Source organism: Pseudopipra pipra, chromosome 1 (assembly GCF_036250125.1).
Source record: "Pseudopipra pipra isolate bDixPip1 chromosome 1, bDixPip1.hap1, whole genome shotgun sequence".
In the NCBI taxonomy this organism is placed as follows: Eukaryota; Metazoa; Chordata; class Aves; order Passeriformes; family Pipridae; genus Pseudopipra; species Pseudopipra pipra.
In genome coordinates, this window is record NC_087549.1 from 151,480,168 (window position 1) to 151,624,346 (window position 144,179).

Here is a 144,179-nt window from a genome sequence, read left to right on the forward strand (position 1 = left end):
CCTCACTAACAGGGAGGAGCAGCCCTGCAGGTGTGGTCCATTCCCTGGTGGATGCAGCCCTTCTGGTCCAGCCTTGACCCTCCCCTCACCCCCGTGCTCTGGCCCAGGTCTCACACGGTTCAGCACACGCGGCAGGGAAGCGGAATTGGCACGGGGAGAGGTGCCTTGTTACACACCTGCCAGCTTGGCACCACACTGCTTGCTTTCTCTTCCTGCCCCGCCTGGAGACTCAACATTTGTCCACAGTCCTCCTGATGTACTTCAGCCAAATCCCAGTTTAAAACGATGTTGCTTTAGAAAGAGAAGAAAAGGTGAGCAGCAGAGCTTTTGGAGGAAAACAAGGTTTACCACACTAGGGAAGGCATAAGGACATAATTTAGAACTCAACTATTTGAGAAATGCTGATTTTCCTCTTTATTTTTCATGTGCTGATCACACGTTTCTGCGTTTTCGTGGAAGAAAAAATAATCAAGAGACTAAAATTATCACGAATACTTACCTGTATTCAGGTGAGGGGCCACAGGTTCCTTTTGCAAAGGAAACTCAGCATTCATTGGGCAAATGAAGAAATTGCCTCTGAAGGATTTTTACCTGAAGGAAGATGTTTTCCGTGGACCTGTGGAGTGCAACCCTGGCAGGGGATTCAGATATTCGAAGTTGTGGTGATGCTTTTACTCGAGATAATGCCTTTTAAAAATCCTCTACGGTGCCTTTAAAAGCCAGCGCTGCACAGCTGCACCATCTCGTGGTGTGACAGAGCCCTGCATGGCCCGAGCCTTTAAAACCCTCCTTATTTTCCCGAAACTTGGATCATGGATGCATCAAAGCCAAGTGCACCCACTGCCAGACCATGCCACGGCTTGGCCCACCACAGTTCAGAGCCACAAAGCCCCCTCCGGACCTCCCCCAGCTCCACTCCTTCCTGCCTGCTCATCCCTCTCCCCAAGGTGCCAACAGTACAACCATTTTCCAACCACAGCCATCATCATTCCAAATATTTGCCTGACCCCTCCAGTTATTATTTCAAGATCTATCCAGCAGATTAGAGATCAGGCCAGTGGGTGATTATTCATCTGAACCTGCTCCACCTGCCTTACTGTGTTACAGATGATTCCAATGAAATCAAGGCTCTGCTCACTATTTAGAGAAAATATTAAAAGGAATATTAAGGGTCACAGAGCTACAGCCCCGTGATGCAAAGCCAAGGGCAAGCCCTGTATGTGCTCAGTCTCAGCCCTACTCCTACACAGCACCTGGCCCAAGTCAGCAGTAAGTCCCTTCCAACCTAAATGATTCTATAATTCTGTGATTAAACAGGCTCATGTCTTGACAAAAAGCTTCCTCTCTTCTTCTAAATGCATCTGCTTGTGAAAGAACAAAATGGCCCAAGACATCAGACTTTGTGCCTGAGCATTTCAGATGCATAAAAAACCCCACAGTGGTTCTCAACCTCTGAGGGTACAGCACAAAGTAACCAGGAGATTTGGCAGAGACTAGGAAAAAATCCTAAAGGCATATCCTGTTAAAAACACACATGAAAACGTCAGACTTTTGTATTTCTGTGGGTTTGTCTTCCAGTAAATGCTTAACTTACACCCAGCTTATTCAGCATGCCCCTTCCACGCAGACCTAACTCGGGGACATGTGCCAGATGAAAAGCTGCTTCCCAGGAGCACCTTGAACCAATCCAACTCAGGCACAAGTCGGCTCCCCCAGTTCCTCCCGATCCCTTAGGGAATCAATGTGGTTTGCCCACAGAGTGGTTGACCCAAAACCAGTGTCAGGTCACCAGCTCACCACCACCACGGATGGATCAGCACTCACAACAGGCACTGCCAAAGTTATGGAGGCAGATGCCACTGCAGCCTGGAAGGAAGGCAGGGATGTGCCTCCTGATCTGCTCTCAGGCCCCATTTATCCCTACAAACCCAGGACAGGCAGGTGAGGAACCAACCCACTGCTTCAGGGGTGCTGTGAGCACCATGAGAGGGGTGCTGCACACAGAAGCTGACAGGGGGTTGTACAGGAAACCCCACCAGTCCCCAACAGTTTTCTCCCACTTCCTTATCCCCTCCCAGAATCCAGGATCTTTCTGCTTTCTCAGCTCCCACTTATGTACAGGCTTTAGTGGCTTTGGAAGCAGCAAGATGGCTTTATTCAAACCTCAGCAGGTTAACCAAGAAGAACAGGAACTGAACCCACCTGCCAAATATGCTGCTAGGGGAAGGAGCCCTTGATGCTCAGCAGTCAGGGCTTTCATCTTTATTAAAGCCCAGCAAGTCCAAAGAGCTGTGAGAGGAATGGAACGGGGAGAACTCTCTGGCCTGACTCTCTGAAGCCTTTGCTTCCCCCTCCCAGCATTTCCCCCATGGAGAATGGCATGTGGGCACAGAGGGGGATTCCTGGGAGCAGCCCTCAACTATGTTGTGCATTATCAGACATGAAGAGGATGAAAAAAATAACACAGATAGTTTATTGTCAAACTGAATCAAAGCGTGGAAAAAAAAAATAAAATCACAAGGTTACACTGTAAAGAAATTTGGTTTTCATCACAAAAGCTCATTAAAATCGGACAAAAGAAAACAACCCATTGTCAAGCCAGCAACTCCTCCGAGCCTTGGAGTGCAACATTTATTGAAACGCCGGGAATTCTGAGGCGGTGACATCGCGTTCGTAGGGACAAAACGATCAACCCTCATTATCTGGGAGAACAGAGGTTCTGTGAGGGGGTGACGTGTTTCTGGCTGAGCGGTGACTCCTCCGTTCGCCTTCGAGCAGCAGCAGCCTTGTCCTTGCTGGAGTCCAGCCCGAGACGATGGCCAAGGCTGGCGGGTGCCAGCTGCGCTGCCTTTCTTTGTCCAGCATTTTCCTGCAATTTCCATCCCGATCAAGTGTGTTTACATCCCTCAATCGAAGGGGCTGTTCCAAAATTAAAGGCTGTCGGGTGCGCAGAGAAGAGCGGTGGGAGCTACGACGGGTCCACCGAGGCCCAGGGGACACAGACACGGCCAGCGCCTCCCAAACCCAGTATGCTGCTGATCCAAGCAATGACCAAATCTAACCCTTCTAATTGCTTTTCAATCTGGGAAAGTGTGTAACTGCCGATGCAGAGACCTGCCCTATGGAGTCAAACCCATCTGTGTGTGTCCCGGGCTTCAGAAACGCCCGTTAAGTGGTATCGGGCAATTACAGAGAACCCGGCTCCCCAGCACAGCTCCTTCCCAACAAAACACTCCTGGAAGCTTCCCAAGTTTGAGTCTGCCAACCTGTCCAAACCAATGTATTACCTACAGATCATTTATTCACCAGTAGCTCCAGTGGAACCAGAGGAGTCCAGGAGAGCTTTGCCTGGTCTCCTGCCAGCGTAGCTGGGCTGAGGGGAAGTCTGGATGGTGAGGGTGGCTTGCCAGGAAAACTGCTGGAGACTGCAGGATCCCCTGGAGTGCAGCCCACCTGGAAGAGGCCCTATCCCATCCTGCAGGGGATTTCAGAGTGGTTGGCTTTCCTTCTGAGTCAAAAACACAATGAAATGGGGGAAAAACATGGGAAGGTGTTTAAGTACGTAGATTAGGCTGTGCTTGGTTTTAATCAGTCAGGACAGAACAACAAGGATCTTTCTCACTGCTATAAATGAGCTGTTTTATGAATTTTGAGACACTTGTTTTACTGAGTGAAAAAAAAAGAAAGGCATCTTTATCCTAAGTAGCAGCTAAGGAGACTGGTAAAACTAAAAAAAAATCCCCTAAATAAATCCCCCCAAAAACAAACCCCAAAAAATTTTTTTTAAAAATCAACCCCCTGACTCACCAGTACAAAGTAAAGGCAGTCTAGTCATTCCAACTGATCACAGGACTAACTAAAAAATATTTTTAATTGCAACTAGTGTGCTATCTTGAGCCAGCTGCTTATTCCAACAGGCCTGAGGTTTTCTGCTCATAAAGCATCAATAATATGTGCCTTTTCCTAGAAAGGAAGGCTCTGCCTAAGTCTTATTGTGTCAGATAAAAAGTCCCAAAATAGATTTTCCAACCAAATAAAGTCTTTTATTCAGATATTCATGTGGATATGGCAGTGATGTTAAGAACAGCTATTCAAGTAGCTGAAGTAAGCCCTTCAAAAGAAGTCACACAGCTTTGAGACTTGAACAAATTATTGTATGATCTCATCCAAGAGATCTAAATAGCTGGAACATCTGCAGGAGTCGCCACCAATTTATTTAGCAGAGTTCAACAGTAGTTCATCAGCTCTGTTTGCACAAGCAGGTGCCAGGGCAGGCACTGAGGAGTCCTGCACACGACTTAAAAAGAGGAGAGGGGGAAGAGGGTTGGACATAGATGGATGATTTTATGATTTAACATGGATGTGCATTAGCAGGAATAATGTCCCTGACAAATTAGGGCAGTGCCTTTTTTACTGAAGAAGTGCAGAATTTCTTTTTCCCAGAGAAGTATTACATGCACAAGTAACTATATTGTTAAAATTTTTTATTTGTGACAGTAAAGAAACCATTCAATACCTGATTGACAACACTTCTCTCTCCTGCAAACACTCATATGGTATCTGTAGTGTTTCTCAAGTATTGCTGGATTGTTCATTGCATCAAAGTGTAAACAGCTCCATCATAAGAAAAAAAAAAAAGAAGGAAAAAAAGAAAGAAAGAAACATTTCCATTGCTTACTCCTCCGTTAAGGAGTTCCCAATAGACCTTTAACAAGAAATAAAAGAGAGTCAGCTGGGATTTTACAATACCATGTGAAACAGAAAACTGACAGCTGGTTTTGCATAGTTACCCAGAGATTCTGAAGCAATTGCCCCACGCCAGTCTCACCTGCCCCCCTCCTCGCCCCACAAAGGCAAAACATCACAGCACCTTGGAAATCAGAGGCACAAACTTGTTTCTGTTTTACAAATAGGGCTGTGCGGTACTGTGGTTTATTAGGTTAAAAACAACCTGTAAAACAGAGGATTTACGTCTCCAGAACTTATATCATTACTTTTTTTTTTTTTTGATACACTGAAATTTCAAAAGCTGCAACATCAGCACACACCAGTGTCATTTAGATACTTTATTGTCCCCAACCAGTCTAATCAAAATCATGCTGTAAGAAAGTGATTTGCGTACACTGACAACCAAATGTCTCCAGGTGTTGAGCTTCCTCCATGTAGAACTTCGCTGTTTAATAAAGATCAAAAGGGCAAAACAAAGAGACAAATTACTCTTCCAAAGCTACCTAAATGAACACAGCAATATTGTACATTTTGCTACCATCTCCCATTCCAAGCCTGCCACGCTTCCTGGTGGTTGTTAACAAGGACTCTGCGCACAGCCCTAGTTTACAAATGGCAATTTAATCGTTAACACCTCAGCTGAATTTAAAGAATCTAAAGGCAATTCTGCCTTACAGCTTAATTCAAAAATACCTATACAGGCAAAAAACCGTTTTTAACCCGACATAAAAAGGACAACAGAACTTCAGGCCAGGCAGCATCTCTTTAGCTGAACAGGATGACCAACTGGAAAAGACTTTTTAATAACTTCTATAATATCCAGAAATAATAAAATTGAAAGCCAGGGTTTATAACAGCCCTGGTGACCTGCATGCACTAACTGCACTTCAAAATATGCAAGAGATTTAGGAAACAAGTATTTTTTTTTTTTTCCTATTTTAGTTTTTAAACTCTTGTATTTAAAATACAATCAAATACCCGTATTGCAAATTTTACAGACATTCCATTATCTGACTGTATGGACAGAACTATATTGCTTTGTTACAATCTAGAAACTAAATATAGAGCGTATGTATATCCACGCAAACTCAACACTTGAAATTTCAAGTACGATGATAAGTGTCAAAATAACCAACTAGGACAGTTTGATCCCTCTGGTCAAATCTGAATACACAGGGGAGCCCAAACCTGATTGCAGAGCACTCCAAGTGGGTTAAAAAATAAAAAAAATTACTAAATTACTCAAAACTTACAGAAAATACTCTTAATATTAAGAGATCAAAGCCGTGGCTAAGTTTTTTGCCTTTGTCACAAAATGTTATTTTAATGCTTTACTAAAACTAACTTATTAAAATAATTTGGTTTTTTTTTTTTTTTAAATTTGTGGATTTCAAGAGCCAAAATAATACAGTGTTAAGTACGGTTTGTACAGAACATCATCAGAACCCTTCCTGCAGAAGCTGGTGCAGAAGTTCAGTTGCCCGTTCTATGTGGATTTTAGAACAATACAAGACACTTTTAATAGTCAACATTCATTCACAGACTTAAGGCAACTGGTTCATGAAATCGCTGCTTTCAGAGATGCAAACGGATGACAGGGTTTGTCTCACGTACAACAGGTCACCACGGTGGGTTATTTATTGTCTGTTTGGTCTAATGCTTTGCGAGAAAGTCTTTGAGTTTGTGTTTTGTTGTTTTTTTTTTTCAGCCATTCCTCTCATACCTGCACGACTAACTACAACCTGAATACTTCCCTGCAAACTGCGTTTGGAGCCCAGAAGCCGCAAAACGCAGTTGAAAAAAATACTGCTCAGAGAACAACTTTTCTTTCTTTTTTTTTGTTTGTTTTTTTTTTTTGGCAGCTTACGGGTTTTCGTTCCTCTGAAGTCAAATACAAAATTAAACAATCTTAAACCGAAAGGGAACGTTAATGGACTAACCAGAATCCATACGTCTCTCTTTTTTTTTTTTTTAACCCTCGTTTTTTTTTTTAAACAAAGTAGGCTTTTTTTTTGTTCTTTTTTTTTTTGTTTTTTTTTTTTAAATTTTAGATTTGACGGTTTTGTCTTTCGTTGTGGCACAGAATTGTACAGTACTAAGGTAATGCCAGCTGGTAAGAAACAAAACGGTGATGCCATTACAGACTCACACAGAGTGTGACGGGACTGCCTCCAACACCCCTGGGTGCAGCCACAGCTGGAGCACAGCTGCTCACTTTTATACTGTACCTACAACCTACTCACTGCCTGCCCTTCTATGAACGTTGTTAAGCTGCTTCACCAATGATTTTAGACGAGGATCACAAGCCAAGTCCATTGCAAAAAAGTTGTTTTTTGTCTTTTTTTTTTTTTCCCCCCTCAAATCTTCAAGACTTTTCGAGAGAAACAGAAAAGGCAAAGGGGATCTGCAATTCAGAATTTAGCACGAGGCTAATTAGAAGCACCGAATAGTCCATTTAGTCTTCTCTGATGACAGCCAAACACAGCTGCACTTTTTTATGTTTGCAGATTTCTGGGGTGGAGGATAATTAAAAGGTGACGCTGGAAAGGGGGGGGAGAAAAAGCAAGAAAGAAAAGGTGTGCCTTTTCTTCAAAGGCTTAAAATGTTTAAAAGTTATTCAACTGAAAAAGCACCTCTGACACTGCAGAAGATGCTAAGCAGGTTCTCAGACTCAGAGATGAGTCTAACTCAACTCCAAAGCCAGAGGAGCCATTTTAGTCTAGGCTAGTAACTTGTGCCCTTCTAGCAAAGCTTGATACAGCTCCCAATCTGTACCTTACAGCTTGGGGGAAAAAGAAATACAAATCAGAGATGTGAGCAAAATGCTTTTTTGCATTTTTATATACCAACAAAAGGAGAGGGCTTCACCCCCATTGAAAAAAAAAAAAAGATTAAAAAAAATACCCTTTACAGGTCACCTTTAACTGAGTTCTCTGGTATTTCAGATACCATTGGATTAATCCATGGGGGTGGGTTATGAAGCCTGCATTTTATTTATTGCCCAAGTTTGCAGCTTACAGAAAATGTTTCATAGCACAGGCACAGTGGCAAAAACAGTATAACAGCCGATGGTCAACTCCATTTGGTGAGTATACAGTAGCAGCAATTAAAAGAAAAAAGTACTCCAAACAGCTCAACACAGATCCAGCTTACCCAGACGGGCTGTTTTAAGAAAAGAATCTTAAACTAATAAATAGATCTCCTCCTCCCCGTTCTCCCAGGATAATGGTTTTCCGAAAATCGAGAGGCATGGCAGTTGTGCGTAAGCAGAGACAACAGAATTTCACCTGTCTACAAGAGAAGGTGCTTTAAGGTCTATCAGCCACCTTGTTTTCTCAATTCCATCATTCCCTGACACTCAAAAACAACTGCAGATATGTTCCAAACTGTGCCCAAAATCATCATCGGTGAAACAACCGTGTAATGAACCCAATTCACCCCTCCCACGAAACGCCCGAACCTTCCGAGCGTGCCAAAGTGTAAATGCAACTTAATGTCACTGTGGAGACAGGAACCCAGCATCTTGGTTTTCAACTTTTTCCTTTGTTATATATTACAGTGCTCTATAAAATTTTTTTCCTTTTTCCTTTTAAAGCATTTAGACAATACAAGACTAAAAGATGTCTGGAAATACGTCTTATACAAAAATGAATTTTTTTATCTTAAAATAACATTCAAAAAGGCACTTCATTCTGTAAGAAAAAATTCAGAGTCAGGTCAACTGCTCTAAGCAGGGGGGTAAAATTGTCTGCATAGTGGGAGGGGAAGAAAGGGAGAGAAATTCAACTGCTGAAATACAAGCTTCTTTTTTTTTTTGGCATGTTTTAAGAAAAGCTGATCCAGTAAAAGATGTCCATTTATGAAATTAATTAAAAGAGTCCCACTTAAAATAGCTTCTTTTTTTTTTTTTTCCTTTAAAAAAGTAGTCTGAACACATGACCTTAGGAGTCAGGCTTCTGAAGGCTTAAGAGCATCACTCATGATTGTCCTTCGTGTCCAATGTAACAGGAAGATCAAGAGTAGCACTTCTGACAGGGGTGACCTCCCCAAAGCTTACATTTGAAAGAGCTGAAAAAGATGGAGACAGGCTCTACTGCAATCTAGTAGCAGAAGTCAGTCAAAGTTAAGGGCTACCTGTTGCAGAGTTTATGAAGCATACTGTAAACTTCTTCCTCTTTGCTTAGTCCTTCAAAGAAAGGAATAAGATCTAGCAGCTCTGTGTCTGTCATGTCATCAAACCAGGACTGCACAGGCACCTGAAACAAAGCAACCAACAAACACTGAGAGGGCTTCGTGATGTGAAGGACACGTGAGTTTTGCCTGTGTGGGTGTCCTGTAACACTCATCATCACAATAAGGCAAATTGCTAATCATTAGCCTTCAGGTGGAGCACCGGGTTCAAGCCCATGTTTTCTAGCACCCAACCCCAACCCCAAAGCCAACTGCAGGACAGCTGACCTTCACCTGCATGTCCAGGTCACCTACGTGACCCCACGCTGGGCAGCTCGACTCGCTCTGCCTCCTTAACATTCCAGAACAGACTGGAAGGGAGACACAGGTTATAAAGCTGCACTGACACTTTATTTACAGGCAAGTCTTTTTTTTTTTTTTCCCTCTTAGAATTATCAGTGTGAGTCACCAGACAGAGGAATGCAGCAACAACCCCTTCTGGCGAGGGGTTTGGAGGAAATATTTAACAGCGAGTACAGAACAGAGCTCAGATTAAAATATTAGACCTCGAGAACAGGTTCAGAAAATAATGCATGTAATAACCCTTCTTAAATATGTGGGCTGGATGTGTATCTTCACTATGGAAGTGCACTGAGGTCTTTTAAAGACTATCTTGGATCTTGTTACAAGCTCTGGTTTCTGCAGAGACTCGAGTATCAGTTCGCTAGCAGCACTTTTCTATACATGATTAAACCACTCTGACAAGGCCCTTAACTTCATCTCCCAAATTTCTACAGCTCATTATTTTCTTGGCACTGATTTCCGAGATACCAAACGATGATCTGGATCAGGTTTTTGATTTTAATCATGAACATAAATTTAGAGCTTCAGCTCCTGGTTATTATAAATGGCAACTTTAAACCACGTGTGGCACCAACTAGAGAAATGTTTTCACCACATCACTTGAGGCATCACAGTTTTAGGATCTGAACTTAAAAGCTGCCTGCTGCAAGATAAACAGCTCATGTTAAAAAAAAAAAAAAGCTATTCCAGAGAGGCAGGACCATAGAAAACAGTGGTCCTGATAAAAATTTTCCTACACTAATTTTAACAATTCACAAAGACGACAGGCTAAAAACATCAAAGAAGGCACTGCACAGCCCAGTTGTTTAAAAGTCAGTAGATGTAAGGGAGTTCCAGCTTCTATCCTGGCAGCTACAAAGCAGCTGTGAGCATCTGTACTGACTGCAGCAATGCAGGGAGCAAGTGCCAGACCATTCCATCCGAGCTCCTGGAGCCACCAAACACACAGTGACAACGCACACTGCTCATCATTACTCTTCTCTGAAGTACTACTGCTGCCTGTCTTTTATCCTTGTTCCTAAAACCTGATGAATTTGTTGGCTAACATTTCTAATTATGAAGGGAGTTATCACGAAAACATTTGAAGGAGAACCATAACAACACAACAGGATCCTGACTTTTTTTCTTTCCCTTACCCGCAAACACAGATTTCAGACAGCAACCAGTAGAACATTCACTCTCTTGCCTAATAAATATTTTCATTCCCACAACGAAAAAAGATGGGAGTACAAGCAGTTGTTCAAGCAAACCATTCTGTCTGTAATCACCACTGCAAAGAACAAAAGCTGTGCTGCAGGGCAACTTTGGTTTTTAGAGCTAAGTTAGTTCCTCAGGTTCCACACCACCTGGTATTTCTCAGAACTGTTGGACTTCATGCCACAAGCTAAAGCTGAAAGCACATGAGCAGCCATGGCTATGACACACTGTCAAGATCAGTTTGCCCAAGTCCTTCACCACTTGGCAGTGAATCCCAGAAGCTACCTGCAGCCTAAGAAAATACAGAAACTAATACAAGGCAGGGCTCTGAAAGGTTATTTTCTGAATCAGAAGGTCTGGGCAAGGAACAGAAAGATGAAGTCAAGCTCGAGTACTTTGAATACTTACTGCATTTTCAGGATGGAAGATGTAAGATGCAGGAGAATTATCTACTATAATAACTTTACTCAGCTCACGCCCCAGTCGACTCAGATCCTTCACATAATTTCCTCGGTGGAAAACACAGGATTCTCTAAAGAGCCTTGCCCTGAACACACCCCAGCGATCCAGTAAGTCGGCCACTGGGTCTGCATACTTAAAAATAGAAGTCAGAAACACGGAGTTAGCAGCATACAGATAAGGCTGGTTCACAGAGCCAGGCGAAGGAGGGACACAAAATAATTTCAGACAAAATGCCCTTTCTCCGTTTTCTTCCCTGCTCCTCGTTAATTAACTTACTTGCCCGCAAACCTGAAGTGATTAATAAAGAGATAATGCAAAAGTAGGACAATTATCTTTCTGCAGAGGGCTAACTTGCACTCTGATGTTTTCTGTGATTTATTGATTAGGTTTTATTCTTAGGGCCAACTTACAGTTACTGTAAGAGTTTTCCAGAGGTTGATGGATCCAGAGATCTCAACTAACATTACTGTAAAACCAGCCAGTGCTAACAGAAAATCTATAGGAAGCATTTCCACAGCTGATTTGTTTCCATGTGCCTCTAAATATAAACTGTAAGGAACACATCTGAGCCTGATGTGGCTTTTCCAAGTGATGCCCTTGGAGTGACTGGGTCAGTAAGACTCTTAAGGTTACCAAATTGCATAACTGGGCCACAGAGGATCAAAGATGTTATTAGGAAAAATACCACAATACTAGAGAAATTCTCATTTTATACATAAGATGATACTTGAGGTGAGGCACAGTTTAGAATCCAACAATTGATATAAACTGACCAAGGAAAAGTATCCAAATAAACCAAAACATGAATAAGCACACACTTGAAAGAGGTAGTTGTAACTCATTATTGCAGGGCAGGAGTTACCATTTTGCTATATTTTTTTTCTGTATTTTAAACTGAGAAAAAAACCTGATGTTGAAATCAATCATCTTCTGACTATGAAAAATTAACAGACACCTTACTTCAGTACGAAATTGTTGCAGTATTTAGGATTTTTACAACACAACTGAACAGAACACGGTAAAGAGAATTCAGGGTAGAATCCTCTGGTAGGAAGGCATTACAGATCAGGGTCCTGCCCCCTTCTACCATCACTAGGTTGCACTAAAAGCTTGCCATGCTAGAGCATTATTTAGAAATAACCAATATAAAACTTTACAAACAAGACACCACAAATACAGGACACTGAAGGTGAAGAATTTTAAGATCAGTCCACTACTGTAACATCTACCACAAAACTACCTACGAACTACTACCGCTACTGCAGACCAGAGGGCACAAAATATTCCTGCTGACGTTTCAGGCTTTGCAAAAAAAAGTCTCATTTTCCAACTCCAGATTTGCAATTGCACCTTGACAGAACAAAAAAAAAAAAAAAAAAAAAAGGACGTGTTCCAAATTTTCAGCAAATTTCTGAGTCACTGGTTGATCGTGTGGATGGCGTTTAATTCGGTGTGTTTTATTTCGTGCCCAGCTTTAATGTGCTGCTTTTACTCGCACGCTATTTGTTCTAATTTCTCACTATAACCATGGTAACTTGTGAGCCTTTCATATTGGCATCATGAGCAATGCATGGAGGCTACATTATGAGACGAGCCCATATGTGATGGTGTTACCATGGAAACACTTACCCACACACTAGCAGACAAAGTACACACTGTCAGACAAAGAAGCAGAAAAGAAGGGGAAAAATTAAGATAGTACCAAACTGTGGAAATCATTATCCATAGAAAACCCAACCAAAAAGTCCACTGACCAGCACTGAAAAGGTTAATGAGATGAGGAGAGGAACAAACCTTGGCTAGACTGGCTGTGAAGAGTACACATTCAAAGAGCTCTCCCATCCTCTGAAGAAACTCATCCACATGTGGTCGTTTCAAAACATAAACCTGGAATGATAATGACATTTAGGTCAGATGGTGCTCAAGGAAAATTAAAAAAAAAAAACCCAACCAAACCAAACCACTCCTGCAATCCTAACACTTGAAGAAACAAAAAAGTTAACAGGGAAGCAGTTCAAACGAGATGCTGAAAATAAAAAAAGAAGTGCACAAGATAAAAGTAGAGATCCAATAATGAGAGATTGGCACGCACAGGCTGCCAAGCCCCATGCTGATTATGCCATTGCAAACACTGTGCATCATCTGGAGTGATGCTTCTGCAAAAATCTCATTAAAGGCAAAGAGAGACAGGAGGCCTTCTCAAGGAACGAGGATTCGTGTCTCTCAACCAAAAAACCATTTTGGTGCTGGTGCCTTCGGTGCTGAAGAGCTTCAGAGAGGGAATAAATTCGATGAAAACTCTGTGATGACAGGAACTGCACAACAGGGAGCTGTTTTCTCTCTGTGGCTAATTCTCTCATTTTTTTAAATTCCAGGTGCTAAGTACCATATCTCACCATGGAGAGTTATCAGTCATCCAGCTCTGCAGGGAGCTTTGTTCACCGAAAGCCTTCCCAGCACCACGCAGAATGTCTAAAAATGCTGTTTTCAAAACAAAGTCTGCAGCATCTTCTACGAGGAGCTTGCCCTAAAGATGGCAAATACTCAAGATCTCTCTCCTCTTGAGAGAGATCCTCTCAGCAATGCTGTACTGCCTTTTTGCACTGACATCCACACAGGCAGCTTGGCTGCCTACTGTCAACAACCTGATTAGCAGATATTAGGGCCTCCCTGCCTCTCCTTCCAGAGCAAGCAAGATGATTTTGCATTCACAGAAAATACCAAGATAAGATAACTGCTGCTCAGAAAGCTTGGAAGTAGCTCACAACATACTGGGAAGCTGAAGAGGGGAGTCTGCTTAAAAAATATTTATCTATCTTGTTTGCAGTTAGATTAGAAGTTTGAGAGAAAACACTGGCAGCATTTTATCTTCTTTGTTTGGCAAATAATCCTCAATACTGGAAATTTCAAGTGGAGAAGTCTGGCATAGAACTGACTGAAATTTCAGGAATTTCCTTCCTTGACATGTAAAACTAGATTAATTTTATGTGTTTTACTAGCTTCATATTAATAAGAGGCAAAAAAATGGAGGTAGCCAGAGAAAAGGCCCGAAGGAGAAAAATACAGAAACAGCAGCTTGAATTGAAGTGTAACAATTAAAGCCTCCAGCAAAAGAAAAAAAGTGTGTAATTGGAAACCGAAAACCTCAATCTGAAAGCAAAGTTTTATTAACAACATATATGATGGAGCTGCACCTCAATGACTAAATCAGAAATGTTAGTTACTCTTCCACTTTATGTAGCATACAGATCATACCAGGAAGCCCTGACCTTCTTTAAGTTATTCCTATGAAATTTATCTAAACTATTTCTGGCCTCATAAACATTACATTCGAAGTTTGATACAGATAACAATTTATAACCCACATAGATTTTTTTAAACAGCGACAGCAGCACCTCACCCATCAAATAAATGTGACATTTTATGAATTAAAGACAGTTAACAGATGTACTTCAACACCACTCTTTCCAGATAATTACAGCAATGTTTCCTGTATTCCACCAGGCATAAACCAAGTAGTTTCCTCCCCTATAACAATGCAATTAATTTTTCATTAATTCTTACTAAACAAAGTTGTTCTGTAGTATTTCCTCTCTAAATTCTATCTCTGAATTTGTTAAAGACACAGATAAAAAGACAGCTGCAGTACCCCTGCTTTTGGGCACCCAGAGACTATCCAACTTCCCAGTTGTAAGAAGAAAGATAGCAGGATCCAAGTTACTCCTTAATAATGAAGTTTTTAATTCTTTAGCCTTAAATTATATTTTTGAGGGCACAAAAGGGGCACCCCAGAGTCTTAAGTAGATAGTTAGTGCTGGAATTTAACATTCATTTCCCTTCTAAAGCCTAGTGTTTTCAGCCACAGCAAAAGAAGACTCCTCTTTGCTCTCCATCCCTATCTATGCCCGTGCTGGCGAAGTATTTCCACTTGGAATGTAATTACAAACTCCCTGCCAAGGATATGAACTTTGCTGCTTGCAACATAACCCACCTCCTCCATAAGGAGAGCACACAGTAAATCAACCCCGGAGCTGCAGCCCAAGAGCTCCCAAACCACAGGCTTGTGCTGTATTTGCAGGCAAGTCCTTGCAGGAAGTGCTCTTCTGGCTATTTGCAGGTCTCCTAATGCTGCACCTCCTCAGTGTTTAGCTGTAAATACACAGCATTTTAAGTTGTGCTGTCCCCCTTCTGCAGTTTAGATCTCCTGCTCCACCAAAGGGCACCCACAACCTCCACTACTTGAGTTTCTTGCTCTTTTGCCTTAAATCTTCCCTGCTGGGATCTGGCCAACAGATTTGCTTCCCATGTTAAATGCCTGATCAATAACAAATGTCATCTCTTAGGATGAAGTCTCAATAAACTTTCTCTTTAATTATTTCCCTCTGTAAAAGGCCTTAATTCCTCCTCCCCCCCTTTTTTTTTTTAACAACACTGATTTTTTTTTCTTTGGCAGAACAACATATCTTAATACTTTGGATAGTTATTCTCCTTCAAGTTTTCTTTGGGAAGTCCTACTTAGCCCCTGGAAGCAACTCCGAGTGTACTGGTATCCTGGGCTACAAAATCTCTTTGGTTTACTTCACATAAAAAGCTTTCTTCAGCTGACAGTGCAGCTCTTTTCTCCTCTTCCTCCTCATTTGGAATTTTTTCCCCCTTTACTTTGTTAGTGGCTGGACTTGAATCTCAATGCTGCCTGGTTATTTGTGGCTTGGCTTTTTCTTCTCTTGCCTGATGGCTTCAGTTTAAGTCTCTAGACTAACTGGCTCCTGGCATTTTTCTGAGATTTATATACTGTCTTTAGGGCATTAAAAAAAAATATATCCCTCCAATTTTTTTGTGTATTGTGTGTTAACTAATTTCTTCCTTATCACAGCAAGAATTTGGAGGAATACTGTCTTCTTTTTATTATTTAAAATGAACCCTACTCTCAACATGTTAAGCACAAATCAGGCAGTAGGCAGGTTTTCACAGGATTCTTACAGCTGCTAATGGCAGAACACAAGTAATTATCTTTAATTGTTCCCAAGCATTTTGTATTTCCACATAAATTTTCTATACCTCAAAGCAGTCTTAACCCAGAGAGACTCAGTATTTGTGAAACCAGAGGAGAAACCCAGCTCCATTTTGATCAATTAAATGGGACACAAAGAATTGCCTTCCAAAACCTGCTTTACAATAACAAAATCTACCAAGTAATGACCAAAAAATCTGCCCAGGACAACTCCAACTCCCGTGATCTCCCGTTCCGTGGGCTGGTGCATCTTCTGAGCAGAAAATAACACACGTCCTCGAGCCTCCTCGTGCTGGGTCACACAGTTGTGGTTGTCTCCCAGTGCAAGTAACCAAGAATAGGCCAGTTAGAATGGATACAGCCTATCCTGGATTACTTGAACCAGGCCACAGCCTTCCATAAGGAAATCCATGGATTTTGTGCTTTACAGAAAGGAAGTTTATTATTCAAACAGCGTTTTCCCCACACACTATTAAAAAACATTTTGTACATTACACTCAAAGTACGCAGGCCAAAGGTTTCTTTAGCTTTCAACAACTAAAACAAGGAATTGTCAACTGAAATTAAAAAAACGAACACTAAAAACTAGTTTTACTCAACAAATTAAATTTAAGAATGAAATTCCAAGTAACACCAAATCAAACTCCTCCTGGCTGCCTCCTTTTACACTTTGACACTGACAGCAAGGCACAAAGGTACTGCAAGCCATTTGGATAAAAGACAAAAGGACAACTATACCTTAAAAATCTTCCCTTACTGGGGATTAAAGCTACATTTAACATGCAGTTTCTCATCTGGGGGCTTTGGTCACTCTGCACTTGTTCAGTGGGAAGCAGCTCCAAAGGCAGAAGTTACATCAAGGTTGAACATTTTTCCCCAGCCACTACTTCCACCCTCAATAATCCTCCTCTCAGTTGCAGCACATTTCACTGAACTTCCCACAGTTTATTCCTTATAATTTGGTAGAGTGGGAGACCAGCTCTGGTTTCCTTTTATCCATACAACCAGAGTGAAATGGGAGAACTGGCCAGAGAGGGTCAGCCCACATCAGAACTGCCCTGCTGTGCCCGTGCCATCATTCCCAACACAAAGCGTGGGATTCTCCTCCTGGAATTCCAGCTGCCCTCAGATGGGCACAGTCTCTGCAGGCATCTAAAGGCCCACAACAGAAAGAAAGGGAGGTGTTTCCACATGTGATTTATTTCCTTCTAAAATCAAATGACAAATCCTTCCCAAAGATAAGGCAATTCAGACCAGAGTAAGAAAGATGGGAGAGGGAAAAGGGGTGTTCGGAAAAGCTGTTTCTTAATCTGGGAAGCTTGTTTACCAGAGCACCCTTTAAGATGATGAATTATCCTCCCTATATAAAAAAAAAAGAGTTTCTCTGACCTTTGGATTATAAATTATGTAAGGGAAAACAAACTCCCCAAACTGAAAACAGTATTTTTTTGAATACCTCTGTTGAACAGCAAAAAATACAGCATTTATCATGAAAAAACTTGTCGGGTATACAAGTCTCAAAACTCTTCCAAGTGCACAGCAACCGAATTTGCCACAACTCGTGGTTTTGGTGTTTTTGGTGCACGAGACCCGACCAATCTCACATTATTTCAAATTTCTCCCTGAATGGGTACTTCTGAAATGGTCGTTTCCCTGTTTGTTTTCCTTGGGGTTTTGTCTCTAAGGCAGAGTTCAATGACAACAATAATCTGTCAGACCATCTCGTGCCTGATAAGGTACCAGGCTGACTGGTAAAGCAGGTAGGGATATGCACTGTGGACAGGATGGTTCCACAACATCTCACATGTCCCGTGGTGTTTTACACAGGTGGAAGTATTTCCCAAGGTCAATGATTAATCTTTGAGTGTATGAACTGCTTAAGAAAATGGACGAGAATTACCCAGATGACAAATTCTGAGAAATAACAAATATTGCTCATGTTTATGCTCTAAGTGACTGAAGAATTACAGGTTTGAGGCGGGAACAGGTTGTCAAAGCTCCACAGCCTGTGTTAATGCACAGACTCAGCCAGAATATCCCTTTTTGCCCTTTAGTTTGTCACAGTGTAAAAAGAAAAAAAAGATTACTGGATGACAGAACATTACTTTGCCTACAGAGATGTTACAAACACAGACTTTGCTTATTCAGTGTGCCACGTAAATTACCTTTATTTCAAGAACCACAAATTCCTTACAATTAACTTCATTTTGACCACCCAAATGTGACTGAGGTATTTACTTATTTTAGAGATTAAGAACTGGATATTTTAAGAGATTAAAAACTGGAAATACAAAGGGGATTAAGCAACTTCCTTGAAAATTATGCAGGAAGTCTCCAGCAAAGCACAGTCAGAGACTCATTTCACTTGATCTTCTCTGCCAAGGAGAAGGAGATGCACAAATCCACTCCCTCTGGCCAGTTGTGGGGTTTTTGTTTGTCTGGGGTTTTTTTTGTTGCTGTTTTCTCTTTGCCCCCACATACAGTCACCTCAAGTGCCAAACTGCATCACGTTTGGTGAAGAATGTGAGAGTTTGCAGCAGGGAATGGAAAAGCAACTGGCTTTTGAAGTGCTTGACTGTAAAGCCCAGATAGTCTTTTATTGAGATTTGTTTCAAAATGTAAATATATCACCTTGACAAGCTAAGTGATGAGAATTCTAAGCCACTCAAAAATTCACTTTCAAAAGCATTCTACAAAGTTTTAGGAGAGAAAATGTCTGTTTTACAGCACCAAACACAACTAAAGCCCACATCAAATCGGGATTGACAGTATCACAAATCTCCCAAAACATCACTTAGTGTTTTAAGCATCAGCTCTGCTGAACGTTACAGGTGTAAGTAACCTAGATATTGAGTTTTTCTACATGAAACAGGCACAGTGTAAAAACTGTCAAAGCAACTATTACTTTAAAGCATGTTTTTGTCCACTGACTGATATTTAGTAATTATTTTAAGAGTGACAATTACATGGGTAGTTTTCATAAGAGGAAATTAAATGAAACTATGAACTTTACGATCTATCAATTAGTCCAAGATTAAAATAAAAAACTCTCTGTCCAAGTAAAAATAATACATATAAAAACCCCCAACATTTCAAGAATTACAGTTCTTAAAAATCTCCATTAAATCACATCCAGGGAAGATCTGCAACTCAATGACTGCATTATCTGTAACCTACAACACCCGGCAGAGAAGATGCTTCAAACAATTTGCAAGGTTCATGTATCAGAAAGGCTCAACTTCAAATTAACCTGTTTAACTCATCTCCAGCAAGAACTTCAATGTCTGTCTGAAGAGGAAAATTTATGGCACTGTAATTTCTCTCATTCGGAGGTTTCAGAAAAGACTCCTGATTAAAGACCAAGCTAAATACATGAAGGGGATTGATTTTCAAATTATGGGTGTTTTGCATTTACTGAAAACCATTTCTCAGAGCCATAAGTGAAGTTCTTAAAGAGTAAGACATAAAAATTAGTCTCCTCGCAATTTTGTCCAGACCTTTTAAAATATGCTGAAGTATATAAAAAAACCCTCCTATCAGAAGAACTTTTATTACTTACAGGAATAAAAGGGGACAGGAATTAAACACAGACTGCCACAAAAACCTGAGGAATGTCTGTTCTTCCTTACTACCTTTGTAAAGTTTGGTCCATATGAGCTACCAAAAGACATTAAAGCCAACTTATGTCCTGTTTGCCTTGGAAGGAATGAGAAATGCAGTATTCAAGTAGCTTTTTCTGAGTTCTAGTCATGTTTGAAATCCCTTTCTTAGATCATTTGCTGTTTGAAAATGTTTTAAAATTGACAAAGAATCAAGTATTGAAGTCCTGAGACAGAGCTTCTACCTGATCAAACAGGGATGCCTTTCTGGATGGTACATTCCAGAATACACAGTTTCTGTTGTTTTGCAAAAGTTACTGAATGCAAAGCAGCAAATGCAGGAAGAGAACACTCTGGGACACTCAGGACACAATGCTGAAGGAACAACAGCACTTACCTGATGTATGGTTCCATCGATTTCGACAGGAACGATGAAATCAGCATTGCTAATTGGCTGGAAAGAATGACAAGGAAACAACCAACATTAAAAACACGATCATTGGAGGGAGAATTTCAGAGCTGTAAAAGGGAAGAGCACCTACTTCTCAGGAACAAGTTAATAAGCATTACTGACTGTACAAATTCACTCTGTGTGTGCTCTTCACACACACAAGTCAGAAGCCTCACAGTTGTATTCCTGGATGCTGCAATTCCCTCTTCTCTCATATTTTGGGGCTTCATACAACGTAATACACTTCACTGCCTGAATAACCCCCTCTACCACTGAGTCTGTTTACCAGGAAAACATCTATTTGGCTAAACTCTTCCACCAAGTCTGTGTGGATACTTGATAATCAAGAAAATCAGCTATGTGCTTCACATATTCTATTCTGGGTCATCAAGCAGTAATTAATTAAAAGTAAAGACAGTGGTAACAGTAATACATAATGGTTATATCTGAATATAACGAGACTCAAGTTGTATAGCTAATTGATTCTCAAGATGCCACACTTCAAGAACCAATAGCAATCAATTTAATCATGTAAAATTGCATTTTAATTCCAAAGGGAAGAGCAGACACACTCTGCCCAAGTCCTTGAATCCACTTTTCTAGCCTGTCGATCACAACTTATTTCTTAAGACTTACTGAGAAAAACTGCTGGTCAAGTAAAACTGCTTTGGAAAGCAGGAAAGTGGCCTTGTAGGCAGTTTAAGAGTACATAATCTAATCTTGGCTAGACAGCAGTGGTAGTTGGGAACACGCTGCTAACAATGTTTACTAGTTCAAGTGGACACCCAGCTTGGCAGAATCCTTGGGTACAGCTCATGCTTTATGTCCATGATAAAAAAGTAGCCATGTAAACATGCCTGGCTGAAGCTTGTAACTCATTCCATCATCTGCAGCTTGGAAATGGCTGAGACAGAGCTGCCAAACACAATTTTAACATGACTGATTAACAGACAATATGCTCCATGGATAAGAGCCTAGAACGAGGGCTGGGAGCAGTCTGGTAACTGGTGTTACTAAGCTAAGGCTGGAAAACGTCTTCACTCAGCTCTACTACACTTGTACAGACCTTCCCACCTGGTTTTCTGGATCAGACTGATCTCAGGAACCACCAAGAAGACGCCCCTGAAGAATCTGTGAGACTAGAAACAGACTTCAGACCTACTCAGGGGGGAAAGGGGGTGCCAAGAAAGCAGAGAAGCAGCCAAGGTAAAGAGCAGATCACAAACTGGTGAGCCTCAACAGGTGCTCTGTGAAAAATGGTGGGAAAAGAGAATCCTGCAGCATGAACCTGACAGCATCACTTTGATCCCATTCCCTGGAGAAACAAGATTCTAACTGCACTATGAACAAACCTTCCTACGAGGAGAGCAAAATGACCGCAGGAATTTCTATGGAGGGCAACACCCTCTCTCAGGAGCAAAGTAATGAGGAAGATGGTTTGATCTGACACCTGGAAGTGCTGGGTCAGAGGGCAAAGGAGAGGCTGCATGGAATCTACTCATCCTGACCAACCAGTATTGGCAACCAGACTCTGGAGCAGATGACGCTGGAAAATATCCTGCCGATGACCCCTGTGTGAGTATAACCTGAAGATTTCCTCAAATACACACAGTTCAATCCAGATTTTTTTTTTTTTTAGCTGACACTGAGCAATTTCCCCTTTCTGCTTCGGGAAAAGACAGAGGGGAGGCTTCCATCTGTTCCCTAAATGGAGCCCCTCAGATAGAGAAGGTACTCTGCAGCATGTCCAACAGCCACAGAAAAAGTACACAAAAATGTTCTGAAGCTTCACCTTAAAAAGAAACCCAAATGAACTGTCAATAAGCCTCAGTCACCAGTTTTCCAGTGGGTGCCAGCTCCCTGCAGACTTTGAAGAGGCTTGCACACACTTGAAGAATTTATATATGCATGACTCCCTTAAGCAAGAGAAATACTCTGCAGCAGCAGAAAAAGAAGAGGTCACTGCAAGCTACTGAGGTTTTGAAATCCACTGATAAAACTACAGCTTTTACAAAATTTAATCCTAACAGCAGCTACACCAACCAGATGTCAGAGAAAAGCACATTCTTTTTAAACAACTTCCATTTTTTTTCCTAACAAATAAAAGCTCACCCTTAGACATTGCAACACTGACCAAACTACTCTTGACTACATATTTGCTTCCTTAACTTAAATTTCAGGTACTATGTTGTTTTCTTGTTGGCACAAGTGATAAGGAAAGGGAGCATGGACTGGGGTTCTGTGCTTTCTCATGGTGGGGAGAGAGGAGGAAAGTCTCCAACAATTTGCTGGATGAAGGTTTCTGGGGTTGTGCACATAAAGCACGTACGTGCCTCCAGCGGGAACCACAGAGACAGAGCCTGAGAGGAGACAACGTATTTCCACTGAAAATCTTCAGTTAGAACTGCTTCTGTTTTAATAAAAAGTCAGCATTTTAAATGTTCTGAGAGTGTTTCACAGCCAGTTTTGAATACGACTGCATTCCAGACTTGCATGTGGTTTAATGCATTTTACACAAAACCGTGTTTACATCTCCTTGATTTAAAAATTTATTACTTTTGCTTCTATTATTGTTTCTATGATGGGAATGATAACTATCCTGTCTATCTATTCCTTTTCTACTCTTGCCAAGGAACCCCGAACTTTATTCCTTTAATATGCACCTAACATGAAAGACTAGTACCTCCTTAAAGCTTCACAAATATGCAGGGGTATAAAATAGATGAGAATTACCCTCCTTCAGATGTTGCTGCTTTCATAAAAGAGCACTTTAAATATTCTGCCTCTCTGGTTGTGTTAAAAAAACATGTAATCTGCATTTGAAATATGAAGCCCATTTCATAACAGAATTACGAATTCTGAAGTATCAGGTGTTTTAAATAAACCCTTTTTTGTACTAAAAATCACAAATTTATGTATGCTTTTCCAGCTTTTAAGTGGAGACCTGCTTGGTTAGAGCAGACGTGTTTTAATGAAAAAAAACCCACCAAAAATACCCCCAAAACCCCACAAACTAAAAGAAATTGCAGAAGTAACTTGATTATCCAGGCAGAGCAGGGTGCACAGAAGTGTTCAAACCCCTGCTCTGCTGGAACATATTATTTTTGATGATAATTAATGGTCTTGGTTCAGTTGAAGTATTTCCCTTTCTGAAACAAAACCCAAACAGCACCACTGGACAGTGCCAGCCACTGAACAATTAAAGCCATTTCCTCCAACACTTGGTTTTCTCTTACACACCCCCCTCACAGGGTTTTATATTAAGATAACACCTTTGTAACCATAAGACTACTACTGCAGAAACTCCAACATCTGCCTAACACTACTGACCTCACACAAAAATGGAACAGTTTTCTTTTCCTAACACAAAAAAATTATTCAGTGCTCATCATTAAGTAGAGTAATAGTTTAATTTTTTAAATATCTATTTAATATCATTTAAATGCCCATTAAATATAATTTGAATGTTACCCACAGCATTCAGAAAGCAAACCTGTATTTCTGCCTTTCAGATAACACTAAGCCTAAAACTTCATTATTATTATTATTATATAAATTTAGATTTTTAAATTCAGCTTTCCCTCCCTTTGATTTTTGGTAAAATGGTTCCTCCCTTCCCAATCCAGCTGTGTTTCTCATCTCCCTGAAAAACTCCCCAGTGCAAACTCAGTCTGGGTATAGAAGACAAATCTGGCACTGAGGTTGAGGGGTTCCTGTGCACCACCATAAACTGTTATATACCATCAGGCACAATAAAGACAGAGAAAAATCTTAATTTCAGTTTGAGGCAGAGGAGTATTTGTTCTAATATCTCCATATAAGGTTTTCTTTAAGCCAACAAAGACAGCCTGTTGCCAAATTCTAACCACAGCATGAATTACAGTTTGCATTTTAAATGCTGGCAACTAACTAGTGAAGGATTAAAAAGTGGTGTTTAAGCCAGCAGTGAAAAATGGAGTGCAACAACTAGAAGAATATAAAGGTAGTAATTTTAGTTTGCCAGTAGTAAGGTAACTCTTAATACTCATAAATTCTCCAATCAATGTATAAAACCAGCAGATGCTTTATCATGTATTAGGTTTGCTAATCAGAAATGCTGTCAGTACTCTGAGCCAACGGATTATTTCTGAAGTCTCCCAATTTCAGCACTACTTAAACAATCAAAAAATACCTCTACTTCCACCACCTGCTGAAATCTGAGGGGTTATAAAAGTTGCTTCTCAAAGGTGACTGACTCAATAGCAACAACTAAACGGTATTTGCCTTCTTGCTCTGAAAACTAAATATCAAACCCATATTTCCATAGCAACACATTTTTTATCTGTTAAAATACAGGTTCTTGCTGAAATACTTAAAAGCCATGAAGTCAATACCTACTCCAGGCCTTGTTGCAGCCAATGTGACTGTCTCAGAGTCAAAACATAAAAAACCAATATGTGTGTCCCTCCCTTTACAGCTAAATTAGGATGAATAACCATAGAAGCAGCAATGAGAACTCCCAGGCATCCTGGGAGAGCCTGTAAGACGAGTTCAAGTGTTAAGAGGCTTAACAGTTCCTGCAGCATTCACTGACAGATTAAAGCTGCAAGAGATCACTTTTGAATTTACTTACCTTAAATGAACTGTGCACTAAAGTTTCATCTAAATCAATGACCACACACTTCTTCCCATAGTCTGATGCTGTCAGTTCTGGCAGGAGGTATTTAGCTGGTGGCTAAAAACACAAAGACAAGAGGAAGACAACAAAAAAAAGTAAAACCTCTATCCAAGGGGCACTCTTCTGTCAACATTACTATTCTAGCAATTACTGGGAGCTGGAATACATGACTTGAAATTCAATGCTTTTCTGGGATCATCTCAAGTACACATATGGAAATTAATGGCTCATGCAATTGCAATACCCATACAGACTTTTTTAATATTATTTTTTAAATGAGAGGCTTGCTTGGAATGACCTCCAAAGCACTGGAAATGAAAGTGGTAAAACATCATCACTAGCTAAGAAAACCCAGGGAGAAATAAGACATTTGATACAAAAACATCTTTTTGTAGTGACCCCTTCTCCTAATGCCTGGTTTTGGTTGCTGTTGTTATCCTATTCCCAACAATGCCACTTCCAGCCATGTCAGGCTGAGGGACATTTACACAAATCGTTATTTCTGTGTGCCAGGAAAGGTGCTAAAGTGGAGGAATCCATCCTGAAGGGAGACAGCATTATTAATTTTTATCTTCTGGGACATGTCTTCACTTTCATTTGCACCACTTGTGAGGGCACTGACCAAATTTCATGTGGATTATGCTCCCAGTCAAGGCATTAAAACTGCAGTAAAGAACCTAAACTAGGCTCTTGTACAGCATGCTGCCCTTTCTGAAAAATGGTACCAATTCCTTGAATTGACAATTTTTCTGAAAGCAATGCAGACAATCTCATATTCTTTGGATTGCTCATTTCCCACTTTAACACCCCAGTTAGCAATAAAATTATGGTTACTTTAGATTTTAGTACTGGATACTTCCTGAAATAACAGAAGTGGGAGAGAAAGCTTCCATTTGGAGCTGAAACACTGCTGCCTCTCAAAGAGGGTTTTTTTTGATGAAGGGAAAGGATTAGCTTTATGGAAAAGTGTCAACAGGGAGAAGCTCAAGACTGAGAGGAAATTAAATTAATTTAAAATTGGGTACAGAACTCTAACTTCGTTCTTTTGCTATCTTTTTATCTGTTCATGCAGTGTAAGGATGCATCTATCGTGGTTTTGTTCCTTTTAGCAGCCCTTTGGGGAGGTGCTGGCAGGGATCTGAGGCCACCCCTGTGCAGGTGACACACAGGTTGAGTCAGACACCTCCACACACCCTCCGGCTGCCAGGACAGATCATCAACCACTGACTAAATTCAGACCTTATGCTGACAGATACTGGCCAATGATGCCTAATAAGTTCTTGTTTAGAGGAAGCACCTAACAAATGAGATTCTGGACTTAAATAAGTGTCTTTAGCTAAAACAGAAGTTCTCGGGGCATTTTTAGGAGCGCTCACTGCAATTGATTAAGTTCCTTACAATTAATGACGACAACAGTTCCTTCAGCTACCAAACGGGAAGCTGTCTTGTGTACAAGCCACTTGTCTCAACACATTTTCTCTCAGCACAAATCTAACAACAACCTTCAAGAAAAAACAGCTTCTGCCTAATGCCTGTAATGGACCCAATCCATCACAGTCACCCAACCAGGCTCAAATTTATAGGACACCCTTTCTAGGTTATATAGACAGTCCCACAACTGCTTCAGCTCTAGCTCTGCTTGTTGGCAACTAGGGCCAGACCTAAAGAATTTTAGATTCTCACTCCTTGACTTCAAAGCCTAAAAGGTATTTAGCACCCCACCTCAATTTTTCACAGCAAGGAGGATCCAAATTTGCAACCTGAACAGACCAAAAGGTTACTGAAAGAAAAATCCAACCCATTTAAAGACAATAATCTTCAGAACCTGTGTTCTGATACTGATTTCTTGTCTTTGAAGATGCAAAAAAAGGAGGAACATCCCAAGAAACCTTAAGCATATTTTTTTCTTTTTAAATAATAGTTCAGTTCATCTTTGTACTCTTAGAACTGTATCTAGTTCAAATTTTTGACTACGTTAATCTGCACCAGCAGTTCAAAGCCAGAAATTCCTTCTGCTATATGAATTCTTTATCAAACTGAAAATACCTATAGCTATGAAAAATATATGGGAATATTCTTCCATATAAAATTATGCTATGAAAAATAGGAGCCCTGTCTTATCAAAGATATCTTTAGTTTTTTTATCTGGAAACTGTTATGCCTGTCATCAAGAAAAGGATGGACATCTATCAGGGACTGACTACAAAACGTGAGAACCTTCAGCTCTTGATAACCTGAATTCCTTGACTGCATCTGAGACAATCCACGCCCATCTTCTTCAATCACCTGCACCCTCTGCTTTCTCAAAAGCAGTGATTAGAGTTTCTCTCCCTTTTCAGTATTGCATTAAGAAATAATGTGCAGTTATTGACCTAACTTTACCTAACAAGACTAACCCTCCTCAAGGTTTTTCCTGGGGAAACACCAACCCTCCTACACGCTTTGGCATCTTGGGTTCGATCTGATCCAGCTTCCCTAAGTTCACACATTTGAAGTTCAAAAGAAATGTGTTTCCATTTCACAACCTGTGTCTCCGTTGCCCTCAATTGTGAAAACACATTTGCACCCCCGATAATCTAACAGGGATAAGGAAACTATTCTGGAGCTGAAGTCACTACAAGTTGTGAGGCTGCTAAATAGCTGGTGTAGGACTCTGGAGCATGGATGACATTTTTGAGGCTTTAGGAACTTAAAGGATTTGTTTGTAAAGTATCAGTCCATTTGTTTTGCTGTTCAAGCTTTCTGATCTAAAGCAATTTCCACATGCCAAGAGTAGCACAGTTTTGAGGCAGAAACAAGCATTACTCAACACTGTATTTTAATTTCTTCATTAACAGAGACATATCCAAGAAGAGTTCTAATTACCAGATTTCCACCATAGTTAATAGTTATGGATCTTTTATAATTTCTTTTTTTTTTCCCCACATAGTAGCTTTAAAGACATCTAAGATGATTAAGAATATTTAATAGTGGCTAACAGCAACTCATATTTACTATGCAATACTCTCTGAAAGGCTGTGGACTTCCACAGAACTCAGCAGAAAAATAACACGTGGTCTCTCAGTACTGTTAAGTCCTAGCTTGGTCTTCAATTCCAACAAGACATAAATTGTATACAAGTTAAACTAGTCACTGTTTGGGATTTATGCATTCCAGCCAGGTCTCATGGCTGATCAGCTCAACAGACCTTGTAGTGAAACGACTGCTGCACTGCTTCAGTCCCGTGGAAATAGTATATTCCCTAAGAAAAAAAAAAAAAAAAAAGGGGGTGGTGGTGGCAAGAGAACAGGACTTTTGGTTGAAGCATAAACAGCTGGTCAACACAAATCTTTCAGAAATTTACTGTATAAAACAATCATCAGCTTTCTTCCCTGTAGGCCCATATTTCCCACAGAGACAAGTATCAGAATTAATAAGCCCTTTTTTGTTTCCTATACTGGCAATGTTGTCGAGCCTAAGTGCAGCACACCAATTCACTGTTCGTGTTCCCTTCAACTCACACTCTGGGTTGCCCTCCACAGAGCTAACAGCTTCTCCCAGCAATTACACAGAGAAATACTCTTACAGAAGATAAATGATTTCTACTTAGAACACAGCTGCCAGGAGATGCCAGCTCCTGTTATGGAACAGGCAGTTCCCAAAATTTCTTCTATAAGTAATAACAAGGAGTTGTCTAAATGTACGTGAGGACAAGTGAAAATCCCAGTGATAAGATTTAACTTCTGCAGGGATTCTGAGGGATAATTCTGGTACCACTCCTTACCAGTGGTATTTTATACTGAACAACTATTCAGGATGTTGCACGAGTGTGGCTTTGTATTTCCATCTACCTCTTTGTTCAAAAGAATTAAAAACAACAAAGCTGCTATGGGTCTACTTTGATTTAGGGGTTGGAACTAGATCACCTTTAAAGTCCCTTCCAACCCAAACCACTGTATGATTATATGAGATTCAAACAGGATGAAGTTCATATTTTAAAAACCCCCAAAGTAATGCTGGTTCTACTTTCTGAAGAATCTAATCTAAAGTTGGAATGTTTCTTCCTCAGCAATTACCTCTATCAATAACCAAGCAAAAAATCCATATTAACTCAATTAACTTTAAATTAATTGCAATTAATACAGGACAAATCTGCTTAGCAGAAGATCTCTTTCACTGCATTGCACATATAAATGCATCAAAAAGCAACACAAAACGCACATAAAGCAATGGAAGCTTTCAAACAGGTGATCTCAGCAGACAGCCAGGTTTTACACAGGCATTATAAAGCTCCAAAAATCCTCCTATTTTGACTGGAGGTTTCCACTTGAAAGTTTATTGAGTGGGGCAGTGGACAGAGCACTTTTCAGAGTCACTGAGGGGTTCTCTAAGCACTTGAAGTGATGACATTTGCATCGAGCCTCGTAAAAAGTAAATGTCCACTTAATTGTGACCAAGCTCACTCTGTGTTCAGAAGATTTTCCTCCTGGTTTGTATGAGCCATACAGTTCAAACAGCCCAGTTCTCACTTCTATGTAGCAGAGCATCAAGAACTTCTGCCTTAATGGGTCTCAAACACACAGTTCAGATTTGTCTCAGAGGGACCCTCTGGACAAACAGCCCTTGGAAGACCGACAGAGAAACACTACTTTTAGGTGGTTTTTTTCCTAATATAACACTGCATTTTCTTTTCTACCACTTTCTCCACGTGCAGCTCACTTGTGCCTTTATTTAGATGATGACATACTAATGCTGGCTGGGCCCTGTCTGACAGCCAGGAGCACTGTGATACTGGAGAGTAAATGTCACACAACTGCCCGCGGGCGATGGTTGCTTGACAACACTCCCAATGTCCTGCTGGAAGGAGCATCAGATGGCACCAGGGAAGGGGAATTAGTGTGTTTTAAAGTCACCTGCTCGCTGAGAACTCTACGTCATGACTGCAGAGATAAGTTAATTTTACTGCCTTATTAAAGTGCTGGGAATATAGGTCAGCAAAATTACAGTTGAGCTTAAAAAAAAAAAAAAAAGGAGGAAAAAAAAGAAATCCCTTCTTGAATCATTCATTTCCCTACCAGTACCCAAATCTAACAGAGCACTGCTTTAACACTGCAAAGACAATGTCCTAACAAAGCATCTCATTTCACTGCTGTACCTGTCAGAGCTGTATTCATTTATAATTTCAAAATTTTGTTCTCTTTGAATTCTTTTTCTGTTAATACCTACGCTCACTCTTAGCAAAGATTTTATTCCAGGTCAGAGCACAGTCAGAACATGTTTCGTGTTCAAATAACTACCAGCAGAGCAACAACAGTCACCTAACTGAATTTGGCAGGTATGTAAAAAGAAAAGTAATTCAGGAATCTGTATTTTCATCCATCCAAACTCTTCTATTTCTAGACTTGCATACAGATAAATTCCATGCGTGTACATGTGTGTGTATTCAGACACACAAATCTGTGCATGAGCCATATTACAAATATCAGGTAAGAAACAAAAAGTAATTCCCAACAGTTCCTAAATCCAAGAAAAACTGGTGAGAGAGGGAAGATGTGCAGAGTCACAGTGAGCTCCTGACACTTCTGCTCTGCAGCACGGACAGGGTTCTTACAGGGGGTTTTGTAATGTTGGGCTACGTGAGAAGGAAGGGAAAGAAGAAAAAAAATGGTATCTTGGGGAGTATCCAGGTCTTTAAAGGCTACCAAATATCTCAAACAAGAGGGCTGGGTCAGTAACTCTGCACATCAGCACTGCTATTTTCTGGAAAACTCTGCATAATAAAGTATTATAAACAGCAAAGGAGCTAAAACCAAAAAAGTTATTTTCAGATTTACAAAGCCTAAGCCTTCATCCTCATTTAAAAAAAAAAAGCAAAAAAGAGCAGCTTTTTGACCAAAAAAGGTTAAAACTAATTAAATTAAAAGCTTCAGTTTGAAGAACTTCTTTTTTTTCCCTTCCTTTTATTTAGCCTTGAGAAATAATTCAGATGCCAAACAGCATTCCAAGTTTAATCCAGGCAAGATAAACAGAAATACTAAGGCCCATAAAACAGCGGCTGATACCAAGAGCATCATCTCAAACAAGGGTAGTAATGCAGCTTTAGTCAGTTTTCCTGAAGTGACTTGTTTCAAATAAGTTTCACAGTTTCTAACTCTTCCTTTCAACTGTAATACTGGGAAAAATTAGAGGAAAAGGTTTTTGTAACTGTGTCTCACATAGTGGTGATGAGTCACCTTTTGCCTCTATTAAAATAAGTAACTTCAACTTTTAGAGCACCTCAAGCATTTCCAAAATGGTAAAAATTCAGATGAAATCCACATAAAACCCAAACTCTTCTTTTAGTCCCTGTGGAACACGTGCAGTTCAATTCATCTCTGAGTATACAACATCACAGACAGAACATAAAATCCTTTTGTTAACATGCAACACAAAACAGACCTGTTAGACTGCAACATAAGATGAAACAAAGCAAAAGTTATGAAAATTATTAAAAGAAAAAGGGATAAAAATACATACACTTGGTATAGGCATGACCTGCATCTGGTCACCCTGGGGAAAAAGAAAAAAAAAAAAAATCACTTTGAGGGTAATGGCTTTTAAAGGGTAGAACAAAGGTCTGGAGCAGTAAATGTAGCACTCAAACATTTTAAACCAAAAGTTCAAAGTATTCAAGAAACCAGGGTAAAAAAAATAAAAACAAGGTCTTGCATTTTAGTTGCTGGAATGATCTGTTAGTACACTGGTATTTATGATTTTTAGGAGACTGGACTGGTAAAACCCATGCTATGATTAATAAGAGATGGCAATTAGAAAGTACCTGTATTTACTGTAACTTTTTCAGCTTTAAGATCTACTAATGGGTATATTTGTCAGTTTTCACTGCAGCAGCAAGAGGCTGAGCCAGACCTTGGTAGCAGGGCAGAAACCCACTCCTTGAACTGAACTTCACTTGAGACAACTGACTCAGAAAAAACAGCATTTTTGCCCAGGCAATATAAAAACTAACCCAAGAAATCTCACTTTCTTCACCCAGAAAGAGGCAACAGTATCAGAGCTCTTCCCATGGCCTCATTTTTTGTTATGTACTTGGGAGAAGGCAAGAAAATCTTGGCCAGATTGACTTCTTCTTCCCTTCCTGGGTCCTGATATACAGAGACAAGGACAGCCCCAAAACGGAGAAAGGCTGGTCACAGGGTCACTGACCCAAATATGTAAGGGATTGTGGAAAACGGGGACAAGTATTTGCTTTTTGGTAGCCACAGCACAAAAAAAAAAAAAAAAAGGAAGCTGATCCTTCTAGCGTAGATATTACTTAGGTAGGTGATTTAATTCTTGAATATTTGGACAAAAACAGAGGCTCTGACTTCCAGCAGAGCAATTACTGAAAGAGCTGTTTTCAACATTAGCATGGCCTCTTCCAGCTGAAGAAGTCTTGTGCTTACTTGTTTTGATGTCTTACTACAGTGTTGACACATCTCTGACAAACAGAAGTAATTCAATATTAAAGTCCTCTTTTTTTAGTGCTAAAACATCAGAAATTTTTACTGAAGTTCGACCAAAATCCTGAGAAGCTGAAGAAGCAACTAGAGAGCAGCAACTACCGCGAACTATCAAAACCTTTGCACTAGTAAAAAGTACCAATGATTTCTAGAAAAACACACACACATAAACTGGCAAGAATCCAAGTTTCCCTCAGGGCAACAGCAATAAGAAAAGAAAAAGATTATAATTCAGTACGTTGATGTTCTGTTAGCAGAACTGACTTCCATGGGAATCCAGAACTGAAGCTGCTACAGGACTTGCATTTACTGTTTGCTTTATTTTTCTCACAGAATTTCTTAAATAAATAAATAAATAAATAAATATAATAATAATAATAATAATAATAATAATGGAAGTAAATTTCCTAAGAGGAACTCTAAAAGAACCTCTGCAAACATCAAAAAGGTAAAGATGAGAACAGCTAAAAACAAGCAGAAAGATAACTGCACGAGTCTGCTGGGAAATTGCGAGTGCTCACCAACAGGCAAATGTTTTTTAAAAACAAGCCTGCTATGGGAAACTTCTTAAAAGTGTCCTGCATCATTTCCTAATGCTTTGGAACAGGAAGGGGAATAGGTCATACCGGTATCGTTTGAAATACATGACAGATGACTGCATTTGTTGAAGGCTTTCCACGAGCTCCTCGTGTTGGGAACAGGACAAAGCTGTTCCTAGAATGCCAAAATTTCCCTATTGTATCGCTAAAATAACCCAGGAACTGATTTGTCCAACCATTGAAATCAGGGTTGGTTTTTTTTCACGGCACACTATATACAGATGAAATGATAAATCCTATCTTTTCCCTTAGCTGTGTAATTTTGGTTTAGAGACACAACATTTCCAGTACCATGTCGTTCATTAATGCTGTCTGTGGCCTTGTGTGGGATCAATGAGCACCAAGTGACAGGCCACATTATTTTGCCTTTTTTTTTTTTTGAGAACAGTCTGTATTCAAAGATAAGGAGCTGTTTCATTTTAGAGAAAAATCTGTTATTTTGATCAGCTTCATCATATCCATTTCTTTAACACAAAGCGTATTCTAGACCATGACAGGTTCTTTAAAAACAGTAATAGAGTTGCTATTGGACTCTTTCATTGACTTTCAATATCAAGCTTTGTCTCTTAATCTAGAGGACTTTTTGGGAGGCAAAGAAGGTCAGAATGAGTGACTAGTGAGAGAGGAACCAAGCACAGCTATGCAGAGGGGGTTTTGTTTTCTAAACAGATCTTCTATACCACACGTTGATGTTGGCCAACAGAACCAAACATTAGGAACTTTCTTGCTCAGATCAGCAAAGGTTAAGCAGGAGAAAAAGTACTAGGATTTACATTAATCTCAGTTATCTTTTTCCACACTGGAGAGTGAGAGTGGCTTCCACATCCGTTCAGAAAGCGTGTCACTGATGGTCTCCTCCTCAAAGAGAGCTCGTGCTGCTCCTCAAGGTCTCCTCAGTGAAGGAGATACTACTTTGCCCTCAAGAACGTGCTCCCTACAAGCTGTTTTTCTCATTTTGCTGGACCATATTCATGTGGGATAGAGAAGATCCTTTTTCCTGCACTGTGTTAAAAACAGATTCCTGAAGCAGAGAACAGTGTTGGAGACATGACCATAGGTCACCAAAACAGCTTTCCAGCATCACCTTGGAAGATGATGGTGCAGCAAAAAGCAGTGGGGAGAAGTAACTCTGACTTTGGTAGTCGTTAGGATGGGTGAGGTGGGAATGCAGTTACTGGGAAAGCAGCAGGGGCAGCTGCTGCCCCCAGAATAAACCTCCTCCTAATTGTGTCTTCTTCCCTGTTGAGTGCGGATCAAGACCTTCTCCTCTAATCCAGCTAGTATAAAAAAAACTTCCCTCATTCATGCTTCATCTCGTTAACACGAGCCATCTGCCTGATTTGGATCTCACTGTGAAACAAAAGCAAGGATGACTCCAGTGGAAGTGGGTTGTGAGTGAAATGGCAAAGTGCCGATAGACTTGTCAGAGCTGCCTCACCCACCAGGGCTGAGAGCAGAGGGAACAAAAAGCTATTTTGCATCTAGCTGTTTTCACCTCTCTCTATCTGGATCCCACACTCCTTGAAGCCTGAGTGAATGAAATCTGTTATCTGCAAACACCTCAAAACTCAGATAACAGACTTAACCCAGAAGGAAAAAAACTTACATCCAAAAGCACGCCCAGAAAACGCACAAATTGAGTCAAGTTGCCAACAGAAGAATAGGAATTAAGACTTGAATTTATTCAGAAGAAAACAAAAAACAATTCCCCTCTTCCAACACTCTGGCCTCTAAACAAAAAAATGTGGCTGGAAGGTGTTGGGGAGCTGCCTGCTGCTGAGGAGGCAGGAAAAAATTACCAAGGGTTTCATGAGGCTGAACATTGTGTGCTCCCAGTGACACATCTGGCTCAGCATCCAAGCTGCAGGCAGGCTGATATACCCACTGTCACAGACATTACATCTCCACAATACATCTTCGTGCTGTGCTAAATAGCTGCTGCATTTTAAGAAAAACAAATATACCACAGTTTCAGTAAATACAAGTTATTGTTGAAAAAAATGTTGTATTGAAACTTTAGAGACAGAATGGACCATTCATTACCAGTATTAGAGTCACACTTGGACAAGCAGCTGCTCTGTGAGGAGAAGGTTTAAAAGTGAACTCAATACTTTAAAGAAGTTTTTGGGCTTTTTTTTCCCCCTAGCAGAACAGAAGTCAGTGCTGAAAAAAATTGTTTATTCAAAACCATGCTTAATTTGGGGTTTCTTCCAATCCTATGAAGAAGTGACATGACACTTGACATGTCAAGCATCATCAAGTCACATCATGAAGCACCGATTAATCTGAAGCACTGATTTCATTTTTTCTAGTACAGCCAAATAATAATAATAATAATAATAATAATAAAAATTAAATCACACAATGCAATTACTCTGAACAAAATTTCACAACTGTGTTTGCAATTACTTTATAGAATACTCTCCCCTGCTTTCCTTCCTTTTGAACAGGTCAGCATTTAAAGAATCAAGATTCCTGATTAGAAGGGAGTCAACTTGTCACATGAACTTCAGGTTCAAGAATATGCCAGAAGCAACACAGAACAAAGACTGAATTCCTCTGAAACCACCAGTTGTCTTCCCCACTCCTTCCTTTCCTCTGAAGTCTTTATCACCAGTTTTCATGTAACAACTCCACTGAACAGTAAAGACAGAAGGAAAGTACATCCAAGCCATTTTATATGAGTTTCTAGTGGTAACTGTTTATTGAGCAATGTTCTTTGCCCATTTTTGAAGGAAAGGGTCACAACACATGAGCTGACTGGGCCATGGCCAGAGGTGAACTGTGATGTGATAATTAATTTATAAAACATATAAATCAGATAGCAGATTTAAGTAAGTGATCATTTAAGCAGCAGTTCAACAGAATTCTAACCTGGCAATAAGAATAATGCAAAAAAGAGCTTTAATTTAACAGCAGAGGGGTTTAAGCAATGTGTTGTCAACCTTTATTTTTTTTCCTGAAACAGGTAATTTGGTCATTCCTGGACACTTAATTTCACCAATTTAGAATCCAAAGCCCACTGTTGCATGTACTTTCCCCCATTACTTATAATTTCTGAATCTAGACAAGATGCTCAGTGTAACTCCATCGAATTCAAGCAGCCCGCACAGTTCTTAAACAGCTCTCCTGGCAAAAAGCACCACCCTGACAGGGTAACAATCTTCAAACATACCCAAGTCTTCAACGCTCTTTTTCTTTCTTTAAAGAATTTCTTATTTACACTGTGTTAGTACTCAATAAAAACAGCACATAAAAACATATACAAAGCTTATTAGTCTTTAATACTGCATTTAAAATAGCCATGTCGCAGACTTATTTTACACTGAAGAACCACCTAAAAGTTCAGCTGTACTTGATTTCTTCTACACAGGTTTGAGTATTTCTTCAACAAAAGTCTGAACTCTCTTCAACATGTTCCTTCAATTTTTTAACTCTCTTAAGTTTTAACCTGGTAATTCTATGAATGCTTCTCTTCCACATACTCCTTGAAGTTTTTCACTCAAGTTTTAATCTGCTAATTCTACAAATGCTGTGATTTGTGTCTTGGTCTTGTGTACAAGTGTTGCACAGCTCCAAAACTGCTCACTGAGGCAGCAGAGTGGAGATGGAAACTTGTGTGAACACATGAGCCAATCACTCACTCAAGGCCTAAGATTTATTTAGAAAATAATTAAGTGTTTTAGAAAATACAATCTGGAAACTACCGACTCCAGACCATTTTTACTCATGTTTTCTGTAGCAAAAATAAACTTTGTTTTATGTTTTTCTTTCTAATGAACTCCCATTCTCTCTCAGCTGTAGTTTTGCCAGTAGTCTCACTTCAGCCTACTTTCCATTCCCCAGCACAGTGGAAAGGGAAATTTTATTAGTTTCCCACTCCTTTTGTTTCTCAGATGAATGTGTGTGCACATGCTACACACTACTCAGCTTTCCCTTCAGCACATCCAGGCTGGATTTCCCTCATTTCAGTCAGAATGTACCTTGGCTAGCAGAGTAAGTCTAAAAATACATGTACAATTCCTCCTCTTGGCAGAATTCTTAGGGCACTTCACCTCTGCTTGAGCAGTTTCAGCATGAACTGCTCCAGTTCAGACTTCACCTCCACACGTACTCTCAGTCTCCATCACTTTAATCTGCTTTCACCAAGCAGTTCCTCTGCTCTTTCTCCTGAGCTTTTCAGAATTCAAACATAACCAGCAAAATCCAAGCCAGGATAAAATGGACTGGACAAAGGTGGGTAAGGAATCCGCTGCATCAGACATGAAAAATTAGGTGAAAAGCAGGAGGGTGATTCTGTGATCTCCATTTCAGCTATTATTCCCCACCATGGATACACCTATATCTCCAATTTCAAAGTCCTGGAAAACTGTATGGGAAAGATGGCACTCCTGTGTTTGCCATATTGAACTGAAATTCTTCAGTTCATAAGACAAACGCTCTCAGTGTTATCAGAATTAAAAAGAACATACAGAATCATTATGTGATTCTATGAATATGGCAAAGCAATGTAATTACTAAGAATTTAATCAAAGTAACATTTTGCTGTTACACAAAATGCTTTGAAGTGCTAAAATTTCTATCAGTTGATTTATTAGGTAAACAAAGCTTAATAATATGGAAAAATGGCCAAAAGCTGATAATTCTGGATTCAGCATGTATTAAATAGAAGTGAACTGTTTAGGAAAAAAGGTCCAAATAATGGTTCTCCCTCTTGTTGATTTCTTTTTCTGTCACTAAAACCCTTTTAAAGTGATATTTAAAAGGTTCCACTACGCTCCAGTGGACACGTTTTAACCTTCCTGTAATCAGGAAAGGGAACCAAAGCCAGAGACAACTCAGCAGCTGAAATTTTATGAGAAGTCTACCTTCTTGTAGTGTCTTAAGTCAGGTTTTAAATGCTGTTTGCTTATAAAATTAGTACTGCCAACACTGTCTATGGAAATACTGCTTTTAAACTGCAGCTGAATAGAAAGTATTAGCAATTCACCATCGAGACAGTAATTTTTTCTCTAAATAGTAACAGGTTTCCCTCAGGTTAAGACAAACCTTTGGGAGCAGAGTTAAACCTTGGTTACAAAAGACCCGTATGACAGCAAAATAAGATAAAATCCTGACCTTCTGAAGTCCTCCATTCTCCTCCACCAAAGGAGGCAGAGCACTGGTGCTATTGGTAGATGGTGGTTCGACATTGTAGTCACGAAAGCAGCAGAATAAGGTGCTAAAGATACTTCGACTCCTCTGCTTCTTCAAGCTGATATTACATTGGGACACTAGAGAAAAAAAAAACACACAGCAGAAAAATAAATTCATGCATACAGACCTGGTTTTCCAGACCACAACAAGTGCATTTAAGACGTACAGTTATTATACTCAGAAGTCTTCAGCAAGATAATCCTACAGAGATTCTCCATCATGCTGAGACCCACTTCCAAATCAACACATTTTTCCCTTGTTAGACTCATATGGTGATGTCAGCCCACTACAATCATACTGAGACAGTGCACTGGGAGTTTTCCAAGTAATATCCAAAGCAAATAATGTAAATACACACAATAACTTGCTGCTAAAATGTGTCTCTGGACTGAGGAAGCAGAATATCTAAACCAAAAGAAAACCACTGAACGCCTGCTGATGCCCGGGCATAGTTTCCATCCAAACACAGCATCATGTGTGGAACATTTAAAACTTCTGCAAGGGTCAGGAAAAGCTCTGAGATGTTTCTGAGTTTCCTCTGTTACTGTTTGACAGCACTGCTGGAGGACAAAAAGACACAACACAGAGGCAGTGCTGGGAGCTGCACCACTGGCTGCAGGAACAAGGCTGCAGAGGGTGTTACTAAATAAACAGGAGCCCTGGCCTTGCTTTTCAACTTGTTTATTGGTCCACTAGGATTGAAAAAAAATACTAGCTTGGTAAAAAATTACATACAGATCACCGAAAGCAAGTGTAGCATTTTTAAAGACTGAAAACTGTAGATAAAAAGCAGTTTGGAGGAAAGAAATGCACGTAGGACATCTGGGGATTCCCCTCAGATTCAAATTCCTGAGAATTAAATCTTGAATGCACATTAAAATAAAATGGAGTAATACAGAAGAGTTGAAAAAAAGTTTTAGAGTATTTTAAGTAATATTTCATTTGACCACCAAATATTTTAATGATCTGTTGTTATACTTCTAGGTATTACCTACCTAGAAGTATTTGTTTCCTGTGCTGGGTAGAAAACCAAACACTCCCCCATCCCAAAGTTAGAGGGTGAGTAGAATTCTCAGTGAGTCCCATCACACACATCAATATACAATTCTCCATCTTTCCTCCCCTCTCAGATTATTAGAGGACTGCCACATCTACCAGAATGTACAAATATATCAACACAAATAACACAATTATTAATACACAAAGAAAATTTCACTGGAAGAAGGAGCTGTGTGTGGAATGGAACTGATCTCCCTGGAAAACCTTAGGGATGGATTCCATCATGCTCTGAAGGTGTGCAGGTTCACATGAGTGCTCTGACAAGAAAGCCACATAGAACAGACTCTGAGTGACCTTTCAAGTACTCTCTGAAAAGAGAAATTAAATCTTCTGATTTTGTAGGCCCAGCATAAGTTAGACATCCGGACTTCCACCTCTAAAAGCACCTGCGAGGTGTCCAACAAGTCCAACAACAATTTTCTGATCTCCATACAGTCTGTATTTGTGGCCTTTCAGGGGGCTTACAAAAAAAAGGGAGAGCAATTTTTTATACAGACAGAGAGCGATAGGACAAGGGGGAACCATTTTAAATTGAAAGAGGAGAGATTCAGATTAGATATTAGGAAGAAATTCTTCCCTGTGAGGGTGGTGAGGCCCTGGCACAGGTTGCCCAGAGAAGTTGTGGCTGCCCCATCCCTGGAAGTGTCCAAGGCCAGGTTGGACGGGGCTTGGAGCAACCTGGGCTAGTGAAAGGTGTCCCTGCCCATGGCAGGGGATTGGAACAGAATTGTCTTTAATATCCCTTCCAACCCAAACTATTTTAGGATTCTGCACTGAGCAATGCTCGGGTTCAGTTACTAACTGCTATTAAGAGGAAAGTGTACCAGTATCAAAAACTAAAAGTCTATAAAAACTCACACCATTTAAAAAGTGCTCAGATAAGAGAATAAAGTCAGAATTGTGCACAGATTTGTGCATGTCCATGAGCTTAAGGAAGGTGTTTCATTACTTTAAAAGGCATCTGTAAACTGAAACCAGTCTAACACTGCTTATCAATACTCCAGTCAAACAGAAAACACACACACAACATGAGTTCAGAAATCCCCAAAGGATGCCTGGGCAGCTGGGAAGGACTTTTTTAAAACAGCAAGAAAACTGGCATTGCAAGCACAAGCAAGTTTGTTGCAATATAATCCAGGCAAGGAGAACTCCTTTCCGACATTAAAAATTGAAATATGCTGAAATTAGAACGGGAAGGACAATGCTGTGTGTCCTGTTCCCTACAGCTACTGCCACAGAAACCTTCCTCATAATTTTTATATTGTTTCCAGCCTCTATTTAAGAATATGAGGGCAAATAATGCCATTTGAATGCAGGTATGAATCACAGCAGCATGTTTAAACTTTAAACTTGCAGCAGATCAATGGGAACACCACGACCCTTTCAGAACTAAATTGTATCTTCTCTACTTACCACAGAAAGAGGCAGTAAACAGCAAACTGTCTAAATAAACATTCAAAAACCTCAGACAAGAGAAATACTGATTGGTCCAAACCTTCTAAGAACACTTGGATCAAATCATACATTTGAAATCTGGCCACTCCCTTTCACTTACTGAAATATTTGTTCTAGGAAAAATAATCCTTCATGTTGGTTTTACTCTTGACAATTTTGCCATTCATAACACAGTGGTGTTTTAAATAGGTCTTTCCACTAATTCAGATGTTATTTTAAAGGGATATTCTTTAAAAATAATGTATTATAGAGGCTTTACTGTGATTTAATAAATGATAATTTTGGATGCAGTAAGGAACTGAAGATCTCAAGTGGACTTACGTGCCGTGCTGTATTAACACACAGGGGTATTATCAGAAGTAGAAAAAATTTTGCACCATATTTCATTTTTAGCAACTATGACAGTGTTGTGCATCATGGAAAATATCTTCCCCTTCCTTAGTTACACTGAACCACCTGCAATCCCCGTGCTGTTTGCTGGATTTGCTTTTCTTAAAGCAGCGACAGCGCAAATATAACAACTACAAAGGTGAAAAGAAGCATTAATATTGAATCACTACCATAAATTTGGGCATTCTGGATGCCAGTAAATTTTTAAAAAGGTAAAACTTCAGAGGACAAAACCTGGCATTCCTTAAAAGCTTATAGATAAGACCAGGTAGTAATGACACTGGAAGGGTAAACTGAATTAGCTAAACTCCAAGAGTGAGTGGCATCCAGCACATGGAATTCAGGGGACATTTTCTCCCTTCTCCCCTGTCCATCTTTTGGAAGTTGCAACTTCAATTTCTGGAGCAGTTCTCAGCAAATTCCACTTTCATGGCTTTGTCCCATCACATTTTGAACCTACATTGACTTTTAGTGCCCAAAGCACCCCATGGCAGGAAAGTCCACAGCTCTGCCAAGAGTTCAGCTGCTTCATAACTCTGACCCTCCATGTTTCTACAGTCTCTAATTCACATTTTTGAGCAGGAGGAACTAGAACACACACAATATCGAGGATGAAAGGAGAGCACCATGAATTTATACACCCACACAATACTTTGTTCTCTTACTTTCCTAATCTTTCCTAATATCTTATTTGAGTTTTACAACAAGTGAGCGCTGGGATAATGTGATTTTTCAGATCTGATTATAACACCAAAATCTCTTCATTAGTAGGTATTTCAGGCATTACTGCAAATGTAAATCAAGAATTCTTATCTCTTCCCATGCAGAAAATGTCACATATATCTACACTTAATTCCATCTGCTATTTTAAAGGCCAGTCATTCAGAATCAAGCTGCCTTCCTACGACTCTTCACAGTTAGGTTTTAGGTGTATATACAGGTGCACATATAGGCACACACATCTACAAAAATGCACAGACAAACACTCAAGCCTTTCCCTTACAAATTTTGTCACCTTATTTCCTTTGCCATATGGTTTAAGGCCACACTGAAGAGCAGACTGCACAGATCCCTGTGTAACTGCTGCCCCAGGGATCTCATGGAGGTCTGCAAGAGCCTTCAGTGGAGCACTTTGTCAAATTATCTGAATTTGGAAAAGGTTACCTGTAGCCAGAGTCATAAAAAAGAGCACAGCTCTTCCTGTTCAGAAAGGAAGTCCCTCTGGTACAGATTTCCCCTAATTTAGAAGTATAGGGTCTCATCTATAATTTCCAGATGCCATTTCTAAGGACAAGACTCACTGATCATAACCCATGTGCTACCCACCCACTGCTTGTGGGTATGTTAATTCCTGAATTGCCTGGAATCTTCTGGAATCCAAAGCTGATCCACAGAACCGTGCTTATCAAGGTCTTCTGGCAAGTCCTAATAAACCCACTAAGCCTGGGGAGGGGCTCAAGGAAAGATAAAGGTAAGTTTTAAAATAAACTACTGTACCACGTAAGCTTAGATGGAAGTATGGAACCATACTGGGTGGTTGGACAAAGAGAACAGGAAGAAAACTACCCCACAACAAAGCCCAAATGTTACAGGCAAATGTTATAATAGAAATTAACACCAGAAGTCATCTACAGCATCTCCTCCAACCTCCCTTCACACAGAGCATCCTTGGGAGGCACAAGGGTTGTGCTGCTCCTCTCCCACCAGGACAGTTCCAGCAGCAGCACAAGCCACACAGCAGAGGAAAAGATTTTCCCTCATGCACCGAATTCTAAAAAAGTTTGGGTTCGGGGCTTCTCCCACCACATTTTGCTGTAGGGGTGTGAAATTTCTGCACCAGGTAGTTGTGCAGCCTCGTACAACCAACCCCTCGCCGCTGCAGGAAGCCACCACGGGATAACTGGAAGGCTCCAGCCCATCCCTCTGCAGCCAGGAGCGAGCTAATTACCGCTGGGTTTTTCCTAATTAAATGAATGCAATATCCAGTTCTCCCAAATAATATAAGCTGGGTAATGAAGAGATTTTCCGCTTACAGATGAACTCGCTAAATGCAATAAAACGAACATCTGGGTAGGACGAGCTCTCTGCTAAGAAGTTTGTTTATAGCACAGGATGGAAAGACCCCAGTCAGAATCAAGTGATATTAAACAAAGCCTTTCTTCAAAGGAAGCAGTTTTGAAATCTATACATGATTAGAAATGCCTAATTTCTCAAACTTCTTAAGAGGCCGTATCTGATCTTGTTACAGAAGTAAAATTTTATATCCTACGTGCCTCAAGACAGAAGCAGTTAAGTAGAAAACCATTAACTCGCTTATACAGCTCTTCTTTTTGTGATGTACTGGCCAGGATAAAAATTGTTTTACAATACTTGGTGCCAAATGTGCATGTGATGCCCATGTAACTTTGGTTTTAAATGCCACCTGCGGTTTATCATTGAAAGGTTCAATCTCCCTCGTAAACTTTGCAGAAAATACACAAACAACAGCCCTGTCACATACCTGAAACAACCACCCACAACTGGTTTAACCTGCAAACATGTACAGCCCAGGCAAGTTGCTCTGCTTAAATTCAACATGATATATCCCAGAATTATCTTAATTTCAAATGAAGCTGGCAACCTTTTTCCCTCCAACAGAATAATTAAATAAACGTAAGGTTTTGGTTTTTCCACTGAAATTATTACTTTGAAGGGAGGGATCTCAGACTAGTTTAGTGAAATAAAAATCTTTCCAAACCATTTAACTCTCCCTCTCCACCAACCACTTTCACAGGCACTGCATTAGTAGTTTGCTCTGGATGGAGCTGATCACATAGTTACGGGCAAGAAAAAAAGCTTAAATATGTAAGACAGGTAAGGATACGGGGGAAAAATAAGCAAGTAACTTGCTTTTATCCCTAAGATAATTTCTTTAGGTCACTGCACTTGAATCTCAAAAAATGTCAATATGATTTATTTTAGGGAATTTTAGGAAAAATGGAACATTACCCTCATTAACCCATGCCATGATGTTTTGGAAAACAAGCTCAGAAACTGCACCTTTGCACTAAGATGAAATTATTACACAAGAACAGCTTATCCCATTCAAACTGAAGTTACCTAGTGGGTATCAGAACACTACAGTTTGCTTTCCATGCCTCCAAAAGTCCTATAAAAACACAATTTCACACAGTACCTAGGACAAAAGGACAAAACTCATCAGGATGGATGTTAACTCAAGACAGCTAAAGATGTGCAAAATAAAAAACACTTCTGCCTAAACAAACAACGCTTCGAAAACATTTCTGTTGCAGCAGCTAAAAAACCTTCTTTTGCCCTACATAAATTATTTATTACAGTCCTCAAATATGGGTGGATTAAATACCTGCCACTGGTTATTGGATGCTCATATTTTAAGGATCAAAAACAGTGAAACTCTAAAGTCACTTTCTTAAGACACGACTGGGAACTCAGCACTGCTGTCTCTGTTCAGACTGTGAGGCTTCATGAAACGTAGCCAGTAAATGTTAAAACCAGCAACTGTACACAGAAGCCTCTTAACTGACAAGGAGGGATAAGAAACCATGAAAAGGCTCAAAACAGCACAAAAACCTGACAGATCTGAAGGCAAATTCCAAAACCTTAAAGCTGTTGCTCAGTCTGCACACTGCGGTTTGGTTGGACACGTATATATGATGGTGTAACCTTCACATGTGTCAGCCTCTCATATAAGCCATGATTTAAACACCTCTTGCAGTATTCCTAAAGTCAGGAGGGTTGCTACTGGGAAAGACCATGTTAAGAGAAATGCATCTGTCAGAGCCCAACTCTTGTATTTATTCAGCCCGAGTACTGAAGGCAGATCCGCTGCTTCAGGGGCATCCACATTTCTTAATGAAGTTGAGAAGTTAAATACTGTTTTAACAACCCAATTAACCTGCTGAACCATGTTCTGAGTGAAATACCTTCAAGTTCAAATTAAGCAGCGCAGATCTTCCCCACCTCCTGTCCTGCTCAAGTGCCTGACAAGCTGACAGGGCTGCACTGAGACCACTTCCAATTTCGAGGAGCAGCACATGTAGATCTGTATCTCTGCAAAGGACTCATAAGCAGGTCTCCCGTGATCCAGGAAGGAACCAATTAACACACAGCACTTTCATTTTTGTGCTTGTATTGTTTGCCACTGGGACAGAAGATGGATGACAATACAAAGGAGAAACTGGGAGATGTCCACCTCCAGTAACTCCTCCAAGCAACACGAGCCAGGGAGCTGCTGTGCCTTTGCCTTCTACATAAACAGCTGGACAGTGTTTGAAGAGGAGCTGAATGTGCCCATCCAGCCTTGATTTCTCCTTGGAGCTAGAGAAGAATCCAAGCCGTGTTCAGTACCTGTCCTGCCCTCACATCCATCCACCTGGTCCATCCCACGGGAGAGCATCCAGGGTGGATGTGCCCTGCTCTTAAAGGCTGACACGTGGACACTCACTGCCCTTTTACAGAGGGCTAAGAAGCTGCTGAGCACCTAAAAAAGGTGCTGCAAGGATAGATAACATTTTTTAATGTGTACATGTGCACACATATATGCATATATATGCAGTTCACGGTCAAATCTTTTCCTACTATTTGCTTTTTTTTGGAAGAAGAAGAGCCACAGCACTGGGTTCCAGAGGAGCCTATGGATATAAATTCTCAAAATATACATCTGCTAAAAAAAAATAAGGAAATTAAAAACAAAAAGTAAATAAAATAACTAGCCATGCCCCGCCCTTCCATCAGCAGACCATCAGTCTGAAACATGTACATAGGACCGGGACTACTGCGGGGAAAAAAAAAAAAAGGTAAAAAAAATATAAGAAATAACTCCCCTCATCTCACTTTCACACTACACACAAGTCCAGGTCACAGCACTGGAGTTTGGTGCTCGCTGGTAGGAGTGATCAAACTCCAAGCTTTTTTTTCCACCTTTGCTGAACCAAAATATTCTACTTCTGTAGTGGAACTCACGCAGGGCAAAAGCGATGCTTCAAAGTAGTTTAAGAGCAAAATAAAATACAACAAATAACGAAAAAGTAGCTCCAGTGCCACAAGATTACCATGGTTTGCAATGGGGTGGTAAACCAGGCTAGCTGAAGTATGCAGGCAATGCTATGGAGATGTATTGTGATACAAAATAAACATAACTTCTTGCAGTGACATTATGGAGCCATCTCCCTTGTCCCTACAGTGCTTCAGGAAGCTTAATGTTTTGCCTCAGTCCGTATCTACAAATATTACAGAACCAACATCAACAGACTGATACATTTACGGCAGTAGCACAACATTAAGATCCGCTTTAAAAATTATATTTTCTGTAAAAAAAACCTGAAGAGCTTGCAGCGTTTCTTGGTTGTTTGAGCAAAGGCTGAGCTGCTGGATCTGGAGATTTTCCCAGCGCCAGGGTTTGGAGCGGCAGTTGAACAGGAAATACTGCGCAGTCTGTGCATGCATTACATTCCTGTCCCGCCCCAAGCAGCCGCCAACAAACAAACCTTTCTTCTAGTAAAAGAGAGGGGGGGAAAAAAAAAAATAGACTGCACAAAGTTCACCAGCAGATGTGGCCTGTGAATCCAACCCGGCCTTTTCTGCTGATAGAAAGAATTCCATGTATTTGCAATGTTGGTGTAACGTCACGGTTTGGTGAAGCTGGATCAGCAAAGACCTGGGAGCCTAAAGCTGCAAAATTCACAGTGCTGAGGTTCCACGGGGTGCTGCAAGCATGGCAGAGGGTTTGCTTGAAGAAAATTGTGCCAAATATTAGTAGCAGCTTATGATCAGCCTGTAGGAGTCAATTAGAACTGATTTCTGCACTGCAGAAAACACCTGTTTGCAAACAAGGAGGTTGCTTTATTTCTGTTTTACTCAGCACCTAAGTTTTGTCTTCAACCACAAAGCAACACACAGCAACCAGGTCAGATGTTTGCCTATCCCGACTCTTTCGAATCGCTCCAAGTCTGGCCTCTTTAAAAAAAAAAATTCTGGAAGATATTTAATAATAATTTGTTAAATACTCGGGAGGGAAGGCGAAGGAGAAACAAACAAATGGAAACAGGAGCAGCACACGGGGTCAAAATGGCCGGATCTCCGCGTTTGTTAGTCACGGCTGATCCCCTCTGGCAGCGGGAGAGGATCCGAGTCGGAATGGCAGGGGAGCAAATGTAAACAAGCGTGTGTTTACAGAGCAGAAATATGTACAGTATCCGCTCGGCTCTGCCTCGGGTTGTGCTGACGTGGGACACGGTGGGAAAGGCAGAAAAGAACAACTTGCTCAACCCCGAGCAGCTCCAACACAGGAAAGGCAACAGGCAGCACTTGGAGCCATCGCACGGCCCGAGCACTCGGATGTTTGTCCCCTCACACTCACTAATTTAATTCAAAGCTGGTTTAATAATAACATTAAAAAAAAAAGCCTTTGAACCAATGCTGATTGAACAAAAGAGAGTGATAAAGCTAAAGAAAAACACACTTTTGGAAGAGTGTGTTTTCTTATCACCCATGGTATGGATGGACAGACAGACTGACACACACAGGGGCTCTGCAGCCCAAGGCCGCATCTTCCTCAAGAAGTCATGCCACGAAATCACTATGAAAAAGCTGTAAAAGCCTCTTTTTCTGTGCTCCACAGGCACCACACAGTGTGTAAAACACCAAGCTCCTCACCTGCCGCACAGCTTTTACCCAATCCGTTAATTTTTCAAGACAAAGAGAGATCCAAACCTGAAGGATATTGCTGGACACCAGACCTATAATCAGCTCATTTCCTTATCAAGTTTGTTCAGTTTAATAATCACATGTCTATAAGGGGTTTAATAGGGTTTTCTTTCCTCCCAAATGGCCAAATTCACAACCTGAAGCTGTGAAATTAAGCTGAGCTTTTTCCAGCCTCCTGCCACACACAGGTTGACTCAAACACAGGTGACAGTTTTAGTTCTCTCTTTTTTTTGACTTGAAAAGTATAAGACAAGTGGTTTACCAAACCCAAAGGTAGAAGAAATTCCTCTCATCTCTTCCCCCCCACCACCAAAAACCACCACACCTCCAATTAAAGCCTTAGCAAAGCCTTGATCATCTGAGGAGAATAAGCTTAATTTAATTTTCCTAAATATAGCCCTAAGATGTTCCCATAGAGACAGCAACATTCTCTACGGTACTTTCTGCAGCAAATACTTCAGTAAGGCATCAAATCCAAAGAATTAGTCTATTTTTGCAAGCCTTCTCCTCTCTTTCCTAGGAACAGCTCTTCTCTAACAAATTCACGTTGCAAAAATGTGTTAAAGGGTGCTCCTTTGCAAAGAGAAGTTTTGTTTCTCCATTTTGCCTCATGAATTTTTCATTCACTCTCTGGGGATATTTTGGGACAGGCTACAGTTCTAATTCCTGCCAGGGAAATCACTCATCCAAAGTTTGCTCCCCAAAAGAATACATCCCTAAAAGCAAAAAAACAAACTAGGACACCTTTTTCTCTGCAGCTCCTTTGATGCCTACTTCCAATCCCCACTTATTTCTCCAAACCCACTGCTATTTTGTGGATATTCACTGCAGATCACAAAAACTTCACCCTGTGTGAAAGTACCCATGTAAAACAATGGTGTTTCTGCCAACATGTTTTACAGAACCAAAGCCATTTAAATAATAAAATTTCTGGAAAAGATTTTGTCTTAATGGAGTATAGAACGTGCATGACTAACTATGAAACAGGTACCTTCTTTCTTTGGAAGAAAAATAGAGGTGGTTTAACTTTAAAAAGTCATTGACTTTAACAGAGCTTTAGTTATTTTAGTTATTACTGTTTTTCTCCATTCCTCCCTGCCCCTCCCCAAGTTTCTCTACATTATGAAACGCAGAGACAAAGGAATAAAGAGGAATCCCACTCATTTGGAAGAGGAAACTTTATCTGAATCACTGTATTATCTATGCTTCAGTCATTATTATAATTTAAAAGTAACAGCTGTTAGCAACAACTAAAACGCTCTTAAAATCCATTTACAGGCACCATATGCAGCAAGTATCACTTAGCAAGTTACTTGAATCCAGAGCAAAATAAAACCATCAGATTTTGATTATAAACTTATTTGTTGCATCTTTGGTTGCAGGGATTTCTCAAGGAGCAGTCCAGGTTACACTGGAGTATCTACTGGGACACAATCTGACTTGGAGAAATTGTTGCCAAAATAATTTCTTCTCCAGCTTTAGCTTCCATGGAGTGGATTTTACCCAGTCTTGGACTACCCTTCATAAATTCATTTTTTTTAATACTTGCAATATTTATGGACATGTAACACAAGTGCCTATTGCAGAGAGAAAAAAATGTAATTTTGTTTGCTGCTTGCTTTCTTCAAGCTGTTGCATCCGCCCTCACCAGTTAAATTGATCAAAATTCTCTCCAGCTGAAGTTTTTGGTAAAACCTACATATATTCTGTAACTATTTTAAATCTAAAGTAATTACAGTATCAACCACTGCGGGTTTTCAGTTCAGTGGAAGTGTCACCTGCAGAACAGAAGCTCTGCCAGGTATCTCTGACAAAAATTTGAAGCTGTAACAGAGCATCTATTGTTACACACCAAGTAAAGAAGTGAGGAAAAAACCCCACAGAAGCACATTGTAAAGTCTCATTAATAATTTGCTAAAATATCTCACTGGTGCTGCATGAGCCCTCTCTCTCCTTGGCTTTTAAACTCCGGGGTTTTTTTAATATTAACTGTATTTTCAACTGATCCCAAGAAATAAGTTGGAAAATATTCAATCCAAGCTCTTCTGACCTTGTACTTTGGACTCAAGATAATTTTACCCATTCAGCATTCCCAGACCATTGAAAGCAGCACATTCCCACCTGGAAATTTGATATTTAGAAAGCTAAAACTAGATTAGGAATGAAACAAAAGATACAGGAAACTGCAAGCTTTGTATGATAAAGTGACTACAGTTTTGAAAGAAAAAAAAAAAAAAAAAAAGGGCATCGAAAACTTGATGAACTTCCAGCAATTCCTTTCTAGAACAAAGACACAGTTTATTGCCCGTTGAGAAATTCAGCTAATAAGAAAGATTAATTTATTTTATTTTATTAACAGGAGGGGATTTTAAAAAAAAAGCACTTTGGTGCCTTAAACAAGTACTTAGATGCCTCGACCAAGCTGACAATTCAGCTGCAGGTTGGAACAGCTGCAGACACGTTTAATTGCTTCTCCAAATACCCAGGACGTCAAGTACTTTTGACCTATCTGAAATATCCTAAACTTTGTACTAAAGGAATGCACAGGATTTAATGCCCATGCTCTAACTTCTAACAGTCCTGTAGTGCTGAAAGCAACCCACCTGCTGTTTTACAGAGAACTCATGGGAAGGACTGAGTGCTGTATGGTAACTAATAATTATGTTGAATAACCAGTGTCTTCAGCTCTGCAAGTTTGGAAAAGTTAAAAATAAACTGTTTCCTTAATTGCATCAGGAAAAAAAACCCAACAAAAACAGTACAGTAACTTTTTGTTGTTTACTGGGGCAAAACTGATATATGTAATTATGTGGATATGTTCTACAACTCCCACTCCTGTTATTCCCACACAAAGGCCATGCACTGACCTTACCAAAGGTACTCTAATAAAAAGTAAAAATAGCACCTGAGCCCATCAACAAAATTAAAACTCTTCCCCAGCTTACTTCTTCAGAATGTGCCTTTGTGTTAATTTTAAGGGAGAACCCAGGCATGAGGCAACAGAAATCATTCTAATTTTGCATCTTGCTCAAGTCCCAGCCTCTCTCAGCAAACGTACCTACCAAAGCTGTTTATGCAGAATATTTCAGATCAGCTGGTCACTGCCCAAAAAACAAACCCAAAACAACCAACAACAACAACAACGAAAACCCAATTAAGCTCTTTTCCTTCACCAGTGATGCAGTGGCAGGGGTGAGCAGTGTATTTAGTGTGCAGTGATGCAATACTATCCCCACTGTTTTGCATCCTTCTCCTCCTCGGGATAAAAGAGCCAGACTTCCACCATTTACATTAAATAGATTGTGGAATCACAGAATGGCTTGGGTTGGAAGATACCTTAAGGATCATCCAGTTCCAACCCCCCTGCCATGGGCAGGGACACCTTCCACTATCCCAGGTTGCTCCAAGCCCCGTCCAACATGGCCTTGAACACTTCCAGGGATGGGGCATGAGATCTTACAGTGCCTGTTGTTCTCAGAACTAAAGAAAGCCAGGTCTTGCAGAGCACTTACTCTTCATTTCTTTGGGAGGTAGGAGCCTTCTCTTATTACCAGCACTTGTAATAGCAGAGGTCCCAGTTCTGCTCAGGGGAGAGAAGCAGCTGATGAGCTCACAGAGGAGCCCAGACCACACGATGGATCCAGTACATTTACTGCACTTACGCTTAGATGGGAAATCCCAGGCACAAGGACCCACAAATGCGAACTCACATTAAGTCTGTACCTACCCAAGCACTTAAAAAGCCATCTTGAGGATGTGCCCCTTCTCCTCTCGTCACAAACAACAAGCTCTCAGCTTACAGAGCCTGCAGGACTCAGCACTGCTCCTCTTCAGCCACTTCACGCTCCCTGTGCTGCTGTCACCCACTCAGCCTTTGCCCCTCTCCAGTTCAGGTGGCTGCACTGACTCTGCCAGCAGGTGTTCACACAACCACCCCCTGGTAACCCAAACTGAAGGGAAGAGGGGCACAGCAACAACACTTTCTAACTGAAAACCCTCCCGTGTGCCCCCGGGACCCCCAGCTGCGTGCGGCAAACCTGCACTGAGAGCAAAGCGGTGCCTGACACGGTCACACCTGCACAGCCGGGTGTGTTGTTTACCCTGATAACTTTAAAAACCCCTTTTTGGCCCGAATAATAAGTATTATGCCCTGTACTATACGGCACAGGCGATTTTAAAGGCTTTTGGTTGAGCGCTATCAGTTTGGGCAGAGCCTCTCCCTGCCCATTTGGCTCCTTCTGCCCAGCCCCAGCACATTCAGTGAATTACTAAAATCTAAACAGGCTCTGCATTTGAATTGATCTCCCAAAGCTGCACAGAGCTCCAGCAGGAAAGCTCTGTATGCACTGGCACGCCTGCTGCAAAACAAGATAAATACCTGGCACCCCTCCCGCTCCTCCATAACCAAAATGAGGACAAATAGCTGCATTATTGGCTTCATTAGCGCCTGTCTTAGGAGATCTTATTTTTCTTGGGAACAGAGGAAAACATCCCAAGAGAGACATTGGAACAGGCCGCCCAGAGAAGCTGGGCAATACTTCCACAATGCCACATCCCTGGAATTGTTCAAGGCCAGGCTGGACAGGGCTTGGAGCAGTTTGGTCTAGTGGAAGGTGTCCCTGCCCACGGCAGGGGGTTGGAACGAGACGATCTTTAAGGTCCCAACCCAAACCATTCTGTGATTCTATGAAATCCCACGACCAAACAGGATTTTCCCAGAACAAAATTTCACAAAGATCAAGAGTAAAATTCTGGATCTAACTCTTGCAACACTGCAGAGACATTCTCCTTTCTGCTGGAGAACTCTACTCCAGTGACATGTGAGCATAAACAAAGGCACTGGTCCCCTCCCACAGTCCCCACTCCAGCAAGGAATTCCAGCCCTGAAAAATAAACAAAGTAAGGTCCAGTGTGTTTAAGACATGCACTGCCAAAAATCTCCTGCCAACACCCAGCCAGCTGGTGGTGGGAAGTCTCTGGGTGGTAACGGGTCTCAACACTGGACAAAACCATTATTTTTTTTTGTTCTAATTACATCATTATAGCTCCAAAGTAGTTTCTGTGGATGTTCTCCTTAACCTCCTGGTAGCTCGGCCCTCAGCCCAGCTGACCACAGCAGTGCTCACAAAGCCAAGCTGATAAGCACTTGTAGGGCACAATTCATCTGATTTGCTCACACTAGAACCCACCCTAAAAATGCCAATTTTTTTTCCCTCCTCTCCACTGGGAGCCCCTGGTGAACAGCTCAGCTGTTTTTACTGCAAACATTTACAGTTAGGGGAAAGATCACCATCCCCCACAGCGCCACTTTAGTCTTTCCTGTAAGTCCGTGGAGTTGGCCAAGACCAGAAACAATCCAACAAAGTTGCTTATCCTAAAAATGCTGCAAAACAACCCCTTCATTTAATCCTTCTGCTCCTCTACCCAACGCTGCTATTTCCTAACCGCTCCACACCACTAATCTGCATATCCAAAATACAAATGGAAAATGCCGTGCCTAAGAAAAACAAAACACAGGAACAGCGTGAGATTCCATAACAAGGCTGGATTGGGAACACACTGGTCACCAAACACAGCTTCCTGCACACCTTCCAGGTGTACTCCCAGCGTTCAGGATTCTTGAGGAATCCTGTGAGTTGTCCATAATAGGCTGCAAAAAAAATGCCACTGTACAGAAAATTCTGATGACCGAACGTTTCGTGGAAGATTATTTGTCCGAAATACTTTGTGTAGCAGCTGAAAGACCACAGCACAGTTCCCAAGGGAAAGAGCTTACATAAACAGGGCAAAGCTTCTGGATGGGCTTTCACAGCAGGTTTTTTTTTTTGACACTCTTCCTTCCTCCTTTTGCCCAGAGGTGAAAGTGGAAAGTTTTCTCATCCAGAGGATGCCTTGGCCACAGAGTACTTAAACAAACACGGTATCCACAAAACTTGGGGTTTTTCTTTCTCACTGGAGAAAATTCAACTGTTCAAAGGCCTTACTGAATCAGCTGGTGCACATGCACAGGTGAGTCCAAGCACTGAAGAGGCTGTTTCACCCCTTCCTTTAAGAGAAGGATGAGCACAATTTCCAAATACCTTTCACAAGCCACACGTTCAAACACGCTTCACCCCCACCTGCACACAACACGAGGTGATTACAACACTCCTGGAATGTTTGTACCTGCTCTCTGGCCACAGGTTTTAAATTTCCCACCACCATTTTACGCCTTGTCTTCAATCCCAAAGATAAGTGTGTTCACAAACAACATTCAAAAATTGCGAGTTCTACCAATCTGAGACATCCTGCCTATGATGCAAACCCCTCTGTCAGCTGGTCCTTCATGTCATTGGGAATTTCATACCACACATTAAGGATTACGGCTGGAAGAGAATACGGAAGAAACACGCAGTTTCTCCTGGAACCACAAGTTTTGGATGCTCCCATCAAAAGGAAGGAATACAAAAATCCAGCTAGACCCAGAAGGTTCTAACTGCTCCCAGTGACAGCTCCCAGTGACAGCTGGGGACACAGAACTGAGGTTTCCCAAACTCTGGATCAAGTGACGAAAGACAACACTGCATTGTACTTCTTAATGGGATGCATGTACTGCAAAGCACACGTGGAAAGGTCAACCCCACTCTTGAGAACAACCAGTTCAAGTCCAAGGAGAGCTAGATCCACTTTTCTGCTCCATTCCAAATCTCCTTTTTTTTTTTTGGATAAGCAGCTTCATAAGTTTTGTGCCACGGTTCCTTGTCTATAAAAAAACTTTTTAAACCCAAGATAAAAAACACCTGCAGAACATTTCTTTCTTCATTTTCATTTTCAAGTAAGGCACACAGCCTCTCACTGGGAGCCTGGGGCTGAATATATATATTAAAAATTGAGAGGTGCTCATATAATTTAATAGTAAGCTCCAGAGGAGTATTTAGCTTGTCACATCCTAACTTTACTCCCTTATCACAGGTAGCAAAAATTCCTGTTTTATCCAATGTCTGGAAATGACATTAACTATATCTAGGAAATCCTGATAGGTGAGGTCTTAGCATTTAAGTAACAATTAAGTTATGCTTTCCATAAGATATAATTGTGGTGTCTGGACATTACTAATTCCAGATATTTTTCCAATTAATAACCTGATCATTGCATAAGGTTCTAGTAACAGGCAATGGAACAGGCAAATCTGGAGAGCTCTTTTCTAAACATGCAACTTGCTATTTTTTTTCCTTGAGTCATTTCAGGCAACTAAACCAAGCATGATCCAGGAATGGGAAAGCACCAAGGAAAAAGATCACTAAAAATGATGTCACTTGGCTTCTATTTCTTGTTTATAGTGATACTACAGCAGAAAACATAATTATAAACATCAGTCTGTATCAGGTATAAGATATTCCACATTGAAAAAATGGATTGTATTACATAATGCTAAATAGGTTTAAAGGCTTCTCCAAATTCCAAAGTTCACACACATCTGCCTGCCTTAATAAACCAAAAGTACACACAGATCTGCATGAACACCTGAGGTGCAAATGCACACATCTGGAAAAGCCAGCTTGAAAGTGGTACAAGTAAGAAAAATGTGCTTTCCAGCCCTGTATCCAAACCAGAGAGGTAATAATTGTTAAACATGGAGTTTAAAGCAACTTCAATAAACAGTCACTCTGTCATTGTAAAAAGCACGTTCTGACTGGAATTACCCTCATTTTTATTTTATTTTTTTTTTTTAGGAATTGAATTGCAGTAATGTTGTACGAATTATTCAATGATTCTATCAGCTTATTTTCAACCAAATTCTGTTTTCTTTTCCCTGAGGAAATTCTAACAGTACTTGCATGCACCACTCCAGTATTAGCAAGAGTTAGAGGCCTTTATGCTCTTTTTTTCTATACAGATAATGTATTCTTCAAGCTCATTTCCACTGAGGGGAGAAAAAAACGCTTTCAGCTTGGCTTTCCTCATGAATAATACATTAAAAATTTAATATTAGAGAACAAATCTTCTTTTTAAGCCTCCAGAAACAGTACTATATTTGCCCTATTACTTTGAAAAGATTCATGTACATATTTAAACACGGGTAAACCATAAGCTCCTGTTCTCCGTAATTAAGCTGCAACAAAATATTTCCCCATTTATCAGACCAATTCTAAAACAATTCTGTGTAGCTTTATAACTGTCATTAAAAAAAGATAATCCCTTACCGTATCCACAACAAGGACTGTAATGCATTTTGTTCCATAACTCTGTGTTAGAATATCAAGTGGAACAGATTTTTTTTTTTTCAGCCATTCACGAAAAACCAGTTTGTTTACACGAAGGAGACGGGAGAATCCTGATTTCGAGCAGGAAACCGAAATCCACAAGAAAAACCATTTACACAGCAGCAAAAATTATGTAAGGGAGGAGAGGCAGGAGAAAACAAGCGCCTGGTAAAAGGATGAAAACTTCTAGGAAGAGAAGAGTCCTTCTAAGAACAGCAGCCGCATCGATCTCGTGCCACTTGTTCAAGCCTCTGCTCCGTGGGCTGATGGCTCCACCACGGCCTCAGGCTTCCGAATCCTTCTCGGGCTTGTGTAAAAATAAACAAACTGCTGAATGTGAACCCAGATGTTTCAGAAATCAGAAAGCAAGAGTCCAATCGTGCTGCTACACGAGGAGCATTTTTAAGTGTTCGCGTCTGGCGGGGCTGCGCTACAAGGCGGGATCGCCGAGTTCAACTCCCTGGAGGCTCCCAGCATCTTTTCCAGGAAGCCACCAGCAAGTTCATGACACTGAAGGAACTGGACAAGGTGTCCTTTGAGAAAGGAGCACACTACAATCTGCAGGATGAAGGACAAATACAACCAACACAAACTCTGCCTTCGCTGCTCAGGGTTGGGTCACTAATGTGGCCTCAGCACAGAGAGGGACTGATGGCTGGGCTCGATCATCTTAAAAGGTTTTTTCCAACCTAAATGATTCTACAATTTCCATGCATTGCCTTTGGCGGAAAGATGAGCCAAATGGGAAAGGAAGAAAGGGCAAAACATTAATTTTTATTAAGATGACTGGAAGAAATGCTGTGGACTCAACTGTATGGCTGCAACTACAGGTTTCAACCAACATCAGCCCAATTATCCTTTCCAGGTAACTTCTAATTTCTCTTTAAGGTATCACATTCCACATGATTTGGGATACTCTGCTCATTATCACAGAAAGACAGACAAACTTTTCTTCTTTATCTCATTTATTACAAATCCTTTTAAAATTATCATTTAGCTATAATTAAGCATTCAAGGACTTTACCACAGCTTGCACTTTTAGCGGGTTCTTCATGTTCCCTACAGAAAGGCAAGACATGGGAATCAGAAACTCTCTCATGCCTGGTCTGCAGGGAACTATCTAGCAAACATTGTTGATCTGTTCCCAGATCACAGATCATGGAAGTGAGCTGTAAACCCTGTCACAAACACATTTCTAATCCAGCTTTCCAAGGGCAGTGAGGTCCCGGCAAAGCTTGGAATCAGCACTGTCAAGTTGCTTGGCTTTACAGCGTCCATGAAAAAAGGACGAAGCAAACTGTGGCTCTTCCACTAAAGAGCAGTGAAATCCTCGTGTTGCTTTTTTTCCAAGAAGTTGCATTTTCTTACTTCTCAATATCTGCTTTATTCTTAACTACAAAATTGATGAGGAGCTCTTGCATCTAAACCCTCTCAGAAACAAACCCCTGCTGCCTTCCAAACCCATGAGGAGCTGCTAAAGCTGCCCTCACCCAGCTCCTGCACTCTGCTTTGCAGTGACAGTGACTGCCCCAAATGTCCCCCGTGTCCCAGAGCAGGAAGTCCATCCAGCAGCAGCTGGCAGGCAGCACAGAGATCCACACAGCCTATGTTTGTCCATTACCCTTTTCCTCTTGGCCGCCGCCTCGGCTCTGTGAGCTCCTCTCCCCTTATACAGGAAGCCGGGGCCTCAAGCTTAATCCTGCACATTCAGTTCTCTGCTCTTCCAGCTACCACTACAAATGTACTCTCCCAGAAAAAAAAAAAAAAAAAAGCAAAAAGCAAGCACGGAAAGCTCTCGGAATCCAATCTTTGCTAAACTTCTCCACGGTGAGATTCTTTTTTTTTTTCCTGGGAGAAAACTGAAGGAAAGATTAACAAATTCCCGCAGCTGAACAAACACACTAAACGTTATTCATCACAGAGGAGAGCAGATAATCCAAATCTGAAGGTCCAAACAAACCTTGCAACACCACTACAGCCAGAAAACCACCGAAGTCCCAGGACCTTCATTCGTGTTTCGGGGTTACACGTCAGGCATTTCATGTGAGCCAGATGAGCTGCACTCCAGCACTTTCACTGGTTTGTGTGCAGGGTTGGGGAAGTGGGAGCAGTGATAGAACCTGTAGGAGGATGGGGAGGAAGAGGTGGTTGCAAGCAAAAAGCTTGACCACAGCAGCCTGGGAACCCAGTGCAGCAGATCCAGTGGGTAAAACAAGGAAGGAGGAGTCTACAACTCCCATTTCTCTTCTTTTAGTCTAAAACCTGTGAAGTTTCTCTGCAGCAAAGCATCTACCCCATCTACTGCTCTGCCTGCTCGCTCCATGCCAGGTCTGGACTCCACCAGCAGCCCTTTCCATCCTCAGAACAGCTTGTTTCCTTCTTACCCTAAGAGGGTGAATATCTCCTTTTCCTCTCTCTTGACCACAACAACACTGCCAGGACCACCCCAGTATATTCCAGGGGGAAAACACCCAACCAAGCAAGCAACAGATTTCTGTATCTTGAGACATGTTTTGTAATGTTATATGTGTGTCCCCTCCCAGCAGCTTCCTCAATTCCTTCTTCCTGAACCTCACGGCCTAAAATAGAGTAAAAAAACTCTTCCTGTCATCCTTTCCAATTATTTTGGCAACTTCCTCAATTACTGACCGTAGGTAAAACTCCTACAGCACACATAGAGACATCCTGCAATTTGCTTACAGGCATACATGGCACTCTGGGAAGGGCAGGAGTGCCCAGATCCCAGACTCACCATTCCTTCAACTGCTGACTCTGATCAGCAGCCAACTCCACAACACCTCTTACTGGATTTACTCTAAATAATGTCACAATATTTAAGATGTAGACAGCACAGCACCAAACCACCGCTGACTTAAGCACTGACTGTTGTATCCAGAGCCTCATCCAAAGGAGCTGATGTATCTCCTAATGCCTGTGGTTGGCTGAGCAATGGTAGCTACTCATGGAAGTAGCATGGGATGTGCAAATGGCACCACAAATCAAGGATGCCTTAGAGCACCCTTCCTGCCATCAGTCCCTCTAGGTATTCTGCAAAAAGCATCTGATATGGCAAAGAGAAGAGGTGCCTTCTGAAAAGGAAGGGAAGAAGAGCTTTAAGTTCCAGCTGAATTTATTTATTTCAGGGTGCTTCACCTGCTGATTCAAGGTGCTTCCAGTGGTATGAATGAACCTGATGCTTTTAAACATTCATCCTTTATTTCATGTTCAACTGCATATAATGGTTAATAATGAAATAGCAAGAAGAGGTGGGAAGAAAGGAAAAGTGACTATACATGGACTAATAACAGAATTAACCACACCAACACACCTTTTCTATATGAAAACCTGTGTGCCACTGTCAGCACTACTGTGGGTTCTGCTGGCAATTTAACTGCTGACATGCAGTTGTCACATCAGTCACAGGAACTAGGGGCAGATATAGAAATAAATAAAAGTCAGGATTCCTCTCCACAGAATTAAATAAAGTTCTCAGTTTCTTCAGCCCTTCACTGCAGGTCAGCTTTTCTACTCTCACTGCTTTCTCCCTGCTCCTTTCAAAGCTCTCAACTCCCAGTCCAGCACTCAAAGCTTTACACAGCAGCTCAGAAGTCATCTTTCCAAAACAGGGTACAGCAGGACGACTTCACCGTTCTTACAAATCAGCTGTCACGTTGGAATGTGTAAACAGACATATATCTCCTTTTTTTTTTTTACTGCTACGTGTCAGATCTCACTACTACAAATACCTCAGGATTTTCTAAGGTCTAGCAACACAACCACTTGTCTTTTCTTCTGTTTTCTCAGCGGTTTATTCCACAAAATCTTGAAAGAGTCTGATCAAGTAACATGAAAAACACAGGATATACATTTAGCTCACCCAGGCCCTTTCTATTTTTAGGGGAAACACCCAGTGTGGCTCCTATTTCAGTACCTGCAGATTCTGCAAATGTCTTCTCCATTGCATCACGCAGGTCATCAGTGACCAGTGACAGATCTGAGCACACCAGGGCACTGTCCCACCTGCCACATCCCTGTGAAGGCCCTGGACTACTGACACGTTATGCAAAGATTTCTGCACCCATTTTACAGCAGCTTATATGCAGACCCCATTTTTCTAGTTTATTCTTAAAAGCTTTATTTCAACGTGTGGTAATCTACTAATTTTTCTTTCCCCTGTTATCAAGTTACAGAAATAAGTTCAGTTTCTGTGACACGGTTTATTTTTGAAGAGAAAAATCTGCTGGGTGTTATTGGCTTCCTTGGTTTCTTGCAGTATTTCTCAAGTTTCTGCATTCTTTTCTGAAAACTGAAATTAGAAATTATAAATAAGGCAGCCTAGGCATCATTTTAATTCTTATGGTTTTTTTAGAAGCTTATTTACTCTTCACAAGGTGTCAAAGGTAACAGCTCACAGTTCTGAAGTTGTACAGTTTCACACCAGCTACAAGGCACTCAATGATTTAATTTGCCATCTGCTCCCAATTAAAATCTTAGCCAGAGACTGATACAAGCTTCCCTTCCCCCATTTTAATACAATATTTTAGTGTCAGAAGTTGGTGACTTCCCTTTCCTGCTGAGCACCAGACCAAATCCCTTGTTTTCCTTTCACTACTACAATACTCACCAATTCTTTGCCTTCCCCACAGCCACTGCCAGGTGCATGTTCTGGCAAGCACAAGTCGGAGAACATAAAAAAATTAATTAAAAATAATTTAAAAACAACATCCAAAAATATCAGGGAAGCAAAAATATTCTTTATATTTATCCCTGCTCAAATCATCCCTATTGGAAACTAGGGCAGACTTTTTGCAGGCTTCCTTCCTTCCTTCTTATGCTGGAAAAAGTTATCAACTTAGTAAGTTACTATATTTTCTATCCTTCATTTGAACTGGGACAGCCTGTGCCATCTCCATAATAAAAAATTCTGTTAAACTGCTACTTCATCTTAAATCCTCTTTTTCTTTCAGGTTTGCATCTGAAAGAACTGAGTCACGCTGCCAGCTTCTCACAGATTACTGAAGTTTGCCACCCTGTAGCTCACTGATTTTAATGTTTCTGCTCTTTCTCTCTTTTCCCCCTTGAACCTTCTGGTAAGTGTCACCATTTCAGTCACCCTTTTCTGAGCCACCTTCTGCTTTTGTGCCCTTGGTGCCTCCAGGGATCTCTCTCAGCTGCTCTTCCTGCATCAAAGTCTGTTGGAACACGAGGAGGACGTGCCCCCGCTGCACCCCTTCCCCAAGTGTTTAGTCGAATAAAAACCACTTCACCAGCATCTTCTGTGGTTTGAATCACTCCAGCACTCACACAACACAAGGCACATGCTGACTGCAGGTACCTGAGTGAAAGCACAGCAAGAGTTTATGAAGCTGTCCAAGAAAAACTCCCCAGTGTAACGGGGACTGTACTGGCACCACCAGCAGTGCTCACTTTACAGCCCATTCTGCTGAGACACGTTTTCAGGACACTCGCCCACTGCAGCAGCTTCCTGGTGCTACCATTTTACAGTCTAACATTTCATCTCAGTCTTTCTTTCTTGGCAACCCCACGAATGAAGTTCAAGTGTTCGTTACTATGTCACAGAGACCCTTCAATCCTGAAGGTGACACTGCACCGAGCGAGGACAGCACTAAGGTACACTGCTGTGATGTACCACAGCCCAGGGAAGCAGCCTTTAAACAGCAAATGGAAGTGTTATCGACATGCTCTGGATCATCTTCAAGGCTCCTCTTCTTGCCAAGTACATCTTAGTCCACCCTACAGCACACACATGGAGTATGAACACAGACCACAGACTGTCTCTTCCTGCGCCTTCCAGCAACCTCAAAGTTCTCCTGTGGCTCAAACATCAGCCACAACGTAAGACAGACATGGACCTCCTGGTGCCAGTCCAGAGGAGGCCACAAAGATGCTCCAAGGGCTGGAACACTTCTGCTCTGGAGTCAGGCTGGGAGAGTTTGGGTTTTCAGCCTGGAGAAGTGAAGGCTCCAGGGAGACCTGAGAGCCCCTTCCAGTGCCTAAAGAGGCTCCAGAAGAGCTGGAGAGGAACTTTGGACAAGGGCATAGAGTGAAAGGAAAAGTGGGAATGGCTTTAAACTGAAAGAAGGCAGGGTTAGAATAGATATAAAGAAGAAACTCTTTACTGGGAGGGTGGAGAGGCCCCAGCACAGGTTGCCCACCCCATCCCTGGAAGTGTTCAAGGCCAGACTGGATGGGGCTTGGAGCAATCTGGTCTAGCAGAAGATGCCCTTGGTCATGGCAGGGGGCTGGAACAGGATGATCTTTTAAGGTCCCTTCCAACCCAAACCATTCTATGATTAAAATTGTCATCTGTCATGGGTGAAGGAAGTTGCCCACACTGAAATCCTCTCCTGTGACAGACCCTGCATTTTCCTGCCCTTTGCAGATCCCCTCCTATCACAACCACAGCTTTTACCACATCTGCCACATGTGGCTTGCACTGATCCTTCTTCACAAACGCACAAGTCATCCTAGATATTTAAAAACGTAAGTGCTGTAACAAATCTTCATGTCTAGATGAAATATGAAAGCCATTTTGAGAGGGGTATATTAATCCTTAAGGGCTGAATCTTACTTTCTTACCAAGCCAATTTCAGGCTGTATTTTCAGAGTTTAAGAATTGCCAGAGAGGCAGCAACACACAAAAGTGATCTATAATTCTACTCTGGTCTCCATAAAAGTACCTCTTGACAGGGCATGTTTCCCCTCTGATCAAACATGGGCCTGCCTACAGCCTGTTCTGCCCAAACTGCAAAGCTGCCCAGCTCCTTTTAAGAAAGCTGCCACAGAGACCAAGGCTTCCCCTCTGTGACTAACCACACCAAATAAGACTATTTTTGTTTGGTAGGGGTTTTTTTTTAGGGCTTTTCTTTGCTTGTTTCTTTTAAGCATTTTTCTAAATGAATTCTGAACTCAAATGCCTGTGAGAGAGGATTAGAAACAACAACAACAAAACCCAAATTTTGTGACTTTTTTTTTTTTTGTTTCTAAATTAATCTTCGAAGACAGTGTGGTAAAAAACACAGGTCCACAGGCACAGTGGCCAGTATAACGCTTCTGGATTTCCTTAAAGTTTTCCTTATAGGGAGGATATAAACTGACCACCAACATTTTAATCAGTATTAAACATCCTTAGAAGAACAGATAAAAATTATGATGTGCTTGTTCCAGGTTGATTTGGTTTTTTAAACACACTATTTCTGAACAGCATTGGGCACATTCAAATATTCGTAACATTAAAGACTTAAGATCTGCAGAATTCAAGGAGTGCAAATAAAAGAGGAAACACAATATTCAAGACCAGGGATGCTGACAACTCAGAGGGACATCAGTAGGTTCCCATCATGTTTCAAGAAATAGCCACTGTCACCACACAGCAGAGGAGATCCCCAAACTTACAACAATCTCTTGTAACAACAAATGTTTCTACCACCCCCCTCAATCTACACTATCATTTGACACAGGAATGCTTCAATCTGTTCTGCATGTACATCCACGCCAGGCAGATGAAGAGAATCCCATTTGTAGTGATGAATGAAATGACTGCAGGCACATTTGTCATGTTTCATGTCGTTGGTGACATGTTCATCTATCAGGTTTTCAACGTGAACAACCACATTTCCATCATGAGATGTCTTATTACAGACTCCAGCAAAAGCAACCACAACAATTAACAGTCTGTTTGGCAAATTTGTCTCTACAGGTGGGTCATGAAGTCAAAAAGAGAATGGAGAGGCGGAAAAGGAAAGCCAGTGAGACTTATGAAGATAGCAGTAAAAGGTCAGACTCAATAAACTTGCAGAGGTGGTCTGATGATCCCTTTTTTTAAGCAATAGGGCTGTGACCTTGTTTAAATAAAAAGCAGGTGCACGTTAAAAGCACAGCTTGATATGCAGGGCAACATAAAAACAGATATCGATCACACTTCAAATGTATTTGTTTTGGGAAATAAGAAGCCACCAATTCTCAGTGGCAGAGCAGGATGTAGCACTACCAGGACTGCCCCCCAGGTCTCCATGCTGAGAGATCCCCATATGGTTTCAAGAACTTCTGAAGCAATTCTTCCGAAACACTTCAGCGTACAGGATTTCCAAATGCTTTTACCCTAAATCTCCTTTGGAACACTGCTAGTGGATAACCCAGTGTCCTACACTTTTTGCTACTGGTCAACACAGTAATTAAAGAGAATACACCCCTGATGAAAGGCCAGAAGAGAAACCACCCTGATCTGTTCCACGTGGAACCACATTTTAAAGTCAAAGCCTATGGAGCGTAAAGAAAAAACCGAAGACAAACTGAAACCACACAACCTCTCTTCCACCTAACACAGCTCCTGTTTAAACTTATATCCAGAAAGGGAGCCAAACACACCTGAGGAAACAGAGATGAGGCTGAAGCAGCTTATCATGTCACAGAATCACAGAACCACAGAATCCTTTAGGTTGGAAAAGACCTCCAAGACAACTGAATCTGGCCATTAACCCAGCACTGCCAAGGTCACCACTAAACCATGTCCCCAGATGCCAAATCTTTTAAACACTTCCAGGGATGGTGACTCCGCCACTGCCCTGGGCAGCCTGTTCCAGTGCCTGACAACCCCTCTGGTGAAGAAATTTTTCCAAAATGTCCAGTCTAGACTTTCACTGGCGCAACTTGAGGCCATTTCCTCTTGCCCTATGACATGTTACCTGGGAGAAGAGACCAACTCCCAGCTACATCCTCCTCTCAGGCAGTTGTAGAGAGTGATAAGGTCTCCCCTGAGCCTCTTTTTCTCCAGGCTGAGACCCCCCCCCAGCTAATCCTCATCATACTTGTGGCTCCAGACCCTTCCCCAGCTCCATTCCCTTCTCTGGACACACTCCAGCACCTCAATGTCTTTCCTGCAGTAAGGGGCCCAAAATTCAACACCGGATTCGAGGTGCAGCATCACATCAGAAAGAAATTTGTTTTTATGTGCAATTCTTTGTTCCATTTCAGCTAAGCACTTAACTCCATGGATACAACACACATGGATTAGCTGCTGTTTTTGCTTCCACAGGGCTCTCATTGACAGCAGTTTTGCTGAAAAGAGCCCCACAACAAATGCTGAAAATAGCAGCAGAGCGGGCGCACAGAGTGATTTCCAGTAACATGTCAGAAATGCGCTGTCAAAGATTAACTTCTTGCCTCCAAAGGCAAAGAGTCTTTTAACTGTTAATCTCCCAAACTGTAGTTATTAAAGAGACCTCTATTAATCCACACCAGAGACAGAGAGCACAAGATTTTATAAAAATACACCAGATCCTGCTGATAAAGAAGAGATGACTTTTCCCCAAATTATGCAAAAAGTAGCTACATGGGCTAATTTGGAACCAACACTCTGTGTTTTGCAGCATTTGGCAAAATAATCCACCTCCATGAACACGTGTTTTGCTGTAAATGCTTCAGTTTGGGTCTTGCTATCCCATGACAGAGAGAGCCAAGTCACTGACTAATCCACTTTCAGAGACTTTTATTTATTTATTTTTTTAACTTCTCTTGAATAAACTGCAAAACTACGCCCTGCCTTCCCCTGCCATTTCACTGCACGAGAATAAAGACTGTCTTATTATGCAGCTTAATGACATGTTAATCTTAAAGCAAAACACTGAAGGGAAACACTAATACTTTCACCAAACAAACAAACAATCAGAAAATGTGCTATTCAGTGTAATGGAGCTGTTTGCCCAAATAATGTGAGAAACCAAAGCAGTAATTAACACAAATTGTTTTGTTTGAGAGAATTAACAGAATATAAGCAACCTGCCATCACGACACAGTTTAGAGTTGGCTTCTCATGGACTAGTTGGTGTTATGGCAATAAAACAAAGGGCACTGCAAAATGTAAAGCTGAAGCTAAAAAAAGGATGCTTCAGAATTTTACTGGGAGATACAAAGGGAATTTTAGATATATTTTATTTCTTTGAAGACAGGATTCACAGGGATTTTTTAAATGAGGTACAGATTTTCTACAGGAGTATCTACCCTGTAATTTTTCTGGATCTTCTGCACTGAAAATTAATGTTCCTGGTATTCTGATTAAATGCTAAGATAATAATAATGAAGCATATACATTCTTCCTGAGGCTGTGTGAACAGCAGGTTGTATGAAGCATTAAGCTGTTTCACCTCTGCAGGGACTGTGCTAAAATAAGAAGTTAGGTTGAAAAGCAGTACATAAAATACTGTTGTCCTACATGTCCTGGGAAAGGTAAACTCAGGCAGCAGGTAAAGATCAACCTATCCACAACAGCTAAAAAAAAAAATTAAGAAATACAAATGCTACTCACTGAGACTATAAAGGCTCGGTTTCTGTGTGTTTTACAGAAAATACATCAAACTGCCCTGCAAAATTGCTGCAGGATATTAACAACCTCTGAATTTTAAAAGAGAGGAAGATGAATTTTAGAGGTAAAGAATCTCATCTAAATTTTAAATCCAGACAAACTTCAGTTAACTTCCAAATTGAGTGTGAATATACACCTATAGAAACAGCAAACTATCTAAGGTGTGAGTGCACTACATAGTCAGGAACATGTTTGTCAAGGAGTGGAAACCACACTGAATTTAATAATAATAATAATATCATGAACAATATCTCATGATTTCCCTTTCCATCTTTGAAAAGGTGAGTTGGTACCACTATTACCATCACATAAATACATATACAGAAAAAACAGTTTGTCTATAACGATTGCTGCACATCACCAGGTACTCTGTAGGATGGCCTCAAAGTGGATAAAAAAAGCCATGAAGGGGAAATCTTCCCCTTCCTTCTTCTACTGCCCCATCCCTGGAAGTGTTCAAGAACAGGTTGGACGGGGCTTGGTCTAGTGGAAGGTGTCCCTGCCCATGGCAGAGGTTAGAACTGGATGACCTTAAAGGTCCCTTCCAGCCCAAACCATTCTATGATTTTATACTCAAAGTATCACTCTAACACACAACAGTCCCCACCACAACACATTCAAGACACAAACCCACAATTACACAATCTGCTACTGCTGGCAGAACTCTCTGCCACTGACCATACATTCCCATCTTCGACCCTGTGAGAAAATTAACCCAAATAAAAGGGTGTGCATGGGGTGTTAACTGTAGCTCAGACACAGAACATGTGGGGGCATAAAAGCACTGATGTTTGCCAGCCTGAATTTTGCCTTTATCTTTAACCTTACACAAATCAGTTTTCTGGATGTCACTGGGCAAATAAAAAAAACAAAGCCTGTGGTTGAACAGCATGGATTTACTGAAACACTCAGTAACTTGGGTACAGTGCCTCAAGAATCAGCACATTAAATCCTACAAGAGTGCTGGAAAAGAAGAGCATCCCTTTAAAATGAAGTGATTTAGGATTCTGAGTGGGTTTTGGCACACAGTATGACTTGGTTTAAAGTGGGACTTTTGTTTATTCTAGAAAATTTTAAAAGCTGTGCATGCACAACAGGATAAGTGCCTTCAACAGGTGATTGTGCTAAACCAAAAAACGTCTCAGAAGAGTATATGAGAGCATGACAAAACTGTATTATTGTGTAAGGAAGAACCTACAGCTACAGCATCTTCCTGTCTTCAGGAAAAACACAGCCAAGGCAAGTGCAAGAAGAGAATGAAACACTGGCTTTAAACTGAAAATCGCTACAAACATAATGGAAGAGAAGGATCTTTGCAGACAAATTATACTTAAGTGAACTGAGGACTGCCTGAGGAAGTGGGAAACACTGGACAAACAAGCATTTTATTATAAATTTGCACATCTATGTTAACATTTAAGGCAGAAAGAGCTACGGAGGAGGTAACAGAGAACACAGAGTGAGATTCTTGGAGGTACAGATGAAGGAACAGTAGAAGAGGAAATGGACCCAAGCTGTAGCAGGATAAATGCCTCCTAAATATCAGGAATTAACTGTGCTCAAACACTAGACAGCCTGTGAAATCTCCATCCTTGGAGATACTCAAAACTTGACTAGGGAATGCTCAGAGCATCCTCAGCCCTGCTTTGGGCAGGATCTGCAGAAATCCCTTCCAACCTCGATTTCTATGCATTGCCATGAGCCTGGAACCTCCTCTCACAGTAACAAACCCAAAGGTGAGCAGCAGGTATAGTTTTTATATATGTATACAGGAGGACAAACTAACTCTCAGTTATTTAAAGAATTAGACACAAGGGCTAAAATATCACTAATGGGTTCAAAGAAAATACTACTTTAAAAACAAAACAAAAACAATCTCTTCCTAACATTAGTCTGCCAGTCTTGTATGAACAATAAGCCTTTTTTAAAAGAATTCTTTTTCTGCAGTAGAAAATTAAACCTTAGTATTTTTATCTTGAAAACCTACACTGCCAAATAAAAAATGCTAAAATGGGCTTGTGTGACACCTGAAAGGTGATTTTTTTAAAAAACCCTGACATTTACATCACACTGAATTCCTTAAAAGCTTTCATCCATCTTCCCTCCAGTTTTCTGTTAACTACCTTTTTTCTCAGTTTTCTGTTTACTGCAGAAATATTGACCTATCTTCTTTTTCCAGATCCTTACTATTTAGGCATCTTCATTCCCTTAAATTACTTCCTGGGCCATTAACAGTAGAGGTAGAGCAGGCAACACCACAGTCTGCCAGTGGAAATAAAATATCACCTTGCTAATCATTGATCACAGCAAAAGGCTGAACAGTGTTAAGTGTTTCACCAACTGCTAAATGCCCTGTAAATATTTCCTAAATTGCAAACTTTCATCATGAATCTTATCCTGTCAAGCTCCAGCAGCCACCTAAATTTTATCCTTAGTGTCACGGACCAGCCCCATTAAAATCACACCACTGAGCATAGAGCTGAGCTTGCAGAATGATTTAAATCTGATCCTAAGGGAGAATTTCAGGACAGGAGCTTAAAGTTGGCTGTAAATTCAAAACCCTTCCAACCCAAAACATGAAGCAAGTACCTGTGTTGGTGCCTCCCCTTGAACCAGAGCTTAAGCTCACACAAACACAGCCCTGTACAGGTGCCAAGCCAGGCATACCTGAGGGATGAGACAAGGTTCCAAAATATCACAGCTTTGAGTTCACAAAAGGAGAAAGATGGGTACGAGGAAGACAGAAGCCCTGGAACAGCTCTGCCAAGGCTTTTCCATCTTCTCAACATCTCTCCCTCCACTGACAAGAGCAGTCTGAAGTCAAGACCCAAATCACTGCAAGTGTAAGTCAAATGAAATTCATCACATAAAAAAATAAAGTCTTTGTTCTAAACAGCTCTGAAAATTTCATTTTGCTGCAAGTGCAGCAAATTAATTCCTCCTGAACATGTTAGAAGTACAGCAATTCTTCTAATGGGATGCAGCCTTTGGACTTCTTTCTTTCTCTTAGCACAAGTCAGAATCCATTAAAATCCCTCATGTACATGTGATCTCTACCCCTCATTTCACAACAGCACCCCATCTCCTTCTACAGCCAGTATTAGTGATCATCCCAAGTGAACTGCCCTCCCTTTCCAGAACTGAGTATTGATTTCCCTTTGCTGCAGTAGAAATCAGAAGAACAGGAACTGAAAAGTTTCTTACAAACACTTTTCATAAATAATTACATAAAGGATCCTGATCTTGCAAATGTATTTATTTAATTCAGAAAAAGGTCAATTAAAACAGATTCCGTGGCCATGCTGAAGGATAAACATATGAAAATGTTGGTTGTACTCACTCAGGAAGGCATCTGACGAACTCCATCAGAGAAGGAATCAGAAGAGGTGATATTTTATCAAATTCAGCTGCAGCTTTTTGCAGTGGGGGATTTGCTAACATCCTATAGAAACTGTAAAAACCGTCCGAAAGGCCCCCGGGATAATGCAGCCTTTCCATAACCCTCTATATTGTTCTCCTGGCTGCGTAGCAGACACAAGAAGTTTCTCTGCAGTGGCAAAACAACAAGCCCCTGCTGATGCTGAGATCAGGTTTGCCTCTATGGAGTAGAGCGACAGGACTTCGCTGTGACATGAACCTTCCCCACACGGCAATTTAAATGCGCTGCCTCGAGTCTGTCCCCGAGCAAACCACGGGACTCTTGCCTGCAACAGGGGGAGCTTTCGAACCTCTTCCATTTTTACTGAATTACTGATTAAATTCAGCCAGGTGTTTGGGCTTTGGCAGCGCTGATGGGCTCCCAGCATATTACCTAACGCTGCTCCCAGCGGGAGGGTTTCAAACTCCGAAAGCCCGTTTTAACAACCACCCCCAACGCTGCTAAACTTAGAGCAGCAGAACACCACCACCAACCACTGAATTTCTCTTGCCAAGCTTTCCCTCTTCTTCTCCTTCTCCTCCTCTGAAGAGGAGCTAAAGATAAACGGTGGGACTCTGCAAGTCCATATCTCTGGTTACGTTGCAACGCAGCCAAACCCCAATGAGGCACATACAGCGTGAGGAGCTGATGACAAAGCTGTCAAATTAGGAGTTTGAACTCCATTTCACTCATCTTTGCACAGAGGCAAGCACAGAAGTCAGTGAAAACCTGTGCAGGCTTCCTTTACTGTTAACAGAGTCTCCACAACACAACTCCTGTCATCCTAAAGCAGACACCTACAGCAGCGGGATCGACTAAATCCTACAAGTGCCTGTGTTGCCTCCCCCAGTTATTAAAACAAACCTGCTTTATTTACCTGCACACATGACAAAGCCACGTGGAAAACTCTCCCATGCTGACCACCTGGTAAGACACAGCAACATTTCCTCTTCTCACACATGAAAGAATTTCCAGCACTGTTGGCAACAGTACTTGACTTATCAGTCAAGTCAACTACTTGACTGAAAGAGTCCTACCAGGTATTTAAGTACTTAGGGCTCCTCCAAGAAAGGCAAATGACTGAACTGAAAACACTAATGGAGGCAGAAAGCCTTGTTTAGGAGACACTATTGTCACACTGAGAGGATCAGAGATGAGCAGGTCACTGCCTCTTCCAGCCCTGCATCCACAGCTGAGGGACAACAGAACATCTGGCTCAGCTTTCCCTCAAAAAGGACCAAAAGGCTGAAATGGATACACAGTGGTGTTCGTGAATAAACACAGGAAAAAAATCCCCAAAACAAACCAACCAGCCAGTGGAGAGGGGAGTTAGTGATGGACAGTGGGACATGTGGCACCTCCAGGCTCCACACAGGGCAGGAATAATGATATGTGGTCCTCCCAGTAATCAAGAAAAGTGGCTTATTTGGCCACTTGGACCAAAAGGCAGGTCATGGTTTAGAAGCACACTGGTATTATTTCCTGTGACTGTTCCAAGGGCTGCATTTAACCTCTGGGAAGTGATATAAATAGATGGGATGTTTTCCAGAGGGAAGGGTGTTAGTGGTCAGTTTTACCCAAACACTGCCATGGAAGTATCTTCAGGTTAAACATTTGAGCTCTCCGTCCAGTTGAAATGTTTTAATTTTTTCTAGAAGAATTAAGAAGTTAGTTCTCTAGTAAATACTTGCTGCTGCCTTTCACTAGCACACAAGTCATGAATTTAACATGTTCATACTCAATTCTCTTCTCAGTACATTTCTGCTATTATTCAACATGCAAGACAACTGATTCCAGAGAAGTGAATCCACCCAGACTTTGCAAAGAAAACAATTTACATGTGTTTTGTTGCTTAGTAAACTTGAAAAAAAAATTTTTTAAATGTATTTCTGGATACTGGGTCCAAACAGCTACTTTACCACCTTAGGAAAAATTCAGTGCTTATTTCATTACAGCACAAGACCATCAAACTTCACTAAATGTTTGATTGCTTTTGATGACTAAATAGAAAATAAACCCAAAACTGTTTTCAAAGGCATCTGTCTATTGGACTTGGAAGTCATTTCCACAACTGCAGCATTTTATCAGCTATTTAATTGAAAATACAGGATACAGCTTCCCAGACAATCACAGTTCCTCTACATATACACTCTTAATTAAAGCAAGAAGGCCTGTTTACTCCTGTAAAATACTCTGCAGCAGAGCCAGCTGCCCATCACCTGAGCAGATATTAAAAAGGTGAAAACTGTGAACCTGTTTTCCACTCGGGATTCTTATGCCTTCAAAACTGTGTCGTTATTATTATCCAAGGGAGAAACCTTTACTGACCTTATTAGCAGAAGAGAAGATAAAGCCATTTGTTACTGAAGGCTTTAATACAAAGACCACCTACAGTGGTACTTAAGAAATCATCTTCACAATAAAAATTGCAGTTTGTTTTTTGTTTTTTGTTTTTTTTTTTTTTCCAAGAGCAGCATGTATTGGGCTGACAATTACTGGAAAACAGTAAAAAAACCCTACCATAAATTTTTGTTTTCCCACTTGACCCTTAACAAGTATTTAATGTGGTCAATAGAACCATTTTATTTCAACCTTGCACCATTAGCAAAGGAAAAAAAAAAAAATCAAGTGTTTTTTGGTTAGGTAAGTACTATGTGCATTACTGTGCCTGCTGAAAAATAATGAATTTTTACTTGTGGATTTCTAAAATGATATCAAGTGAATTCCAGCATCCCCCCATCCACAGCATAAGGATAAACAAAACCTAAACTAAACAGATATTAACCTTTACATGCTGAATTTAGGACTACCTCAGAATATTCTGCGATGAGTCAGAGCAGACTTATTTTACTCTCATGTGTCTTTAGTGGCCATGGAAGACATTTCCAAAACAAAACCAGGATTACTTCTGTGTTTTAGTACAAACACAACTCACACAAACACACGCCCTTGTCCACCAGTGTGATTTGTACAGTCGGAGTGCCAGGTTACCTTGCTAGAACCTCCACTGCTGTGTCCTCCTGGTCACCACCACGAGGTCACCTTTGAGATTTCCATTATCAGTTGCACATTCACAGCTTATACCCCTGCTAACGTTACTGAGAATTTTTTTTGTTTGCTTTGCTTCGCTTGATTTTATTTTTGAGTGTGTTGGGGTTTAGTTTTTCCTGGACTTAGGAGCACAGGGAATTATTTTTTATGTCGCAGAGCTCCAATCAATATTTTTAGATTTACAATTTAAGAAGATTGCAGGTGTTATTTGAACAGTGTGTGGTGAAACAAATACTTTTGGGTCACGAGGGGAAGGATCAGAACCCTCTGTGGAAACTGCATTTGAACAGAACCACAACAGCACAAGGTCAATGTTAAATTTTGCACTTCAGGGATTAATCCAACATATTCCATGGTGCAAAGTGAATAGCACAGTTTCATCCTTTCCATTTAGGACTTCTCCTGAAAGAATACTTTGAACAGAAATTGTAAAGCCAAACCTCCTTCTGATCCCACTTTTGTAGTTACTGAGTGTGACTCTGCATCCGACAGGAAGGGCACCTGAAGGATCCAGGGACACCTGGTCCTTAGGAATCTACTGAGGTTGTTTCTTGGGGCAGACTTTGTCTGAAAGCTCATTTTTCTCCTTTTAATATTATTACAGTTTCATAACATCAGATAGTAACAGCATTTAGTTCTCATGTTTAAGATAAACAACTGATTGACTGAAAGGTATTGAAAAGAATCCATCACTGCCACAACAGCTGAGGTGGTGGCATTTTTAAAGCCATCCTGCTCTCAGACCTCACTCGCTGCCAGAATGATGCTAAACAGGTAATTTATAATGATGTGCAGCAGCAACAGCACAAGTAAATACAGGAATGAGCCCTGCACGAATTCCTATTTCAAAACTGTCAGGTTTGATTTCTAGTTTTGTTCAGATTTTTGTCCTTTTTCCCATCATGATATGTTTACCCAAGGAGAAGTGGAGGCAACTGTAGGGTAACATGATGGGCACCAACAAGGCTGAAGGACTTGTAAGGAAAAAAAACAGACCAAATTGTCATAATACTAACAGTAAATGTTCTCTGTAGTAATACTAGTTAGCATGTAATTACTCTGAAAAATTAGTTTTTAGTAACTTTTCCAACAGAGAGAGAATGAATTTGCTGGAGTGTTTCAGATTTCTTATTGGGCAGGAAAAAAGGCATTTGAATTTCAGGGCACAGTTTGCATTAAGCTGTCAGTTTTATCATGGTAATCTGGAGCCAGAAACATTCAAGTATTCAATCCACTCTAAAATTCAGAAGGACATTTCCTGAGTTTTTTTTAGGTTTCACTTTCAGTCTCCATTAAACTTAACTATACATCCTTCCTTGACATATTTAATCTCAACACAAGAAGGAATCTTCCAGAAAGACAGGAGATTTTGAAATGTGAGGAAAAAGGAATCCCACAACTATGTACTCACGATAAACCCGATTAAACAAATCCAGTTAAAATCTCATTCCTCTGTGGATAAGCACAGACCTCTACACAGATGCAAATTGTTTTCCAGTTATGCTGCAAACCCCCTCCTTCTAGGACTTTCCAATTTATGTCAATGTGTAATTAGCAAATGAATTGCACTGCAGATTGCATTCAGTATTCTTTTCCTTTTTTTTTTAATTCCCCAACTAACATAACCTTCCCCCTCTCCACTTCCAAAGCTCTCAAATCATTTGCAACTTTCTGATTCTCAACAAAATCAGCTTCGTATCATAAAAAGTAATGAGAATTGGCAGCTGGCCAACAAATGACTTGGCAAAGGGAAGCAGCTTCCAGCACCCATAATCTACCACAGAAAAACTGTGGGTGAGAGTTCAGGATCAATTTAAGCACAGACACCTGACACGTTCAGTTGGTCACTACGTAAAGGAATCTTCCCATTCCTTCTTCTACTGCCCCATCCCTGGAAGTTTTCAAGTCCAGCCTGGATGAGGTTTTGAATGACCTGGTCTAGTGGAAGGTGTCCCTGCCCATGTCATGGGTGTTGAATTGCATGATCTTTAAGGTCTCTTCCGACCCAACCCATCCTGTGATTCTCTGATTGATGACACACAATTCATATGCTGAAACACAATCGGTACCCTCATAATATTATTTCTCAGTACCTTCATAAAATTACTTCATAAAATTACAAATGCAAACTGCTGCCAGTTAACCCTGCTTAGGCATTCCCAGATTAACTGTTTTGGAAACCATTTCTTCAAGGATTATGCAGGTCACCTGTATGATGCAGGAGCAAACACTTCCTTTATCCCAAATGGGGTATTTTGCCTTTCCCTCTGAAGCCACGCTGTACTGTGGGAAGAGCCCTGCCAAACTTACTCTATTTTACTGGTTATTTTTTGTGCATCTCCTCCCTTTAAATACAGCACAACAATCACTGGAAGTGATAAAAACCTTTATCTTCCTAAATTTCAATAGGGAGTTAAGAAACACATAGAATATCTTTCTTTGTAAGACAGCTCCTACACCGTCTTGGCCAACTTGCCAGGAGACAATCTGTCCATGCAGTTACGGTCCTGGGTTCCTCATCACTGCACCACCTCACCCCCAAACATCCACTACAGCTTCTCACAGACTCACAAAGGTTGGAAAAGACCTCTAAGATCGAGTCCAACCACTAACCCAGCACTGACACACCAGAATTATCCCCGGACCACCAGTTCCAAATACCTCTGAGCCCCTTGAACTTCAACAAAAACACACCACAAAGAGCAGCTGCTGCTCCAGAACTTCTCATCAGAACGTAAAAAGGTAAGAAAAGTAAAACACAGCAAGAGAAAGAATTAAAAAAAATCCAAAAAAGGTCAAAGCTTCACTCCAAAAATCCCTGTAAAATATATGCTTGAACTGTTTTTCCTGAAATGCTCTGCATTCCTCAAATTGTTAATGTATATCTTTGACCAGTTTTAGTTGAGAAGTCCCACACATCTATTTTGTTAAATTTCTAAGCTTTTGTGAAAGTTTAGTGAGATACTTTATAATTGCTCCTTTCTCTCCAGATGGTAAATATTAGACCTTTCTTTGTGCTTGGCTGAAGCAAGTATAAACAATTAAATATCTTCTAGGAACACGCCACTATTGACTAATCCTCTGCAGAATGCTTCTATCCATCTAATCATCACTAGGAAAAAACTGCCAACCTCACAGTTCAAGCAAATCTCAGGCTGCAAAACTTCAAAACCCATGCCCAGCATTTTGAACTTTTCCAAAGTGGACCTACTGGAGCGAACCCAGAGTGGCCACGAAGATGCTGAGAGGGCTGGAGTCCCTCTGCTGTGGAGACTGGCTGGGAGAGCTGGGGGTGTTCAGCTGGAGAAGAGAAGGCTCCAGGAGACCTTACAGCCCCTTCCAGTGCCTAAAGGTCTACAAGAGAGCTGCAGAGGGACTTTGGACAAAGGCGGGAAGTGATGGGACAAGAGGGAACAGCTTCAAACTGAGAGTAAGTTTAGATTGGATATCAGGAAGAAATTCTTCCCTGTGAGGGTGATCAGGCACTGGAACAGGTTGCCCAGAGAAGTTTTGGCTGCCTCATCCCTGGAAATGTTCAAGGCCAGGCTGGATGGAACTCTGAGCAACCTGGTCTAGTGGAAAGTGTCCCTGCTCATGGCAGGGGGTTGGAACCAGATGATCTTTAAGGTCCCTTCCAATCCAGACTGTTCCACGATTCTACAAAAGCTTTCCTGTAATTAGATCCCCGGTAACCACATGTACGTGCATTCATGGGTAACCAGTGCAAGTATGTAAACACTCAGGCATGAAAATACGAAACAGCTTTTGTGGACAGAAATGAGGCAGCACTGTCTGCAAATTGTTAAACGCGCTCGGAACGACTCTGTGCAAAATTCCTGCCCTTAAAAAAAATTCTTTTACCAACGTTACTTCAAAGAAACACCTGGATTCTCCTCCACGTGTCCATTGTAACAGCAACGTTGTGGCAGAATATCTTTCTGACAGCTATGAAGGTGGAAACCCAGCCATCCACCCCAAAGTGTTCTCTGAGATTAGGAGTTCATCCCCAAGACCTGGAGAGGCACCTCTCCCTCTTCCTCCCTCTGACCCCCAGAGGCCAAGAGAGGAGGTGATGACCAAGGGGATGACCAAGCTTTGCAAATCATCAAATAAACAAGAGAGTTTCAAATTTTACTGCTGATTACAGCAAACTGGGAAACAGCAAGATTAGTTTTACAGCCAATTCCGCTGGGAATCCTGGAATACAACTCAGGAAGCAGAGAGCTGCGGGGGTGGGGGAGAGCATAGCAGTGAATAAAAATCAATACTTCGCTTGCTACCAAGAAAATAAGGTTTGCAACAGTGGCAGGAAACAGCTGACCAGTTACAAGATGACGTTAAACAATATCATCATTATACAAACTGTAACTGCGGGTTGGGGTTCATAAAACACTTGTTTTGTCCAAACTGGTCCTGGAATTTTAGAAACATTTTGAAAAGTTACGTGCACAGTAGATTTTGACAGATGAGGCATCCATCATTTGGGGCTGCTCCTCTGCACAAAACAGGTTCTGCAGTATCTTACTTGCCCATTTGTCAAGCTTTAAATACATTCATAAGCATTCAGAGGAGAGTAATAGTTTCTTGCAAAAATAAATAAGGAAAAAAATCTCATTTAAAAAGCCCCTGACATCCCCAGAATCCCAGTCTACCATACATTTATTCAGATTTAACTCGCAATAAATTTTCTAGATAATAGAATTCTAGTCTCTAGTGCAGCCAATCACTTCTAGTAATTGGGTTCTTCTTTTTACAAATCATACTTTATTATCTTGTACAAAGAAAACAAGAAGTGGCACTTTGATGCAAGTGATCATTTTGATAACAGACTGAATAAAGCCTACAATCTTTATGTAGGCCCAACACCACTCACAGAACTTTCTCAGCTCCTTTGGCTAAAATTGATATTTTTACTGCTAATATCTATTTTTCACAGTAGCAGCTGGTACTGAAAGGACTGGACTGTATAGGACTCACTTGGATTTCTTTTTTTTGTCTTACAGCAAACATTCTAGAAATACAAAAAGAGGGCCAAAATTATACCACAGTAGACCACGTGGAATGTATTTTTACTCTGATCTATTTAGATGCCACTTAAGGCTTCCATATTTGTCACATCTATGCCCATTTTATGCCTTAACCTCCCCAAGCAAAAATAAAGCAAGCTCCCATCAAATTCCAGCAAAAGCAGAATTTACATAAGATTAACATTTCCAACATGAAACTCTTAAAAGCATCTCTGATGACACTAAAGCACAGGAGGCAAGTTTCCCTCTGTGCCTTCCTGGAGCTCTGCAAGTTCAGCAAAGAATTTAAATCCAATGAAAAGATGTCATCCTGTTTGAGATGAGCACCGAAAATACAGCTTATATCAGTATCATTCATTAGAACAGACACACGAAGACTTCAGAGACGCTGCTGAAAGTTTTTGTGAGATTTTCCAGCCAGGTTTCCACTGCTGAGAAGAATCAGATGGTTTACAATCCTTACCAGCAATCCAGATGTGGTCTTTAAACCTCTAAATGGGCTTGGCTGATAGAAGAATGATCAGCTGTTGTCTTATTTCAGCTTGGAAGATTCCTTCCCCTTTCTGGATACGCTTTTGAAAGGGGACAAGGGAACACACACAACCCAGCTGGGTGGGCAGAGACCCTCTGACTTCATCACGGGAGCACCCAGTGCCCAGGAGGATGGAGGGGGTCAGGGCAGTTTGGGAGCCTCTTGCAGACACTAAAACTATTCCCATTTCCACTACCAGCCTCTGTCTGGGCTCCACAGCCCCCAAGAGCCAGGACTTCATACCCTCTGCTCTGTCCCCCAGATAGGCTGGAGCATTTTGGCAGCTCTCCCCTCCTCCCTGGTCCCATAGATCCACGTTCCTAGCTGCTCTCCCAGCAAGATGTATCCCCCAGGCAGGGAGGGGAAAGAGGGATGAGCCACATTTTCCCTTACTGATTCACACAGCGGGCAAAACCTAGGGAAGAATGTAGGTAATTAGACCTGTATTTGCTTTTCCTAATTTTATTTTTTTTTAAAAGAAAGTGTTAACTCTTGTGGACAGAAGCACTTCAAATACAATTCAATGTAATCCATCCAAAATTCTGCGTTGGCTGGGGTTGAGTACTGGGCAAATTCACTCCTCAAGTTCCCATTTCCATATCCAGGATCGCCTGAAACTCAGAACTTAATTGAAAATGTAACACTGAGCCCCAGCCATGGTGGTAATTGCCAACAACTCTTCCAACTCAAAATTTAGCAGAAAACCAAAGCGCGCTTGCTTAGAGAGGGAACATTTAAGATTCAACACACATAAAAATTGCAGGCTAGATCTAATTTGCATCATATTCATGTTGGAATGATGACTTTTACAAGACAGTAAAACTCATAAATTCAGTGTTCCATGATGGAAAAATAAGCTTCCCACAGTTAAACCTCTCTATCAGGCCAATGGGAACGTCCTTCACCAACACTGGCAAGCGAGTCTCATTTCTCTTGGCTTTTGCTTTCTCAGCATTTTAGTTTAATGTCCCTTTAAAGAAACAAACATGGACCTGTTATCCCGAGGCTTATTTGTAATGTTCAGCTTAAACTCCAAAAGCCAAAGCGTAGCATCGATCACGCCGCATTTTACTGATTATGTCAGAAAATGCTATTTGCATTTCTGAATACTGAATTAACAAAATGTAGGTCAATTTTGGTTGTTTTGTTTTTTTTTTTTTTTCTTAAAGGCACGTTAAACTTTGGAACACTTCAGTTAAATCACTGCACTGAAACCAGCATGAACTGAGGTGGCACCACGAAGAAATGATCGCGCCGCAGCTTAAAGACACCGACTGAAAATTCGATGTTCATGAAAATTATCATTCCTGTTACTGCCAGGGCACTTCAGCCTGTTAAATGCGACCTTAAATCAAATCTTGGGTTACTACAGGTTACTACAGTCTCCTTGGAACATAAAACCTACTGTATGGCCACTCTGGTTTCATATAACAGCTATGCCATTAGTTAATGATTTAAAATTTTACCCTCTGTGAGCAATTCACATTCCACTGCAGTGCCCGAGTGGTTTCCACAACTTTTTTTCCCCCCCCTCCTTAAATTGCTACTTTAACACTAAAATTCTGAAGTTAATATTATAAAAATCTGTTGAGACAATGTCTCAGGATCATTAACATATGTTCAAATGTTTGAGTGCTCTGAATCCTGGTGATGTAATGGCAAAAAAGTACATTCAAAATATTTTCAGCTATTTTCAAAATGCTTTTTTTTTATTGAAGACACGATTAAAGACACTTATTTTGGCTTCTAAATTGAGATCTTCAGAACTTCTTCTTTAAAATCATAACGAATATTGGTCTCGCTGGTGGTTATTCCAATTTTATTTGAAAGAAAAGAAGGCAAAAAAGTTTGTTTGTGGAAACATCCTCGGGGACTCACTGTGATTAAAAAAATTACAATGGTTTAGGTTCCACTGTGAACCTCTTTCATATAATTTATTGCATAAGAAAATACACATTTGTAGGGACACTAAAGCATTCAGTTTAAACTCTAAACAACTGAAAATAGATGCCCAGCTGACAATTTTTATAGAAGTCAGGAAAGATTTATCTGAAGAAAGAAAACAAACCACCACAGCCTGAAGGAGGCACCTGAAGGACTGGGCTAGTATTACGCCACTATTTAACTTGGCACATGGAAATAGCCAAGAATCTGCATCATTTATGAGGATCAAATTAAAGCATTTAGGTAAAAAAAGGGAAATTCCCTTCTTTGGGCTGAATGTCTGCAGCCCATCCATGACCACGCTCTCGATGTTACACTCAATGCAAGGGTCTGTCAGCATTGCTCTGTTTTCTATACATTTAACCATACAGATCTTGCATTACAGGTCTCTGTTCAACTAATAATAAGAATTAACGCTTTCCTTTAGAAAATAAACAGTTGATTTTATCTGTAGAATTAATTACACAGAAAACCATCAGATTTTCATTTTTCATTTGTAGCTTTTATTTATATTTTTTCTTAGTTGCTCACACTTATCTCTCTTATAACAAGCCCCCTTTCATGTATTTATGTCTCCATTTTAATTTCAAATTACAAGTCTTGGTTATGTTTCCAATTCCCAGAAGTGCCAGATGATCACAACATAAAATATTTCTGTGAAGAACTACTATTTTTGTTACTTAAACAACTAACAGGGAATTAAATTCTCTGCGGATTCAGTGTTCAAAATATTTTCAAGCACCTACAAATCTCTGCTAGTTGGGAGAACCGAAGTTTCTGTTTCCCAGAACTAATCTGACAACATAGGAAGGGACCAAAATCCTCCAGCAGCACGAACACCACAGGCATTTGAGAACATTACAATAATAATAATAAAAAAATATGGTTGTAGCAAACCTTCCATGTTCAGCTTTCATTCTGACAGACAACTAAATCCAGTGCACCACCATGTGGCAACATATGAGGGAATGGTTCACATACCAAGATCTGGCTTTTTCCACCTTCAAAAATTTGCTGCAATTTGGTAAAAAATAAACATTAACAAATCCATCTTAGAATGTTCCCCTTCAACAAGGTGTCACAGCTTCACTTATCTCAAGAGCTACTTTTTAATACAGCTGGGACAGCAAGAAAATACTTGGGCATTTTTATTTGTAAAGGTTGTTATTTACCTAAAAACAGAACTACCCCAGGACCAGAGAACCAGCTCTGTTTCTTGCCAACGGCGCTCCCCTTGCACAGGAGAAATTTGGCATAAGCCTGTACTGCACATCGACCTCCTTTTAAAACATAAATGCATTTTTAAAAAATAAATCAGGCTAAATGCTGGACTCACATCTGATTAAAAGCTTCAAAAAAAAATCTTGGGAGAAAAATCAAAACCTTGAAGGTAGACACATGCATTATTTAGCAGCTGCTCAGTTACTGTAAAACTGCTTCTCTCCAGTTCAACAACAGGAAAATAAATTCATTTTTTCCCCTCAAGAAACAGCAACAGAAGGTCTCAAAAACCCTAAGAAAACACTGATTCCCCAAAGCCACCACATGCCACTTAGTACCCTGGAATTTATTTCTGCAGCCAAACACTAAACTCGGAGGAAAAAACAGGTTTTCATTAAACTGGACAGCCCTGGCTCACACAGCACAGAGCTGCTGTATTTCAGACTTCAGGCTCAGGTGATCCTTATTTCGTTAAACAAAGAGTTAATTCATGATGCCTCAACATATTTGTTAGCCATTTTGTACCAGTACATTCAGTTCACTCAGAATTAGCAGGGAGGACTCGCTCAACACCGGTCTCCTGCTAGGAACCTTATCAGTATTCCCATCTCTGCTCCGGGCGCTCTCGCAGCTCTCCGGACCTAAAGGCTTTGCTAGAAGTGTGAAGAAATCCGACAGAAAACTGGGTGACGTGATATGTAACCACGCCAGGAAGGCAGGTAGAGCAACGGGTTTTCACCAGCTCCGTACCTCGAGCACTGGGAAAACCTGTAGTGGAAGAGGCTGGAGCAAGCAGCGCGCTCCTTCCAGAGCCCAGCACGGACAGACCCGCAGTTCTCTTCCTGCAAAAGTTGCTCTGGAGTGATCTGACAGTCTCACCACAGAGCACATCGTCAAACCAATGCATGCACTTTAACCACAATAAAAAAAAAACACCCCAAAACCAGAAAAAAAGGTAATTCACCTCCTGCATGAAGATGACGCTGGAGTTCCCTTGTCTCCCAACTCCAGCTTCCCCCTCCTTCCCCTCTCCCCCCACCCCGCCTTGCTAACGCACAGCCTGAAAAGCCCCTACTCTGCAATGAAGACCATTTTCTGCCAAAGACAAACCAATAGCAAGAACACAATGCACATTATGCAAGTTACTGCAGAGTTATGCAAGTTAGATGCATATTTTTGCTCGCTCTACCAAGGACTCTGAAGCCACTTGTTTGATGTGGATGCTTACTCTTATTTTGAGCTGTCAAATCTTCCCCTACTTGTCTCAACTGGCTTTTTTTACACTCAAACTTCAAGCAGCTGCTACTGATATTAATGAAGCCCTTCCACTACTTACAATAACACAGGCCATTAAGACCAGGACAACATCTGAGCAAAGTATCACGCACATCCACCCCAAACCAAGTCTTAGGCAGAGCAGAGCACCTTACTGTAGATACCCCACGCTCCATATTGCCAAAACAGAGGAAAACACGACAAATCCCTTGAGACAAACCAGGCCTCGTGGTGGAAGTATCACCTCACAAGTGACAGGAATTGAAGAGAGTTCCATGAACACTCCTATGCTGAACAAATAAATAATTTTTTGTTCGAACAACCCCCAACCTCGTGGCTTTTTTTTTTTAATAAATATACCTTCACACTTCTGCAGGTAGCACCGGTGAAGTGAGAAGAGAGATATTTCAGGTACGGCCTCTCAGTCAAAAGTACCAGAGAGCAACTTCAACAATATGGGACCCCTCCCTATTTACAAGATGAGCCACACAAAAATGGAAGCTTTTTGGACACGAAATCCATCCATTTTAGGGCGAGGTATATCAATCTACCATTTTTAGAAGACCACTCGAAGGTTTTACTGTACCTACCAGGGAACATGGACACTATTTCTAATTTCTGTCCTTTCTTCCCTATTTACCAGGACTGCCTGCAACAAAGCATAAACTTGACATCCAAGTAACTTCCCAAATCCACACACAGCTCTCCAGAACTTGAACCCTGCTGCTCACCCCGTACCTTGCCCACCACCAGATGCAAGGACACAACCACGTAAAGCCCCAAGACCGCTCCGAGCTTCCAAAAAGAAACAAGGTTAAGGGCACTCATCAACACCCAGACTTTTGACAGAAGCACCTCCTTCGGCCAGGCTGGATTCATCTCATTTAGGAGCAAAACGCAATCCAGGCACGATGCCTTACACAGGCAACAACTATTTATCGACTGAGTAAACAGAGCCGCTTTTAAAAGTAGCGCATATCTCCTCCTGAGAAGCACAAATATCCTCCAACAAACCTGAAAGCTACACATTCTGAAATGTGAGGCAGGAAAGAACACAGGAAAGCAGAAAGAAACCAGGAATTTTTTATTTTGCTTAAAAAAAAAAAAAAAAAAGGAGGGAAAAAAAATTTAAAATCTGAACAGCTGAGATTTCAAAGCGTTCCAACACACCCAGCACAGGTATCCCTCCCCTGAAGCGGGGCACTAACAGCACAGTGACCACCGTACAAAGTTACCTCCCCAAACCTCGAGGAACAAGAGTATTTTATTTAAATGACCGATTAAACTTGGCATTTAAACACTCTTAACAAGTTCTCGGCTGTATCCAGTAAGCAAATTCAGAGACCTTCATGCAAATACCTTCACCCCACAAGCAAAAAACCAACCCAAACCCAACAAGCCCTCCTCTATTCCCAGTAGCCTAGAGAGGATTATACGGTCACTGAAGAATGCGATTTTAAGCGGAGGGGGGGAGGAAACAATCATACAGAAAAGAGAGAAGGCAGCTCACCTTTATCCTGAGTGCAGGACAGGATCTCCTCCTCTTTGGGGTTAGTCACCTGGGTGATAATGGACGGGTTGTCCATGGAAACAGAGTGAGATTCCACCTGGCTATTTCCCTCCCAGAGGCAGGCGTGTGTGCGGGGCGGGAGTGGGGAACGGGGCGGGAGGGGGGGGGCGGGTTGGTTGGTTGGTTTGTTTGTTTGTTCAAAAAAAAAAAAAAATCAATACGCGGGTTTGTATTTAAAAAATAAAAATTAACAAAAAAAAAAAAAAAAAAAAAAAAAAAAAAAAAAGGAAAAACTGAAAAAAAGGCAGGGAAAAAAAAAAAAAAAAAAAAAAACAACCACCCCAACTAACTCCTCCAGGAGCGAAGCCAAGGGGGTGGGGGTGAAGGGGGGAGCACCGCGCTGCCACCGCCGCCTCCTCCTCCTCCTCCTCCCGGCGCCAATTCTCCGCGGCGGCGAGGGGGGGGAAGCAGCGCAACCCCCCCCTTAAAAAAAAAAAAAATAATAATAAAAAAACCCCAATACCGGGATTAATCCCAATTCACCCTTCCGGGAAGCCCCTCCGAGCGCTTCCCCACCCCACCCCCCCTCCCCTCCGAGCCCCCTCCGCCGCCGCCTCCCGAGGCGGGGGAAGAGCCCCCGTCCCTGCGCTCCGCTCCGCGCCTCCCCCCGCGGCCTCACGCCGCCCCCCGCATCCACCTGAGCCGCCCCTACATCACCCCCCCCCGGCCGCCCGCCCCCGCGCTTATCTCATCCCCGCGCCCCCCTTCCTCCCGCCGCTCGCCGGGCCGCCCCCTCCTCCTCCTCCTCCTCTTCCTCCTCCTCCTCCCCCCGTTCTCCCGGTGGCGGGCGAGGAGGGAAGCGCGGCGCGAGGGGAGGAAGGGAGGGGAAAGGGGCCGAGCCGCTCCCGCGCTGCGCCACAACCCGCCGCCGCCTCCTCCTCCTCCTTCTCCGCCGCCGCCGCGCCCGGAGCCCCGTGAGCGCGCCCGGCCCGCCCCGCGCCGGGTCCCGAGCGAGGGGCGGGAGCGGCAGCGCCCGCGGAGCGCGGTAAACAACGGGGCGGGCCCGGGGGAGGGGACACGGCGGTACAAAGGGGAGGGGAGTGCCCGGGGCCCGGGCGGTGCTTGGGGCCGTGAGGGCGCGGGGTGGGCCGGGCCGGGCTCGTCCCGGCCGCCATTTCCCGCCCGAGGGTGCGCGGGAAAAGATAAATCGGGGAATCGCGAGGTTGTTTTGGTTGGGGAAGAGCTGCGGGAGCGTCGGGTCCGACCTGGGGCTCAGCGCCACCGTGTCAACTCAGTGCCACGTCCGGGCTTTCCTTACACGCCCTCCAGGGATGGAACTCCAGCGCCTCACTGGGCAGCTCGTTCCGATGTCCAGTCACCCCTTCGGGGAAGAAATTCTTCCAAATGTCCAATCTAAACCTTCTCTGAACCCGCTTCCTCTGATCCTGTCACTTTTTACCGGGGAGAAGACACCGACCCCCACCTGGCTACAACCTCCTCTCAGGGAGCTGTAGAGAGCAACAAGGTCTCCCCTGAGCCTCCTCTTCTCCAGGCTGAGCCCCCCCAGCTCCCTCAGCAGCTCCTGGTGCTCCAGACCCGTCCCCAGCTCCGTTGCCCTTCTCTGGACCCAAATGTTAATATTTTTGTTAATAAATATTAACAAATGTTCACGTTTATTTGATGTTAATAAATGTTAACATGTTTATACTGTACCCGTCGGGACCAGGTATAAATCATCTGCTTAGGAGATGTGGGGAGTGAGGTGTTTTTTTACAGGTGGCCATTTAGTGTGTTTTTCAGAGGCAAGCGTGTAGCTCAAATCACAGAATGGGTCAGGTTAGAAGGGACACAGAGGGTCACTTGGACCAACCTCACTCCTCAAGCAGCGTCATCCTGGAGTACACGACACAGGACTGTGTCCAGATGGTTCTGGAATGTCTCCGGTAAGGGAGACTCCACAACCTCTCTGGACAGCCTGTTCCAGTGCGCGGTCACAGCACAGTAAAGAAGTTCTTCCTCATGTTCTGGTGGAATTTCCTGTGCATCAGTGTCTGCCTATTGCTTCTTGTCCTACTGCTGGGCACCACCAAGCAGGGCCTGGTCCATTCTCTGACACATTCCTTGCAGATACTGATAGATATTGATGATGTCTCCTCTCAGCCATCTCTTCTCAAGGCTGAACAGGCCCAGCTCCCTCAGCCTTTCCTTGTACAAAAGATACTCCAGTCCCTTAATTTTGTAGCCTCCACTGAACTCGTTCCAGGAATTCCATGTCTCTCTGATACAGAGAAGGTACAGGCTTGGCTGCTTCTCCCGGAGCAAGTACTCTCTGTCTTTTTCCTAAAAGGCATGTCTGGCTCTCCAGGAATTCCCAGCGCTGCTGTTTGCTGGTCCACGAGGAGATAAACTGTGGTGTGCCTGCCTTGCTCCCACCCTCCTCAGTACCTGCCATAACCCAGAGCCCACTCCAAATAATGGCTCTTTTGTGGGCCTGTCATAGTGTAAAACCAAGAGAAAACCTTTGAGAAAACATGGTGGCATGTTTAACATAAATAAGGAATTGCAACCTCCTTTCGCTCCTAGAAAAAATGGATTCTAATGCATATACAAACCTCTATTGCAACCTTGCTACGAAAAGGACAAATGTAATTTTAAATTTAATTACCTAAATGGGGAAAATCCTTCAGTTACTGGCATAGACCCAGGCAACATGAATTTTAGTAATGTTGGTTACGACTATCTTCTTTTTGCCCTAAAAAAGGGAAAGCTACTGCCCATGTGCATTTAAAAAAACCCTCATAAATGTATGTCAGAACAGTTTTACCTAACAGTAACAAACCCATGGCATTGACTCTCCATCCCTGGAAGTGTTCAAGGCCAGGTTGGATGGGGCTTGGAGGAGCCTTGTCTAGTGGAAGATGTCCATGCCCATAGCAGGGAAGTTGGAACTAGCTGGTCTTTAAGGTCCCTTCCAACCCAGGCCATTCTGGGATTCTGTGATTCATTTCAGCTGCCAAATGGGGTTGCAGAAATGACCACTTTGTTTAATCCCAGCAATTTAAGCAGCTGTTCTTGTTGCAGTGCTTTACCGTGAAGGAAGACTACAGGCCCAGCCTTGAGGAATTTCTGCTCAGCAGCAGTGCCACAGCCAGTTCCTGGGGAAAATGACTTAAATCTCTGGGGCCTTCTTACATTCCCACAGTTAACACATTTAAACATTTTGCTGCGAGTCTTCAAATTGATGTGGGTTTTTTTTCAGTGTAGAAAAAGTGATTCAAAATCTACCTGCGCTTTCTCTCTCCAAAACTAACACTCCCTAAACTTCAGTACAGGCAGAGATACCAGTATTGCAGGTTTCTGGGACTTGTATTTTAGGTTTGCCTGTTCTACTCCTATGACAAACACTTGCACAGGGAGCGAGTGCGATGCCACTGCTTGCATTGCATCCAGTTGTACAAGTTTCAACCTGCTGTTTGGCTTTGGCTCCTCCAGACAAGAGTCTTGCTGCTCCAAACCGTCCCTTGCAGGTTGGATCGGGCACAGATGAACAGGAGTTGGTACATGTTGGCTGATGGAATTAGCCCTGCTACCTGTGAAGGCTGGGAGCTCCTGCTCCTGAGTTATTATGCAGCTTTATCACAGCACTGCTTATGTTGTAATCCAGCAAGTGCTTGATCTTTTACCCGCCCAGGCACTGCAGGCATCTTTAATTATCCGAGGGTTAATTTGCATGGGAGCTTTTGCTGAAACAATAAATTCATACCTCTGTTATTATTTGGTATGAGTTTCTGTATCAATATTTATATTTGGGGAAAACCAAAGGAGCTTCCTGCTAGCACTAAGACAAAGGAATTGCTTCAGAGCAAGTTCAGGAGTCATCCAGCACTAAGAACATCTTCCAGTTCTTCTCAGGGGAAGAACAATTATAACATGTGGTGGGAGAACATGTGCTCCAGTGCCTCTTTTCTATGCAGGGATGAGGAGATAGAAATGTCTTGTCTGATGAAAAGCACGTTTTGCAAGGCTTGACAAATGTGATGTTCACCTTGAGCCAATGTGGTATGTATGATTTTAATGTTGGTAAGATTGTTTCTGCAACTCATCTTATAAAATTCCAGTCAAACAGCTCACTGTGTATGTTCAGCTGATGAAGGAATTGGGTGCTTACTTCAGATTAGAGGGGGAACTGCTGTCTGGGGGGTAAGTAGGGTGGGAGAATGTGCCAGAAGGGGCTGTCTCTGCCTGTGCTTGTCCCTTTGCTGCTGCAATGCAGCTCCCTCACCCCTCCAGACTAAAGTGGAGAGCAGAAAAGCAAGATACTGATGACACACTTGGAGCTGTAGAAAGTCCACGCTCTTGCAGGGCATTGGGAAGCCAAATGGAAATTGAGGAAGCTCAGCTGTACTGGCAGCACTGCTGTAACATTGGAAACAGGTCCCTTCCCCTGAGCATGGGTTCAGCCTCTCCACCCCCCCTACTCCCATTCCTGTGCCAGTTATGAGATAGCTGTTACAATCCATGTATCCTTTCTGTTTTTACTTTAGGAACACTGTGAAGTGTGTACAGTATCTTCTATCTGTGTTTCTTTGTATGCTACATGAACTAAATCCCGAATAATCCTGTGGAACAAGGAATGGTTTCATCTCCCTGTCACAGATCCGAGGTGGAGGCACAGACAAAACAATACTTTGCAGGGAATTACAGTACCATCTTAGGAGAAGATCCAGGTTTTCATCATGACTCCTGACATTTGTCCTTGCCAGTAAAACATATCCCCCTTTCAATGCCACAGGATGTTTTATAATAGGGGGAAAAAAATGTTTTAGCAGAACTGTTCTACATTAAAAGGAAGCATTTATTTTCATTGGTATCAGCTCAGTGAAGGCTTGACCCTGGGATCACAATGGGAGTTTTATCCTTGACTTTAATGGAAGAATAATCAAGGTCTCGTGATATTACATCCTAAAGAAAGGCAAATACTGCAGTTTGTATCAATAAGATAAATGTCTCACATTTAGTGTAAGCCGCTATATTCTTGCAATAAATGGTTTATTAGATTGATTAGATGTCTTAACTTCACCTCAGCTATTAATCACTTTTGGCAGCTGTTTACTGCTTTGTATACTTTGAAGTAATGGAGATTATTCCTTAATTATCTCATTGCAGTTCAGTCATTGTTTCCTAAATAGTGCCATTAGAATGGTAAATTGCAACAGTAAAACAGTGTCAATACGGAGTTATGGAGTTCCCATTTTATGACGCATTCATAAAGTTAACACAATCTACTTAAAACATGGCTGTGATTTCCACACAGTGACCTATTTGATATGGCAGAAGAGATTTGGATGAGAAAACAGTAGAGCATTAAGTGTGCTGGGACTCTGCTTTCACCAAAGTAAAACACAGAGTATTCCCTGTTGGAATATATGTGCGTATCAGAATTTATTAAGCCAGTGCCTGTTTGATCACCTTCGGTTTCACCAAGTGCTGTGAATTCCAAGAATTTTGTGCCTTTGAATACAGCGTGTTTATTTCTGTGCAAAAAGAAATGAGAAAACTCCAAGCAATGCTATCGTTTAGAGGTTGCCATTGTCATTCTGCAGAAGGATAAGAGAGTACAAGATCAATCAGAAAAAAATGGCTACTTTTAATATTGTCTTCAGATCCGGCAGCAAGTCATAACGTAGCAGTTGCACAACAATTTCCATTCTGAGTCCCTTTTCCAGTCAACTGTAACTGTCCTGAACTTTAACATTATGAGTTGTCTGTTTCAGGCTGAGTTGTTTGGGAGGAACCGGTATTACTGTCAGACTGAGAAACATTCATGAAACCTGCTTTCAAATACTGAAACAGAAATTCTCCTCCTTCTTGCTCCGCGATAAAAGGCTTTTGGGGAAAAAATAGCATTGCAAATTATGGGTAAATGTGGGGATTTTATTCTCCTTGACTTTTTACTGTGCATATGATAGAAAATGTGGATCCTTAGCTTGGCTTAAAGCAGTGCTGAAAAAAACTGAATGTGATTTTTACTAATGTTAACAATTTATGTTCAACCCCAAATTCCGGTAGACTACTAATCCAGAAACTTTGATTAAGGAAGCCAACTAAGACAAGGCCTGATTGTGCCAGATATCAGACACACACATGAGAAATAATGCCTGAAAAGCGTTCAACCCAATGTGAAGCAAACGTATAATTAAAATTCCTGGCCATAATTTTGGTGCTGGGCTGAATTCAGCTGGTGACCCACAGGCAGAAGGCTCTGAGAGCTCATCACCTGGTGACCTACAACTGAGATATCCAGTCCTTCCCAATTGCAAATGCTCCACCTTTGCAAGACAGCCTGCCCTCTTTTTAGCAAGCAACCAAATCGTGTTCCAGCCTTTTCAAAGGTTGGCAAAGTCTCCCATTCATGTGCTCGTTGCATCTTCTGCTTCATCTGATCAAGTTTAAAGTCTCCTGCTGCCCCAAGGTGCTCATCAACATCTTAGAGCTGGAGAGGAGCTGCCACTAGAATTCAGCCAGCAGAGACATTTGTAACGAAGCTCCCACTCAGTCAAGACCAGCTGACTGCAGACAACCAGGTAAATTCTTTAGCCTAAATAATTTGTCCTAAACCTGATCAGGGCATACTCCGAATCTTTCAAACTCCAAAAGCAACACCACAGGGCCAGCAACAACAATTTAGGAGGCAACAGCAGCTTCAAGAAGTGCAATTGCTTGTTTATCTGCAGCCTTAGACTGTATCTGTTCTATGGAAAGGTGGTGGAAGCCTAGCCATGATGATGGATGCCCCATCCCTGGAAACATTCAAGGACAGGCAGGGTGTGACTCTGAGCAACCTTATCTCGTTGAAGATGTCCCTGCCCGTGGCAGGGTAGTTGGATTAGGTGACCTTTAAGGGTCCCTTCCAACCCAAATGATCCTATGATTCCACAGCTTTTTGCTGTTGGTAAGAGGTGAGAGGTGGGAATTCTGTGTCCTCAAGGGACCACAGCGGAGACATGACAACAGTAGCAGGACTTCACTTTTGATTGTTCTGCTGCTTCACTTGAGGACAGCAGTGGAATAGGATAGAACTTGGCTCTGCCCTTATCTGGTTACCCATTGTGAGCACTCTGTTCTCCAGTATCCCGCTGCAGTGTTCCTGCCAATGCGGCTCTAGAGGCTTGGTTTCCATTTCAGTTTCACTGGTTGTCAGATAGTTTATCTCTGAAACAGATATAACAACAGCTAATCTCGTGTTATGGTTCTGTGCCTGTTTATAACTCCTATTAATATCAAATGTGGAAAGCCTGGGAGTAGATTTTATAGGGCACTGGGGTAACCAGTTACTGCACATTCCCCTGAGGCTACGCAGCATCGAGTGTAGCAGCTTGTCCTTTCCAGACTAGGTCATGATCATCTTAACTCTGGCATTCCCTATTTTTCGGGAGTTTGACTTTGTGCTCTTGATATTCTTCCTGAGCAATGATTAGAAAGCAATTGATTTTGCTCTGTGATTTATATTTACAAAGATTCCCACTGATTTACAAGGGGCTCCATAACTGAACTCTACGTTGTGCACCAGCTCCAGTGAGGATTTCACAGCACTCAAAGGTGATTGGCTGGACTTTCATTGAAGGGAAATAGGATAAGAACATGATGTTCTCATGACTCTTAGAGGTTCATACTTTTAAATGCTTATAAACGTTCAGAATTCTCATTTCAGTTGTTGGTACCCATTCTTGAAAGCGTGTGTTTTATCCCCCAAATATGGGATATGTTAACACAATGCCTGTTTCAGTGAGGCATTGGCCCACACAACCACTGTCACATATAAAGCAGGACAACAAATACCTTTTTACTGATAGGTACGTGGTGGGGTTGCTGAGTTCATAAGAGCGATGGTCGATACACGCCGCGTTAGTGACGCAGTTAATGGTCTCCCATTAAGCACAGTAAACATGGGAAGGTATTTGTCTACCCATTCTGGGGGAACCAGGTGACGAGCTGTGAGAAAGTCCTGGCTTTGTGGAGGATGAAACAGGATAAGAAAGTCATGACAAAGGCCTGAAACAGCCCTCGGCAAGGACTTCAGGTCATCTTGGCACATGGAAACTGTAATTTATCCTGGGAGTCACTACTGAAATCAACTGGTGTGAGCTATGAAATAATGCAATAGTATGAATAAAGGCAGTAGAATCTGGCCTAATTGGGAAATAGAAAAGGAGGAGTGAGGAACACGAAAGGTCTTGTAAGTGCAGTGTCCTGTCATCTGAGTCAACTGATAGTCATGGTAAGTAGCCATCTAATTTATTTTTTGAAAGGACTTCTCAGAAGAAAAACCTGCTGACTGTTGGAAAAGCAAAGTCAAAACGGTTAAGAATTGCAATGAGAAATTCTAGTCAGTGCCTAATTTTATGCCTTTCATTTCAAATTGCATAAATGGTAACTTAGCTTTTGGCCTCGTGCCTGGGAGAGCACCTGAGAACACATCATTGCATCATCATTGAGAGTCTATTGGCCTTCTTTTAATTACGGGCTGGCTTTGGAAAGTGAAGTGGCATGGTTGGTTAAGGCTGATACCAGACCTAACTAGCAGTGAGGGACTACCACAAAAAATGCTGGCATAGAAGCCACAAGCTCCCTTTGAAGCCTTTGGAGCTACGGTGCTTCCACTTGGACCGTGAGATTGAAATTTCGTTCACGCGGCTGCTGGTGGAACAGGAGAGCATCAGGAATGTGAAAGAGCATTTCTCATGTGGTGGGAGGGTCCATGGGGCTGGGAGTAAAGAAATTAGAGTCAAAGTGGGGAGGTCTGAGTGAGGGAAACAGGACAGATTTACGAAAGGAAGCCTTAGGCATGTGTGAGTTCTGTGTGCAAACTATGAGGGAGAAGGGAGTGGTAAAGCAGAGGAAAGGAAAATGGAGCAAAGAAAGGGTAGGGATTAGGAAATCCTTAAAGAAAAGCTCCTAACAACTCTCTGCATTTCAGTCCTAGTGGCTTTCCCCTGAGAATTTCAAACGTGGAGTGGTCTTCAGCACCTGGTTACCGGAGAGCTGCAAAGAAGCTCGGTGATGTTTGCTGGGAAGAGGAGCCTTAGATGTCGGAAAAGCAGGGATGATTTAAAGGATTTATGTGGCTGCGCTTGGGAATAGTATTGTTCTCCAGTTGTCCCTTCTGCTGCCTGTGTAATGAGAGGGAGTCCAGTAGACACCTGAGTGGTTCTTGTTTGGTTCCCCAACTGTTGGTTCCCCAACTCTGGCCACCCACAAATAGTTTGGAGTAATATCCTTCAGTTTTCACTGTAGAATTTGTATTCCAGTAAAAGGAATTGAATCCATGAAAAATGTTCTCTGATAAAGATCTACAAGTAACAGAAGGGTCTAAACATCAGCAAGAAGCCCTTATATAGGACAATCAGGATGAAATTAAGCTTAATAAAAATATTTGATAGTGAGATCAAGATAATTCAATAATCTTGTCAAAATTAGTCCCATTGCACTGGATTCTGCACAAAAAGTAGTGGGAAGTGACCCACAGCATAAAGATCTACAGTTCTAAGTGTAAAAGGAAATACAATTTCCTGTGGAAAACTGAAACACAGAAAGAATAATTCAACTGCAATTACACGGGCAATTTCTGGCAGGGTTGGGTCTACCCAGTCTGCTCCCTCCCCAGTCTGAGGTTGAAGCTATCCTTTAACATCTTGAAAATCAACCCAATAAAGGCACAAGAAGGAATATGATGTGATAAGTTGTGTACTACTCCTAGAAGACAGGTGAAGTCCATAATTCCCGGTCCTATCCCCCACCTATCAGAAGCAGAAGCCCCGGGTGGATCAGTGCGATGTGGGAGCTCAGACTCAAAGGACTCACAGATCATGTGCTTTCCCCTCATGGAACCACAGTGCAACAGTTTGTTAAAAAGGTGCCAAGTGTGAAAACACACCTGATGCCGGGTCGGTGGGAAACCTCCACTTGATTATTTTTGGAGATGCCATCCCAGCAGGATACTGCTGAACTGAGACTCTCACTTGAACCATTCCCAACTTACAGCCTGTCCCAAGCCACCAACTTAACGAGTGCCATGGCTGTCACAGACTGGGCTGCAAGAGGAAGAAATAGCTGCAGCACTGTTATCTGGAGACGTGTGGGCAGGCCTGCCACAGCAACAGACTTCCCACAGCCACAGAGTGGGGAGTGCTCCGGAGGCTGGGATGCCGTGGTAATTCAATTAATTGCTTCTTCAGCTTGGTTGAGAGATCAGACTATGAAGCACAAATATCTGGAGCCCAGTGATTTTTTCCTTGTCTGCCACGGGGGAAGTGTTCTTGCACGTGGTTGTCTGTCAGATGCTCAGCTGCAGCACCTGCATCTCGATGTTCTCAGGTGGTTTTCTCCGAGGTTCACTGCACAGCTATTATACATTTCACTTTCCCTTGGGTCGGTAAATGAAACATTTGCCTTGCATACTGGCATTGTGTTCACTAGGGGACGTGTATATGACTGGGTACAAGCCAAACTGGTATTTAGAAGCTGTGATAAAGCTGGAAAACTGTGTGGCAGTGTCTTGGTCCAAGCATCGTTTGCAATGCTTTGCCCCTGGCCAGTCATCCCACAGCTCTGAGCAGCAGGAGCGTACTCCATCCCATTTGCATGCAGGGGAGACTTTGAACTGCCTGAATTTTCCCTTGGCTGAGGGCCCTCTGCAAGATCCACGCACCATTTAAGTTCTTTATGCATTAGCTTTTACCAGAATAGTTAAATAATTAAGACAGTCCGTTGGCCAATATACTAATAAATGAATGACTTGGGCTTCCATTGGCTGCTATTTATGTGACTGTGTGGGTTGTTATTTGCAAGTATTTATACTAGCAAGTATTTATACAGCTCCAGCTACAAGTGGAAATGGTGGAGTCATGGAGAAATAGTACTTTTTGGGAGAGCTGGGTTTTGACCTGGTGGGGAACCCCCAGCTCTGTCCCTAAGGAGGGATTTGTGGCTGAGGGGTTGGGTTGTATTTGCAGAGTGGCTGGGCCTGAGACAAAACCAACAAGAAGCTCTAGGACACCTGCTTGACCTGTACTGCTTTGATTTAAGGAAATTAAACTCTAACCCATAGAGAAAGAGCTGAAATCCTGCTGCTTTTGGGAATGTTATTTCAATGTACTTGTTCAGTGAGTTTGGCCTGGTAGTTTACAATTCAGAAACCCCGGAGCATTTGTGAATTGTGAGGGAAGTACACTATTCATTATCTGCTGTCAGGCATTCATCATGCCAGCATAAGCTTCAATCCTCTCATCAGGATGCAGAACATTACTTATGACCAGTCACAGGCCATGAATAATGGCTTAACGAAATGAACAGTTCTCCAGCAATTCAGGCCCAGGTTTGTTAATCAAAACTATTCAGAGCCAGATTCTGGCATCCCCTTATACACACTGAATAACACCCACTCCCAGTGCGCCCTCTTTGATTTTAATTGCATTTATAGTTTAACAAACTAATTTATTTTTTTTTTAATCTGGCTGACCTCAACTAACAGGCTCATGGAAAATCTGTAGTTTGCCTGCACCAAAATAAGTAGTTCTTGTCTCATTCTGCATTAGCACTTGCTGTAGAAAACCACCTTGGCAGTGATGACGAGTCTGCATGTCTTTTCCAGATGGGATTTCCACACTGGTCAGCAGCTAAGAGCTGCCTAAAGCTAAGCAATGATTTAAACATATCTTTTATTCTTTATGTGGGAAAATTAAGTCAAGTGACATATTCTTTATGGGACCTCATGCACAGCAATAAAATGACATGACATTATTCATCTCTGTGTTGGAATAGGCCCTGCTCTGGTTGGTGTTTAACACCAGCAGCAGGTCTCTCCTGTATATTCCCAAACATACTTCAGGCTCCTGGAAAGTGGAATATGATGGTGTATTTGCAGCCCAGTCCCCAAGTATTCCTCTACAAATGTTCAAAGCAGCTGGTAGCTCAAACTCCCTTCCCCATTCGTGGGAGGCTTCTTAATTTTTTTGCTATTCTGAACTGCACCAAGGAAGCTGGTCCTGCATGCCCAGAAGAAGGGATTGGTTGTTGGAACTTTTTTTACATGGGTAGATAGTGATGGAGTGAGGGGAAATGGTTTTAAACTGAAAGAGGGCAGGCTTAGATTAGATATTAGGAAGAAATGCTTCCTTGTGAGGCTGGTGAAGCACTAGCACAGGTTGCCCAGAGAAGCTGTGGCTGCCCCAACCCTGGAAGTGTCCAAGGCCAAGTTGGATGGGGCTTGGAGCAACCTGGACTAGTAGAAGGTGTCCCTGCCCATGGCAGGAAGTTGGAATTAGTTGATCTTTAAGATCCTTTCCAACTCAAACCATTATATGAATCTGTGACTCTATGATTTCATTAACAGAGAGCTTTCTGTGTAGTTAGCGGAAGGTAAAACTCTGGAAATACTCAACTGAGTCTTTTATCTTCAATAATATCTTGGAATTGTAGAGCACAGCCTTGGCTGCCATTGCATACACCAGGTAAGACCCCCAGGAGTGGTTGCCCAGTGCTATTTTGGGGCATGGGACTACTAGCAGATGTGGAGGTGTTAGGATATGTCCAGGATCCTCAATGCCCTCCTACTCCTCTAATATTCTTGGGATGAGACTCCCAGTGAGACTCTCAGGGATGTAGTTACCAGCTGCCATTGCGGTCAGACTCCTCCGTGTCTTTGAACAGAACTCTGCATTTTATTTTACATATTCATTTTTTTAAATAATTTTTTTCAGGGCATAATCTTCCATAACCAGTTCTTCTTCCTTGGGATCATATTTTGGGAAACAGCCGCAGCAGTTTCACCCCTGGAATGTATTTCCCCATATGTCGGTCCCTTTATGTGGGTAAATCAAGGCTCAAAATGAGGAAGAAAAAACCTTCTAGATCCATGTCAGAGGATCTCTCTATCAGCAATGTCTGGTGCAGGGGAGGCACAGCTTGCTCTGGGATTTTTTCCCACCAGATTACGGTCTCAGGCACAAGCTGCAAGGAGTGGGAAGGGAGGAGCAGGGAAAAGAGGGAGAAAAAAGTAAAGGCCCTCAACCAGAGAGAAACCAGGAGTGCTTATCTCTCCCTCTCCCTCCTCTGACTTACATTCACTGCCATCAGCTCTTCATCATCTCTTTCTGCCCTCAGATGTGGACATCTGCGGTGGAATTACCCGATAAAAAGTTTTGTCTCCTCTTGGAACTTTTCCGCAAATTTTCATTTTTGTCATTTCTTTTCTTCAGGCGTTGTATGTTCTTTATTAGAGGAAACAGAGGGAAAATGCAACCCAAACAACATTACAGCTTCTCCAGCGAAGTTTCTTTTTTGATTTATTGAAAACTTGTCCAACCAGTTATTTATATTTTATCCAAGAAAGACTCGAAAAAATTTCATCCGAAACAGATATTTCCATGGAAACGTCCATCTTTGATGTGATGTCGTTCCTCGGATGTTTCAGCTGAAGAATTTTGTCAGTTCTGGCAGGGAAAAAAAAAAAAAAAAAGAGTGGGGGACAGAACAAAGACCATGCTCCCAGGAAAACATGCAATGCTTCAAGTTAATGGGCTAAAATGTCAGCTGGTAAACTGCCATAAAGCCAGAGAAGTCAACCAGTCGACCCGAGCCAATGGAGCTATGCTAATTTACACAGAGGATCTGGCCTTAGATTTTAATAGAACCAGCCTAGCAAGCTGTTTCTCTGCTTACCCATCCTCCTCCCTTTTTAATAAGCTCTCAGTCATACTTGGCCTAGCCTTTAATAATTCACCCTTCTCTCTTCACGATCCTTCTTCCTCCTCTGGAGATAATGGGATGGGATTTTCTGCTTGCAGCCCTCACAGAAATATCATAGGCAGGTTAAACTCTGCACAGCTGGCTACTGCCTTCTAACATATCCCTCGTGCCTCTTCCTGGACTCTAATATCCATCTTCTCTTTGGTCCTTACTTGGCCAGTGCCAACTGACTTCAGTGCAATTTGCCATATATTACAATATAGTGCATTGTGCTGTGATCTATAGATCCCGGGATATTGAAGTATGAAGCTCACAGGGCAATCAATTACTTTAATGGGAGTTGTGTGCGTCTGACCACGGTTCTGGAAAACAGATCTATCAGATGGCTCTAGGACACAGTCCAACCTCTGGACCAAGGGGCTGCTCTACTGCAGAAGTTTTTCTTGCTCAGGGCCAAACACAATCGGCAAGGAGCTCATTATATGGTTTTTTTTTTGTTGTTATGTGTAACTACAGCATGAACTGCAACATGTAGCTGTATGAAATAAATACTTGACGATATCCAGTTCCAGAGTTGCAAGTTTCTTACCCCATTCCCTTGAAGCCAAGATCCAAATTACTGAATTTCGTAAAGTCCACTAGGGGATTTTTCTTAATCTAGTTCTCGTTTCTTGGTGACCATGTCCTTTCTTCTCTGCTACTTTGATTGAACAAAATAGGGAAGTGTTGATGTAGAAACACTCCCTTGCAGACCTTAAAGGCTTGTGCATCTTGGAAGATCCTCATTGAAAAAGGAATGACACTTGACTGTCTCCCTCAGAAACAAATAGTTTTAAGTACGCAGAGAATTTGATAACCCTTATTTTCAATGAAATATTTCAAGTGCTTCCATTTGTTGTACCTGCTCTTGCTCACGAGAAGGAGTGAAGGCACCATGCAGAGTCTGAGATGCCTCCTCTGTTGATTTCTCAGAAGCCAGTGGCATGGAACACACCTTTTGCACACCTTTTTCCAGAGTGGCTGACGTGCTGTTTGATTGCCCCAGGTACAGAGCTTCATCTTCCAGAGAAACAAAAAGTAATGTGTGTGAATGGTTCCCTCACTGAAGCCCTGTGGACTTTGCATTGATTAAGTCAGTGTTTTGGAACAACAGAAGTATGATTGATGTCATTTGAATTTGAGCTTCAGCATCTTGATTGGCATTCTTATTTAATGACTTTTCCTTATTTGCTGAATTTAATTGATGGTTGTTGCATTTATTTCTAAAGCACATTGCTTTAATTAAAAAAAAAGTCTCTGCTCTACGGAAATTAATATTCCCATCTATATGGCACAAAAGGTGTGTGGTGAACATAGAGAATAATTAGTAGCTGTAGCAGAAAAACTTATGAGAAGATGATTATGAATATGTAATAGGGGAAATAGACTACAAGGAAATTAAACCAATAAATTTATGAGTGAATAATTGACCTCTGAGTAAATATGAGCATCCTCTCAACCAGCCACTTGACATGTTGTTAACCACTCAGTATCTCAGAACATCAACCACCCTTTTAACTAACCAGTTCTTTGCCAACCATTCAGGCTCTGGAGTTGCCTTCCTGTCTTACAGGGTGATTGCTTGCTGTAAATACATGTGGTGCAAAGCTCTGGGGTAGGTGGGAGGAAGGTTGTATTTTGTTATATGTGTGTAATCTACCCTTAGCCAAAGGAAATGGTTGAAGGGACTAACTAACTCTGCTTCCAGCATTGCACTCTCAGAAATGAGAGCAAAATTTTATCACCACTACAAAATGAACTCAGGCCTTTCCACCAGGGGAGCATCAGTCCGAAGCTGAGATTTTCAGAATCGATGGTGAAGTTTCTGAAGCCAATTTTCAAAATTTCCATTTTCCCCTAGATTTGGCGATCAGTTAGGAATTGTGACTCCAAAGAGTGTAGGCTAGAGATGTCAGCCTGTTCCCAAGAAAATCCCAATATCTTCTAAATGAGAGGCCTGATAGATAACAAACAGATACATTGGCCAGAAAAACTGACCTGATAACATTTGTATTTGACAGATTGTTCCCAAGAAACACAGAGCATCCAGGAGTAAGGACTGGGCCTTTAACCTGAATTGTGCAATGGAGTAAGTGGGGTCAGAACCCTCTGAAGGAAGGCTAGCTTCATATCTTGAGGATTCAGAAATCATAATGATAAAAAACAAGATGGTAAAGTTTGTTCACTGGGAAACTTTTGTATTACAATGAACCCTGGAGAATATGTGTATAACGGTGTATAATGGGTGTATATTGAGGATGAAGATCGTTTTCATTCCAGAGAGACAAGTTATTCCAACTGATTATGGACCAAACAAATTGCTAAATTGCTGCCAGTTTTACACCAATGAAACTGATAACAAAGATGTGATATCAGTGGAACTTTGTCTTTTCTCCTCTTTCCCATTAGCTGGTTAGTGCACCAAACATTTTTTACATTGTAGAATAAAGGGCAAGTAGTTATCTAGAGAATGTAATGATCAACTACAATACGTGACTGATTGGATCAGGCGGGTAGTGTGAAAGATGAGGTTCACTTGGCTGGCCTTGGCCTCTTTGTTTGGCAAGGAGAGATAAGAAGACAAAGCTCAGTTTTATCAGAAGTTAACAGATGACTAAGTAGATGAGAATCTCAAATTCGCTCTTTATTTCTTGTGATCCAAGTAATTAATGGACTGTGTTTGGAGGTGGGAAAAGACCAAACATGATAACTTGGTTATCCTCCCCTTCGTCTCTGCTGGAACGTGGAGTGGTGCTGATGGGAGGTACTGTCTGTACCAGTGAAGACCAGGGAGCTGGGCACTGAGTTCCTCAGCCTCCTTGGAAAGACCTGCTCTGCATAGCTGTGGTCTAGAGGAGCCCATCCATACAATCCCAAATCTCACCTTTGTCTGTCTTGCTGGAAGTCAACAAGTTGGAGGAGTTAAGTTTATGAGCCATAGGAATGAAATCACGAGGTTATCCCAAAGGGAAAAGGTGGACGTGCTCTACCTCAGCACAGCTTTTATCAGCAGGGAACATTCTGATTTCTTTCCAGGAGAAGGAGAACAACTCATAAGCTGAAAGCAAGTAGTCCAGAAAAAAAAATAAATTAATCCAGTCCTTTTTTTTGGTGATGATGGGAAGGTTTTAAGGGATACATCTACAATAGTGAAACAGTGTTGAGCCTCTGGAATTTGCCTTCTGTTGTTTAAATGATCCATGGCACAGTTTGTGGCCCAGGCCACCCAGCACTGTCCCAAACAGTCTCCAGTCACTGTTGGGAAGTTCACATGGGTGGGAGATCTTTTCCCATAAGCAGTTTGGATGAAGCCACTCTTTTCTGGAGGCCAAAGGACTTTGATAGTATGGACACAGCCAGATGGTGGTAGTTGGCTTCTGGACCATAAAATGCTCACTGGCACACTTTAGTCCACCCAAAGAGGTGTAGCTGAAACTTTTGAAGTTGAATTTAGGCATTCTGGGGGAGATCCTTCCTCAGTTACCTCTCCAGCTATGAATAGCCCAGATAAGCTGTAAGAGGGAGAGGGAAGATGAGAGATCTCTTACACCAATCATTCACATTGGAAATGACAAGACTGTTTGGAAGATCTGACACCACTTGAATTGCAGTTTAGTACTTTCTGGAGCATTCTGCTTTTTTTAGTGTTTGTGGAAAATAACAAGGCACGATGGAGAGTTTGGATACAAGAATTGAAGGTATATTTTGAGCCTCTGTGGCTGTGCCCTGTTTCAAAACAAACAGCAGCAAAGACATAAAGGTCAAGTTCAAACTGGGGGCAAAGACTAAGATGCAAAAGGGATGAGCAGCAGTGCAGACTCCAAGAAAACATCCTTATGCACCTCTTCTTACAGGTAAACACATATTAGTCTGGATAGGTGAGCATGGGTGTACAGGCTTTGTAGAGATGAGGACAAGGTCATGCAGAGCTACAAATCTGATGCTGGATGAGTTTGATTCTGAAGTTTCTGAGAAGGACTTCTGGGGAGGTGGATTTGTCTGTATGGGCAGGAAAGTTAGAAACTTCATCGAAAGATGAGAAGGGATTGTCCATAGGAAGAGATCAGGAGTAGAGGTTAGCCTTGTTTAATCAAGGTTAATGATTTTTAAGTATTTAAATACTGTCTTAAATGTTCTGCATCCCAAAGCAGTGTTAAACATAATGGGCCTAGTTCATTTTTACTGGCACAAATGAGAAATAAACCTCTCCACTCACTTGAGCTTCTACTGCATGCGAGATCAAAATCAGAGCCAGAGGCATTTGGAGTCTGAAAGAAATGTTTTTGGTTTTGATGTCTATTTTTGCTGCCTGTATTTAGAGCAAACATAGCCAGGACTGGAAGTGAGTACAATGTCTCTGAAGAGGTGAATTATTCCCAGCCAATCTGTAGTGGCAGAAATGTGGTACCTTATGGGCTTCAAATAGACCATCCTCATTAACCACATGTTGGGCCAAACTCCATTAATTCCTACAGCCCCTCAGGGCTGAATTTAGCCCATTAGAACAAAGTGATAATGTTTTTGGAAGCTGTTTTCGTGCCCTGTGCTGTAAGTTGGATATTGAGATACAGCATAAACTAGCTGAAGCCAAGATGTTTTATGCTTTTGGGCATTAAGTAGTTTCTTAGTGTTTGTCCATGCTTTTATCAAGGGTTCCCAACAGTACTAATTAGTGTACATTAGTGATGGCTGAAAGTCAGGAAGAACTAATGCAGCAGGTGTATTGGGGGTACTTGTGGTGTCTCCAGAGCCAAGTCTTCCTAAAGGGGTGTGAATTGAGCTGTGTGATGCGGTGGTATGTCGGCCAGTGATTGGTGGGACTTTACTAGTGGTAGTGATTGTGGGAGTGCCAGTGATACAGAGTGAAGGAAAGCTAGGCAGGACTCTAGGCAAGACTACTGAAGTCTTTGTCGTGGCCCACCTAGGGCTGTCAAGGTTCATGTTGACCCTTGCATGTTTTAAACTGAAACAAGAAAGATATATATAATATGTTACAAAGAAATTCTTCAGCAGGAGGGTGGTGAGGCCCTGGCACAGGTTGCCCAGAGAAGCTGAGGATGCCTCATCACCGAAGTGTTCAAGGCCAGGTTGGACAGGGCTTGGAGCAACCTGGTCTAGTGGAAGGTGTCCCTGTCCATGGCAGGGGGGAGTTGGAATTAGATGACCTTTAAGGCCCCTCCCAACCCAAACCATTCCATGATTCTAAAACAGGTGGACAGACCCCTTCCCTCAGGGGGCACTGGGAAGCTAAGAAGTAGTTGACACACCTGGTCTATGTGCTACATCTAAACCCTCCCCTCATTTGTGATTCCACTGGTCACTTATCTTGTGGCTTATGACCATCTTAAATTTCTGGTACGTGCCTCACGAGCTCAGGAGTATCAGTCACTGCTGTTGTTTAACAGCACGAATAGGACTTGTCAAACTTCTACCAAACATCCCAAATCACGGTCCCGTTCTCCCGCTGAGGCGAAGCAGGCGGAGGTGGATGCCCTGCTGACATGTGACAGTTTGTTGTTACATGATGCTCCTCTCCCGTGGCAATGCCAGCAATGATTCCACACATCCCCCTGCCTGACTCATGCCCAGGCTGTGCCGAACTGGCATTACTTGGCTTTACACCTGCTGGATAATTGCGCTCTCGCTGCCTTCAAGATTGGGCATGTGAGCTTCAGCCACTCTGAGAACAGCTCCACTGGAGCAAAAAATCCGCTTAAAGGGAGAAACAGAGCAGGCAGGAGCTGCTGAGTCATTCCACAGCCCTCCTCCTCAGATAGCCTTACACCAACGCAGGGGATCAAAGGTGAAGTGACCTCGTGCATTGGAGGTGAGGCAAAGTCCTCCACATGGGCTGGAATGTGCATTAGCTCTGGAATGCAGACAGGCAAACACTGCCTCTATTAGCAGCTGTAGGCAGGGGTCTAAGGTCATCTGCGTCTAAGGGGAAAAAGCTCCACACGTGTCCAGAAGCCAGAGAAGTCAATGGAAAGATTCCCACCAATTGTGACTCGGTGCTCAGAGAGAGTACTCTTAGATCAGTTCTTCTGACCAAGGTTGTGGTTAGTCTGGGTGATGCTCGGATTTGGACTACTGTGTTTTGAAGCTGCATGAAGTTCCAGGAAAGCCTTAGAACCTCTCTTTAATTTGCTAAATAAGAAACTTTCATCTCATCCTGTAATTCCACAATTCTCATTATAATCTCCAAAGAAACATTAAAATGGTTTAAAGGTTACTATTTCTCATCCCAAATCCAGCCCAATCTGTTTATTTCAGTGGACTAAATATCAAGTTTGTTATTTCTGGGTGTGAATCCCTGGTTCTGCCCTTGCTGATTTCCATACCCCATTCTGGTCTTGGTAATTAAACTAAGCAACCTTTTAGAGGATTTACTTTTAGAGGATTTTCTGGCAAGTCTTGTTTCACTGCCTCGTCACCTGGATCCAAAGCAATGAAGAGCCCAGAGCTGTTTGCCACTTCTCCTCCATTGCTCTGAAAGGTACAGGACAGAGAACACAAAGGTGTTGACCAAGATGAAAGAAGGACTCTTGTCATCGCTTTAAATCCTTTTCTCTGTTTTGGGCTCACAGGTGGTGCTACAAGGTAAGATTCATCTCTCTTAAGCTCAGACATCTACAATGTGGATATTTATTTCTGTGTTGTCATCCTAGACCCCCTTTACTGTCCAGCAATGTACCTCATCCTAAAGTAGACATTTTCAAGATATGCCCTAAAGACCCTGGTTGCCTTCATGGACTCTGCTGGGGTCTAACAAATCAGCTCAGAGATTTACATCTACATCTGAGACATCCAGATTTGATTAGAGAGACTCAGATTCACAGTCTAGTTTTCACTGGGCCTCAGGATTTTAAAATCAAGCCTCTGTTCAGTCTATTTTCCCTTCAGTCAATCACCTCTGGAGATGGATTTGCCTTCTTTCCAAGATAGGTTGTGAATTTGGTCCCTAAAAGATCTGCACACATGGCCCTTTGCAGAAGTCATGCTTTCACAATTTTCTTGCCCTGGGGCATTCCTGCCTTTCCAACCATCCTCTAGGAAGCATTTTGTAACAGGGGAATATGAATAGGATGGTTGTTGTTCTTTCCATTACTGCTTCGGACACCATTGACCAGAATGCCCGTGAGCACAGAAGCTGCCAGGGCAGAAAGCCCAGATGGGCTTCCCCAGTACCTAAAGGACCTTCCCCAGTACCTAAAGGGGTACAAGAGAGCTGGAGAGGGAGTTTTGACATGGACATAGAGTAATAGGACAAGGGGGAATGTCTTTAAACTGAAAGAGAGCAGGTTTAGATTGGATATTAGGAAGAAATTGTTCCCTGTGAGCATGGTGGGGCCCTGGCACAGGTTGCCCAGAGAAGCTGTGGATGCCCCATCCCTGGAAGTGTCCAAGGCCAGGTTGGACAAGGCTTGGAGTAACCTGATCTAGTGGAATATGCCCCTGCCCATGGCAGGGGACTGGAACTAGATGATCTTTGAGGTCCCTTCCAATACCACCCCGATTCTATGATGTCCTCATGAGCCAATGTACTTGCAGAACAGGAGGGCTGCATCCAGATCACGCCTTATAACACACCGTGATGCTATATAAACATAAAATATCTCCATTGATTATAAGTGACAGGGAAAGGGAAATGTGTGATTTAAAGCAGCGCCAGCTCTGGTCTAATCACAGATAAGCAGCACTGGGGTGTTGGTCAAATAGTGCTGCCCACTCTGCACTGCTCATGTTCAGACAAACTGTGGGAAGGATGTTTTTTTCTCTCAACACCACAGAGATCTGAGTGTTCCTATGTGTCTTTCCTACAGTGATAAAGACATGGGCTCTGCTGACATGTTATATTCCTCTTATCTGGGGTGATTGTGCAATCCCACTGGTGTAAATCTCCTGCTTCCTACAGTGATGCAACAAGCTCTTCTTCTGCAAAGAGCGGGCGCAGCCTGGCATAGCCCTGCCCACCCCAAAGCAAGAGGTGTGACTTGTCAGCAGGAAAATCATGGAAGTGATTATACAGAAGGTGGCACAAGGTTGGAAGTTAATGCAGGGGCTTTCCAGGAAAGCACCATGCAGTCTCCACAGCAATTCCTCCTCTGCCATGTGCCTTATGTAAGGTAACAAGAGACTGACTTACTCATCTGGGCAACCTCCCGAAATTCTGGGCAGGGCTGTCATGCTGCAGGTTACTGCTACATGATCAATCTTTGGAAATACAGGCCCATCAGTAGTGCTTCCAAACTGTGTATTTCCAGGTCCTGCCAACCTGAGGACTCTAGGAATGACTTTCACCTCGTACGACTTCAGGGGAATGAATCAGTGATCAGGTACTGCTTTAGATGCCCCGTGTTAGCAGAGCCATGAGGCTGGCAGGTAGGAGATGGGACCTGTACAAGACCTGAGTCCTTCTAGAGTGGCAGCTAGAAGCCAGGTGAGATACACCAGGGCATCTGTATGATATAACTACTGTATCTAGGCACCTGCCTTCCTTCCTGCACATCTACACCCTCAGTGTCTCCATCAGAGCTGGGCTGTTTTTGCAGCAGTGACATAAGTATTTTTGAGGTGTGGTTTAGCCAAACTGTTTTTGACACCTCTTTCAGTGAGCTGTTCCCCAGACACCACGGGCTGTCATAACTAGATTCCTGTGACTGCAAAGGGAACTCAAATTTAGACATTTACATGCAATCAGCCGAACTTCATCCCGGATCTGGTCTGTCTCACACTGACATTAACTTAATACCAAGGAAACAGCAATCCACGGGGCTGGTTTTCCTTGCAATTACAGTGGTGTTGATGAGCTCAGATACAGAACCACTGCTTGGCTGTTGTCCCCCAAAGTAAGCTCTGACAGATCTTCATTATGGTAATGTTTTCATGGCTCCTTGTGTAAAAACAAGAGTTTCAGTTAAGAGTTATTTGTTTGGATTCAAGCCAGTTGCAAACAGCTTCAGTTTTAACAGGGTGTCCCCCGACGCTTTCGATTACGAGGAAGTGAGTAAGAGATGTTTTGTTTTACTGGTGATGCTGAAGGATAATTACACATGTCTGTATTGTTCCTGATCTAATGAAAAAGTTTCTCTCCATCCTGGAGAAAACATTTCAGTTCACTTTTAAGCATTTTTCATGTTAAGAAGAAAAACACAGTGAGAGGAAATCGCTGAACAAAGAGACATTTCATAGTGAAATCCATCTCAAGCAACTTATGTTTTTTAATTCTAAATGAATTCACTTGGCAAAGCTGACATAAATTCACAATGTTGCTGCTTTTTTTTTCACCAGAAAGAGCATTTATCCCCCCAAAATACGCCCACGCTGTTGCAGCTGCAGCGTTCAAAAAGCCACAGGGCTTTGGACCCTTGCTGGCAGAGTTTGGGGGTCCCTGCAGGGTGGTGGCAGCAGGTTGACAAAAGGCCCTTGGAAACCTTCCCTCCATGATACTTCCACAAGGTAAATGTTCCTGATATTATTTGCAACACAGTCGTATGTCACAGCAAATGCCAGGTACAATAAGACCCAGACAGCAAAACAGTATAAATAGATGAGGGAATTCCTGGCATTAGTTCTGGAGCAGTTTGGGACTGGAACAAGTGAAAAATACAATTTCTCATAAAAAGAAGTTTCCTGTAAGTAAAAGAAAATCTCCCTCATTTCTCTCCCCCTCTTCTTTCTCCAGATTCTACTTTTTCACCAGGGAGAAACCGACTGCTTCAAGTGAGTTCAACCAGAATTTCATTTTGCTGAACTGGCCTGATTTGGGATGCAGACCGACCTCTGAAAGGCTGAAATTTCCCATGGGAGCAGAAATTTTCTGAGTTTTGCTCATCTCTGGTTACTGCTTGCACAGAAATGGCCTAGAGCAAACAAACAGCCACTCTCCTAGAGCAGAGAGGAGAGCAGCCTGGTAAGTAGGTTAATTTGGTTGGGCTTCCCGGGTGGCAGCTCCTCGTTCTCTCTTCTGCCCAGGGAAACCTGTGCAGTGATCAGCTCTGCAGGCAGGGCACTGGCAAGCTTCCCTTCAAGGCAAAAACAAACTTACACACTTTTATAAACTCGGAGATCCGTCCCTACAGGAATCGTTTGCACACCAGGGCAGGCTGGCGTGGCCTGACACAGCTGACCTCAACAGAGCACCCCAGAAAAAGGATCACCTCATTCTACTTGTGAGAATATCCACTTTCAGAACAAAGCTAAGTCCCTAAAGGATTTTTTGGTAGGCTCCATGAAACAGCTGATAGCCCAGATGGGACTTCATAGCTGTGGCTGGATTCTGAGAGGCTGCCAGCTGGTGATGCATCCCCGTTCGTGAGGTATCAGCACGTTGCTGGTGAGGATCAGCAAACGTGCCAAAGCTGGGAGCCTGGGGGGATGTGAGATGGACGTGTGTGAGTGGCTCTGGATGGAGGCAGCTGGTTCCTGCTCATTGCCTCTGCCTCCACAACACAACTGCAAGGACACATCAGCCTCCAGAGCTGATGAAAGGCTGGGGCAGGGTGGCCTTGGGGCAGCTGTGGGGAGAGCTGGACTGCCAGGTGCAGAGTGCTGCTGGAAGGTTTCTATCCGTATGTACAGGACATGAGATGCAGGATCAAGCAATTTTGGCCCCTTGCAGCAAAGACAGATGTGCCCTCTGAGCACTGCAGCCTCAGTCCTGAAGTGTTTGTGGCTTTCCATGCCAAGCTTCAGCCTTCCTCCAGCCATGCTATCGAAAAAGTCCTTTACTTCCCATCTGGGGAGAGAAAAGTGCCCTGCAAACAATTAACACTCACAATCCCCCAGCGAACTAGGGAAGAATTATTTCCTCATTTTTACCTGTCTGGAAAATGACAGAAATTAATTGACTTCTTCAAGGTCACTCAAAGAGTCAGTGGGAGATTTGAAAATGGGACCCAGGAGTCCTGACTGCTCTTGCTGTCTAGCCACTAGATACCCAACTTCAATTGCTAGAGAACCTTCTCCTAGGCTTTACAATTGTGATTAAAGATTCAAACAATATTGGAGCTCTAAGGGAAAAATAATCCCCTACAACTTTACCGGGTGACGTGTGACTGGGCACAGCCCCTCTGGGAATACAAGCACTGTGTAAGAAGAGCTGCTCTGCTCTGTGCTCTGCATGCACATCAGGTCTCGGGCTCGATGCCAACTGACATGGGCACAGGTCTGGCTCCTGCCATCACGGGCAGCTCAGGTGGCTGCCAGGGCTCTGCTTGTCCGTGTCCAGAATATGAGGTGCTGAACTGAAGCAGCAGCAAGCTGTGGGTTTACACTTTACTCCGGGCTTCTGTTGCATTATGTGTTCAAAAGTGTGTAGTTTGGCTGCTAAAGATGAGCAACCTGGGCTTTGAGAGTAACACGTGGAGTTCTGTGAATGCACCTCCTGCTCTGTACCCAGAACCAAAGCAGGGAGTTGGCTCTTTGCTCAAAATCATCCTTTGTGGAGCAGACAGCACCTTCCACCAGGCTCCTTATCCCCTTCCCTGGGCTCCCACCCCACAGCCCTGTGCCCCCTCAATGCTCAGTGACCTATTTCCGATGCCACCTCATTTCTTCTCCCATCAGGGCACAGGGACACCCCCCAGCACACCCACTGCTCTGTCCTTGCTGCAACCCAGCCCCACAAGAGCCCTATAGCAAGGCCAGCAAGGGGAGTGCAACCTGCCCCTTCATTTGCTCTTGCCTGCTCTGATCTCCCTGGGATCACCACTTCCAGCCCTCCATCTCCACCAGCAAGACCTGTCCCAGCCATGTGGCCCAGCAGCCCGACTGACTCACTGTTACCCTCTAGTGCTGGACCAGCCAGGTGACAGGAATCTCCCCAGAGAACACAGCACTTCAGGCAGCACTGGATTGTCCTCTCCACTCCCAGACAGCACAAATTCAAGTCCTGGCCCCAGTGACTCATTGTAGGGTGCTGAATTCCAGCCCCTGCATGGTTTGCTGAGCCACTTTCTCTGCTCTTGCATCCCAGACGGGCAGATTTGTCACTCAGTGGTTGGTAGCATGGACAAGCTTTTTGGTTCACTTGATTATGCATCTGCTGTGGGTTTTGTTGTTCCTTCCTTCCTTTTTATTTGAGACTCTCCCTGTCATCTCGAGTTTTGTTCTCCAGACCTCGTTTGCTGTGGTTTTGGTGGAGGGACCAGTAGCAGGTTTGCCCACAGAGAGGTGAAATGCCTGCCAGGAACATTTAGGGAAAACTTGTTCTGTTGGAAACTCCTATTTTTATAGGGAAAGCACTGCTGGTGGGAGAGGCCAGAGTTTGCTCCCAGTCTGCACCAGTAAGGGCTCATACACAGGAAGATGGTGAAAATGCTGAATCCCTCTTCTACTTTCCCTGCACTCTCTGAGAATATTGTCATTGGTTTCCAAACAACCAGGATTTTCTCTCTCTGCTGGGAAAGGAAGGGTTGAACATCTTAAGAGCAGCCTTTATGGGCTGAAGGCAGGCTGTGAGACTGGGAGCAGAGTGCTGGGATCTGACCAGGGTGAAGTGGGAAGCTTGAAAGGGGGATGGATTTCCTGGGGAGGGTGGAGAAAAGGAATCCCTTGCAGCAGCAGAGCTCTAACCCTGCTCGCCCTCTGCTTCCAGGGGAAGAGGATTAGCAGTTTTCCCTGGTTGGATTTGTCAGTGTTGGGCACCCAAATTAGATGTCATCTCGCCCTAACCTGGCCACAGCCCTGAATGCCAATGATTCAACACTGGAAATACTAGTAAGGCTACTTTCCTTTTCATGGTTTTCCGTTTCTTTTCTTTCTTAATGAGGGCCTCAAATTCCTTGTTTCACACATGCCAACACGTATTATAACTTGCTCCTTAGAAAAGAGGCCAGTAGTCACGTTGGCTGTGGGCTCAGTGCTGTGTAATCAAGAGCTTGCTCTGGCCCCTGACACATTTTGACCTGTTTTTCTGATAAGCTGAGCTTGTTTATGGCCATGCATGAAATGCAGCTTGTGGTTTTCTGTCCTAGTGCATCTTGTTTGACTATATTTTAACTTCACGGAGTGTTCCCATTGATAGAATAAACACTGATAATTCATACAAATCATTCACCCTTTTAGATCCTGTGATAAAGCACGGGGAAAGTGTCTTGCCTACACCAATGAACTGAGCAAAGCAAACATACTGGACGATAGGTAAGGAGCGTTTAGAAACTTTATGGCCAGAAACAAACTATTTGAGTCTGAGCAGTTTTATACACAGTCCAGAAAAATCCTCCCCCATATTCCTGCTATGTGTCCAGCAATGCATTCTTGAGCAAGGCATCTGTTCCTGGGAAACATACAGGGCACTGTTCAGTTGCCTAAATGGAGGTGTAGCGGGTGGGTTTTTTTGAGATGCTGTGAGAATGTGAGGCATCCCCACAAATCTGGCAGGAAATGATGCAGGCCTACAGGCTCCCTCCCTCTTGGACCAGCTGCTGAAAGCTGGGCGAGATACCCCCAAGATCCTCAAGAAGTGTGGGATAGAGATGTGTTGACAATGGAGTTGAGCTCCCTGCATGATATGAAGGGTAGAGTTCAGCTCAGAGAATTCCAGTGTCTGCAGAGTGGTGTCCACATGAGCAAAGGGTGCCTGTCAATCCAGTCAAGGGACCTCAGGGAGGGATTCATTTGGCCAGAAGAACTCTCTGTTGGCTGCATTAGGAGAGACTCAGTTTTCTAAGCATTGTCATCTTCTAATTTGTGAGGTGCCCCAGCCTATCCCAGACCAGCATATATACCATGGATACCTGTGGCATCTGCAGTGGCAGACATAACAAAGGACTTAAAGGAGGCTCAAGTCTGGATAACATCAAATTCCGGAGAGATGAAGGTCCCCATGGGACTTTCATCATGTCTGCAAGCACATATGTGTGCAGATACCCAACACATCCAAAGAGCACTGGGCACTGAGTTTGGAAACTGAGCTGACCACCAAAATTTGAGTTCATCTCTCCTAACCAACATTTATAATATAGTTATATTTAACATGGCCACTCCCAGCTCCCTTTACCTTAGGTGGTAGGAAAGGTGCACTCCAGAGGCATGATTCATCTGACCAGTTTTGGATGTGTCCTCTGGGAAGACAAGAATTACCCTTTGGTTCTCCTGGCCACACAGACTAGATCTCTACAGGGTCTAAAGGGAGCACAGCAAGATAGTAACGAGTGTTGGCTTTTCCCTGTAGATACAGACATTAATCAGAAGAATTGCATCTTCAGGAGACAGGCAGTCCACCAATTCCTCTGATAGATTTTTCCCTGTGACTGGTAATAGTCTCATCTGAATTTGCCTGGCTCAGTTTATGTCCTGCTTCTCTTCAGTAAATTGAAGGATCCTTCAGCACTGCAGTGAGTCACATATTCTGATCTTCCCATTGATAAAAGAAAGAGCTGGAGCTGCTCAAGGCCTTGACGGATTGCTTCAAATCCTTAAGAACTGAGATAACACATGGTTGAGCACATTGTTTCCGTCAATGAGGACAAACGGAGCAAATTATTAAGTAATTTTGTGTTATGAGATAACTGACTTAATAACACCGTCGTGGCACAGCCATCTACTACAAATCACAGCAGAGTGATGTGCAAGCCACTCCTGAATGGGAGAGTTTAACTGTGTATCAAAGTGTGTGTACAAAGAGAGGCAGAAAGACCAGAAAACTGGAGAGAGAATATCCAATGGATGTAGTCACAGGAATGCTGTTAGCATTTTCTGAGGAAACAGAGAGAAGGAGAGCAATAATTCATTTGGCTTTCATGTCTTGAGTTATCTGGAAAATGGATTGGAGCTGTGAATTCAGAAAAAAAGTTCAGTTCTTTTTCACCATTTCTAGATAAAAATAGAAAAGGACTTTCTCAGTGGACGGAATTGCACTGCAGATATCTTGATCCTACAACAAGGTCTCCTGGTAGAAGCAACTCTGAATTTTGACAACTGCTTGAATAGATGCCTTTCTTGAAGCATTCTGACTACTTTCTTCAGAATGTGTTATTCTATCCCAGATTTTGGAGTAGGACAATGAGTCTTCTCTGTCTGCCCCTTTGAAACTCCTCAATGGCTTAGAAAAGGCGGTGGCAGAGTTCAGAAGAGGGAGGGCCAGAGGTAATTGTGTGGCTAGCAGGTGGCCTCATCTCCTTCAGAGTAGGTCCAGACACCATGACTAACCTCACTGGTCATGATCTTGGCCTCATATCCCACCAGAGAGATGCTAAAAAGGTAGTCATATGGGATACCTGAGGTCAGTAGGATTTGAGGATGAGTGATAGAGAGGTCTCTCGATGCTGGAAACAAGAGAAAGACTTGAACTACACCCCAGAAAAGAGTTCTAAGGCACCACTACTCACTGAATCCCGCCCCTGGGGCAAAACCCACTGCCAAATCTGGGAGCAGGAGGGGGACTTCCTTCCTAGAAACACCGTAGTGTTACCCTGGGGAGTAAAAAAGAACAGAAGAGCACTTGCAATTCTCTTTCCGGGCAGAGTTCAGTTGAATTTTAAGCAGCCTCACTCCAACCTCTCCCCATGACAGCAAATGTCACTTGTAAAGTGTGTAATTTGTGCCTGCAGCCTCGTGTCACCCAGGTCACATGCAGACATGTACTCCCTGCTGTTCCCTTCCCTGCTTCGAAAGGATGTGGGTTTAGCATGGCCTGGCATCCCAATGAGCCACCTACAGGTCTGGGACCTCTCTGTAGCACATGTGGGATGATGGGCTTTGGGGAGGGACAAATGTCCCTGCTGCCACCGTGGCCACCTCTGTGTGCAGCTCCCTGCACAGGGCTCAGGGCACTGCTGGTACTGGGTGTGTGCGTCGCCTGAATCGCCAGCTGCTGGGGGCTGTGAGCCTGCAGGGTCTGCTGAGGGGGAGAGTTCCTGCATCCTCTTGGGCAGATATCCCTGCTTTTGGCCTTGGGCTCGTGTTCTTCCCAGCTGACAGACCACTTCTCCCTCCCTCGGCGTCGCTGCGTTGGCAGCACAGACGGTGCTCTCAGCACCCTGTTTCCCAGCCTGACCTTGCAGGACTCCCTTCTCTCTCTCTCTAGAGAGCTGACACTGCTGGTTGCTCTGCCTCCTACAAACCCAACCTGTGCTGGAAGGGAGCTGTGAGACCCGTGGGAAGCCCTTGGCACATCGTGTTGTGACCTATGACAACAGGAGACCCTTTGCACATCTTCAACACCGTGTTGGCCACCCGATGACAGTGACAGGGTGGGCAGCTGTGATGCTCAGTGTGCTACACACCCCCTGGTTTATCCCTGTCTTAGGCTTCTTCTGTTGGAATTAATCACGTTTCAATAATAATAATTCAAAAAAAAAAAGGCCCTGATCACACTAGTCCTTAACTACTTTGTCTTTTTTGTCTTTTCTCGTAGTGAAACCTTGGCGGGGTTAAATAACTTCGTGGCACCGTCCAACTGAACAACTGTTAAACAAGTGCTTCATCATTTTGGGAAGTGAAACTTGAGATTCTCCAGTGAGCCAGCCCAGCAAATGCCTTCTGAAGCCTGTTTGTAAACTAAGCAGGCACACAGCTCTCCTGGAGGTCAGGGAGCTGTGAATGTGCACTGAGAAATGAGATTCAGGAACCACAGGTGGGTGATCCTATGAGGCACTTCAGTTACTGACTGAATTTCAAAGACAATATGAATGAAAGGTGCTGTGGTCATCTCTAGACACTCCTGCCAGGGTTAAGGCCCTATTTACCAATCAAGAATAATAAAATTTTACATCTTTTAGAAAACACTTCAAGATCTGCTTGTGCTAAGTGCCTTAGAGAAACCAAATATTGCTGTTATTATTTATTCAAATGTCAGAAATGTGTCCACACCTGGCAACCCCATCATCCAAAGGATGTCAGAAAGGGAGTATCCATACCTTCTTAGCTGTACAGTGTGCATCTGAGGGGGGTTAAGTGACTTACTCAAGGCTACACAGCAATATGTGGAAGAGGCAGGACTGATTTCAGTTCCACATCACTTGGGGCTGTGCCTGCAGTAAAGCTTAGCTTAGCAGAGCAATGCAGTCCTTACAGAGAAGGCTCCTGGTCCCCTCTGGTCTCCATGCAGAGCTATGGTCATGCTGGAGCCTGTGACAAGTGAGCTTCCTTCTGTATCCCTCATACCAATACTTTGTTCTTTCTTCAGTCCACTCATAAGCTTCTGAATCCCTGCTGGAACCCAGCCCATGGATGTAAACACCTGTGGCAGAGAAAAAGTTTCCTCTAAAATATTTCTGGTACCTAAAGTACTTTGTATAGGTTAATTTATACCCTCTTCTTTTTGGTGAAATGCACACTTTGAACTTCTGTTGGGAAAGGAAGAAAAGATTTCCGTTTTAAAACCTGAAACGAGGTGAGGGACATTGGGCTTGCCCAGCCAGAGAGTGTGTGAACAGCACAGGAACCGAGTCCCCATCAGATCTAACGCCTGTCCTTAATTAGACAGGCTTTAATATGTGGTGATTAAGTAAATTAGAGCTCAGTGGGAAGAGGGAAGGTGCTCAGCACCTTGGTGAGTCATGTCCTCGGTGGCTCCACCTTCCATGCCAGCCTGAGGGCGGGAGGAGAGGATGCTCCTGTGTGCTCCTGTCCTTGAGGCAGCACCGAGGCGAGCTGACAGAGCAGGCCAGAAAAGCTTGTCTTGTGGAGGGCTTGGTCAGAGATCGAGACAGGACCTCAGTTTTCAGACATGTCAACCTCTTGCTTTCTATGAAGGGCAGTGAAAATAAGTCTCATGTCCCAGGGCTCTGCTGCACAGGCCTGTCACTGAGCACAGGTTCACCAAACCTTGCAAATTCCCTGTTGGATCTGCTCTTGCTCCCACTGAAAACCTTTGATACCAGCTCAGCTGAGGTCAGACCTAGATTTGTAGAGGGAAACCAACCTGGGTTGTTTGTTTTTTTTTTTGAGGAAGTATTTTTCCTACAGAAAATTTTTTCAAGTACTTTGCATTTTGTCATTACATTGCTGAAGCCCTTCTTTTAAAACAGACTTATGAGCTAAGCAGGGACTCTCTTTGCAAGGCTTTTTTCTATTCCTCTTTTACCCTGCATTGTGCCATGGGACTGGTCTTCAATGGGTGCCGTTAATAAATAAATCCTTCCTCTGTCCCCTCCTCCTTCAAGCCAACCCAAGGGAATGAGAGAGCACTTTAGCAAGTCCCTATTAAAGTGATGGTAAATATAAACCCTTGATGGAGAGCTGTGGTGTAGGAATGGATTGCCCAATTTCCTTAGAGCGATGGAGACGTGCGTGTCATTAATAAAACATCTTATTATATGGTTTTTAATTATTTTTCTCATCTCAGTGGAGATCGTTACCTCTGCTTACATGAAAGAGCAGATAACTCGATGAAGGTTCTTGTAATAAGCATTGTTGGAGCCATCATCTGCCAGAGTATCTTGGTAATTAATGGTTTGTTTAAATTCCAGTGCATAATTGTCTTTGCGTTCTTGACTGCGACTGTTGGCTTAGGTCCTAATGGGACATTTGTAGAGAAAACAGGGAGGCAGTGGGGGTTTAATTCAGCACAAATGCTCATCAGCCAGGTGTGCTTCAGTGGTGTCACGTCCCCGTGGTGACACTCTGAGAATGGCTGTCGTCGTACAAGGAAACAGCATCTCTTTGCTGGGCATCTGGGCTGGGATCTTCCAGCAATTTGCAGTGCCTGACACTGGCGTGTGGATTTAGGAGTAGGACTAAACACCTTATGAGCTAAGATCAGTGGGATTTTCTTCTGGTGGCTTCTCCAAGCTCTGAGCACCATCCTGTGTGATGGCACAAGGCGTCTGTACAGGAAGGACCGGGAGATCTGATTCTACTAAATATTTTCTGGACCAACTGGCATCGTGCCCTTTCAGCCCTCGGTCCAGCTAGGTTGGGGCCCCAAAGCACTGCACTCACTGGGCTCCTTCTCCTCTACAGAACAGCATGAGAAGACCTTTCTCCCTGTCCTTTCTGCAGCCCTGCAGCTTATTTGTGCTGCTGTCTCACCTGATTTTATTGTGAGACCTGAAATACCTGGTCCTTGTGTTCCCCATCCCCAAACTTGGTGCTGACTCTGATGCTTGGTGAAGTAAGTGCAGACATAAAAAAGGGCTTCCAAGCCTTTTAAATATGGAAGAAATTTTGAAAATGTGGTCCAGGCTCAGCTTAAAATTCTCAGCAAATGTAAAAAAGAAGTATCCTGCTAAAAAAATAAAAAATGATTATGACATATATCTCAGTAGATGCAAATCCTGAGGAGATGAAGGGACCAAGGGCTCTGCTCACACTGCTTTGAAGCCAGTGGGTCACGGCATTAGCTATGTTGGGACTGTCACTTTGTCACCACTAGAGTATTTAGTAAAATTGCAGTTTGACAAATCCTGAAGTTCAAAGCTAATTTCAGTCAATGACATCCCTCTAGGATTGGTAGATGGGTGCACGTCCTCACTGAAGAGGTTAACACTGTCAGATGAGCAACAAAAACATCGCTGAAAACATCACCCCCTCCATGCCTAGAGAATAAACAGTGAGAAATTCCTGCTTGGAAGGTGTCTGTGCCACAGGAGGCAATGACTAGAGCTAGGATCTCAAACAGTAAATAGTGGTTTTTCTACCTCAACGACTTCATGACCTATAATAGCTTTCATGGTTCTCTGCTATAATGAGATCTCATGCTTCAGGAAAGAAAACATCCTCACATTGGGAAGGGAATCTCTCCTCCACATGCCACAGATCCCCACAGGTGACCAAGGACAAGGTGCATCATGCAAAACTCCCCTTGAAACCCCCACTACCAGTGCCTGCTGGGTATTTAATTTATGAGCCAAAATGTTGAGTAGCTGCTAATTGCAGTGTGACAAGTGAGTGGCTCATAATCCTATTGTTGATTATTTTTGGGAAGCCCCCTGTTACTGTGGTGACAGCCTAGAAGGATTGAGTGTGGTATCTTAGATGCCTTTGGGCACTTCTGTTTGTGAAAACACGCTGTGTTCCCAGCTCATCTGGCATCAGATGGATGGGCTGCTGCCATCCAGCTGTGGCCCTGAGCCAGTGGAGCAGCACAAAATGGTTCTGAGTGGTGGCTGGGAAGAGGGTGAACATCACTGATGGTGACCGTGGGTGAACATCTCACCAGTCTGAATGGATTTCTCTGAGTTGCTATGATCAACTTCCTGTGGATGTTCCTGGGGAAATTTTGAGCTGTGGACACGTTGGGATGGTGGGAATGCAGAGAGGTTCTCTCTTCCCAAGGTCTTGTGTTTTGACAGATCATCAAGCAAGAGTCCCTTTGTGAGTTACCATGGGGGTCTCAGTTTGCAGAATAAGGCCTAAATTCATCTGCTTTTGAATTATAGAATCCTAGAACAGTTTGGGTTGGAAGGGACCTTAAAGATCATCCAGTTCAAACCCCCCCTGCCATGTGCAGTGACACTTTCCACTAGACCAGGTTGCTCAGATCCCCATCCAACCTTGCCTTGAACACTTCCAGGAATGACAAGAAACAGCAGCAATCTCTCTCCCTCTCAAGCACCCGTGGCTTCTCTCTTGTGTTAACTGTCCTCCTCCTCCTGTTTCTGCAAACGCTGTAATTCGAAAATAGAAAAAGGAGAAGAATGAAGCAAAACAACTGCTTAAAAAGCCCTGAAAAAAAAAAAAAAAAAAGAAAAAAAAGGGGAACCTAAGATATAATTATGCCTCTTGGATGATATTTTCCTCTGGAAAAATACTAAACATGTTCATGTGATGTTCTAATGTGCAAGTATCTGCAGCACGTCTCCCTCCTGCTCGCTCTCTCCCTCCCTCTCTCCTGCTCTCTGTTCCAGGAGCTGCCAGCACGTACTGCAGGCAGACCTGGTGACAGCTCACATGTGAACCTGCAGCACTGCTGGGCTTGGATTTAGGGATCACTCCGTAAAATCCCCAGTCACAGCATTTGACCCCAGAAAAAAAAAAAATTACATTTTGAACGCTCTTTTTGCCGTAATTTGGGGTCTATGGCTCGTTTCTGAGAACTTTTAAAGAAACGGAGGAATTAAGGGAGTCGGAGATGTCGGGCCATCTCTGCTCCCATCACAGCACCGGACAAGCACCGGGAGCTCACCAGGCGCAGCAGGAGCAGTTCCCGGTGGGCTGGGGGATGGATGTGAGCGGTGGCAGAGATGCACCAACCCGGGCGTTGAATTCGGGGGACAGAGCACCATGGTTTAAGTGAGGTCTAAGAGAATATAAGTGCCAGTGGCTTTTGCAGCTCAGTGGCACACGAGCCAACAAATAATCTCTCCCCCCCCCGGCTACGTTCGCTCCCGTTCCCTGCCCGATCAAGCCCCGCTGTTAATTGTGCTGTCAAAGCTCTGCGGGAAATTCCCGCTGCCTTCCTATGGAGGCTTCTCCTGACACACTCCTGGGGTTAAAGGATCCCGGGCTTAATTTATTCACTGTTTTCAGACTCAGGACCTGCGCTTTCCCTTTCACTTCTCCCCTGAGAGAGGTTTGCAGTAGCTGAAATTCAAACCCTGCAGCAAATCACCATGTTTTGCACTAATTTAACACGAAGCTTCGGGTACTTAAACATTTCTGCAGTCTTTGAGTACAAAAGTGGCCCTTTTTTCCCTTTGCCACCATACCTTCTGTTGTTTAAACCCTGCTCCAAAAAATTTGAGGAATGAGCCATGTTGCTTATTCCTTTCTGGCACATTTCACATTTTTAAGAGCAGTTTTTCCCCTGTGTTGCAGAAAGACTCATCACAGGGCACAGTCCTTTGCATGCTTTTGAGAACCCAGGCTGGATTTAAGGCTGGTGAGAAAACCTGAAAGCAGATTTGTGCCTGAAAGCCCAGAATTTTAGTGTTGGATGTTTGCACATCTCAGCATTGGGGACCTGATCACTGATGCTGCCCTGTGGGGTGAGACCTTGACACAGCAGGCTCAAGTCCTCCACAGGGGTTAGATGACCCCATAAAGACATGGTGTGTGTATAAAGCTTTTTTTTTCTCTTAAAACCTGAAGCCTCAAATCTATCACAACACTTCTGAGACAGCATTTTCTCTTAGGTGACTCTCAACCTGTCAGAATAAAAAGACAAAGAAAGAGCAGACCTTTCACCAAACAGGGTGTAGTTGAGTGAAAAGTCAGAGCTGAAAAAAATTGGAGATGCCAATAAAAAAGGGGAAAAGTATTATTTTCATCTTTTTTTTAAATTACTTTTTTTTACCTGTTATTTTGAAAAGGTGCTTAGAATCAACCAAAGACTCTTCCTTCCTGCTGCGAAGGTGTTGCCCTAAATTCAACCTCCCATGAAAATTCAAGCTGCCTTGTCCTCATTGGGGTTTTAAATTGAATTAGTTAACTGAATTAGGAATGCTCTTTGCTTTTCTGTGTTTGGTAGTGGCTGATAAGCCTGCAGCTGCAGAGAAGCCTGGGTTTGATCCCAGCTGCTGCCTGGACCTGAGTGTGGAATCGGTTAACCATGTGCAGGAGAGCCCTCCTGAGCCAGACTCATATTTCCTCCATAAATGATACTTGTGACAAATACCTGGTGTCATTGATATTCCATTAGTTTCCTTCAGTGAAGGATCAGACAGCTTTAAAAAGCCAATAAATTCCCACAGATTGTCTCTGAAAGGGAGAGAAAGGATTCCTTGGCAGGCCACACACCATTAAGCCCAAGCAGCGAGCGGTGTTTTATGGTTAGCAGAGCTGAGGTCACTGCTTTTGGACGGGTGCAATTAAGATTCACTGAAGCTACCAAACCCCCACTATTCTTCAGGTTCTGGGGCAAAGACACCTTGTTCAGGCAGCAGCAGCCTTATCCTGGAGTAGGGACTTTCTGCGCTGCTGCAATTCCAGGCTCTGCTGGTCCTGGGAGCATCCCCACAGTGTCGAGGTACAAATCAGCACGGATCCCACTTTAAAAAAAAAAAGCTTCATGAAGATCCAGGGAAATGTCTTTGAAGCCACAGATTCTGCTTCCCTTGCAGAATAGAGGCCATGTCTACTAAAACCATTTTTAAAAGGGGTTTTGGAGTGTTGCTAAACTTCTGCAGCTGACAGCATGCCCACCTTGTGGTCAGCACATCTCTGTCACTCCAGAAAATGTCTCAAGACACTTGACTTTCTTTTTTTATGTGCAGATGATCCGTATTTGTGGTATGAAATTGTAGCAGGTTCCTCATTGCCCGGCATGCTCAGGAAATCTGGATACTGTTGGTTTTTGGGTGCCATTTCCTGACATTTGGGTGTCCTTACATCCATCTGTCTGTTGAAATGATTTCCCCAGAGCTTGCTCTAGCTGTAATCCTTCAGCAGGTCCTTTGTTTCCACTATTCTGCTTATGGCTGGAAAATTATGTTATTCATGCCCAAATATATCTTTTAGACCTTTTCACCCAGACTTTGAATTTCAAGAAGTCATGGGTTGGGTTTTTGGTTTTTTTACATTTTTAATTTTTTTTTAATATAATTTTGTACAGGTAATCCAGATTTTTTTAGCTAAATACCAGAATAAATGAATATGCAGATTTTTTTTTTTCAAATGCATGCTTTGATGAATGACTCATTCCCTTTGTTACAGGAGCATTGTTGAAGCTCTGGTGTTTTCAGGCTCTGAGCAAGACAAGGTTGGGAGGAGGAGTTATTGTCTTTTATTAGACTAGATGATATAGTTGGAAAAAATCAGGCAAGATTTCAGGCACGAGATCCTTTCCTTCAGGTTTGGAGCTGCTTTTCTGCCTTCAAGCTGCCTTCAAGTTAAAAACAGTCGTTGCAATATTTGATGGAGTTTAGCCAAAGTAGCTCAGTTGTCTTCAGCTTTTCCTTCTGACCTGGGAAAAGAGTCCTGGAGCTCTCTGCCAGCTTCACCTTAAATTCAACCTCATGCTAAAGCTCCTTATCACTTCACCCATTAAATGATAGCAACCCCTTTGAACATACTTGCCCACAGGTCTGTTTAGCTTTCAGTTGCTCCTTTATTCCTGATAAATAAAAGCAATTGGAGATAATTAATGGCATTTTTGCCTTCTTCCTCCTGACATTTGGATGAAATCCCAACATTCAGGTAATTCCAGTCCCATATAACAACTGCACAGGAGGAAAAGGAAGAGAGTGGGGGGAGACGCTGTAATTTAAAATTTCTGTCTGAAACAACCTGGGGAGAAAAAAATCCCCAGATCGACAAACCTCTGAGTAAACTTACTGGGGATGCTACTTTTCAGAGCAGACCCAGGGTCTGGAAAACTTTTCTGTGTGCTCCAGCCTCGAGCTGGGGAAGGGACAGCACAACAAGGAGACACTCTGAGGTTGGGGTGGTTTGGGGCAGGCCGTGCCTGGGCCAGCAGGAATACGACTGGTTTGCACACCTCTGGCTGTGAGCAGGAAAACCTCCAGCCCCCATCACTATTCTGCACTAACACGAGGCTGTGGGTGATGCTGCCTCCAGGCAAGGCGCTGCCCAATGGATCTTGTGGGATATAACCTAGCAGACCCCCCAAATCCCTAAGGGTTTGCACGGCCACTTGTGTTTATCAGGTTGAGATGTCTGCTCTGGGCCAAGCCAAGTGCTGCACACTCTCCAGCCTGTTTGTTCCAGCCTGGCAGGCTGTGGGAATGCTTTCCTCCTCCCCTCCCACTGCATCTGACTCAGAAAATGTTTGAAAATCCCAGGTTTGTGCTGTCTCCTGCCTCTCCCCCTCTGGGTAACAGGAGGCTGAAGGAGAAGCAAACAAAGGCGTCCTTATGCTCTGAAGAACTGATGGGTTGTGGAGCGGCAACTCCTCCTCTCCTCCTGCTGCCCTCCCAGGGATCCCGCCTTCCCATTGTCTGCAGCAGCTCCAGGCACTCTAAAGGCTTCCTTGGTGTGGCTCTCACATCCAAGCCAGGGCCAGGGCTGAGAGAGGGATGTTGATATTAATTATCCAAAAGGCAAATTGCCTCTGAGTCCTTTGCTGCTCCCGTGGTCCGTGTGTTCTCTGGTGTGGATAGGTGAAGAGGTTATAAAGCCAGGGAAAAAGGCACAGCAGGTATCTCGTTACCCTGTTGCTTGCTCCTGTCTTCAAATGATCTTGCAAGTTTGTGGGAGCCAGAGTTTCCCTTTCTTATGTTTTGTGGCACCACAGGACCCTGCTCCGTGCCCAGGGAGCATCACTTTAACTGGAACTCTGCCACTGTGCAGCTGTGAATCTGAAGAAAAGAGAATGGCAGGTGGTTTGTTTCCTAAATCCATTGGAAAAGCAGCTACAGCTTCCTCACAAGGGGAAGTGGAAGGGTAGGCACTGATTTCTTCTCTCTGCTGATCAGTAATAGGACCTGAGGGAACAGCATGGAGCTGTGTCAGGGGAGGTTTAGGTTGGATGTTAGGCAAAGGGTCTTCACCCAGAGGGTGGTTGGGCACTGAAACAGGCTCCCCAGGGAATTAGTTAGGGCACCAAGCCTGACAGAGCTCAAGAAGTGTTTGTACAACACTCACAGGCACATGGTGGGATTCTTGGGGATGGTCCTGTGCAAGGCCAGGAGTTGGACTGGATGATCCCTGTGGATCCCTTCCAACTCAGGATATGCTGTGATTCTATGACCTGGATAGTTCAGGTCTGGGTCCACCCCCCTGGCTGTGCCTCCCAGCCTTGTGCAATCGCCCTTAGAGGGGTAGAAATGGGAGGGAGTGAGGGAGGGGGGGCTGATGGGGCAGAGCCACCCCAGTTGGTGAACCACCACCCCACAAACAGCATCCAGGACGTTCTCCAGGCAGAACTGGTCACAGAGGGTGAGACTTCAGGAGTGGTGACTTCAAACAGTGATGAAACAAACATTGGCCCCTTGACACAGTGAGAATGGATTTAAATAAAGGGAAGGACATCCAAGGTCTGCACAAGGCAAAGCAAATCTGTGAAAGGCAAAGCAAATCTGTGATGCCTTTTCTCTGCCTTTCAGGGCTCCTATCTGCAAGCAGGGATCAACCACTCGCTATTTTGCTTTTTTTTTTTTTTTTAATACTGGCTCAGATGCATGCAGAGCCACATTGGAGCTCCTGCTGCAGCACTGGGGTGTCATAAGAACACAGAAAAAAAATCACAGAGGTAGAGCCACTGTGCATGTGCAAGCTTGCACCTGGGTGAGATGAGGAGAAGCATTTCCAAGAGATCTGCTGGGGAGGTTTCTGAAAGCGTTTTCAAGCCCATGACCTTGTCAGTTGAGCTTCTGAACCCTGTGATGGTCAACAAACCTTCATCCCTGTGTGGTATCCTCATCTCCTTCATATAAACTCAAGCCCCAAGTAAGGGCAGTCGGCCAAGAAAACATACACAAACTCCTTCCTTCCCTCCTTCCACCCTCCACTCTGCTCATGGGCCCGACATGGGGCCTTGGAGAGAAAGGTCAGGACCATTTGGTGTCCTCTTACTTTGGCTAGTGACATGTGTCTCTGGCTGTGCAGCCTTCTAAAAATAACCCAGGCTTGCAGGGCGGTTTTGCTCTACATCACAGACAGGAATAAAAGGATAGGAAAAGTCTCTGGTGAGGGAGGTGTCCAAAAGTGCCACATATCTCTGCTTCCTTGGAAAACCACACATATGTTTCCTCCTCTGTGTGAGAATCCTCCGTGCTGAGAGAAGGGCTGAGAGGGAAGGAGAGACCTCGGAAAGCCTCTCTTGCCACTGGTTTTGTCCTCACATGGGAATGTAAACCCCCTGAAGCTGGGCTGGATCAGATTTTGGTGGCTGAGCAAAAGGACCTCTGATATAAACCTGACATAAAACGGGCTGGCAGCAGGGTCTGGGGACACTGGCACCATGGCTGTGAGTGGGCAAGGTGCCACCCTGCCAGATGGTTGGGATGGGGATAGGGAGCAGGCAGTGCCAGGGTGCTGAGGGGGACTTCAGGTGGCCACAATTTGGGGGAGACTGTCCCTCCTGCGAGAGGACTGTGGGCTGCTCAGGGCAATAACAGCTCCTGCACCGTGGAGCTGCTGGGTCAGGGCACTGCTTGGAGCAGGGGGGAAAGATATGGGATATAATCCTTTGGGAGCAGGTCTACCTGCCAGAGGCAGCCCCTAGGAGAAGGCACCAAGGGACATTTAAGGGCTTTAACTCCTTCAGGACTCTGAGGGGGCCAGCAGCACAGAGTGGGTTGCAGAGGTGGCCGTAGCATTGACATTTCGGGTTCTGGCAGGGATTTCCCACCATCAGAGCTCGCCAGTATAGACCAGTTCACCCAAGTGCTCATCCCCCTCACTTTTTTAACTTTGGCTTACTATGCAAATATGTCCTGTGACAGCACTTCTCCCGTGATTTTGAATACTGGGTCCAGCTTGATGTTCTATGAAAGGCATTTCTCACTTGACTTTTCCCAGGCAATCCTGCCTCAACCAATTAATTCCTCATCTAAGCATGTCCACGAAGTGTGACAAAGTCAGCAAGAGACGACGAAAAAATGTGCCAGAAAAAAAGAGAGATTTACCCTGGCTTTCAAAATCAGGAGAGTGTTTCCAACATGTTTATGGAGAGCTTGGAAGTTTTCATCCTGAATCTGCATGTGGGTCCTCTGGTTACAAAAAGGGGGATTTCAGCTCAAAGGAGTGTGAAGAAAATATCTGTGAGGAAGGTCAGAGGAATGGAGACTCAAACTCAGGAGAAGGAACTAAATCCTCCTGGTGTTGTAGATGGATTTTAGTCATTATATGAGCAGTATTATATTTTATGGCTGCCTAAAACAGCTGATTGTGGGATTTGAGAAATCGCTGGCCATATATTCTACACTGTAATCAGGAATTAATCTGGCCAGTTGCCTACAGCTCTGGGACTGCATCTCTGTAAAGAGACAGCAGGGCCTTATAGCATTCCTTGAAGTCTGGGGGGGGTGGCAAATACTGGGAACAGTCACCAGGCTCTGACAAGGGAGAGCAAGTGACAGTAATGATAAATAACAAGGAGGCCAGTAGGATTTCCTTTGATGGGCCATATGTGAGAAGGAAGGGGTATGTCTGCGTGTGAACCACCTGACATTGTCCAGGCAACCACTGTATTAACCATCCTCTCCTCTTTCAACATGTGAGAGTGTAAAACCTGCCTGTCCACACCCCACTGGGATTTTACATCCTCAGTGCCAGTCAAGTGCAGGAGCTGTAGATTTCGGGAGCATGGGGCAGAGCTTGTGTCCCCTGCACTTTGATGGCCATCTGGATGTGTGCACACCAGAACCTGGGGAAAATTTCTTTATGGGAGAGGAAACTAAGAGCTCTTCACTCAGTTACTGCAAGGAAGAGCCCTGGGTAACTCTGTGCTGTAGATCAAAGCTGCCTGACAGCACAGCGTCAGAGGCAGTGCTGGTGCTTACACTGGAGGACAATTCATCCAGCCTGGCTGAGCTGAAAAATAATAAAAAATGAAAGCTTTGGTGGTAAACTGGGAAGGCTCTTGTTTCCCCAGGAAAGGAAGAAAGAAGATTCAGCTAAAAACCTTCTCGTCCTCCCATTTCCTAGATGAATCACCAGGAAAGGCACTGTGCTGGGAGCCGTGATTTCAGCGCTGGTTCCAGCTCTGCATTTGGTCTACCCGTTTCTGTATTTCACTGTCTCCTCTCTGTAAGATGGAGAGAATCATTAAGGGTTTTAAGCTGAAAGAGGGTAGATTTAAATTGGATATGAGGAAGAAATTCTTCCCTGTGAGGGTGGTGAGGCCCTGGCACAGGTTGCCCACAGAAGTTGTTGACACCCCATCCCTGGAAGTGTTCAAGGCCAGATTGGACAGGGCTTGGAGCAGCCTGGGATAGTGAAAGGTGTCCTGGCCCATGGCAGGGGGGTTGGAACGAGATGGTCTTTAAGGTTCCTTCCAACCCAAACCATTCCACAATTCTATGACTCTATGAATCACCCTTACAAAACATTGCAGGGTTCTTCAACAAGCATTTGGCAGAGATGGAATGCTCTTACTAAATGTGAGTGTTGGATTGACTTGGATGATGTCCTAACCAACATCCATCTCCCAAAAACAAATCTGGGGTGAGAAAGCCATTCTTCAGGCTATAAATGAGCTGCGGTGGGTGGGAATTAATCCACGTAACACTTCCAAAGCACTGCTCAGCCATCACTTAGAAAACACCTCTGGTCACAAGCAAAGAACGGCCCTAAGTGCTGATCTGACCCCTCTTGGCTCGTCGGCCTCTACGTGCTGCTGGAAACCCATTTCTGTTGTGCTCTGCAGAGAAGGGAAAGGCAGCCAAGGGAAGCAGTACAAAATCTGCCTCTGGAGGTTCGTTTTGCAGGGAGCTGCAGGGACTTTTACACACGTATAGAAACTTATTAATAATAAACAGAGTCGCCTGGAACATTCCTGCATCCTGCGTGGGGGTTAGTGCTCCCAAGTCAGGGAAGTCTTGCAGATGAGCGAAGAGGGAGTGCAGGGGTACACAGGAATATCGGAGTAGGGCTGTACCCAGAGGAATGAATCTCTGGAGGAGGGCATGGGAAATTGCCTGCCCCTGATTCGGGAGAGCCAGCCCAGAAATCAGAGCCAACAAAGGGTGTTATTGCTGGCAACTGTAATGAAATTAAAGAGATGTTTTGCTATCCATCATCAGGTGTGTCAGTTTTCAACACTTAAAGGCTAGAAGTTAAAACCTTTCTCGGCTGCATTTCCAGTCATTGGCTTTTAATTTCGGGCACAAAGGAGGGAATAATGTTGGAAATACTGCAGGTGAGATTTCCTCCCTCCTGCCACACATTTCCGTGGCAATGCATCAGTAATGAGGCTTCATGTGTAGCGTCTTCCTTGCCAAAACAGAATAATTAATTCAGTTCTTAACCCAGTTACTTGTCCAAAATTGCTCTGAGATAATTGGACAGACACTTATGCCAGTCCTTTCCTTTGGTATGTGACAGCCACATGCCACACACCACATCACATCACCACTGGGGATGTCCAAGGGGCAGAGCATTGTGCTGGGATCTCACCAGGAGTCTGGGGGCTGTGCTCAGCCTCTCTAGATGTGGTCCCAAGGCTGCCCAGGCTTTCCTTTAGAATCCAAGGCTGAGGAACAGATACATGGGGCACATGTCAACTCAGTTCAGCTCAAGTGCTGTCGAAGAAACCCTTCTGCAGCCTTTGCAGTCAGTTCAGTCCCGGAGTGAAGAAATGGACAGACCTACTCAGCGTGTGAGAGCAGCAGCGTATGGAGCATGGGAGGACTGAAGAAAAGGAGCCCCTTTGCTTTCACAGCCCCAAGAATGTGTGTCAGATAGAGATACAGGCTCCTTTTTTGGCATTTGTCAGACAACAGCAGTTTTTCAAGGCTGTTCCTGACAGTGTCATATGGATTTTCCTTTTATAACCATCTCTCTCTCTCGTGGAAATCCCCATTGGTCCCTGCTATTCCAGCAAGAGGAATATAATAATTCAGCTCATTTTCCCCCAGGAAGATCCAGCTGATTATGCAATAGCAATGTGTACCAGCACGTTAATGGCGCTTGGCACCTTCCTGGGCTGCACGGGAGGCAGGGATATTGCTGTCATTATGGAATTAGTCACGCTGGAAACACCACAGGGTTTGTTTAATCCAGGGAGAAAAGGAAAAATTTGTTGGGGTGGGGTGGAGAGAGGCAACAATTGCAGCTTTTGAGCCAGATGGAGAGGGAGCCAGCACAGGACCCAGCACCTTCAGCAGTGAGGGGGTGTCCCAGCACCTCCCTGTGTTCCGTGTGCCTGTGGGTTATTAGTGGATTTTAACTAGCTGTGGGCTGGAGTTTGGGGATTTTTCACCATGCTGGACCCCAAGGGCTTTTTGGCTGCATTTTAGCAGGTATAAATAGTCAGGTCCCTGCAGACCCCCATGGGAGGAAAGGTCTGGAGGGAAAGACCCTCCTCCCCTCTGCTGCAGGGGGTCACTGAGGGGACATGTTTCTGGACAACTGGTGGTCACACTATGGGGATGCTCTTATCCTGCTGCTGAGGACAGGAGAGGTCCAGACCAATTTCTCTGCTCTGCTGCTCTCCAACTTTCATTGCAACACTGCTCCCAGGTCTGTGTCCCCAGGTCTCTTGTGCCTTTACAGGGTTAGGTGCCAGTGTCACCCACTTCCCCCCACATCCTCTCCTCTGAAACCAAAGACCCATCCTGAGGGACCACCAGCCAAGTGAGCCGGGTCTGAGCCCTTGTGCCTGACCATCTCCTGGCCAAAAGAAGAGGTGTGTTGGCTGCAGGTGCCCCATGAGGTACATCCAACTCCTTTTGGCCATTCAGGAGACATCACTGCAGGTGAGTCTGCAGCTGAGACCCACTCTCACTCTCTTCTTCAGCCCACCAGGGCTCCAGGCACCTCTGTTTCACAGCTGCATTTGTGTGCAAGCCCTCCCCATACCACCAGCTGTGTGCTCAGTGCCAAGACACAGCTGGGATCATGCCAGCTGGAGATCAACTGCCTCCAGTCTCTTCCTCCTGAGCCAAGGTTTAATGCTTTTGCAGCAAACTCAGTGGCTGCTTGTTCCTCACCTGTGTCAGTGCTGTTTAGATTTCACGTGCCATCAAGGGGCTTCAGCTGCTTCCAGCTAAGCCAACCCTCACAGGACCAGGAGGGCATTGATTTAGACTAAACTGATGCACAGACAGGTCCCTAAAGGTGCTGTGAGCAACTCAGCCCCGAGGAAACACTGCTGCATGCAATGCCATAGGGAACCTGGCCAGAAGACTTGGCCCAAGGAGAAGGGGTGTCTGTTCCTTTTGCAACCAACCACCCACACCATATCCCATCTCATGGCTTTTCCTGCTGGGTCCAAGGTCCTGACAAGGGATATTTTCTACCCTGCCAAACCAGGGGCTTCTGGTACCACAAAAAAAAATGACTGCAGCCAGTCTGACAGTGCAGCAGAGTGTGTTTCCCTCTCTCATCTCCGTGGGACTTGAAGGAGAGCTCCCTTTGGCAGTCTTCATCTCTCACTCCTGACGAGGGGGAAGCAAGCTGTGGTGGGGATGTGTTCTCCCTGCTGGGTACTGCTAATTAACATAAGAAACAGTACCAGAGGCTACAAGGCATTGAACTGGAGTGTAATTAGCTACATGGGATTTGCTAAGTGTCTCAGTCTGGACAACAAGCAGGAAAAAAACCTCAGGGCCAGCCCCTGTCAAAGAGCTGCCCTATGACAGCAGAACCCTCGAGGGGTTGGTGCTGCTGTGGGTCATTTTGTGCCTGGCTCAAAGCTGTGCTGGGATGTATGGAACAGACCAGTTCCCGCTCCCTGCCCCAGGATGCCAACAGTGCAGACATCTCTCTCCTTCTCGCTACAGCTTATTTAATATTTATGCACCCAAGTGCTAGAAAATATCCTAGTACATCATATCCTAGTCCAGAGCTCTACTCTGGTATTTTGCTGCCCATGTCTCCTCTCTGTCCTTTTCTCCTTTGCACCTGACTCTGCTTAGGTGTTGTCACTGGGTCAGTCTGTTCTCCTGCGTGGGGATGGGAACAAGCTCCCCAGCTGGTGTCTGGGTGTCTCCTTGTCACCTCCATTTGCTTCTCCCAGGCACAGAGGGAGGGATGCCCTGGGTGGGATTTCATCATGTCAACTCCCTTTGAGGGCCATGGACATCTAGTGAATGGTGGGTGTCCAAACTGTGCCAGATGAATCTCCTGGTTTTGTCCACTGAACTCCCAGTGGCATCCATAGGTATTCCTAGTCAGACCCAGAGAGCTTGTCACATCCCACAGGACTTGTGGGCTTTAGGAACTGAGAGCCCAAGGTTGAAAATATCTTCTACTGCTTCTGGTCTCCGTGGTCACCTTGTGATAGGCTTGTGATTAAACCTGCCTGGTTTAGCCCATCCTTTACTGGGATAATAAAACCATCCATTCGAAACCCTAAAGGCTTTGGAAGCCCTGGACAAAGGGATTTATCCTCAAGAGGCTGTAGGACAGCCCACCTTTTGGATTAGCCAAGAGGTGACAAAAATAGCCTCAGTCCCACCTGAAGCCTGAGCCTGGGCTGTGATTCATGCCCTGGCTGCCTGCAAGGTTTGCACAGGATGGTGTGAGTGGAGCTGTCGGGTTCCTGGCCCCGGCTGTCCTGAGTGCCTGCAGGAAGGATGAACCCTCTCCGAAACATGCCAAGACTTGGAAAGGAGCATCACGTCACACCTGGCAGGAGGAACCTGCTCCAAACAGTGTGGCTTCTGTTCAAGGCTCCCTTTGCTATTTTTACACATGTGGATGGTGTAAAATTTGCCTGTTTTGTTTTGTTTTTAAAAAAAGCCACATGCAGTATAATACAAAGCAAAGGGCACTGATGCCATGCTGGAAAAGGGGTGGTGGGGAAAGGGAAAACAAGGCAGCAACTGAAAATTTGTCTTCTGTTGTTGATGCTAGCAGAGATCATTAGTTCCTGCTTCCAGCCTGGCAGCCCTTGCCTGTGCTCCATGAAAAGGGAGTCAGGATGACGCACAGGAATGGTGAGGTACAGGCCCTGGTGACCCACTGAGCAACATCAGTGGCTTCGTAGTCAGGATGTGGGGTGAGTGTGACAACCCACATCCCAGCTTTGGCACTGAAAGAATCCCTCCTTCCCAGGGCTGCTCACCTGGAAGGTGCTTTTTGCACTGACTTTAGGCATCTTCTTCCCCACCTTGATGGAAGAGAAACAGACCTGTATGGCCAGAGATGGAGAAAGCCCCAAATGAGGGGAAAAAGATTATATTCACCTGCTTAATATTTGATAAAAGGCAGTTCTGTGTGAGCCCTGGGGGGTTGGGTTTAGCCGCAGTGCACGGGAGAGATTTCTTACATGACTTAGCAGAGAGAGGCTGAGTCTCTTGGGTTATGCTGTTATCTCATGAGCAATAACTCTTGTCCATTTTGGGGTAAATGAGAAAAAGTCTGGGCTCCAGGTGCAAGGGAGACCCCGGGGATGGTTCTATGTGGCAACTGTGATTGCCTGCACTGAGATTTGCCCAGAGGGTGGGACATGAGTGTTCGTCTCCTTTGCAGACAGTGTGGGAAATTCTTTAATTGTCCACCTCACATCTCAAAAAAATTAATAAAAAGATTTCCCTGGGCAGAAAATCTTCATCTTTCCCCGTTGCCTGTGCTTGCAGTAAATACAAGCTCCTCCCAGCTGCTCCTCTCGCCTCTCTGATCTCTGCTGTTTCTCAGCCCTGGTCTCACATCAGAGTTCTGCAGCTAAAAGCAAAGAAGGTGGGAAGGGGCTTTCTCCAGGGCAGATGCAACACAGGAAGATGGTGTGTGTGGCTGGGGTGAGATTGCAGGGCTGGACTCACTTTTGAACTGCAGATTTGGCTTTGGGGACCCTCTGTGGGTTCTCATCCCTTCTCTTTTTGGAAGAGAGTAGCTGCCACTTCCCTCTGGATGGGGAGATCTCACCTGGGCCCCCCAAGGTGATGGTCACCCAGATGTGGGTAGGACCATGCCCTGGCATTCTGGTATTTAATGGCTTTTTCCTGAGAGACAGAGAGAGGACAGTGGGAACAGAGTGGGTTACGTGGTTCCTCTGGGCCCCAAAGCTTTGGCCAAGCTCTCCTTTGGCAAATCAGCTTTACAGGATGTCAGCTGGAAAGGTTCTCTGACTCTTCTGAAAATCCCACCCACATGGTATCACACAGGGTGCTGCAACCCATGGGGCCAGTACCACAGAATCACAGAATGGTTTTGGTTGGAAGGGACCTTAAAGATCTTCTCATTCCAACCCCCTGCCCTGGGCATCAACACGTTCCACTATCCTAGGTTGCTCCAAGTCCCATCCAACATGGCCTTGAACACTTCCAGGGATGGGGCAGCCACAGCTTCTCTGGACAACCTGTTCCTGTACCTCACCACTCTCACAGGGAAGAATTTCTTCTTAAAATCTAATCTAAACCTGCCCTCTGGCAGTGGGAAGCCATTCCTCCTTATCTCATCACTTCATTTCCATGTCAAAAGTCCCCCTCCAGCTCTCTTGAAGCCCCTTTAGTCACTGGAAGGGGCTCTAAGGTCTCCCTGGAGCCTTCTGTTCTCTGGGCTAAACAACAACTCTCTCAGTTAAAGACAGTTAACTAACAGTGCCAGCTTTCTGCCCTTGCAAACTAAAATAACGTTTATCTACCTTCACCTGCTGCTTGAAATGTGTGCTCACCAACATGGGTCATCAGCATCTTGCAGAGTTAAGCTCCCTGTACATTTATGATAAAAGAAGACAAAATTAGACCTTCAGTCAAGGTAGATTATCCTTCTAAATGAGGCTGTCATACCTCAAACGGGCCATGAGCACCAGATGGAAGTTCCCGCATGGTGACCACTTGAAAGTTGGACTGAGTGACTGCAAATCAATTTACAGCCTTGACAAGGTCTGTGGGTCTGTCTGCTCTGCCCCTTGGCACTGGGAAGTGGGAAGCAGGGATTGATTAAGCAGCTACAGCTTAATTTTGCTGAGGATGATGCTGCAGCACAAAAGGGATTAAGTTTAAATTATAATCTTCAGGGAAGTCCTGAAAAGGCCTATTTATACTGTCTTTTAAAGACTTCTGTTTCTGTCTTAAAAGCACATCAGCTGTGTCTGTACCATTTACATAAACAAGGCCAAGGCTGGAGCATGGGCTCCTGTGATCATCCACAGCATGATCCACGGCTTGTGCATCGTCTCAGAGCAGTTAATTCTCCCACAGAAGGTACCCAGCATCATTCCCAATGTGCAGGCAGGACACTGAGGCTCTGTTTGTGATAACAAGAAGGTGAGTCAGGTAAAGATGTTGGATGTAGACTCACCTCCATGTGGGAAAATAACGCCCTCCCCAAAGTGAGCCAAGGACATCGTTCCCCTGCAGACTTGCCTGGGCTTTGAGGGGAGATGGATGTTTTGGGTACTGTGAGCCAAGGCAAAAATAAGCTGGAAAAACAGCCTGGGAGCCAAGCCCAGCGGAGTTCCTCAATGCCTCATTAGCCTGCTGAATGCCTTGTCCAACCTGCCCAGAAACACGCAGAAAACGTCTCCTCTGGACTGAGCACAATCCATAAAATGCCTGGCAGGGTCCTGGCCACCAAGGCTGGCCTTGCACTGGGACCCGTCCTAAGTCACTGGTGCTGAGCTCCACTCACATGCCTCATGAATCAGCTCTTTTTTTTTTTTGGTGTAAAATCCAAACAAGAACTGGAATAAACTGATGAGGTCCAGGTTGGGTTGGTGCAATGAGGTGGGAGTGATGGGCAGAGTGTGGACAGCCCTCTGCTGGGGCACTGTGGGCAAGGGGTGCATCCTCCCATACCCTCCTATGGCTGAGAACTGGGCTCTCAGGAGACACTCCAACCCCTGTGCAGCAGCAGCAGTCACCACCCAATCCCCAAAATCTTCAGTAAGAGGCAATTTTTGAAGGGGGTGGGGGAAAAAGTCCCCTGGTTTGTTTTCTCTTTCCATCTCTGTTCATGGAGAGATGATTTTTGGAAGTCAATTCAACTTGCTGCCTGGCCTTGGCTGATACATTTCTCCCCATCCTCACTTCAGTGCCATCAAGGAGGAGTTCAGGCACATGCTTGGGTCTGATGCTAAATCATGGGATGAAGAGAGAGGCACACTGGGAGCAGGAAAACAGTGCTTGGAGCGTGCAACACCACACTAACAGTCACCTCTCCTACAGCTCTTCCCATTGGGATACATCAGCACACTTGAGTCCACCTCTGCCTTACAGAGAGGGAGGTGGAGGTCCAGGCACAGCTGGTGGGAGAGACAGGGATGGGAAGCAGGTCCCCTGTGGGGTGCAGGCACCAGCCCTGGGGACATGCAGCCCTGAGGTGCTGACACGCTCCCTGACTCCGTGAGCTGCTCCCCTCACCTGGGAGCATTCCGAGCAGCTCCATCAGCAGCCACGTTTCCTGGAGCTGGAAAGGGTGGATGAATGTTTTTAACAAGCCTTTTCCTTGCTGGAGGTTTGGGGTCACCCAGCACCTGGGTGGAGACGGTGGTGGGGACCCAACAGGTTTGGGGAGCAAATACAGAGGTTATGGATTGATCACTGCTGTGCCTCACCTGAGGCTGGAGGATCCTTATGGGAATGCAGGGCCCTGAAATAGAGAGAGGTAGCAGAGCCTCTGGCCTTGCTCTTGGAGAAGGTTTGACCCCACAGCCTTCAGGGCACTCCCAGCACCTCCAGGTGCCCATACAGCTCTGACCCTCCCACCAAGCACTGAGGTTAGGATATTTGGGAGGCTCCTCTCTTGCTCTGTATCCTCCTCCACTCCTTCCCCAAGGGCCCAGGGCATGATTCAGCTCATCCCAAAGCAGGGCAGATGATTCACATCCTCTAAGTGCCTGTATCTCCCCGTCAGCTCCAACAGGAGTCTGGGATGCAGAGCAGAGCTGACTGTCTTTGGATGCTGGATCAGGCTGTTTATACCCTGGAAAACTGAGCAGCATCCTGGCCTTGCAAGAATTCAAACTAATGGGATAGAGGGTGATCTTACAAGGTGCAGCACGTGGAGCTGCTGCTGGAAAATCACCAGTTCTGCTGGACGTGGGGCTGCTCCTGCTCCATGTCCATGTAACCTGATGGGACACACCCTGTTGGAATCTGCTACCCAGCTTTAATTTTTCATGTTACTCTTGCTGCAATTTTTTTTTTCCTGAGAAATTATTTAAGCAGATGGCTGAGCTTGATATTAATACACTTATTTCAACATTTGCATAGAGCATCTGTTAGTAAAAAAAAAAAAACCCTCAAGTTTTGCAGGTTTAAAAAAAATAAATTTTTTTCATCTTCAACTTGAATTCCAAGAATCTCAGAAGACGACCACCCCTTCCAAGAATGTAGAAAAGCTTCTTTTATATACCAGTAAGATGGCACTCCACTGAAATGTCACTCACTGGCAGATGATTTGGAAGGGGAGAGGGAAATGAATGTGTATGTTACAGAACTGATTGAGTCTAGACAAAAAAGAAAAAAAAAGAGAAACTTTAAAAAGCAAGCTCCCAACCCAGTCTTTTGCTATTATTTGGGTCAGTCAAATAATCCGAAGCCAAATTGTCTCATTTTCCTCTTTAAATAGTTCCTCATTCACTGAGCTGTTCTGCTTGCATGGCTGATTTGGCACGTGGTGGTCATCTCCTGGCTGTGTCCTGAGTTCCCCTTCCCCTCTCCTCCTGCTCCCCTCTTCCTCCCTTGGAAAGGAAAGCAGGGGCACAGCCCAGGTGGGATCACTAATGCATCACTTCCATCCTTTCCTTGGCTGCTCAGAGGGCTAAAATCTCAAAGTACATGTGGTGTGTCCTCAGAGGGAGACCCAGATGAAGCTGTTGAGCAATTCCATGTTTTTCTCTTACAGAAGATCTTGTCTAGAGAAGATTTTGCCTAAATCACCCTGTGTCTCTTTCTTCCCTAGTAAAATAGTCCCCTACAATAATTTTGGATTATTACTTTTTGGACTAGCCACGATAAAAATAAAACCTCATGAAGACCATGTGCTTCATTATTTCACATGAGCAAGAGCCACTCCTTTCTGTCCAAGCTCTCTGGGTCACCTCCCTGTTAGACTCCCAGTGCCAATGTTCTTCCTCCACCCAAAGGACTGGCCTGATGCTGAGTTTTTTTCTCCTGTTTTTGACTGTATGGAGCAAAGTCAGACAGTAAATATCTTTCTGCTGTTTTCAGCTGGCCTCCACAGCACAGGGTCTGGGCTGATGAGCTCTAATAACAATGTCTGTCCATCACTGAGAGCTGTAGGTCAGGCTCAGCTCTCAATCCATATGTGCATTTGTGTAATTGCCTCTGACACAGGATTTCTCTCTGGTTTAATACCATATGGTTTTAAAAAGGTGGCTCTTTGTGCCTTCAGTTTTAATTCTGTCTTCCTCATGATTCCTACTCAAGGAGCATGGAGGATGCAGTCAGGCAACCAAGACCCACTTTTTTACTTGTGGTGGAGACTGATCTCAGCAGACCTCAGCTGAAGCAGAGTCACTCAGCCTGCAGCAGTGTTGATTCTGAGTAGCACCTTTGATCTGGAGTCTTTCTGGATTCAGGGCTTCCCACTGTGAGGGCAAGAACAGCCTTTTCAGCAGCACCTCAAACTGGTTTTCTCCTGGTTTTATACATCCCTGTATCCAGTGGCACTATGATCTAGGGTATTACAGGGAGAGGCAGCATTATAAATCACAGCATATACATGCTTTAATTATTTTGTCAAAATGATTTATAGGCTCTAACTTACTGGAAAGCACCAGGCTGTACCCACAGACCAGCCTTTTCTGGTCCTTACCTGTGTTAACTCTGAAGGTCTGCTGATCACCTCTTCCTCCCACCCCTATGCTCAGGGGACGGTACTTTCCTGAGTCTGGCAGTGCCTTACCTTGGAAGCAACGATGGAAATGGACCTGGAGACCACACAGATGTTTTCCAGCCAATGCGCCACATGCAGCCCCTGCCATCCCCCCCTGCCATGCACCAGCCTCCCACCCCACATTCCCACTCTGGGGTCACTCAGTTTATCCCATAACAAACTTTTCTGGCAGGGTGTCAGCTCAGCCAGAGAGTAATAAAGATTTACAGCCATAGCTGGAGGCAACGCCAAAAATACCTGGTGTGAACAACCACATCCCAGCACACAGGTAAGGGGGCTGTGATTGAGGTCCCTTGCAGTGAGGGAGGAGGGAGCTGAAGGGGTGCTGCTTTTTTGAACACTTTTTTCCCCATGTTTTTGCTTTTTAATGACCTACTTAACCCATGGCTGAAGGGTGTAATTTATGGCTCCGAAATATAACCAGGGGGTTTGTGGCCTCCAGGCTTTGGCTCCGACTGCTTTATCACCCTGTTCATTCCTCACAGTTTTGCATGACAGCACAAGGGCTGAGTGCCACGAATGGTATGCAGATAAAAACAGGGGGGAAAGGCTTTCCCTCAAAGGCCACCGCTCCTGGAAGGGTGAAGGGGAGGGGGAATGGAGGGGAATGTGCTGGGGGAGGCTCTGGAGAAGCTGTGAAATGCCTCTGGAGCAGCGGGTGGGAGATACACAGGGCAAAGTCAGGGGTGGAAAGCAAGGGTTGGATGAAACCCCACGGGCACTGAAGGGTAGGAAAATCACGTCCTGTGGCACTGGAATGATGGGGTCAGAAGTGGTGGTGGCCACACAGGGGTATCCCATCTTCTGGCCTCTCCGTGCAGTGCCTGGATGCCCAAGCTGAGCCCGGGCATGTCTGTGGGTGTGCACAGGGCTCCTGCTCCCCTCCTGGATCCCAGGGGTTTGCTCTGGGCTTGCATGGCCTTGCTTGCTCCAGCCTCAGCCCCTGGAAAGTGAAGAGACCCTGCAGGAGAGCTGAACGCTGTGCATGAGAGGGCAAGGAGGCACCCCTACACCTTCCTCCATGGCAGCAGGTCAGAAGTACAGAGGGAAAACATGCCCTTTTCCCTCATCCTTTGGTGGGGGTAGCAGGGACAGGGAACTCTGAGGGCCCCGCTCTGTTCTTCCACGCTGAACTGCCTTCCCTGCAATTCCAGCACTATTTTTGGACGAGAGGGAAGATGAGGGACTGTTGACCTGGCAGAGGACATGTTTCCTCCTGGCTGGGGTTTGGGACCAGTTATCTTCCTGTAGGCAGACCCAGAGGAGGCTTCTGCTCGTGTCTGGAGGCTGGAGCTGAGGTCCTGCACCTCTTCAGCTTTCCAGCCTGGTGGGACGCAGGTTTTGTCAGCAACAGTGGGGCCAGAGCTGGGTCACAGCCCCGTGCTCTGAGCTGAAGGATGAGGTTATTTCTGTGTTTCTGTGTTTCTCCTCCCAGCTCCACCACAGGTACAATTTAACACTGCTGGAAAATGCTGAGTTGTGGATTCCTTTTACGACCATGGTAAATCTTTGGGGAAGATCCGAGCCAGGCTGTGGAGAGTCATCCATGTCCAGTCCTTTTCCTGATCTCCATATATCCACTCAGAAAATAAAATCATGCCACTCTGCTTCCCCCATGCTTTTCCTGGGAGTCTGTGTCCAGAAACGTGCTCCCATGCTCTGTCCATTTCCATAATTAAAGCAATAAGCAGTGGATGTGATTTAAATCAAGCTTGAGCTCTTGAAAAGCCACCCGTGGTGTTAAAAGCGAGTCAAAAAGTGTGTTAATAGAAGCGTTAACATTTCAGCAGTGCACAGACAGCGTTAATTATAACACTCCCCATCAAGCAGGTCATTTCAGTGTCCCTCAATGAACAGGCAGTGGTGATGGGTTTTGGGTCTGAGTGTCGGGCTCAGCAGCAGCATAGGTCCTAAGGGGAACAGTACCAGGCTGGGAAGGGAGAAAGTATGGGACAAGTGGTCTGATTTTCTAGTTAGATCCCTTAAATGCAGGCTGGTATCCCACCCTGGGTCCCAGAGCCACTGGCTACCTGCAGAATAAGTAGGATTTAAACACATCTTTGGCACACAGACAAGGACTGCATTGAAATCATCCCAAGGACAAGAGACTGGACTAAAACATCCTTCAGGGCATGAGTACCACCACCCTGGGGAGAAATCCTTGCAGGCTGTTGGCAGCCTTTGCCATGTCTCGCACAGGTTGTCTCTCCTGCTGTAGGTTCCCAGTGGTCCTCTCTGCCACAACAGCTTGTCCTTTGCTCATGAGGTTGAGCCCAAGTTATTAATTCCATTTATCTCCTCCTTAGCAGTTGGATGTCCTCTCTGACAGGCATGAGCCACTGAACATCCAGAAAGGGGTTTTCCAGCATCAGAATGAACACGGGACCCTCTACCATCAGTCAGTGTCATTCCAAGGCTGGTGCTTTGAGATACTTGGGAACAGCTACAGGTGTGGGAAGATGTACTGGGCCACAAGCAGCTTGATATTGATACTGCTCGAAGTGAAAAGCAGAGGAAAATGGAAACGGGAGAGTTTTACACTCGCGAGTGCCAAAATGTTAAATCCAAATAAGTTTGTCCTGAATTTACTGTCTGGAAAAGCGTTTCAAAATGCTTGGCTTTTCCAGACTGTTGTGATGTGTCTGCTCACACGTGCACAGGGACAGGCTCCAAGGAGGAACAATAACACCAGCACCTTCTCAGAAAAACCCTCAATTAGCGAGATGCTTGGCACATGCTTAATATTAAGCATGTGCATAAATCCATTCCCCAACAGCACAACCTTTAAACATAGTGGGGAATCCATTCTGGAGCCAGCCAGCAACTGATTCTCCAGAGCCATCAGCTGAGACTTTAAACATGTCCTCAAGTGCTCTGCGAGGCAGGGGCCGAAGTCCCACTGAGTCAGATGAGCCTCTGTCTCTCCATTTTTAATTAAATTTCATTTTTATAGTAGGAAAAAAGTGCTCACAAGCAGTTGATTAGAGATTTTTCGGGTTTTTTGATCAGCATGGGACAGAGGACGTGTTCAGTCTGTCATTAAACATCCTTTGATGGCTTCTAGAAGTCGAATGCTTGTCATAAAAATGTGTTATATCAGATTTCTCTCTCTTTCATGCTTGCTGCTTCATGATTTTGCCTTCTCCAAATGAGTTTTCAGTATGTATGGAGGACAGAGCAACATTTCTGCTTGCTCTGCCCCACACAGTGTGTGTTCTACACAGCAGAGATTCTGTTTCTACAGAGCTTTGGGGAGGTGGCATCCTCACCCTCATTAGACATGTCGAAAACAGGGTGAAGGAGTGAGTAGTCCGAGAGCATGTAAAAGTTGGCAGCACAGCTGGAAATTGGGATACTTTGACAGCAAAGCCCACTGCCTGCTCCTTCCCTGGTGTCTGCCTGTCTCCATCACTCATCTCCATTCAACACCTTAAACTACCAGTTTTTCTTGCAGGGAAGATCTTGTAGGAAGTTTAGATCCTGGTACTCTGGTCTTTGATTGTTTCTGTGGTATTGCTTTAACATGACTGATTAAAGCCCTGTGATAAGCCATGCCCTGCCACTCACCACAAAGGCAAACTTGCTGTTTCCACCCTGGCAGCTTTGCCTGAGTTCAGACTCTTCAGGCATTTCCTCACTTGGCACTTATCACTTCCATTATATCTACAAGGACTTTATTTCTCATGCTAAGACAGACTGAAAAACCATCAGTTTCTTGACTGCTGCCCCCTTGGCCTGTCACTAAATATTCATCTTGGGCTATGCTCTTGAAAAACATATAGATTCAAGTCCTGCCTCTCTTGGCTGCCATTTAGCAAAGATCTATGTGTTATTATTCATCTCTCCAGTTTCTCCTCAGAAGCCGGTCCTACTCACTGCTGTGCCTGGATTCCCCTGTCACACATAACGTCTGCCTTTTCCCTGGACAGAGATGTTATTTATTGCCTCTTGCTTGCTTGGCTACAAGGAGAATAAAACCATCCCAGCAGTTACCACGCTGCTCTGAAAGGTGCAGTGGCCTCATTCCTTGGGGCTCCAGCACAAGCTGCGGCTGCCAGGGAACACCCACGGCAGAGGCAAGCTGCAAACCAGAACCACACCAGACCCACAGAGATCAGGAGGTTTTCTCTGGAGATCTAGAGGAGATGGAGCCTGGTGGAGACCATGAATCACCCCTCACCCTGAGGGTGAGGCAAGGGCTGGTGGTGATGGCAGGATGGGCAGCAGCACCAGAGGGAATTTCTGAAAAAGCAGGTGTCTGTTCAGCAGTTCTTTGATTTTCACTGGTGTGCAGCAATAAATTCACTCAGTTCAGCTCAATCAATAAATTTCTGGGACTCCCTGACTGCATGTGCAAGAATTGTGGACCAAGTATGGTGGTCAGAAGATGAACCCACCTCCCTTTCTCTCCTGCTTGATCCAATTGTATCCAAAGTACCTCCACCTGCAATGGGGGAAATGTCAGCCAAGCTGCAGGCAGTGACTACTCCCCAAGGACTTTGCTCCAGGCTTTTCACTGCAGGAGGAGGTGGCAGATGCCTGAGAGCTGCAGGGTCAGCAGAGCATCCTTGTCTCAGCTTTGGGGCAGGGGCAGTACCCAGCCCTTCCTCTGCAGGTAGAAGGAGCAGACATGGGCAAGGCCAAGGGCAGAGCACCAGCCCCTTTTTCTGCAGTGGGGACCTGCCTGGTGCTGGGTGTCATCTCCCAGACTTCACCAGAAGCCAATTTGCAGGCCTCTTCCTGCCTTCCTTCCTTCTCCCAGAAGTTTTGAACCACAGCAAAATTGTAAGGCTCCACAGCATCTTGAGATTAACTGGGGGAAAAACATCTCCATGAAGGTTTTTTTAGAAACCAGGATATGTGGAGCGCTTTGCCTGGCTGGCTGCACTACATAGGGCTGAGCTGTGTGGCTCTTTTCACTTTTTCAGTGTTTCTCAGGGGATGGGAGATTCATAAAATCATCTTAAAACCCAAAGTGATATGTTGCACATGGTTTACAGCTTCAGAATGCCTGGGCTTACTTAAATAAAAAACCTAAACAAATTTCTGACATGACTGGGAAAACTGGGAAAGCAGATTCCAAGTTGTACAGGGGCTTGTTATCAAATGTCACCATCACTAAAAGAGACAAAGAGAAGGAAAACCCTGGGAAGAGTTAAGTCCCTTTGCAGAGCTGAGAAAGCCAGGGCTGCAGAGCCCCTTGTTCCCCTAGTACCTCGATTTGGGATGAACACTGGGAGATCCAGCCATTTTCCTAAGAAGGATTTCAGCTCCTTAACGCTCGTTAGTGCTAATGAAAATCATACAGCCCAAGCTTGTGCTCCAGACAGGAATTCCTCCAAGTGCTGCCATTTTCACTGTCATCTGAGGGAAGAAGCCGGAGCTGAGCCTGAAATATTGAACTTTAAACCAGTGCCAGTTTTAAACAAAGCAAAGCCGTTGTAGAGAGGTTTATTGGGTTGCCCTTGAACTTTATCCAGCTGGATAGGAAGGGACACAGGCACCTGCCCTTATAATAGTTCTAATAAAAATAAAATAGAGGTGCAGAATTCTCCACCAGACTCCCAAGGAAACTGCTCTGCATGGGGAGAACTCTCAACCTGTCACGTGCCTATGGGGCCCATGTCCCACCACCCCCTACAGGGCTGGAGGCACACCAGCCCTGTGCTGCTCCATGCATGGGCCAGTAAGGCTGCTCCTCCATGAGAGGGTGGAAACTCTCCCTTAAAAGCGTGACTCAAACCTTTCCGCTTTCTTGCTGTGTGGGCAAGAAGCCAGGTTAAGGTTTTGTTGGTCAGGAGTGTCCAGACCACAAAGATCACACATTTCCTATGTGATCTTGGCCAGTCTATTCACCTCTCGGCCTTGGCTTCCTTACTTATAAAGTCTAGGCAATAACAAGCCTCTTAGAGGAAGGAAGCGTGAAGATTCGTATGCTAATATTTGCAAGACACTCAAGGGATAAGTTGAGGAGGTCCATAAAAATGTCTAGCAGAGATGAGTGATGTCTTTTCTGGGCATATCTTGAATCCAGCCCAGGCTGCTATTGTTCCCAGAGCACCTGTGGGTACTGAGCATCGGGGACACGTTTCTCAGCTGCATAAAGACGGAGAAAATGGGAGGAAAAAAGAAAATCTCACATTGCTCTGTTGGGCAGAGCCTCCGCTCAAAAATACGTATATCAGTCCTGCACTAAAATCTGGATTAATTCCCAAAGATTTTTCCATTTTTGGTCTATTTCTTCAACGTTTCCTTTGGTGACCATGTTAGTAGCTGGCTGGATCTGATGTATTCCCTCACTTGTTCCGTGATTAGCAATCTCTGAAGCCTGTGGCTCTCCTGACAGGTCTCAGCAACAGCTTTCATTTCACCCAGGAGTGGGACTGAGAGTCCCCCTCGGTTTGGAAACACAGACTGAACAGCAAAGGTTTCAAGGGGGAGAAACCTGAAGTTTACATTCACATAACTGGGAAGGGAACTTATTCCAAAACATGCTATTTTAGGCCTTATTTCTACACTGAGAGAATAAGACCATTGTGAAAAAAGAAAAAGCTTTTACGGAAAAGTGGCCGCCTGATGGTGGGCAGCAGAAGGTGATCCATGACTTTACTAATGAATAGGGTGGTGTTCAGGAAACTAAACTTGAAAGTGTTTTCCATTCTAGGAAAGCACTGGAAAAGCCTGGCTCTTGTAATAAGACATTACTTCACATGCTCTGCTGGTGTGATCCATTGCTTCGCAGAGCTGTACAGTCTTGCCTGTGGATGCAGCCACAAGCAGCACAGTGTTGGGAGGAACTTCTCTGCTTGCCCTTCTGGATGAGTTGCCTTTTCATGCACTGATTAAATATGTAGCACTGTGGAGAGCCTGATTTTCTGCGTGGCAGCCTGGAAGTCTTAGGTCCAGGGAATAAGAAGAGCATTTATCGACGACACCTATTTTACCTGGAGTCCCGGTGGAGGGATTAGCTTCCGAGTGTGAATATGGGAGTTA

At 43.5% G+C, this 144,179-nt stretch overlaps 1 protein-coding gene and 1 long non-coding RNA gene across 6 annotated transcripts; one reads left to right on the plus strand and one right to left on the minus strand.

Moving 5' to 3' along the window:
• Positions 1 to 2,450: 2,450 nt before the first annotated feature.
• Positions 2,451 to 84,526, minus strand: CTDSPL (CTD small phosphatase like). 5 transcript variants are annotated; one of them, XM_064639218.1, is made up of 9 exons: positions 84,144 to 84,526; positions 37,834 to 37,988; positions 31,134 to 31,166; positions 27,826 to 27,879; positions 24,594 to 24,695; positions 19,928 to 19,984; positions 12,715 to 12,807; positions 10,867 to 11,052; positions 2,451 to 8,984 (listed from the first exon to the last, which is right to left on the minus strand). In XM_064639218.1, the coding sequence occupies exons 1-9, from the start codon at positions 84,217 to 84,219 to the stop codon at positions 8,859 to 8,861; spliced, it is 882 nt and encodes a 293-aa protein (XP_064495288.1). In that variant the 5' UTR covers positions 84,220 to 84,526; the 3' UTR covers positions 2,451 to 8,858. The 5 variants fall into 5 exon arrangements, with proteins under 5 accessions (XP_064495288.1, XP_064495307.1, XP_064495297.1 ...); XM_064639237.1 differs by lacking the exon at positions 84,144 to 84,526 and adding an exon at positions 55,725 to 56,693; XM_064639227.1 differs by lacking the exon at positions 31,134 to 31,166.
• Positions 84,527 to 84,853: 327 nt separating this feature from the next.
• Positions 84,854 to 89,204, plus strand: LOC135404483 (uncharacterized). The gene is made up of 3 exons (XR_010425672.1): positions 84,854 to 85,188; positions 85,473 to 88,202; positions 88,688 to 89,204. It is a non-coding gene; the product is annotated as an uncharacterized LOC135404483 (long non-coding RNA).
• The last annotated feature ends 54,975 nt before the right edge of the window (positions 89,205 to 144,179 follow it).

Bases quoted from the DNA above. Each gene is read 5' to 3' on its own strand.
- CTDSPL (XM_064639218.1), bottom strand. From the start codon at position 84,219: ATGGACAACCCGTCCATTATCACCCAGGTGACTAACCCCAAAGAGGAG. The intron at 31,167-37,833 runs GTCAGGATTTTA...CTTTTTCCCCAG, and splicing joins AGAATGGAGGACTTCAGAAG to GGTGACCAGATGCAGGTCAT. The intron at 11,053-12,714 runs GTTTGTTCCTCT...TCTATTTTTAAG, and splicing joins TCACAGCCAGTCTAGCCAAG to TATGCAGACCCAGTGGCCGA.